This window comes from Dreissena polymorpha, chromosome 13 (genome assembly GCF_020536995.1).
Source record: "Dreissena polymorpha isolate Duluth1 chromosome 13, UMN_Dpol_1.0, whole genome shotgun sequence".
NCBI classification, from domain to species: Eukaryota; Metazoa; Mollusca; class Bivalvia; order Myida; family Dreissenidae; genus Dreissena; species Dreissena polymorpha.
This window is the reverse complement of record NC_068367.1, coordinates 72,473,784-72,617,962: the sequence shown is the minus strand read 5'-3', so window position 1 is coordinate 72,617,962 and position 144,179 is coordinate 72,473,784. Positions and strand designations below refer to the sequence as shown.

Sequence of the window (144,179 nt, the reverse complement as noted above, 5' to 3'; positions counted from 1 at the left end):
AATTTCCTGCAGTTAATTTCCACATTGGATGGCAGGTGGTAATAAAGTTTTCATAAAGATTCTCATTGCCTATTATATTGGTCCAAACTGATGAAACATGTTGCATATAACTTTTTTATATGTGAAAGGTACACATTAATTACAAAAGCGTGATGTCTAATAATATCTATCAAATCTTTGCAATCAACAAATTATCATTATCAAGCTATTATTTAAGACACATACTTTAATATAATTTATAGACCATAAAGAATACACGTTTTAGACCATCTTACTTGTAGTTAAAAATATTCTGCAAAAAAATCTTGTACTCGCGGGCGTGAGAAAAACTTAGTAGCAGTAGAAGTAGAAGTAAAATATTTATGAATGAAATGTGCAAGAGTATCCCATTTTTAGATGCTCACTGACAATAATCATAATCAACAGTACTTACATGTAGAAAATTGATAATTATTGTATTAAAACGACCGTCATTCCCCTCAATAATGGGCATTCATTTTGCAGTTTAAATCGACAAATAAACTTTAAAAACAAACTGTGAATAAGTCATATTTTCCTTCCAGGATGTCATACGATTTAGTCCTCTTTGACAACAGCCGTTATTCCAAGGCGTCAACTAAAAGAAGATGCGATTGTGGGACAGCAATTTCATCTGAAAGCAGCTGGGAACCACCTTTGTGAAATCTTACATCTTGCAGGTAGGTCCTCAGTCCCTGCTTAATTGCCATTTATTCAGGAGTGTAGTGAAAGAATTTACAAAAAGTGATGCATACTTCCATTAAGGCATTTATTCCGATGCTTCAATATGTTCTATAAATAATGGTAGTTATCGTTCTGTTTAGCGGAAATGTATTTTGCAAATTAAAAAAACTGACGAATGGAACACAGTTTTAACAATGTATTTGTTTTTTTTGTTTAGTTTTTCACAGAATTTGAATTAAGTCTTGGAGACAAATTACTGGTTTCCTTAAGAATTGGGAAAAAATCAACTAAGTATAAATTTAATAATAAAATATCAACTAAAAGGGTTGACTATTTTCAATAAACAAACTTAAGCCTTGCTGATAGATTCATAAAACCATAATTGTGAAGATAATTGATAATTTATCCATGTTTCATGTTTATTACTCTTAACATTATCACAATAATCACCAATTATCATTCAAAGCATGGCGTAAACAATAATCATGTTATTTTTGACACAAAGGATGAACTAGACCAATGGGAGCAAGTGTGGTCAACAACATCAAGAAGCAAGATGATTGACCAAACAATGGACAGGGGTGAAACAAGTTGATTTCTTGACCAGCAGGTACATTGTGTTATCATTTGTATTACAATGCAGCTATTGGTCAGAACAATGATATTTATGGGTATGTTTTATGCATCAACATTAACCAAAAATGGTGATGGAGCAATAGAAATACCCCTGCCATATGTGTTTCCCGCGTCTTTGTCGAAACTTTCGAATGACCACAACTTATTTACTGAAACGTCATAAGCTGAAAGATATGCGTATTTTGTAGTTTTTTTAAATTAGATTTATATGGATGTCAGAGTCAGTTTAGAGTTGTACCCTTAATACAACCTGAAGGATGTTTCCATTCGGCAGTGGATTTCAATTTATTGTATTTGCTTGTTATCATCTTGACATCCACATAATTGTTTTTTTACCGAACCATTCTAACAAATTAACGTCGCTTAGGGACCAGAACAATGGTTAATCGAAAAGCCGTGTACTTATAACTGCATATCAAATAGTGTGTAAAAATGATTTTTAAATTTCTGCATGAATATTGGTCAGTGCCAGTTTAATATTGTCATGCTACATGTACATTTGTGTGTCAAATATGTGAACCGCCCATTCTGGGAGACATAACTTGCCTATGATTGCTTTTCGTTATACATTATGTTCGGGGTTTTTTCTTCCAGAGTCTTCAACCGTTTGTTCTGTTGGACCCAGTAACTGTTACCGACTAAGCTTTTCCCAAAACCTCTGGAAAACGCAAGAAGTCATCTCCAAAACAACAAAACAGAAAACGAAAGGTATGTACATGTTTGTTTCTCTAAATATCTAGCCTTTTTACTCCATTGCCATTGGAGGGATATTGCTTTGCCATAATCAGTTTAACGGCCATCTGTCTTCTCAGTAACTATATTGCGGAGATGCACGCGTACAATTATTGGGTTTGAGCTGGTAACTCCAGTTATGTATATTGATTAAAATTCATGATTTTTTTGTTTTTTCTATGTCTGGAGCTGTTTCTAATTAACTATTGCATGCAATGGAACTTATAAGAAATGTTTAATTTATTAAACTGCGAAGATGCAAGTGTAAATTCTGTTCAATAGCCTTGGTAACTCCAGAGTTATGTCCTTTTTGTATTGACATTTTTGCTGCGTCTCCTTGAAGTTCATGACACATAAAATAAGTATGAATCATGTGTGGTGCACACTCAAATTATGTTTGGACAGCCTTGGTTGCTTTAGAGGTATGCCTCCTTAATTGAAATGCACTGAAATTTGTTCGTTCATAGCTGTTTCTATTGCATGGAATTTCATGAAACAATTAATAAATATGTATCATCGTACTATGTTGTGCACGCACAATCATGTAAGGATCAACTTAGTATTTCAAGGGTTATACCCCCTTAATCATTTGGAATTGAGTAATTTTCTGCCATGAAATTAAAAATAAGTATTGTATACAATTGAACATAAATGATTGATATCATTTTACCCACACAAACGAAGTTTAAAGGGGTATATTGGAGTGAGCTTGTCTGTCGGTCTGTCTGTCGGTCGGTCCGTATTCAGTGTCCGCTCTCTAATTCAAGTAGTTTTCATCCGATCTTCACCAAACTTGGTCAGATGTTGTATCTATATGATTTCTAGGTCAAGTTTGAATATGGGTCATATCGGGTTAAAAACTAGGTCACGGGGTCACTTAGTGCGTTATAAACATTGAGCATGGTATTCGCTTACTAATTCAAGTAGTTTTCATCACAGCTTCACCGAACTTGGTCAGAAGTTGTATCTAGATGATGTGTAGGTCAAGTTCGAACATGGGCCATGCTGGGTCACAAACTAGGTCACTTAGTGCGTTTTAAACATTGAGATTGGCATCCGTTTGTTTTAAGACAACATGCAAAATATTTTTTTGTGTCAATGCGGCATGTGGGGGTATTCGTCACGTCTGTGACAAAGCTCTAGTTTTGTGTTGGTTAACTGTTTGTAGGGATCAGTTTTATTGATCGAAATTTTTTCTGTCTGTGCTGTTGAATTGAATGTAATAAATTACAAATTAAATGTGTATTATCATATTCAAGGAATTTTATATCAATCATTTTCATTTTATATGTTTAAATGTTTCTTATAGAATGAAAAAATCCCGAACCCAAGAACCAAGAAAGTGACCCCTAAACCAAAAGGCGCATCGACTCCAAAGTCAACTCTAAAAAGGGCATCACATCCACAAGATGCCTCAACTCCAAAAGAAGCGACAATGTTATTGGTAAGTGCAAGCATATGGTAAAGTGTGTGTGTGTGTGTTGGGGGGGGGGGTTGGCATCAGATATAAGATATTAAAGATTAATATTCACCTTTATGTTAACCTCTAGGTGAACATGAGCACACGGTTATTGTTGTCAGTATGCCTAGTTTTATACTAATTGTTCGGAAAAAGAAATCAATCTCAAAATGTTGCATACCATTACTTATTGACCAATAATTTATCCTTGTTTTGTCTTATACTGTTTGTTCGAGGTAGAATGTCCCTAAGAATATGGACTCCACGATTTATTTGCACAATGTTGTAAAAGTTGGTCTCAACCAGACTGTAATATGTTATCCATAGCTATAAAGTAAAACATTGTCCTAAACCACAAGGGCTATAGAATAAATATTGTGCATGAAACATTGTCTGGTGAACTGTAACCAAGATTGTTCATGTTATGTCTTTGTTGTCAAAATTAGCCCTGCCCATTTGTTTTTTCTTTTATATATACATTTCAAGTACAAGGCCTGGATAATAAATATATTTGCAAGGATAATTAGGGCACATTTCCTTATGGTTTTGCTGTCCATATTCTCATGAAAAAAATACTAGTATTGTTAGATTTTAATTTTAGATTGGTTAAAATAAAGGTTATTGGCCAAGGACCGTCAGGGGCATCTTTTTAACTAAATAAAATGCAAGTTGTTAAACAGTGTAAATCAAAGCTTAAGATATACATGTTTGATTTCAGGGCTCCAATGGGAGGCAGATGAACGTCCTGAGTCAAACAGACGTCTACACTGGCCCAGGAGCTAAACCAAACAGAGCTCCTGTCCATGTGGCTGACTTGAGCCAGGACCAACAAGATCTTTTGGCAAGTCATATTTATAGCCAACAAGAACACAAAGCAACGATGACTGAGCCAGCAATGACTATTCTTACAGCAGAAGAGGTTGCGGGATATGTTTGTATCAATCATGTTGGTAAAAAACTGGATGTTTTTGAAAGGAAACATGACTCATTTGAGAGTGTTATACGCAGTGTTGAGACACAGCTACGTATATTTGTGTCCCGTGAGGTTGCTTTTCTTGAGGCTGTTCCTATTGTTGATGTAGCTGGTCCTGATGCGTTTGATGCCAATAATGGTTCTGTCAGTTCTGTGTCTTTGTGACGTACATGATATTGCTGTTGTGTCTGTGAGTGATGCTGTTGTTCATGATGTGTCTTTTGGGCATGACAGTATTTCTTTGTCTGGTGACAATGATGTAAGTAATGATATACTGACTGCAGCTGGGTGAGAAACTAGTTGTAGAGCAAATCAAGATGCATCTATTGCTTGCAGTCTTGTAGGTCATGAAAGCGTGTCTGAGGCAGGTGGGGTTGAAGGTCATAGTAGTTTTTCTGTAGAAGGTGGGGTTGCATGTCGTGATAGTTTGTCTCTTCTAGCAGGTGGGTTCGCAAGTCGTGATGGTTTGTCCATAGCAGGTGGGGTTGTAGATCGTTATAGTTTGTCTGTAGAAGGAAGGTTAGCTAGTCGTGATAGATTGTCTGTTGAAGGTGCGGTTGAAGGTCGAGATGGTATGTCCATAGAAGGTGGTGTTGTTGTTCGAGATGGTATGTCCATAGAAGGTGGTGTTGTAGGTACAGGTGTTTTTTTCTGTAGGGGGTGGTGTTGTAGGTCGCGATGGTATGTCAATAGCAGGTGTTGTTGTAGGTACAGGTGGTTTTTCTGTAGGATGTGGTGTTGTAGGTAGAAATGGTTTATCTGCAGAAGGTGCGGTTGTAGGTAGAAATGGTTTGTCTGCAGAAGGTGCAGTTGTATGTAGAAATGGCTTGTCTGCAGGAAGTGGAGTTGTAGGTAGAAATGGTTTGTCTGCAGAAGGTGCAGTTGTAGGTAGAAATGGTTTGTCTGCAGGAAGTGGAGTTGTAGGTAGAAATTGTTTGTCTGCAGAAGGTGGAGTTGAAGGAAGAGACGGTTTGTCTGCAGGAAGTGGAGTTGTAGGTAGAGATGGTTTATCTGCAGAAGGTGCAGTTGTAGGTAGAAATGTTTTGTCTGCAGAAGGTGCAGTTGTATGTAGAAATGGTTTGTCTGCAGGAAGTGGTGTTGTAGGTAGAAATGGTTTGTCTGCAGGAGGTGGAGTTGTAGGAAGAGATGGTGTGTCTGCAGGAAGTGGAGTTGTAGAAAGAAATGGTTTGTCTGCAGGAAGTGGAGTTGTAGGTAGAGATATTTTGTCTGCAGGAGGTGGAGTTGTAGGAAGAAATGGTTTGTCTGCAGGAAGTGGAGTTGTAGGAAGAGATGGTTTGTTTTCAGGGGGTGGAGTTGTAGGTAGAGATGGTTTGTCTGCAGGAGGTGGAGTTGTAGGAAGAAATGGTTTGTCTGCAGGAGGCGGAGTTGTAGGAAGAGATGGTTTGTCTGCAGGAAGTGGAGTTGTAGGTAGAGATATTTTGTCTGCAGGAGGTTTAGTTTTAGGTATAAATGGTTTGTCTGCAGGAAGTGGAGTTGTAGGTAGAAATGGTTTGTCTGCAGGAGGTGGAGTTGTAGGAAGAGATGGTTTGTCTGCAGGAGGTGGAGTTGTAGGAAGAGATGGTTTGTCTACAGGAAAGGGAGTTGTAGGTAGAGATGGTTTTTCTGCAGGAGTGGGAGTTGTAGGTTGAGATGGTTTGTCATAGGAAGGGGAGTTTTAGGTAGAGATGGTTTTTCTGCAGGAGGTTGAGTTGTAGGTAGCAATGGTTTGTCTGCAGGAGGTGGAGTTGTAGGTAGAAATGGTTTGTCTGCAGGAGGTGGAGTTGTAGGAAGAGATGGTTTTTCTGTAGGAGGTGGAGTTGTAGGAAGAGATGGTTTGTCTGCAGGAGGTGGAGTTGTAGGTAGAAATGGTTTGTCTGCAGGAGATTGAGTTGTAGGTAGAGATGGTTTGTCTGCAGGAGGTGGAGTTGTAGGTGAAAATTGTATGTCTTTAGGAGGTGGTGTGGTGGGTCAGGATTTAGCTGTAGGCCATGTCATGGAAGGTCAAGATGATTTTTTTGTTGGAGGTGGTGCAGTTTGTTTGGATGTTAATTCTGTTGGAAATGGTGAGATTAATGATGATATTCGATGGGGCGTCAGGTCAGGAAGCGGTTTAGCTAATCAAGATGTTGTTAGTAATAGTCGTCTCTTTGATAATGTAAGTGATAGGATTTCCCAGCATGTTGGATATGGTGAAAGGGATAGGAAATTAAACAGTGCATTTATTGTGTATGATGATGATACGGATGATGATTTTGGTGGTAATAGGGTTGTATCTGATTCTAATAGGGTCCCTTTGAGGTCAAGATTCGAGCAACTTTCAGTGGTAATAACGTCATATCATGACATAAAGTCTGTTTCAAACAATGCTCCAGTTATGCTTCCTCCTGAAATTTTGGATAGTTTGATTTCCCAACATGACGGGAATGTTTCAAGATTTGTGTGGGACTTAGCTTAACTTTTGTATTCAAATGAAGAAATGATTGATAGCTCATTTAATGGAAAAGGTACACGAAAAGCATTGTCGCCAAGGAGAAGATTGCTGATACTAAATGGAGCACAACAGGCGTTTCCTGGAGTTGGAAAATGCGTCAGGTATATGGCCGCAACTATCAACATTGGATTAAAAAATAAAAGAAGTTATCAGAAAAAGAAGTAAGGAAGAAACTATGGGAACTCATTATCAGTTTATATAATGAATAGAGCGATTCAATGAGAATCTAACTATTCTTAAACAATATGTGTTGTTGTTAAAAGTTATTTTAACCAGTGCAATAGCTGTGTTTATCAGTTCTGTGAACGTATTAAGCATTCCATCATTCCATGTAAGTCTAACACACCAAAATATTTTGTAAAATTCTGCAAACAAACTGTTTGAACCGGGACTTTCATTGTTAACTCTTTCAATGTGTTTCAACACTCGTATTCTGTGAGCAATCCGTCACATTTGTTTTTTTTTTCATTTTCGGTGAGTCTTTTTATATTTAAGTTAAAGAAATGTGAATTATTAAGAGTATTAGGTCATTATCTTTTTTTCTTGCTATAAAGGTTTATGTAAAAGTGTCTTTGTACGTTTATTATAGGCTTTATGTATGTTACTTCTATGTAATGTATTGATAAATGTTGGTTTTACTTTGGTATTGTCTTTTTTTTAAGATTTCCAAAGTATTCGTTCCATGGGTATAGCTCTTGCTCTTACTAACATGCCATTTATTTTCTCATCTATACTTTTTATAATATAATATATATGGTACACTTACATGGTACCATGTTAGTGTTCGTGTGTCGTAAATAGTTGAATTTGCGGGAAATAAAAAAAAAACTAGCATTTTGTATCTACAAACATTTATGTTACCAGACAACCTGTAGAATTGAAATTTTTGATAGTGCTATTAGGAACTTTGATTTATAAGGGGTTAACTTTATTTTATGAAATTGTTGATTGATGATTAGTTATGGGGCTTTAATTTGATTTTGATACTCTTCATTAAAAGATTGTTAAGTTTAAAATAACCAGGTCCTTTGTGTTGTATTATAGTAATTGATTATCTCAATCAAATAATGGTCTGTCTTGTATCCTGGTTTTATGTTTGTTTTACTAATTTATTATAGATCTAGACCAAAGTTAGATCTAGACCAAAGTTTAGTCAAATTACACTGAAACCTTTGTGGCATGTTAGTGCAATGCTAAATAACATATATATGCATATAAACCTTTTGCGATTTGTTCTCTTATGGCTATGTTGTGCATGCGATATTATGCTTCATTTGTTTGTTATTGATGGATACTACACCAGAGAAATAAATATGCAATATGCTCAGATAACTTGTCCTTTTTGATATATAGTAAAAAGAAACGATCACGTTAATCGACATGTTTTGGAAATCATACTTTTCTGTATCTTGTGAGGCAATATTATCTTCTACTAAAAAGTTATTCCATCGGCGGTTTTCGAAAAGGCATTTTAAAATTTGAACTAAATGCATCATTTGTTTAAATTTTCCACTGACAATGACGGATAGTTCACACTAAGATGTTAAAGCCACTCACCTTGAAATGACGAACACATTAATCAAAACATAAAGATGCAATTTGAAAGTTTGCAAAAATGTCAATAAATCTATAGCCTAGTTTAGCAAGTTTTTTTAATATCTTAAAACCATAAGTAGGATTTCTATAAATATGCATACATTTCAACAAAGGCGATTATTTTGAAGTTTAAGCGCAAAAAAAACGGATGTCTACCACCACATATTCTAATTTAGATTAATAAAATTAATTTATAGCCTAGTAAGCAAGAAATTTATTTTTAAACGGTAACGCATTTACAACCGAAAGTAAGATTTCTAGATGTATGCGTCCATTTCGACAAACGATTATTTTTAAGTTTTAAAGCGTTAAAGAGACGGATTTCTACTTTGTAAACACCAAATATATTCTAATTGGCATAGATGAAATATGTTTCTTATTTATACTTTAATTTTCTATTCCAAGTATTACATTTCATGAAACTTCATAGGTACATTGATCATAGCTGGCAGATGACCTCTATTGATTTTTAGGTCACTAGGCCAAGGGCATGTTCTGGGGGCATATGTCTCCAACAGAGGAACACTTTTAAAGAAGGGCTATAGCAACAGCTTACCATTTTCAATTAAATCCATTTGTTATCTGATTTGAATGAAAACAAAGGCATTAGAAATATTTGCTTTCAATTACACATGTTTTTATTCAAATTTGTAACAAATTTACTATAATCTTTTAGACACATAGCCATATGAACAGTATATGCCATGGGTTTCATGCATTATTATTTGTTGATAAATTATTTATTTATTTTTATTCATAAAATTGGAAAAAAATAATGAGTTACTTGTATTTTGCAAAAGCAAAAAAATACCTGAATATTTGTTAATTTTTAAATCTTTTATACGCTAATTTAAGTATGGCGTTCGTTCATTCCAACAAAATATAGATAAAATCACAGTAAATAGTTTAATCATTCTTTAAGTTTCATCATTCTCAAAACAGTCTTCCCTGACAGACAAACTCTGGTAGAAATAACAAGTTTCAATATTTACAAGGATATATTAAAGCTAACCTAAATGTCAGTAAACTATTCAGTACAACATTGGTCACAGATACACTGTATATGCATTTTGTTGGAGTCCTTGATTTTTTAATGATCCACCTCACTAAAATCCTGATGGTCCACCGTCATTTAGAACAACATGTGGTAAGACACTGTTAATATGGTATATGTATTTTGCACAGTCTTCCGCTGTTAGATTGTTCCAAAACTCTGTTATTCCATGGACAAGTTGAGCCTCTGTTCTGGGCTTCACTTGTCGCTTTAAATAATCCTTCAATGTTGCCCAAACAAAAGTTACATTCTCTATAGGATTCAGGTCCGGTCTCGATGCTGGTGCAGGCATGGTCTTCTATCTGTGATCATTCAACAACTGCATAGTTGATCGACTGGTGTGTTTGGCGTCATTATCCTTAAAAATAAACATTATATATATTTTATAAAGTCAACATACCATTTGCATACATGACTTAGTCTCTCAGTTATACACGGAAGAAATGTTCTACTGTATCCCTAGGACTAATTGCTTTGGATATCGGGTGAAATAAAATCATAAGATACACATTTGACTCATAAACATTAAATATTATTTATAACAAACTTATTGCCCCATGTATTAATATATTTTAGGTTAATGGGGCAAAAATGGAACTCCACAAACACTAGCAAACTTGACGAATTAATATTCTCCGCCAAATGAAAATATATCCTTTAGTTGCAATCAATTAAAGGGTACAACTCTGAACAAACCAAATCATCCTTACGAAACTTATGCAAGAACCACAGAAGAATGATGATACACATTTAATTGTAATCACATTAAATTCCATACAACAGCGCAGACAAACAACATTCTCAATTTCAATCAATTTAATGGTCATAAAACTAGAGCTGAATCAACAAAACTTTCAAGTGTACCAACACAAAATGATTCTAAAATATTATTAAATTTTATGTCATTTCATACAATAGTTATTCAGAAACAGCTCATGGCAGAAAATACTAGAGCTTTGTCACAGACAAGACATAAACTCCCACACGCTGCACTGAAACATACTATTTTGAATGCTCTTTCTTCACGAAACAAAAGAAGCTAAGCAATGTTTAAGAATTTTTATGCCATAATCATTTATGGCCATTTTGACCATTGAACTCATGAATTCTTTTGCATGACACACCATCTGAAACAAAAAATAATGTACTGAGTCATTTTCAAATCTCACAATGAATGACATAGTTATGGCCCAGACAAGATCATTTATGACCGTTTTTGACCTTTGAACTCAAAGTGTGACCCTGATGATATCGATGTTAATCTTTTGCATGACACACTGTCCAATATTGCGAAGAAATATACAGAGTATTTTAAAATAACATTGAATGACATATTTATTGCCCGGACAAGCTCATTTATGGCCATTTTTGACCTTTTAACTCAAAGTGTTACTGACTTGGAGATATCGATGCACTCCTTTCGCATAAAGTCATTTTACAAACTAAAAATAAATTACATAGTAATGGTCTGGACAAATTTTTGGTTTAAAACGCATAAAATTACCCTGTGCCCTAGTTTTTGACCTGGCATGACCCATATTTTGACTTGACTTAGGCATCACCTAGATACAACTTCTGACAAAGTTTGGTGAAGATCAGATGAAGTTTTCTGGACAGACTGACCAACCAACAAAGTGACTCCTATATAATCCCCATTACCAATGATGATGTATGTATTATTACTCAATTTCAATATGTTGTTAATATGATTTCAAACTTTTCTTTTTTTAAATTAAAAACAAGTCACAGTTGGCTTAAGGAAATGGTCAGATATTTTATTCCTCCAAAACAGTATAAAAATCATGTGACGATGTCATTAAAAACATCAATTATTATATCTCTACAATAATTTTACAGTACTTACATATAATCCATATAATATAACAATGCAATTCTGTTACATTAATTATTGACTATTGATGGGAAAACTATATACCTGATAAAGTCGAAATTCATTTGGATATTTTCTGTTGGCAAATGGCAAGATACTTGATTTCAAGATTTGCAGGTATGAAACGGAGTCCATTATGCCAGTGCAAACACAACAGCGTGTTGGTCCCTGATAACTGATGCCTCCCCACATGTGAACCTGAAATTCAGCATGGGACCAAGCGCATGTTGGTTTTTAAAACTATGATTTATTGTGCAAAAGGTAAAGAGAAAGAAGTGAACTTATATCAAGTCGCTGTGTAATGACAAAGTTACGAGCCTCACCATAAAATAATACAATATTGTTTCCTTCGACCTCAGTGTGAGATTGACCTTTGTTATAACCACTCACCTCTTTGGCATGACACATTGTTTTATGATTGTGAACATTTATGGTAAGTTATTTGACATTCAGCTTGCTAACGACAGATTAATAAGCTGGACAAGAAAATAATACCCTTTTTTCAACCGACAAGTGTTAAACCTTAAGAGATTAAAGACAGTATATCATCTTGCTCATGACACATTGCCTCATTTTGGTGAATATCATGTTTGTCAAGTCATTTCAAATTAACCAATGAATGACAAAGTTACAAGCTGGACAAGAAAAAAATGCCCAATTTTTGAAATCACAATCTATGACATTTGACATAGCCAAACAATTCTTTCGGACATGCCATCTCATGATTGCGAACGAACCCATTTCAAATTTATGACAGAGTAACACTCCAGATAAACATAATCTGGATGGAAGACAAATCATAGGACGGACGCACATATACCAAAATACAATTGTGACCATAAATTGAATTCTGTTGAGTTCACCGCATTGAGCAAAACAGTTTGCAAATAAAGAAATAGCTAATCAAGTGAATTATAGATGATTTTCATACATCAAAATACCGCATATCTCATAAAAACAAGGAATTTTGTTTTATTGAAGATATGATGTTGCAACAATAAGTACTTATCCATTTTCAGAAAAAATATGCGATCACAAATGATATGGAACATTTGAGGTGTTCAATAAAAGAATGGTGCAGTGTTAGTGTATGTTTCATGATACAACAAACCAAACATATTTTCAGAATGCCACATGTATACCTAATTAAGTTGTGTATTAATTATTGATAAGCAAAAATAGCCTGCAAAGGACATATGTACATGTAAGTACATGTACATATCAATCATTCAATCTGACAGACTTTAAATTTAAAAATGTGTCAGTCCGAACAAATTCCTGTCAGTCTGTTAAAGCAAATAAATGTTCGATACTATAAGAAGAAGGAATTGTTCTAGTTATTATTTTTAATTATATTGCATAATGTATTATGTGTCATAAAATTATGCATCTTTACATGAAGACTATGTTCAATTTTCTTTAACAACTAATACATTTGCAACTGAATTTCTTGTCAGTCAATCAGACTGACAAAAAAGTGATATGCTTTGGTCTTTTGTCAGTCCTGCACCAACAATTTCACATGTATTGTGGTACACAGGTTTCAAAGTTGAATTAATCACCCTCTCAAAGACCTAAAAGACCATTTAATAAAACAGCATGTAAAAAATATCACAAACCTTCAAGGCATGCTTTGGCTTTGGACACTTCCTTGGAAGACTGGCCGATGATGAACTTCTCTTATAGAACTGGAAAGAGCCGCTTGCTGACATTTTTTTTCTATTGATGTCTCATCTGTTATTAATATTCAGAGATACACATGTACATAATAAAACCTATAGTTATGATACATGTACCAATAGGTAAGCAAATTGACATTTATATGATGTGTATGCAAAGAATTCAAATTAAGCTTATAGTCCTTCAATCATCCAGTTGCTGGCATTTAAAAGAGTATAAATATGAACAAACCAACTCATCCCAAGGAAACGTGTTAGAGAACCACTACAATAATGCAAATGTGACATCCATAATGTTAAGTTACACAATAGGATTCTATACAGCAGATTCAGAAAGACACAATCCCACAATTTTAAGTCAATTAGGAGCTACTAGACTTAATCCCAATACAACTTAAGAGCACTTTTACAGAAAAATAATTAATACACACATATCTTAAATTTCATGAAATTTCTTACAATAGTTACAAAAAAAACAGCAGCCCCAGGAGAGATAATATTCCTTATAATTTAAATCAATTCAGGGGCCATTACTACTTTTAAGTTACCAAGTTCATCTTGATAAAACTTCAATGATAGTACAAACATTTAAAGGTCAGGGATGGAAAATCGTGTTGCCCGTGAGCCCACGGAAAGTCGATTTTGGCCTGAGCAACTCCATTTCAAAAGTTGGTGATAAACCAATCGCTGCAGTCTCATAAGCAGTCAGCACCAGTTTATTGCACGTCACACAAAGAATCAAACACTTGTTAACAGCGGATTTAAGACGCGTTAGCAATTAATGAGGGTGGTCAAATTTGGAAACTTTTAGTGAAAACATCGCAAAACAATTTAAGAGACTTGAGGCCTGTTATAGCAGTTTCTTTGTTTTGTCTGCTAAGGTGACTGCGCGCACTGGTTTATAATTGGTCTTTGATATACAGACATTTGTTTGAATCCGTGCATGTTTGTAAGCTATTACCGCGTCGACAACGATAAAAAAAAACCCTTCATTGGTAATGACTAACACAGATTGATAATAGTTGACACCGATGAAAAAAATGTATGATAAAAATGCACACAAAATAACAACATAGCAAACGATACAATCAATTGAGTGAACTCGTATGTTCCGTTTAAAAAAAAAAAATTGCCTAAGGGAACATACAATGCCTAAGGTATATAATGCCCAAGGTATATATTATAACATAATTTTCCATGATTTCGGATATACATTTTCAGATACTTTTTCCAGATTTAAACCAGACCAATTGATGTTGTTATCCCTATCATGACATTATGTCAAAGGGACCTTGTACCGGTATACTAATTACTATACACACTAGAAATTGTTTTAAATTGTTATCATTACAAACATACCAGTAAAAATAACATCTAGGAATTCTTCTCTTGTCCGCAACATTTCTAATGCAAAATGCCTCCTCACAGAACAATTTAAGGCGGTTATCAGTTGGCAATAAGACGCTTGTTTGTAGGTCCACCCAGGTTTTTTCCGTTTTATTTTAACTGTTGCAATGGACAAACTAACGCCGAAAACGTAGTAGATTTTGTCTTTCACCTCTGAGGCAGTTAGTTCGTTATTTTGTCTGTACAAAAAAATCACAAACTCATACGGGCAAAAGCCCGCGAAGCGGGCGTTGACCGTTTATACATATGGAAATTTAAACATAAAAATACATAAGAATACCTCATATGGATGCGTCTCAAAAAAAATTGCCACGCGACATATATTTTCGCGATGCTATTTATTACCTTGAACAAATCAAAAACACTTTGATATATGCTAAATCATATGTAAATACATACCTCAGGAAAAATTATATCAATGACATCATAATTGTGTAGCGAATCGCACTAAATATTCTCGCATTATTTGTTTTTCTTCGCAACCGTTCCAGAATTAAGTCATTACTCAATTATCTCTCCTGAATACTCATCTTCAGTGGGTATAAGCCGAAGACTGGTTCACTACATATAGTGACAGTCTTTACCAAACACAATTTACTTGAACATAACCCGTCTTAAATATATTGCCGAATCTCAGATTTCTGTCGAATTTATTTGCTTTGATCTTTTCGATATCTTATTGTTATTATTATCTTGACAAATCACAAACGCTTGTTAAAAAATTATTTGTTTTAAACATTATAGTTGGCCACTCTATTCTTCCAGTATTCTCGCGGTATTTCAACAACGACACCCTACTGTTTATTTGTCAGAATTCGTGACGCATTTTCCATTTGCTCTCAGAAAGAAGTTTTACGTGTGACAATGAGCAATATTCTGGTAAGTTGTCGTTGTTATCCATCAGAAACACATTTATTCACAAAATTTAAAGATATTCCGATCTATCTTTTTAGTCTTTTAGCTTTAATTTTTAACGTATTTACACCTCTTCTGCTCGCACTTTACCGATATCCCGAAAGGTTACATATCACTATAATAAGTTAAGGCCTAAATCCACAAAATCCGATACCGTTGGATTTTCGTACCACAATCTTACGTAAAAAATTTCCAGATCTTCGAAATCAACAAAAAAAACAAGACATTTATAAAGTGTCTGCATTATTGATCAAATTTTAAGATATTTGTTGGTTTTCCGTTTTTAGAAGCTCTTCTGCCACGGCAAGAGCTGGGCATCACACAAGCCTTTCTATGCAGCAAAACAGTTTTGGTTTACAGAAATCAACAAAGGAGGGATTCCTGAACTATTAAAATGTCCAAGCTATACACACAGTTATTATTTGTGGTGATCTTTATTGGTTCTGTTGGTTTATTTGGATGGAACATATGCTAACTTTTATAGAATTTTGAGAAGTCTATATCTGTCTATCTATGAACAAAAATCAGCTATGGTATAATAAGATCAGATGTGCAAACAATGTCAAAGGGTTGTTTAATTAACAATTTGAAGGCAATTATGCTAAAAAAATATGAATGTTCCCATGCAAATTTAGTAAGCATATCGACAAGTGTCCGCCAATAAATGTCAAACTAGTAATACAAAACTTACCACAAGTATGTAAAAGCACTAAGTACCTGTTGTATTCATTTTAGTAAGATACATGTAGTGCAATTCTAAACAGTAGCAAATAGCTTGTTTAGTTAATTCATAATGCAATTAATATGATTTCCTTTCTATTTTGTAATTAATAAATTGGTTTTTACTTGTTAATTCATGATAAATGTTTTATGGCTAGTACAAAACCAGCATTGTTAATTTTGTAAAAGGTAATAAAATAACACCACTTTGTAATTTCATATACGAAAATATTCTTGTACTGTAGGTTGATGACAGTGTTTTAGTATTACTTTTTTGTAACTATTATTTTATGTGCAAATAAATGATGTGAAGTGTTTTGTATCTCCACACAATACCACATACCTTTTTATATATGTAGTGTTATATGTTATTTGAATGTTTAAATAAAAAATATGGATGATATAACATGATGCATTCTAATATTTGCATTCAAATTGTAACTATAGAGCTAAGTGTATGCAGTTTAGACTGTGATTTAAGAATTGCTACAAAATGGCTAGTTTTTTAGTGGCGACAAAATTTAAACTATTCAACAATAGTTTGCGAAAGAAAATAAAACCTGCAAGATACCTGTATTTATTAAATATTTTAATTGCGAAACAAGTATGTTGTTATGTTGTTACACATAATTATACATTGATAATAAATAAGAAGACAATTAGCGGTGATAACCGTTCCCCAACAGTAGAAATCATTCTTCTGATGAAGTCAGTGGTATACAGACGAAAGCTCCAGGTATGGCTTTCAATACGTAGTGTGTGTTATTTGACAGTCGAAAACCTATTGAATTAAAAGAAATCCTGTCAAATTTGTCAATCAAAATTGATTTGACACATCACATGATTTTAATTATGTTAAATCAGTGTCATGTATGCTAAATGCAACTGCTTAAGCAAGCTGTCAAGTTGAATTGAGACATTTGATGAAACAAACTGTTTCCTGGGTAGGACCAGTACTTATTGTCTATATGACGTACCATGACGTCGAAAGTCTACAAGACCTACTAGGTAGAACAAGAAATATACTTCGACGTAAAATTTTCATCGACCCTTGAGTGTTAGCCAATCAGAAGACACCTTACATCTGTTGCTTTTAGAGATATTTGACATTGAACATTATTATTATTATTATTTATACCAAATTATGCGACTATCGACCGCTTACTCATAGATATTGTGCGTATTTATTAAACATTATTATTATTATAATTTATACCAAATTATGCGACTATCGACCGCTAACTCATATATACTGTGCGTATTTATTGACCTGGCGTGGCGGAATTAACCTCTGACTTATGCAAGATATGGTTATCACAAAAAACGACCAACGGGGAGGTTATAAATCATTATTTATCCCGTTAATGTTTGGTAACTGTTTGGTTACCGTTGGGAATTTCCTACACAGTAATGCGCTGGACGGTCATGATACTCCGTCCCGCATGATCAATAAATACTCACAATATGCTGAATAAGTTTAATTTTAAATAGGTAACAATTGAATCTTCTTCAAATGTGTACATTATCTATTTCAATGCATCAAATACTTGAAACTTCTATGTTGTTGTTTTTTTGCCATTCTGATATTTTTATTCATTTTGTTCTCAATTAAAAAAGAGATTTTAAACATTTATTATGAATAAATCTGAAGGAAAAATGGCTCAAGAGACAAGCGTTTTGATTGGCTGTTCAGAAAATGTGTACGTCAAAGTATAAACATGTATGTCGAAGTACAAATTGTACTTTGACGTACAAATATATACTTTGAAGTGTATTTTATATTTGTATGTCGACGTACAATTATTGTACTTCAACGTTAGGGTAGAGCTTATTTTTTAACTTTTGAAATATGATCTTCTCATCCTTTTATTTTATTCATATGTATTAAAAAACCAATTTGTACAAATATGAACACAATAGAACAATATTTAGAGGTAGCTCAATGGTTATGAAGTTTCTAGAAATCTAAACATGCAGTGTTGTACGACATTTTTGGTTCGCTAAGTGCCCATATAATAATTATTGTACTAAAATAAAAGCCCATTCTTCAAACGCCAATAAAATTGGAATTTTCATATTCACATCCAAACTATGATCTATCCATCATTAAAGTTTAATACCAAGTACCAAAAATCTAGATGTTTATATATTAATGGTTTTTCCAGACTTTTATGCTGACTTACAGTGTAAGAGTGGTTACTGCAGCATAGTTGCTTAAATCATTGATGTGACATGTTGTTATTTTAATTCATCTGCATGAAATGTATTAAAGTTGATTTCTGATATGTTGGTGCTTGACAATTGATGTGTCACCTGGTGTCTAACCTAACCTCAATTATGACAATTGGTAAGAAAATAATTAAATATTTTTTGTTTGAAATGCTTTATATCAGAAATATTAATATGAGATTAACAACATTATACACCTTGAATTAATCAGTAACTAAAGCTAATGTATTACATGTAAATGGTCAGATTTGCCATTTGAAGTGAGGCAAGGTCCTGTCTAGTGTGAACAAACAAATACAGAAGCCAAAGAGCTGCAAACATTGAGGCCAAGTTTCTGCTGTATTTGGAGCCATTCGAGATTGGGGCATAGTGGATAGGATCCGCGCTATGTGCTTTGACACCACCAAATACAGGTCGAATTGCTGGAGCATGTGTCCTTCTTGAGCAAAAGCTTGAAAAGGAGCTCCTATTGCTGGCTTGTAGGCATTACATTATGGAACTGATAATTTGTGCAGTGTTCAAAGTATGTATGGGAGCCACAGCTTCTGCTGAAGTTCCACTTTTCAAACGGTTCCAGGAATACTGGGGATTCATTGACACAGCAAAGTATGAACCGGGCATCGCAGATGATCATGTGGCTGGTCTTGCTGAAGACGTGCGAGAAAGCACCATTGAATTTGCCAACAAACAGAGTCTGCCAAGAGATGACTTTAAATAATTCTTGGAACTTGTGATTGTGTTTCTGGGTGCTTCTTCAAGTCTCAGTTCAAAATGACTCCAGCAGAAGAAAGAGGATTGTGTGATGTGTGTTTGTTTGCAGTGCGTTTCTACTTGCAGGCCTGGATCTCTGCCCCTCTGGCGTCATGCGCTCCATACAGTGACCTACTGCTACTGAAGTCCCTACTTGCATATTAATCAATCCATTCAGTCATTGGAAAGTCAACTGCACAAAAATTTTCCACACACTTGCGGTACTTATCACAGGAACTTGTTGGCTTTACCTTTTTTGATTGTCGTGTCAGTTCTTCTACAAAGAGACTGATGGTTAGTGCCATCCAGAATGAGGTCCATGAGTTTGATCATTCCAAGCGACTAACTATTGATCTGACTTCATTCAAGGACAAAAGCTTTGAAGACTTTGTCACAGCAAAACCGATACAATTGCTGAAACTTCCACACAAATTGTTTGCAGTTGATCCAGACTTGTGGTAGGACAGAGATGATTTCAGGCAGGCCTGTGATGCTGTAGAGTCCCTTAAAGTTGTCAATTACCAAGATGAGCGAGGGGTGGCTCTCATTCAGGAGTACAGTGGGTCTTTAACATGTGATGAAACTCAGCTGCAATTCCTTCTTCAAGTTGTTGAGGAACATCATAGGTTGTTTCCCGATAGCAGGAAGCAAACTCTGTCTGGGCAGCCATGAATGCAACAAAATCTAGATTTCCCTGGATGTTGTTAGACTGAGATTATAATTTGGTGTGAAAACTGAACAAGAATTCACTATTGTTATGTTGAAAGTAAAAACTTTGTTGTTTTAAATAAATTCAGAGAGAAACTCATAAACGTTGTGAAATGTGTTCCTTTTTACCATTTTGAGGCACTTAGGCTACCCGTAAACGCAATAATTTATTGTTGTAACTTTAAATAAAGTGTTTTTATATGATATCGAACAGATTCGGGGGGTGAGATGGGCAAAAACATATTAATATCTTAAATATTTTTATGCTTTTTAAGCTCCACCCTATTCAACGTACATTTCTCTTTTTACCTTGTAGTTCTTCTTGACTTTTAACCCAAATGGTACGCCATAGTATGTCTTGAGGGTTATCTAAAGAATGCTCCCACTTAAGGGATCAATACAGTAGTTGCAATAATTCAACTCTCAGCTTTCCCAGAGCCGCCATAGCAAAAATTATCAAAGGTTCTGGGAGTCCGTTTATATGGACTATTAATACAGAGACATCCCAGTGACTAAGCAATTTAGCAGACACCCCATCCACTATACCACAGCCACCGAACCAGCTTTAAATTCCTGTGGCTAGAAAACAAAAAAATAATAAGATGCTAGTTCTTTAAGCTAGGAACATGTAACTCGTTTTAAGATTGATTTTTTTGGATGCATTACTTAATTATTGCAACAATTATAATATTTTGAACAATAAAATACTATTTCAATATTAAACCATATGAAAATCGTCTTTGTTTACATATTTACTATTTTTTTCAACTCGTGAAGGTGAAGGCCAATGATCTGCATCATCCAGAAGAATATTCTCATTGGATTCGTGCTGCTCGCTTGACCGCGTTCTAAATGGGGCTCCCAGTGGGGAAGTTATTTTTTTTTGTAACGGATTGCAATGTCCTTTTTCTAAGACACAATTGAATTGTATTTAATGATGGAAGCGATTTATTTTTAAATATAAAATTCCAAATAAGAGCAGGGATGTAAATATTTTTAACCACGATTACTTTCAACAAAACAATGCAAACGTGTTAATTGAAATATAATTGTCTCGCGCGTCTTGCATATTGAGTTACAATACCCTGTCGGGTACCTCTCAGTGCTCCGAATTAAATAGAGCGTGGCCTTCCTTAGAAATGCTTCTGCCACTTGCACAGAATTTCTAAACTTTTTTGTTTTAAGAGCTGGCGATTTATAATGCAATGATACTCTGCAATGGTATTTTTTACCACAATTTAAGCAATATCTATGTCTGTGTCGGCAAAATAGTCAGCAGTTGTAAACGCTCGATCTACTTGAATAGAATCCTGACACGCGAAGTATTTTGCGAGAGCAAAAATGACGTATTAAATTGAGCACGAATCCAATGAGAAGACACGAAAGTATGAGAACGAGGCATTGTTCGGTGGGTGGGGCGCTGTTGTTCCGAACGCAGTCTCGCGATTATTTTTCTAATTCCTCTGTCCGCAATTGAATACGAATGTTCCAATCTCAATCTCTTCGCAATCACCACTGAACTGTATCTATCAGAAAACAACCTCTTTATTTTTGATAGTAAGAACCTCGGAGTTCTGTAAGGCATTTAAGAAGAAAACGTTTGGGGAGAGTTTTCTTCGTTGTTGTTGTTAAACTAACTTCCGCCAAATGATTGATTTTCTTTTAACTAAAGCGATTAAAACATCCAAGGATACTTTGCACTATGAGTAGAGTGATAACTTCCTTTTATTGAGGTTTTTAACATTTGAAATTATATATGAAAGATATTTATATTATACGCTCATTTAGGAACGAAGTTAAGACGGCCGCGTTTACTGTAGCTTTTGATAGTACTGCGCATGCGTACGGCTGAAAAGGCGGAGTCATTATCGCGAGCTACGCTAGCGATAATAACTCCGCCTTTTCAGCCCTACGCATGCGTAATACTATCAAAAGCTTACATTCTTAAGGTCACAATATACCAAAAGATTTCCTACACAAATTCAATGTAAAAGCAATAACTTTAACGAAAAATAAAGTCAAACTTTTGCGCATAGAGACCTTCATAACCATACCTTTTCTCGAAGAGCATTCCAAGCCGAATTGATTTAAGCAATAAAAAAGATAGGTCACGCGGTATGCAAGAAAGAACTCGTCACGAATCAAAAGTCACTGTTTTACGGCCATCTATTCACCGGCTTCTATCCAGTTCATGAGGGTTTCCCGCCATCTGTCAAAGTCTTATGTAGTCTCCAGTCTTCAGATAAAAGAGTGAATTTCTAGTAAACAACAATGTTTTACCTGCCACATGCTCACAGAAATATTCTAAAATTAAGTCATGGCAAGTGACCCTACAGAGAACCGTGTCTTCAAATAAATGATGTTCATGTTTTTAGAGAGTATAACATTGCACTCCAAAAAGATTTAGTATATTGTAACCTAAAAGAGAAATACATTCTGATTAAAATTTGTTTTTCTTGCATATTATTATCTTCCTATTCATATTGCACCAATATATTAAGTTTTGCTGGATTTTCTGTCCATTTGGCGATTTTATATCATATTTTCACATACGGGTTTTTTCGGTCCGAAGAAGGCGATTTTATGCCTGTTAAAGCCTAAATGTCCCTTTAAGATTTAAAGCTGTTGTGTTCAATATCTGCAACAAAATACCAAAACAAACCAAATGGACAGGCACGTGGGGCTTATGCGGGGTGGGGAAAGAATGACTTTGCTAGATATTTTCACTCTAAGCATTTTTGATAATGTCTTTTTTGTGTGTTTTTTTTAATCACCCCAAAAATGTCAATTTCAAAGCCGAAAAAAAACAATTTCATCCAAGAAAATAAACAAATTGGTAAAAATGAGAGATCAAAGATACTTTGAAGTGTAGAAATCAATAGGCTTCCAATAACTTGTTGTTTCGCACCAATAAAAGTGTGAAATCTTGAAAGCGCCTTGTTGCTCGGAGCCCATTTATTTACCAGCCACCAATGATATATTCTAGCATATACTGTCATGGATGCCTTTCAAGTGCAGCAGAAGGTCAATATGCACAGCCAGCTCTCATTTAGAGGCTCAAGAGAATACAAAATTTCATATTTTGGGCACAAAATAAGTACTTTTGACTAATTTTATGGTGGCAATCTGGTCAAAATGGGAGTTCCTAACCGAGCCAATGAAAAAAAATTCTCATTTTGGAGGGGAGGGGGATGTTCGACTGTAAGGCAATGTCAAAATGAACAAGATACATATATGTAGGCAAGCATTATAAGCTTAGAAATGAGGTTCCATGTAGTATCAGGGGCAGAAAGGCAGCTAAGAGCAATGCAGGCTTCTTCTTCTAGGGACACAGCTTCCCGCAGAATTCTCAACACAACAAATATTGATCCATGTCACCTCTGTATGCAAAGACAAGTGAATAAGTTCAATACTTCCCTTAAATCACTGAATGAGACAAGCATGTACCAAATAGAAAACAAAACTGGTTGCTGAAAGTGACACATTTTAGCAAAAAAATTCCTCTAAGGTAAATGATGAAGGGGACACTTGCTACAACAATCCTTTGTTTAACTCGGACGCGACATCCTTTCAAGCCGGAACCATGACTGTAAGCATATTGTGAGAAAACAATACCAAACACAAGCTTATTGTAGGGCTACAAGTAGCATATCAACTCAGCTGTACTGCATGCATGCTCAGGAACAAGGATAAACCCGTTCAGTGCCAACTTCCACTGACAACAAAGCACAAGCTTTACGTGTCAGGACGCGGAACTATCGATACAAACTGCATGGGGAATTGCACGACGGCAAGGGTTTGAGTAACCACAAACCTGATTATGACATTATTTCACACCTCAAGCATCATGAATATGCGTATTTGCTTGTGTACATGATAATAATTTAGTAGTATTACCTGTTTTGCCATCAACAACCCTTATCCAGTGGCCCTCGGCTTAGTCGCAGACATTCCTCTACCTAAAAAAGTCAAAATACCTAATAGAAATAAATATAAAATGAAAAACAGGTGTATTTCTATGAATAACATGAAGTGATAAAGCTTGTTATATTCATGATTGTACTAAATATGACAGCTGGCTCAGGCAAGCATCTGCTGCACTGTCAATACTGTAAAAATGTTTGCCATTCCATGTCGGTGAAATGGGGCTCTGTTTGAATGTTCATGCTTTACGCACAAGCTATTGATGCGTTACTGGATCACGAAGACCCTGGCGTTGAATTCTGACTTCATGTAGCACATTAACACTACACGGTCAACCATTATGCCTTTGAATTTAACTCGAAAATCAATTTTGCCCTTATTCGGCTATGTAAGGGTGGGGTCCACTTGAAAAACAACTATTTTAGGTCAAATAATCTGAATTCATGCATTTATTGCACTTATTTTCTTCTCTTTTGCTAAGAAATGACCAAAAATCAGCTTTCCTAGTCATATTTTGCACTTGCAGATGATATTTCATTTTTACCTAAAGTTAGTTAAGGTCACAATATACCAAAAGATTTCCTACACAAATTCAATGTAAAAGCAATAACTTTAACGAAAAAAAAAAGTCAAACTTTTGCGCATAGAGACCCTCATAACCATACCTTATCTCGAAGAGCATTCCAAGCCGAATTGATTTAAGCAATAAAAAAGATAGGTCACGCGGTATGCAAGAAAGAACTCGTCACGAATCAAAAGTCACTGTTTTACGGCCATCTATTTACCGGCTTCTATCATGATAGTTTCCCGCCATCTGTCAAAGTCTTATGTAGTCTCCAATCTTCAGATAAAAGAGTGAATTTCTAGAAAACAACAATGTTTTCCCTGCCACATGCTCACAGAAATATTCTAAAATTAAGTCATGGCAAGTGACCCTACAGAGAACCGTGTCTTCAAATAAATGATGTTCATGTTTTTAGAGAGTATAACATTGCACTCCAAAAAGATTTAGTATATTGTATCCTAAACCCCACCTTTTCACCCGTACGCATGCGCAGAGTGCTAGCATCCTTAATAATCCCAAAAAATCCCTAAAAAACCCTAGTAGGGATTGTTAGGGATTAATCCCTAAAAAAAACTGGATTGTTAGAGATGAATCCCCAAAGATATTCATCCCTATGCAACCCCTTATTTGCGGAACAAAATCCCTAACCCCACTGCTGTAACCAACCACAAATGTTTGCCGTACTCGGTCAGCACGTCTGGAAATTGTTCCTAAACGCCTGGATTGACTGCCCTTATTTACAAGTTTGCTATTTTGAATTCAATTTTGTATTGAAAAGCATTGTGCTTAAACGTGTCATTTACATTCCGCAATGAGATTTTAATGGCCCCTCGTCATGCGAAAATGGATCTTTTTCATATGTGCACATCATTTGTATAGCCCACTCAGCCTGCACATCTCTCAGTCTGGCCAGGAGACACATAATGAGACCATAACACATTGAGTGATTTTATATCAAACAGCACCGCCTCTGACCAGACGGCGCAAATGCACAAGTTGGGCTTAAGATACGCATAAGACCCATTTTCGCATGACGCGGGTATGAAAGTGTGATTTAAATGTTTTGAAAGAAAACTGCATGTAAATCAAATATTAAAATACGATATATTTCGATGGTGAAGAAATACACTCACAATAAGGCATGTGAGGACACATATGATGTGCACTCACGTAGTATAATTTTTATCTACTTACACTAATGTGTGGTACTCATGTAGTATAATTTTTATCTACTTACACTAATGTGGGGTTTGACAATGATAACACATATTTCATGCGGTAAATATGCGACTAACACGTTCACAAACACAATAGTTAAACTTTTGTTTTCAATTTATTTTTTTAGAAACGTAAATTGCAAACTTCATTTCAAAGTCTAGCGATTATATAGCATTTTTGTCGTTCTCTATAGTATACATGTAGTAATTGGTGAACTCATGTTCAACGTTTTATTAATTGAGAGCTGTGAATGTTAACAAACTTAACCTTCTACTATTGCGTTGATAGTACCCGTGAATACAAAAGATCGCCGCTATCTGTTGAGAACAAAAGAATGTTTCCTAGGCATATCAAGTTTATCCCCGCAGTAGAAGAATGCACTATGAACGCGGTTAAACAACATCCTACTATACTTGTTACTCAGCATCTATTAATAGCCTCAAAATATGAATGAATGCAGTGGTTATTGTTCTTAGCGTAGTTAAAAGCAGACCGACTCACATCGCGTACTACTAACCTTAGTTGTTCGCAAGAGAAAATGAACTTACATGCCAATTAAACCAATTTTAATATACTAGTACAAACTTAATTTCAATACATTGACCTACTTTAACTAACACGGTACGTCCAAAATTAAGATTATTTTTTAAAGACACATTATTAATTTAAAGTCTCACTGAAGAACGGGGTCTATATGGAATGATAGTTATACTGTCGCCTGTTGGGAGGAGTTATTTTATTTATTAATTCTACAATATTGGTCGAAATAACGATTTTTTACTTTATAACAATAATTCACCCTTTTCGATTTGCAAACCCCTGTGTTTTCCTTTTCATAAATTCGTTTGTTACAAAAAAACGTTTAACAACTGTTTCTCTCGATTGAGTGTGCTCCAATGGCAACATAAATGTCATATTATAATAGAAGCTAACGTTACAGAGATATTACCACAAAAGTACGACACAGTACTCACCTCCATTTTGAGTCTGTCTGAGTTTGGCGTAAAGAAGTCCGCGGAGGAATGACGAATTTGTATAAAGCCTCATTATAACCACTCGATATCGACTTCAAGTGATTTGTTAAAGTTTATCTCAATAATATTGGTCTTCACATTGAAAATCCACTGAATAGTGTTACAAATATTTTTGTCGGATATGTTTTCACTTTCACATCCGGTTTAAATTGATCACATAAATTACTTTGTTTGTCAAAACTTTATTTTGTAAAACAACTAAAAGAGATCCAGACGTGTTATTGGAAATATCGTTTGAACAAAAATGATATTATGGGTACATTGAAAGCAACGAACGACATAATTTATCCGGTATTTTGACTCTGTTAAAAAGATTAAAAGTGTTGATGCTGTGCCGCTGGAATATTAAAAGAAAATACACACTCGTATTTGTCCGTCCAAAAACACGTCTTAGCACTACAAATAAACCTCCAAAATCCTAATAGGCGTTTTCAAGGGTTGCACATGAAAATGATTTCATTAGTTCACGCATTGTTCTGAATGAAGCCCGCATAATCGTTGTCTGCTAAGTTCAATGATTGTTCATATGCCAATAACGTATAAGAATAACACGAATAAAGTAACCAAGTAACTTCTCTTGTTTGAACCTAAAAGGCGAGATCTCATAACTATTCAAAATATACATCAATACTGATTCTTTCCTTGGAATGAGACTGTAAAGTTAGAGGTATTACCCTAATTAAGGTTAAGACACTTCAGCTAACATTTGTTATAGTACTAATTGGTGTCGCGTAGTCCGAAACTATAAAAAGCGGCATGTTCAGTCAAGGAATCCAGAACTAGCCATCATTAGGTGCATTTGCATAACCATGAACTTCATACCATCATATTTGCTTTCTAGCAGCAATCAGAAGCATTGATGGACCACCGTATGCATTTGTTCTAAAAGTTACTGTCAGTTTTTGTCAAAAATCACAGTGGTAAGAGTCATCAACTCAAACCACCTGTGTCTTACGAAAACAATAATTGAATACATTCTTATTTATAAATATGTCATTATCTGCTTTATTTTTTTTACCTTTCGTAGAAAAAAAAACAGAAATTTTATTGATAAAAATAAGGACACAATTACAGCATTTGAAACACACGTAATATGTGTAATTAGTGGTATTGTATTATCTTAAAATTTATTTGTAAAGCAAAAACATTATTAACATTATAATACAAGAAAGTTAATTATATACATGTAAGTATAAAACAAGATTCAGCAAATAAACTATAGTTCTTATGAATCAGTGCATCATTTAAGTTTCATACATGTATGTCATGTAACTACAGGGTTTGAAACAGATATTATATTGCACTCAACGAGACGAAGCACCAATTAAATTAAATTCAGCTCAACATAAGGATCAATTTAGGGATCATCCGCTTCCCACCTCGCAAGAAAAGGAAGACAGTAAAGTGCTCCTTATATACAACCCTACAACATATATGAACCTATTTCATGATCGATTCTTTTTCTGTCTTAATACCTGCGAAACTTGCGTCTTGAAGATATGAATCTTGAATAATTTACGTCAGGACCAATGTAAACCAGTTGACAAAAAAAACCTGCCCAATAACGGGATCGAACTTGGGAAATATCGGTTCGAATTCCTAAACGCTCCTTTTACATGAACCTACGACATATATTCACACCAATAACCTTCTGCTATGCTTAGATAAGTAAAACATTGTTTTTGTGTTCCTGTTTACGATTCCTTAGCAATTTAGCGGCATGCATCTCATTAAAATCGTCTAGAATGTTGTGTTAAACCCTAACAATATATTCAATATTTTGTTGGCCAGCACAAATATCAATTTGTAATAACGGCAACTACTTCCATCACCTCTGACTATTTGGATCTTCTGTATGTCGCGCAGTCATCATGATACCAGCTTACCATTCTTGTAAAGATAATTTCTTTATGGGAAAACATTCAGGAGTAATTAATAAAAATGTACTGTACTCATGTACACAGAATCGATTGTTCCTGAGATCTTGTGCAATAATAAAGAACATAACGACCGGAGAGACGGACGAACGGATACATGTTGCAATTCATCAATTGGAGTATTCATATTTGATACGGAAAAACTAAATTGCAATAAAATAACAATACGAAAAGACAGACAAAATGTCAACATTCATTGTGTGTCTGGAAGCAATGAAATTCATCGAAACGAATGCCTGTGTAATAGTCTTCATTTTTAGTTGTTCGCTTGCGGACAACTAAGGTTAATGCTGTGCGTTGAAAATCGGTCTGCTCTTATCTACGCTAAGAACGATAACCGCCGCAGTCGGCGTAAAAGCTGACTTTGAAATAAAGTTTGCAATTCACGTTTCTAAATAATCAAGTTGAAAACAAAAGTTTAACTATTGTGTTCGTTAACTTGTAAGTCTTATATTCACAGCCTGAAATGTGTGTTATGAACATATCATTGTCAAACAACACATTAGTGTAAGTAGATAAAAATTATACTACGGGAGTACCACGTTTTAATGTAAGTAGATAAAAATTATACTACGGGAGTGCACATCATATGTGTCCTCACATGTCTTATTATTAGTGTATTTTTTCACCATTGAAATGTATAGTATGTTAATATTTGATTTACACGCAGTTTTCTTTCGACACATTTAAATCACAATTTTATAGCCGCGTCATGCGAAAATGGGTCTAATCCGTTTCGGCAAGCGTATCTTAAGCCCAACCTGTGCATTTGCGCAGTCTGCTAGCTATGCTGTTCGTTGTAAAATCACCCAATGTGTTATGGTCTCATTATGTATCTCCTGACCAGACTGAGAGATTCGCAGGCTGAGTGGGCTATATATATGATGGGCGCATATGGAATAAGACCCATTTTCGCCGCATGACGAGGATCATTAAAAATCTCATCGCAAATTGTAAATGGCACATTTTAGCGCATTGCTTTTCGATACAAAATTGTATTAAAAATAGCAAACTTCTAAATAAGGACAGCCTATCCAGGCGTTAGGAACGATTTCTAGACGTGCTGACCGAGTACGGCAAACATTTGTGATTGGATAATTAAACGATGTTCCTTTTATCGTGACACTATACTATTTGTTTGTTTTCTCATCTTGAAAGCAAAGCTGTGTTTATCGATAGTTAATTATATTCCACGGACGATTTAGTGAACGAGTACTGACACTGAAATTCTGGGCTACAATTTGTGTCATTTGAACATACAGAGAGTAGTCCGGAATTCCTTACACTGATAAGTGATCCAGCCTTTGCGCTTAGCCCAACCACAGTGATGTTGCCAAAGTTCAGAGGTTTTATCTCGAATCAGCCTATGAAATATTCGAATATATTCATGCGTGTCTGCTGGCATTATGTAACAGTCATTTAAGATGAAAAGCATGGTAAAACAGCTGTGCCGAAAAAGCGCATTAGTGCTCTATGCCAATGTTTAGGTCAGAAATGTTGACACCGTGTAAACTGCTAGGGTAACAAGCAATGCATAAACAACAATGTTCGGGTCAACAGGGCTGTCTTTATGACTAACTTATTCGTAGGTAAAAGGTATTGAACGCGGATTTATTTTTTTATTTGTATATTTTAATTTTTTATATGGTGTCAACAATCAACCGTTTTGTACAGGAAATTTCCATAATGAAATTATATTCTTAGTAAGATAGGTATTCGATATTCAAACAATATTCATTTAATGTGATGGTGATTGCTACTTCTCTTTATATTCAGTTCTCATTACCATTTTCATCATACTTGCTATGCTTTCTGAACGTCATAAAGGACCATGTTGTTGTTATTTTGTCTCAGTTATTTCTATAAAATAGATAGGATGATAAAAATTGCACACATACATCTCGACCCGTGCGTTAAGACACACTCTTTATAAATTTGAATGGCTTGTGTTGATTTCAAACTTGCAATTAATTTTGAAAAATGAGTTGCGTCTTAAATTATTCAATAGCGAACAAATTCAGTGCCTTCACCGCTTTGATTAAAAATTGCAAAACTAATTTTGTAAATCGAGTACAGATTTGTGTATTGTTGTTATTGTTTTTAACAGAACATGATATTCGGTTATGTATTTGCTTTTTGCAATGATTGATAACAGCTGACGCATAAACTCGCCCGCTTATGCATCAGAAAAAAAAAGACTTGTGAACGCATGTAATGGCAACATATGAGTTTTGCTTGTGTGTAAGACCTTTGAAAGAGACGCAATGCGTAGAATGCGAGATAGGTCGCATAAGTACATTGCATACAGCTTAAGCATACACTGGATAATGGAATTAGTCTTCGTCGTGTGAATAGTTATTCACTAGAACGTATAAGTTAAGTTAGGTAAGTAAGTCAACAAAACAATAAACAATAAGGAAATCAGATTTTTGTTGAGTTATTTCTTTTGCATAAGATTGTTGACAGATTGTGGAATCTTTCCAATAGTTGATTAAGGAGCCCAGAAGTTATTGTATCTTCGCATGCGAAAACATTTGTATATATTTTTGAAGAAAATCGATAGCCATTGTAAACGATTTTTTGTTTATGAGTCCATGAAAAGCATTCATCGATTCGTGTCGAAGATAATGCAACCAATAGTGTGAAATTCAATAATTGGACAACGCTACGGCTTTCTATTAGATATATATTTAAGTGGGCGATTAACTGGACACAATAAATGTATTAAATCATTTTAGACACTTAGGTTATTTTTTGTGTTCATTTCAAGTTTAATTTTGTTCTTGATTTTGTTTAATTAAATGATATAAAACAAGAGCATTACAAGTTCAATTGTATCATTTGGAAATAAGGCACGTATTATTACAACTTATACTGACTGTATGAATGTGAATTTTAAACAAAATAAAAAAATGAAACTCCAGCTGCAAGAGCAGTATTACATTCTTAAAATATACAATTTGTTGGTCCTTCATTTAAGGCAACTGACCAGTTGCCAAACTAGTACGAAACAGCACAATACGAAACAACATACAAACATAGAACAATAAAGCTGGGGTCACCGCCGTGGAAATGTAAATGCAAAGTCTATGAAATTGTATTGGCTATTGTTGTTGTTTGTTTTGCAAAATAATAGTTATATATATTATATATACATATCATAGTGTATATACAACGGAATAGACAGACATAGGCACTTAGATTAATCTGTATGTGTGCAGCCTAATTAGCGATGATTAAACATGTTAATTCACTGCAGATGTTGACACACTTAGTACTTTTTTATACAGGAATCGTGTGTTGCTGAATAAAACTCCAGGATGGACGTCCCATTTCCATCGTGGGAACAGCTGTGTTTCTCTTAATTATAGTCGCAATCTGTGTATGTTATCGTCATCACACTAACAAGGCAAAGAGACAATTTATCCCCAAAGCGTACCAGAATCAGGCAGCACACGCCGTACCATCACCAGGAAAAACTGGACCACATGGTTCGAGACTTCTTTCGAGAACAGGAGAACAAGGAGAGTGACGTGTTCCATATTAGGACAAATTCTTAAGAGGACAACATATCATAGTCAGACTTTGCAGGAGAAAATAAAGCGAACGAATCAACCTTAGGAGAAAGTGATTTTGGTTTTGAGAAATGTGCTAGTGTTAGGAGAACTGAGGCAACAAAATGATTCATGGGCCGAGATATGAAATAAAGCAGCGATAGAAGAAGTCTTTACACGAGTTCTGATCTGGCAATTGCTGACTGAACGGATGACCCTTCGCAGGATATATGCAAGGAATTACGTGACTTTTACGATACAGACACAGCTGTTAACAAAGTACTAACACGTTACACACAGGACACCGGTCGGAAGGGAGTGACACCGATTTGTATCCGCCAATGGAGGAAAGAGCGAGGAAACCATTCGAAAAGTTGACAAATTTTGCAGTCCAAAACAAATGTATCTACAAGTTAATGAGAGGTCAAAGTTACAATTTAAAACAATAACAACGTTTATGAAATGAAATACTAGTAAATAGTAATTTTGTTCGGATTATGTTATTGACACAGCTGTGTTATGCAGTGTCAGGTTACATATTAGTTCACACACAGAAGAAGCTTCGTCTATCAGCATTGAAGTTAATACATAAATGACGAAGAAGAACGAAGAAGAACAGAAAAAGAACTTAAGTTGCATCAACCAATCAGCATGCATTGGAACTTACTAAACATGGCATAGCATAATCGATGATTTTGCTGGCGATGCAAAACAATAACCGAACACAACTGTATTAACGCCAACATTGACAAAGATGAAATTTTTATTGATCAATACATTATGAGTAAAAAATGCAGACTTGATATAATAGTATCAGGCCAAAATAACATAAACCAAAACAGTGGGGTTGCTGAACAATCAATTAAACAAAACAATATAGGACCAATTAGCGTAGCTGTAGAACAGTTAACAGAACATACCAATAAAGCCATCCCTGGTTCTAACATTAGTATCGCTACTGACAAAACAATGTGTTCCTGTTTGAAAATACGCCAAGATCTCGAAAAAATATCCGCCGTTACTACATTGTTACAATACCAAAAAGTGCGTCTATCAAAATAAAAACGAACACTGTTGCTGACAATGACGAGCAAACAGGAAACACTATACTAACGAATATCAATTTTAAAATATTCACCATTCGCGATAATAATTACGAGATTACAGACAAGAAAGAGATGGAAACGAAACCTGTTAAACAAAGAAAAAGCAAAACACATCAGGCATCGAACAATTTAATAATGTCTATACACGTCCGTCAATACCCAGAAGTTATCCAGGACATCAAAGAGAGCATGCATTTCCAGAAAAAAAGTTTCGTCAACAGCCAAAAGCTTTTCAAAACAAAAGTGACCTTGCTAGAAAGCGAAAACGTGGAAAAATTATTGTAATAAAAGTATATCGCTTTCACAATCTGAGGTTTTATTGCATCGAACATTTTTTCGACCCATACGGAAGATGTTCAGCTAAATTCAAGCTTGTCGTCCGCAAAAAAGTTGAATAATAAAAACGATCAGTATCTTTCCAATCTTTAAACCATGACACATAAATAAAGGTACCTTTAATGAAGTGTTTTGTAGTTAAATAACGTATTTTGATTTTTTTTCTCAATTTTCAATACAATTTAAAAATATTATCTATTCACAATTATTTGCAACTAATGTGGAAGCATAATTAAAATATTGAACTTATTTTTTTAATGAAGAACAGATGCTATAAACATATGTGTAATTCTGATTTAAAAATGAAATATTGAAAGCAGCTCATGAATTAAACAAAATGAATTATTACATAGGCAGTAAATGAGAGCACACTTCTTAGGCTAAAGGTATTTCATTCACTTACAATAATGCTCAAATAACTGTAACATATACGTTTATTTTAACACGAGATAACACAAAAATGAGTCAAATATTAAGCACGCTCTGGTACAGTATCATCACAAAATATCACACCATATTTGACATTGACACGTATTTACTAAATCAATGATCAACCTAAACGATTCAAATCACATGTCTGATCTTGAGTTTAATTAACGTCAGCATGTCTGTGACTGCAACAGACTGTTAAAACATTTTCATAAAATTAACAAGGCATAGGATTGTCTTGAATTGAAACGTATAATCTTAATGAAGTTATTTGAAGTATATATCTGTGTGAAGTTTAGTCGACCAAAAAACCTCAAATGCTATACTTTGTATTGACAAATCGAATCTCGAAAGATCTTTGTATTTATGTTTATGTTTGGCTTATGCTTTTTCCTGTAGTCAGCTGTATGGAAAGTGTTAACTTGTTTCATAAAAGACAACTTAAATACCTTATAGTGACAATTCAAATAAATTACACATGCGCAATTCCTCAAAATACTTCTTCTTAAATTCCCATCTCCGAAAGGCAACATTTAATTATCTTGGGCATATTTAACAAATTAATGAATGTAGGGAGCGATTTAGGATCACGAAAGATAAAGAGTGCTGAAAAAAATGTGTCATGATGAAAAGCTTGACCGATCTGAGGACTTTGTTTAATAATTTCCTAAATCTAAGGAATTTTTTAGTTATAATGGCTTAGTTAAGAGGTTTAAGTGCATCTTTTCTCTTGGCATTGAATATTTGAAATATATAAAATTTCAACATATGATTGCGTTTTCGTATTCGTCCAATCTCGAGGGGCAGTAAGGTTAACAAAAAAACAGCAGAACCCAGCACACTTCTTTTTGGCTCTTGAATGAACATTGAACTCATTAATACATAAAAACAATTCTTCAAGAACATACTCGTCAAAAGAATCTCAAATTTTCTTGTCAATTGATGAGAATGTAACAGACCGGGTTCTACAATTTGCTCATTGTTTTGTATGAAAAAATATCTACAAAAAACGAACATGATTCAATGACGTTTAACTGCGTTTGTATGCTAAGACAACGTTAGTTTTTTTAATTTAAAAATAGGCAAGTGTCTGAATCAAATAGCAGTATTTCTTGCAGTAAAATATGTAGATGAAGTAAATGTACAGTATAAATATTACGAACATTGTCAGCATTGCTTTTTCTGCCTTTTCAGTGCGCGTGTTTATATACAAGATTGAACATTATGTGAACTTATCAGAAAATGGAAAGTATTCTTCAATCATATCACAAACATCAGACCACTTGTTGCATTGACAGTTCAAATACGGCAAACTTCAAAATTGAGCAAGTAAGGTGATAACAGGAATTTGGTATATCTTTTTTTCTTAAATGACATATACAATACTAATAAACATATATACATTCTAAATAATAACAATCCAGTTTCCTGCCAAAGTAGCATGCATTTAACCAAAACAATCGACATTATACATAATTATATAAGCACAAACATTAGAGAAATCTAAAAGCATACTACTTCGAACTAATACCAGCGCTTTATCTTGGAATTCTTAGAGGTTACTTTCATTTGATCATAGAACAAGGCTATACCAAGAATATATATTACAAGCAACATTCAACTAAAGCATAATTCATTCTACACATTCTCTTAAACGTTAAGGAAAAAATATACATTTTACTTAATATGCAACATGACATTTATATACAACATAGTGGTTTCATGTTGTTAATAATGACAACCATAAAAGAGCATCAACAAGATAATGGCATTATGATACACTTGATGTAAATGATAGGCATGTTAAACAATCAATGCAGCATGAAATGTATCATAAATTGCATGTAGGCCATAATGGCATTAGATCCAAAGATGTTTTACTACACTTTATTATTGCAGCATTCACAGCATTCAAACAATTGTAATAATATAAAAACTGATCTTTTATTCCTCAATGTTTAAATGATCATTCCGCCGTTAAAACATAGATGCAGCACTTTAAAAAGTGTTTCAATTTGTTTCAATAGCCTTTAAAACATAGATGCAGCACCTTAAACAGTCTTTCAATTTTCGTATTCTCTTCAAGTTGAAGCCTATTGGCACTTCTAAATCGCAGATTAAAATTATTTTAAAGATGAAATCTTGAATGCACAATATATCGTGCAGTGTTCATAATGTATAATGTTTAATCTGGATCAAATGGCATTTCTTCATCCCAGATTTAAAACAAATTAAAGATGAAATCGTAAACTCACCTCATATCGTTTGTTATTAAATCCTTACAGCACTGCTATATTAACACTTGTGTAGGGGTAACAACATTACCTGACGCATTCATAACATAACTTTTCTCACTATCATACTTAAAATGTAAACATAAACAGTTCATATTGTGATGCAGTTATTGAACGACTTAATGTTTTGTAATTATTGATGATCAGGTAGTACAGACATGTTTTGTTGAGTGCGAATACATAAAATCTTAAACATTTACATACTAAGTGTCTTTAAAACTTGGTAAATATAATAAACATATTGCTAAATTAATTAAGAATGAAAAAGGGACAAAATATGATACTCATCAATAAAATAACACAAGTATCTGTGGTATATTTGTTCATGAAACTCTTTCTTATATAAATCAGTTGCAAAAAAAGCAACCGACTGAACTGCCGAGAGCATTTACAGGTGAGCAAACAGTATCCAAGAACTGGCAGTATCCGTGATGTGTATATTGTAGTAGGTAAAGACTCAATGACATTGGAAAACAGGTACACACATTTCCTTATGCTGAATAAGTGTCTCAAAATGTACTTATTGTGCAAAAATCTAAATTAAAGCAAGTAAGTAACCCATCTTAATATTTGAAGTCGTATGTCGTATGTCAAATATTGACGAAAATCGGGTTAGTCAGGCTGTAAATAAAACATTACAATATAAGTATACATGAAAAATCTTATATGACTTTTGTATTTGTTTTACCTCCTCAGATTGCAATTAAAAACACATGTGCATTTAACTAGTTAGTAATAGTTATAGTACACGTTAACTGATATATGTCAGTTATTACATCCATTCCATCCATAGGATGAAATAAAATCTTCGCCGAGTCTCGTCTTATTAAGGGTGCTACGGGTGTTTTTAAGCTTCATATCCCATTGGAAACTTGTATTATGCTTAGCCTAAAAATTATTTCCCAGATGTCGCAGGGTGTCTCACATGCATGTTTAGTCAAGCGAGTGCTTGGTTTACAAATTAATCCTTGTCCAATTTACAAAGATGACCGTTAAAGTAAATATAGCATGCGTATACATTTAAACTATATATAATTATTATAGTATCTATAAAATAAGCCATTTCATCGGTGAGATAGTGGTCGTTGTGCGACACTATATATCATATTATCAAAACTCTGCATTTCATCATGTTAACGTAAAATGCAACATGTATTAAAGATTGTAGGTTTGTAGGAAATCATATACCAATACAACTATTCACTAAAGAATCACATACTATTGTCGGAAAGTCACTTGCAGAAAAAATGCTTAACTCGTCTTCACCGGGGTTGATTTGCGTTTCTACCGGTTAATATCAAGTTATTAAATGGCCTTCTAGTAAATAAATGTATAAAATCCTGCACACTAATAAATGCCTCACTGAAGCAAGGGCCAGATATATAAGTTACTCATCCAAAAATAATAATGTACATGGCTTGTTTATCACATAGAATTACAATGTCAGTAAACCAAGAATGATGATGAAACTATCTGATAAAGCACATGATTGTCTGTCTTACACCATGGGTTGTATATACACTCTAAATGATCTTTATTATTTGACTGTTAATACAATTATATTCTTCGTGGAGTGCTGTTGTCCAACAATGATGGACTTAGTGTTGATATCGTAGCACACTGGTTTAATCATACCATCCTTCTTTGAAGCGAGAGTTGCCAGCTTCTTCTTGTCTTCCTTGTCCACATGTATAATAGATGAACCACCACAGAGTAGAACCTGGCCTGCTGTAGTAACATGTACTCCATATGGACACTGTAGTTCTCGGTCAGTAAAAGAAGATATTATGGTTCCATCTGTGGCCAGTGTCAGAAGCTTGTGTTGCAAGTAGTTAGTGACATAGATTCTCTCGCCGGTTAAACTTACAGCACACTTCCACACTGAATAAATGAACATGAAATATCATTTATGATAAACGTATGATTAAAATAATTTATATCATGTGCCATACAAAATAACATTTGCAAAGAAACATAAAACGTTGCTTGTCAATCTTTAAATAAAACATTGCTTCTTTAATTATTGATGTTAGATAAATAATGTTAATGTGTTACTTAAGTTGTGTTTACCTGCCATTCCAAGTCTTGGGCCGCATTCAAATAATATCTTCAAACGTTCACCAGACAGATTGTATTGGTACAGAGCAGTACGGGAGGTTAAAAACAGGTTGCCTCCATGATAGGCAATACCAGCGCACTCGTGTTGTAACTTAAGTTGTTTTCCCATCTTCAGTTGAGCATTATTCACATAAATAAAGTTTAGCCCATTTGTTGCACCCTCATGCACAGCCGCTGTAACTTTATTTGTACTGATTAGGCACATGCCTCCGTCAGAAAGAGGCAAATCAAGGTGGCTGATCACTTTGTAGTGCTGATCCAGAAGCTTCACTCTTTTAAGGCCGTTGTCAGTAAGAATGATCTTATCGTTATCGATAATACAGATGTTTGTGATATATTGGGCGGTCTGTTTTGAACCAATTGGTAAGCAAACATCATATTCATTGGTTTGCAAAACAGTAAATACATGACTTGGATCAGCGTGTATCAGCAAAGACTGGGTTCCCTGTAGAATCTTTCCAAGACCCACCTGTTCGGATAAGTACTGCTCAATGTCTGTGTTGTGTTTGAATGAAAATGAATGACCAATCACGGCAGTTGTTTCCTTAAGAAATTCTTCGGACTCTTGCAACTTGCTCATACTTTTCTTGCTGGCTATAAATGTCAGTTCCGCCTTATTTTTACAATCAAGGCATTGTAAAGCGTCACTGAGTCGTTTCAGTTCATCATTCAGCGTGTTACATTTCTCTACATCCTTTTTCACCGAGGATTGTAGTGCGGTCCTCATATCATCCAATTCCTTCAAGGTTTTCTAGGGCATTTAGAGCAGCATTAATTCTCTCACGTGCATCTCTTATTCCTTGTATCGATCATTGTATGAATCTTCTATAGACTGAATACCAGCCTCTCGGTTACTTTCAAGCTTTTTTAAATATGTCACAATGGTTTGTATCTTGTCTGCAAGCTGCTTTAAGTCTGTCGAATAAGTTTTGACTGTATCAGAAATGATAGTCACATTGGTGCACTGTCTGAAAAAAGGTACATCATGACTAAGATACTATTTAATAATAAGTTATGACTGATATACATGTAAGTTGTAAAATGTCAAATATTTTTCATAATATATATTAAAACTTCTTGAAATTAAAAAAAAAACGTACAAACTGTTCCCACATGGTTCGAATGCATTAATTGTGTTAAAGAACTTGTTGAATAGTTAAAACTAAAAAACATTGTTTATTTTTGGTTTCTGCTTATCAAACAGAAAAGTCATACACGGAAGTGCTGTTGTCTTGGTTCCTCTTATTTATTAAGTCAACTTATGTTATTATCAAGAACTCTAATGCGTATATAATCGGCACTGAAAAACACGTGATGTGTGATTACAAGTTATAATATAAAAGATATTTTTAAATTTGCAATCATACACAGATCGCTTAGACGAGGAGGAGCATACTTTATTTTCTAAAACATGTACTGATTATCTGGCCAAAATATTGTATCAGCACATATCATAAAGTTTAATAAAAGCATAAAATATTCGCACGATGTCATGTTTTTATTCAAATAATAACTCCTCAGTAAATGTGCTATCACATGATTAGAGTGCTGTATCATATTGAGTCAACAACACTTTTGAGGGGATTTCCATTCTTGAATTTCGAGGTCGTTCAGCCATTCAGTTATGTCATACAAATTCCATTTTAATCTCTTGAAATGCTTTTAAATGGATTCTAGTATATGTAACTGGTTGTAATAAAACAATTGAGGATGCATGTGGAAATTAAAATTTTAATTAATATATCACTATTTCTATATGATCTGTTATTATCTGTTTGGCCCCTATCACAATCGCTTTCATCAAACATTAACTTGCTTAATGTTACTATTTTAAAAGGATGTAATGAAGCTAAGTTTAAGTTAAACACACATTGAAATGTAAGTGTTTATATATATTCTTATGTGTTGAAACTGGTGATTATAAATAATAAAAGACTAGTAGGCGTGAAGAGATGCTGCATACCTGTGATTTACAAAAGCACATTAAGTACAACACAGTTGATCATGGTCCTGACAGAACATCTTCAGCCTTTCGTCTTTGTGGACATCACTTTTCTGGAGAAAGTCCTCTATTTTCTTGGTGAGAGGCCACTTGTTCAAGTCTCCCCTACCGCATGTGGTATGGTAAGAGTATAACTGACTGTGATGATGATTACATTGTGAACAAAAACACTTCAGACAGGTTTCACAATACCACTCTGCAATTTCCTGAATATTTTTTACCTTCACATGCATCACAGCAACAGTCCTTAAAAAAATCCGAACTTTGATTAACAGAATGCGTAGCCATTTTGTTGAAAGGTGTTACAAGCTTATAAATCTGCGTACGTGTATTTCATACCTGGGTTTAAACTTAAAGCAGAAGATATTGAAATGGGTCTTACTGTTTATAAAATATTTCAATACACATAACAATAAAATGTCACTTTAAAACATATTCATAGTTGAATTAACTGTCCTCTTTCATACTTTTCATAACTATGAACCGCCTTGAAATCGAAAGTAAATGGTGAATTAAGGTAAACTAGCCGGAACATGTCAGATAATATTATAATCTGATATACCCATTGATTCATGATCTCACACAGCAATGTTTGAACGAGGCTACGCTTCATCAATTTATTAAACACCTTTAATAGGAAAAGTAAAATGTTGCTGAATGTTGCATTTGTTTTTTAGCTAGACCATTAAAGAATAGACACGCAAGCTATGAACTTCTAAAATACCTGGGTGTCCTGGAAACGTTTGTTTGAAAGGCTGTTGCGACGTTTCATAATAATGAGCCTTTTCAGACAATTGTTTACATAAGCAATATACTTTGGTGAAGATTTAATGGAAACTTATCACCATAAATTGACTTAGCATACTAATGAACTAATATGCCAACTAGTACAAACTTAATTCCAAAACATTTACCTACTTAAAATAACCCGGTACATCCAAAATTGTGAATAGTATTATAACGACACATTATTTATTTAAAGTCTCGCTGAAGAACGGAGTATATGTGGAAAGATATTTTTATTTTCACCTGTTGGGAGGAGTTATTATTTTATTTAATAATTGTTCAATATTGGTCGAAATAACGATTTTGTACTTTATAAAAATTATTCACCTTTTTCGATTTGCAAACCGCTGTGTTTTCCTTTTCATAAAGTCGTTTGTTACACAAACAAGTATAAAAACTGTTTCTCTCGATTTCAAGAGTGTGCGCCATTGTCAACATACCATACTATAAATAGAAGTTAACGTTGCTGCAGTACCACCACTATAGAATGACACCTTAATCACCTCCATTTGAAGTCATTGTTAGTTTGGCGTAAAGAAGTCCGCGGACGATTGACGAATTTCTATAAAGCCTCATAATAACCATGCTAAATCAATTTCAAATGATTGTTTGTAGTTCATCTAATTAATATTGGTCGTAACCTTGAAAATCCACTGAATAATGTTACACACATTTGTGTAGAATATGCTTCCACTTTCGCATTCTGTTTCACAACTAAAGGAGTTTCGGACGTCTTGTCGGAAATATTGTTTGAACAAACAGTGTATAATGGGAAAATTGAAAGCCACACCCGATAGAATATATCATGTATTTTGACTGTTAAAAAGATTAACAGTTTTGATGATGTGCCGCTGGATGAGATTATTGAAAGAAATTATATACTTGTATTTGTCCATCAGAAACAAGTCTTTGTACTACAAATAAACTTCCAAAATCCAACTAGACGTTTTTAAAGGTTACACTTGAAATGTTTTTAATAAGTGTATGCATTTCTCTAAATGAAGCCCGCATAATCGGTGACTTTGAACAGTTCAATCATTGTTCACATGCTTATAACGTATAAGAATAACATTAATTATCGAAGTAACCAAGTAACTTCTCTTGTGTGAATCTAAAAAGGCGAGATCCCATTACAAATCAAAATATACATCAATACTGATTCTTACCTTGGAAGGAGACTGTAAGGTTAGAGATATTACCCTAATTTAGGTAAAGACACTTCAGCTAATATTTGTTAACTTCAGCTAACATTTGTTAAAGTACTCACTGGTGTCGCGTAGTCCGAAACTATAAAAAGCGACATGTTCAGTCAAGGAATCCAGAACTAGCCATCATTAGGTGCATTTGCGTAACCATAAACTCCAAATCATCATATTTTCTTTCGAGCAGCAATAAGAAACATTTATGGACCACCGTATACATTTGTTTTACCTTGTCACAAAATTACTTTCAGTTTTTTAGCCAAAAATCACAGTTGTAAGAGCCATAAACTCAAACCCAACTACGAAAACAAAAACTGAATACACTCTTATTTATAAATACATCATCAGAAGCAAACTTATCATCAGCAGCACCACTACCATGTCTATTGTGTGCTTTATTTGTATTACCTTTCTTAGATAATAAAAAACAACAAGTAATTAACAGCAATTTTATAAATAAAAATAACGCTATTACAGCATTTGAAACACACAAAATATTTGTAATTAATTTAATTTAATTATATTTAAACATTTTTGTTAATCAGAACAAAAATTTAACATCCTAATAAGAGGAAGTTAACTAAATAAGTATAAAACAAGAGTCATCAAACAAACTGCAGTTCTTATGAATCTGTGCATCATTTAAGTTTCATATGTCATGTAACTACAGGGTTTCAAACAGATATAACATTACATTCAACGAAACGAAGCACCAATTCAATTGAATTAAGCACAAAATAAGGATCAATTAAGGGAACATCCTCTTCCAATGTAGGCACTTCTAACGCTGCTAGAAAAGTAAGACAGTAAAGTGCTGCTTATACACTACCCTACAACATCTATAAACCTCTTCCATTATCGATTATTTTTCTGTCTTAATACCTGCGGACCTTGCGTCTTGCTGATAGTAATATTGAATAATTTACGTCAGGCGCCAATGTTAGCCAGTTTCTTTAAAAAAGATATACGGCGTTGATTGTGGTCGGTGTTTATGAACGATCAAAAGTTATATCTATGATGTCAAAAATATCGAATGCCGTTTTGTCTGCGCAGTTCTTAGCTGCATCACACGCAAATCATTTACGGGGTTTTGCGCCAGATTTCGTGGCTTATTTCGCTTTATTTAATATTATTACTGAGATATTTATATTAACAGAATAGAAAAACGCAAGAAGCATTGAAATAAATGAAAGCATATAGGTCAGCCGACAACACTCGATTAATTTTTGATTCAATTATTAATAGTATCGTGAATCCTCGTGCTCATGCTTAATAAATTGGTCTAAATGGATCAATGGTCCTTATTTAATTAATCAAAATTGGTCCATATCATGCCATCATGCAATTGTTGAAAACACATTAAAACTCTATGATTGACATACCATAATAATATCGCCGAATATCTTTATTAAGAATTTTTCTGATCAAAATAAATTTCAAGTGCACATAGTTTACGCGATAGCGTTTATAAAACGATTTCTGTAACTGACCGAAATCTGACCTTGATACCTTGCGGTTTAGAATGCAATGCATTGAAGTGAGGTAACAATTACACTGCTTGAACGACGGCTTGTTTAAAGCTTTAAACATGTACGTGTTTAACGGTCAATTTCGAAAACAATATTTTTCGTCAAAGCGTATATCATATTATTGAACAACAATACGTATATGATCTCAAATTTATGAGTGCACAGAATGCAATATCGTAGTTTGCAATATCGTAGTGATTACCAAATATGAGAACACAGCCTTTAAGTACAAACGCTCTTGCGCTGACATTGTTCTAAATATAAAGGGGCACACACTATGTATTGATGTCGAGATTTGAATGTGAAACTGTTCTATCTCTCAAACCTTGTCATTACAGAAATAATTGGTTCGTGCTGAATACGCAGTTAACATCGGTGTATCCCTTTTCATACCCTGCACTTCCCAAAAATAGAAAGTCGATGGAATAACATATAAATGTTAATGTGAAATCTGTTTGTAGATTGCACGTTTTCTACTGCGAAAAGTTTCAGGCCTACCGGCGGTAAATTGTATATTCAAATTGATTGGTCGCTTACAGAGGTCAGGCTGAGGTGAAAAGCTGACGTATACAGCTACCCCGGAAAACGTACTGTACTCACGTACACAGGATCGATTGTTCCTGAGATCTAGTGCAATAATAAAGAACTTAACGACCGGAGAGACGGACGAACGGATACATGATGCAATTCATTATTGGGAATATTCATATCGGATACGGAAAAACTAAATTGCAGTGAAATAAGAATACGAAAAGACAAAATGTCAACATTAATTGCGTGTCTCGGAGCGATGAAATTCATTGAAAGCGCATGCCTGTTTTATACTCTTCATTTTAAAATATTGTAAAACTAATTTTGTAAACCGAATACAGATTTGTTTGTTGTTGTTATTGTTTTTAACAGAAAATGATAATTGGTGATGTATTTTCATTTTACAGTTTATATGTTATGAACATCGTCAGAATGGCACTTTCTGCCTTTTCGGTTCATGTGTTAATATAGAAGATTGAACTTTATGTGAACTAATCAGAAAATGGAAAGTATTTTTTCAATCATATCACGAATATCTTATCACTTTCTGCATTGACAGTTCAAATACGGCAAACTTCCAAATTGTACAAGTAAGGTGATAACACAATTTTGTTATACCATTTTTCTAAAATGATATACAATACTTATAAACATATTTACATTTTAAATAATAAAAATCCAATTTCCGTCGAAAATAGCATGCATTAAACAAAAACAATCGACATTATACGTAATTATATATGCACAAATATTAGAGAAATCTAAAAGCATATTATACTTCTAACTTGTGACAGCACTTCATCTGAAAATTTATAGAGGTTGCTTTCATTTGATCATAGAACTAGTCTATACCAAGAATATGACAAGCAACCTTCAACTTTAGTATAATACATACTACACATTTTCTTAAACATTAAGGAAAATATACACGTTACTTAAGATACAACATGATACGCGACATTTATATACAACATAGTTGTTTCTTGTTGTTAATAATGGCGACCATAAATTAGCATAAACAAGACAATGTCATTATGATACAATTGATATAAATGATAGGCATGTTTAACAATCAATGCAGCATGAAATGTATCATAACTTGCATGTAGACCATGGTATACATTGGTGTTTTACTACAATTTATTATTGTATAAAATTCACAGCATTTAAACAATTGTAATAATATAAGAACTGATTTTGTTAATTCTTCAATATTCTAATGATCATTCCAACGTTAATCTATAGATGCAGCTCCTCAAACGTGTTTCAATTTAGTTTGAGGAGCCTTTAAAGCATAGATGCAGCATCTAAAACGGTGTTTCAATTTTCGTATTCACTTTAAAGGGGCCTTTTCACAGATTTGTGCATGTTTTGAAGTTTGTCATTAAATGCTTTATATTGATAAATATAAACATTTAATATAAAAAGCTTCAGTAAAAATCAAGAATAAAATTGTAAAAAGAAAAAAAAGTAACCCACAGAGGGAATCGAACCACTGACCCCTGGAGTAAAAAGTCTACGTTTTAGACCACTTGACCATCCTTCCGTTCGGAATACTATGCGTATTTTATACTTTATATAAGCAATCCTCGTAGTTTCCCAAAATATAACGACAACAACAGAACTCTCCAAATTATAAATTCGTTTCGCGTTGCAACGCTTTATAATTTTCGGGTTTTTAAATCGCCAAAAGATGCATATAATGGCTATTTTAGAGCATGGTAAGTGTTCAGAATTACTGTTTCCTCACAAATATCATAACTAAAACGAAAATTTGCGAATCTGAAACAACCTTTTTCAATTTTGTCAATTTACCCAAACGTGAAAAGGCCCCTTTAAATTGTAGCGTATAAAATGTATAATGTTTAATCTAGATCAAAATGGCACTTCTACATCTCAGATTTAAACATTTTAAAGATAAAATATTGAATGCACTATATCTCGAGCAGTGTACATGTGATATAATGTTCTAGATCAAATGGCACTTCTTCATCCAAGATTTAAAACAAATTTAATATTAAATCTTAAACTCAATTCATATCGTTTGTTATGCAATCATCACATCACTGCTAGATTAACACTTTTGTAGGGGTAACACAATTACCTGACGAATTCATAACATAACTTTTCTCACTATCATACTTAAACATAAATAGTTAATATTGTGATGGGGTTATTGAACAATTTAATGTTTTATAATTATTGATGATCATGTAGTAGTGACATGTTTTGTTGATTGCGAATATATCAAATCTGACACATTTGCATACAAAATATCTTTTAAGGGGCTTTTTCACAAATTTTGGCATGTTTTGAAGTTTGTCATTAAATGCTTTATATTGATAAATGTAAACATTAAATTTTAAAAGCTCCAGTAAAAAAAATCAAAAATAAAGTTTAAATAAAGAAAAAAAAGTAGCCCGCAGCAGGGCATGAACCAGTGACCCCCGGAATCCTGAAGTAAAAACGCATTAGCCAACTGAGCTATCCTGCCAAGCATACATAAGATGCGTATTTTATACGTTATATAAGCAATCTTCGTAGTTTCACAAATTTAAACGACAACAACAGAACTCTCCAAATTATTCAATCGTTTCGCGTTGCAACGCTTTAAAATGTTTAGGTTTTTAAATCGTCAAAAGATGCATATAATGGCTATATTAGACCATGGCAAATGTTCAGTAATACTGTTTCCTCACAAATATCATTACTAAACCGAAAATTTGCGATTCTAAAACAACTTTTTTCAATTTTGTCAATTTACCAAACCGTGAAAAGATCCATTTAAAACTTGGTCAATATAAAAAAACATATTGCTTAATCAATTAAGAATGACAAAGAGGACAAAAGAAGATACGCATCATTAAAAAACACAAGTATCTGTGGTATATTTGTTCATTATACTTTTTCTAATATAAAGCAGTTGTAAAGAAAGTAACCGACTGAACTGCCGGAAGCATGTACTGGTGAGCAAGCAGTATCCAAGAACTAGCAGTATCCGTGATGTATATATTGTAGTTGGTACATACTCACCGGCATTGGAAAATAGGTACACACATTTCCTTAGGCTGAATAAGTGTCTCGAAAAGTACTTATTTTTTCAATATATTTGCTTTTTTGAAAAAAATCTAAATAAAATCAAGTAAGCAATCCATCTCAATCTTTGGATTCATATGTCGTTTATCAAATATGGACAAAAGCTGATTAGTCGTGCTGTTAATTAAACATTACTATATACTTATACATGGCAGATCTTATTTGACTACTGTATTCGTTTTATCTCCGCAAGTTGCATTGAAAAACAACAAATAAATGTTCAATCGAATAATAAGAAAAAAAATACACTTTTATCGATATATGTTAGTTATTACACGAGTCCAAAGGTTGAATCTTAACTCAGATAAGACTTATTTAGGTTACTTCGAGTGTTTTTAAAGTTACATACCACATCGGACAATTGTATATGTATGATGCTCAGCCTAGTGATAAGTGCCCAGATGTCGCAGGGTGTCTAACATGCACGTAATGTTAGTCAAGCGAGTGCATGGTTGACATATTAATCATGGTTGAATTTACAATTATGACTGTGATAGTGCATGCGCATATATTCAAAATAAACGTGATTATTATGTCATCTATAAATTAGGCAATTTGATTGGTGAGATAGTGGTTGTTGTGTGACGCTATATATCATATTCTCGAAACTTCGCACTTCATCATTTTAACGAAAAATGCATGTGTATCGTGTATTAAAGATTGTTGATTTGTAGAAAATCATATAAAAATACAACTATAGACTAGAGAATAACAGAATATTGTCTAAAATTCACTTGCAGAAACACGCTTACAAAGGCGAAAACGAGGTTGGTTTGCGTGTCTACCGGTTAATATCAAGCTATTCAATGGTCTTCTAATCAATAAATGTATAATACCCTCACACACTAATCATACCCTCACACACTAATCATACCCTCACACACTAATCATACCCTCACACACTAATCATACCCTCACACACTAATCATACCCTCACACACTAATCATACCCTCACACACTAATCATACCCTCACACACTAATCATACCCTCACACACTAATCATACCCTCACACACTAATCATACCCTCACACACTAATCATACCCTCACACACTAATCATACCCTCACACACTAATCATACCCTCACACACTAATCATACCCTCACACACTAATCAATGCACAATAAGCACAACTCCTCACTGTCGATTTAAGATCCCAACAAATTAATACTGCTTAAACAAAGAAACCTCACTGAAGATATATTAGATGCTAATCCAAAAAATAACCATGTGCATTACGTGTTTATCAAATAGAATTACAAAGTAATTTAACGACAAATGATGTTGAAACTAGCTGATAAAAACACATGATTGTCTGTTGTTTTACAACATAGGTTGTATACACACTGCAAATGATCCTTATTATTTGACTTTTAATACAAGTATATTTTTCGTGGAGTGCTGTTGTCCAACAATAACGGAGTTAGTTTTGCTATCGTAGCATACTGACACTGGTTCAAACATACCATACTTCTTTGATTTGAGCGTAGCCAGCTTCTTCTTGCCTTCCTTATCTACCTGTAAAATAGAAGCTGATGAGCAGCCACAGACTAGTACCTGGCCTGCTGTAGTAACATGTACCCCATACGGATTCCGCAGTTCAGGGTCGGTAAAAGAAGATATTATGGTTCCATCTGTGGCCAGTGTCAGAAGCTTGCTATGTATGTGGTTGGTGACATAGATCCTGTCGCCGGGTAGACTTACGGCACACTTGAATACTGCATGAAATAAACAGGTTATATTATTGTAGGGTAATGAAAAATGTTTTATTTAAAATGCAAATAATGTGAACATACATAGTTTTTTAATCAAATGATAGTTATTTAAATAATTTGTAAATTAATTACATTTAAAAAAGGAACATTTAAAGTTGTTTGTCTATTTCAAATAAAATATTTCTTAATATTTTTTTTTGATGTCAAATAAATAATATAATGTTTATATGCTACTTTATTTTATTTTACCTGTGGCACTACCAGTTGTATCTTCAAACAATGATTTTAAAAGTTCCCCAGACATATTGTACTGTTTCAGAGCAGTACGGGAGTTTACAAACAGGTTGCCGGAATGATAGGCAATACCAGAGCACTTATGTTGTAACTTGAGTTTATTGCCCTTCACCAGCTGCCCATTATTAACACAAATAAAGTGGAGCATATGTGTAGACCACTCAATCAAAGCCAATACCACTTCATTTGTACTGATTTGGCACATGCCTCCTTCAGAAAGATGCATATCTAGGTGGCTGATCACTTTGTAGTGCTGGTCCAGAAGCTTCACTCTTTTAAGGCCGTTGTCAGTAAGAATGATCTTATCGTTATCGATAATACAGATGCTTGTGATATATTGGGTTTTCTGTTGTGAATCACTCGGTAAGCTCACATCATATTGGTTGGCTTGCAAAACAGTAAATACATGATTTGGATCAGCGTGTAGTGGCAAAGACTGTGTTTCCTGTAGAATCTTTCCCAGACCCACCTGTTCGGACAAGTACTGCTCAATGTCTGTGTTGTGTTCGAATGAAAATGAATGACCAATCACGACAGTTGTTTGCTTAAGAAATTCTTCGGACTCCTGCATCTTGCTCATACTTTTCTTGCTGGCTATAAATAAAGGTCATACCCGAAATTGAAGTCATCTTCATTCCTCTTATGAGTTAAGTCAAGCTATGCTATTATCAAAAATACTAGTGCATATTGTCGGCACGGAAATACACGTGATGTGTGATTACAAGTAAAAATATATATTAAATATTTCAATTTGAAATCATACACAGATGGCTTAGATGAATAAAGACGAGGAGGAGCATACTTTATTTTCTAAAACATGTACTGATTATCTGGCAAGAAGATTGTTTCAGCACATATTATACAGTTCAATAAAAACAGTCCTAAAATATTCGCAAAAGGTTATGTTTTTTCAATTTTTTTTTTTTTAAATATGCCCTCACATGATAAAACTGCTGTATCATTTTTGAAACAAAAAACGCGTTGGAGGGGATATCTATTATTGAATTTCGAGTACATTAAAGTTCAGTTTTTGTATAGCAATCACATTTTAATCTCTTGGAATGATTTTAAACAGATTCTGTGATATGTAACTGGTTGTAATAAAACAATTGAGGATGTATGTGGAAATTAAAATTTGATTCACGAATCACTATTTCTATGTGGCCTGTTATTATCTGTTTGGCCCTTATCACAATCGCTTTTATCATAACTTAACTTGCTTATTGTTACTATTTTAAAATGTTTTAATGGAGCTAAGTTAAAGTTAAACACACACTGCAATGTGTTTATATTTTTTCTTATGTGTTGAAACTGGTGATTACAATTAAATAATAAAAGAGTAGTAAACATGAAAAGACCCTGCATACCTGTGATTTACAAAAGCACAGTTAGTACAGCACAGTTGACCATGGTCCTTACATAACATTTTCAGCCTTTTGTCTTTGCGGACATCACATTTCTGGAGAAAGTCATCGATTTTCTTAGTTAGAGGCCACTTGCGTATGTCTCCTCTACCGTATGTGGTATGGTAAGAATATAACTGATCGTGATAATTATTGCATTGTACACAAAAACACTTCAGACAGGTTTCACAATACCACTCTGCGATTTTGGGAATATGTTTACCTTCACATGCATCACAGCAATAGTCCTTCAAAATATCTGAACTTTGATTAACAGAACTTAAATGTGCAGCCATTTTGTTGATATATGTTACCAACTAGGCAACTTGAATATTACCTGTATTACTCAGCTGGGTTTAAACTCGTAACATAAAAAATTAAATGCGTTTATAAAATATGTCAACACACAAAACTTAACAATGTCACTTTTAAAACATATTCATAGTTGTATTAATTGTCCCTTTTCAAGCTTTTCATAACTATAACTAAAAACCGCATTGAAATCGAAAGTACAAGGTGAATTAAGATAAACTAGCCTGGACGTGTCAGATATTATTGTTATCTGATATACCCAATGCTTCATGATCTCACACCATGTGCAGTGTTTAACAGGTTACGCTACATTTGGGTATTAGGCATCCTTATTATAAAAGTAACAGTTAAAGAGCAGAGAAGCAGTATATTAAATTCTAACACTCGGTGTTCCGAACAAGTAAAAATTTGCAAACCCTGTTTGAGATGTGTTATAATTGTGTGCCTTTTGATACAAACTTATTACAATAACTCCACTCAGTTTTAAAATGAACCTATCGGACAATTTAACCAGTTTTATTTGTACACACTTTATTCAAAACGTGTATCGTCTTTCACTGACGCTGTAATTATTTGATTAATTGGCTCGTTAGAAAAATTAATTATTGGGCGCCGCACCTAAAGGGGTTGTCAACCAGATTGACGAAAAAAAGAAAAGTTCTAAAATACCGTATTTTTTACAATTATTATTTTATATTGATAAAAATATCACTTTTTACTGAGTATGTCTACCAGGTAACTACCAGTTAACTATAAATAACGAAAGTAGATTGATCATCATCGTCACGTGGTAAACTCAGGAATGCAAATTGCGCATGCGTAGTGAATCGTATATTTTATATATAAAATGATCAATCTATTTGATTTATTCATAGTGTGTATATCGTAATGTCACATATTTTCGCGATGTGCGATTTCACATTGCGAAAATAGGTGACATAACGATATACATAATATAAATAACACATAAAATGTATATATGTAATTCACTACGTATGCGCAATTTGCATTCCTGGTTGACTGTCCCTTAAAGTGCGATGTCTATATGGAATGATATATGTATTTTGCCCCTGTTGAAGGGAGTTGTTATTGTATTTATTTATTTCTTCTTAAAGGTCCCGTGCCGATTTTATTACGACAAATGCTATTTTATAAATATGTATATTCCAAAACGCGTGGAATCATCAAGAGCAACGGCAAAAAATATTATTATACTAGACTTTTAACTTGTTTATGAACCAGCCTAGAATGATTGAAATGAAATATTATAATGAATGTATCGCGTTGCAACATGCCCACGTGCACAAAGGTGAAACCATGAGAAACACAGACAGGAATTTTGTTTTACTATAAACATGTTAAATAGTGTCTACAAGATATACGCGTAAACGCGACGCTTAAAGATTTGGGTTGTAGTACAGTTCATCAAGGAAAACATCATTTGACCTTTAAAGTAAGTATGGGTGAGATTATTTAAAGACAAAACATACAATTGTGTTATCCCATTTCATGAGATGTCATAACGAAGAACGGAACAACCGAAAAGTCAGCCGGACGGATATTTGGTGCATACTATGATTGGGTATATTCATTTTGCATACGGAACAACTGGATTACGGAGAAATAAGAATATAACAGGGCAGCCATAATGGCGATGTTTGTTATGTTTCATGGGAGCGATACAATGATTGAAAGCGAATGCCTGTTCAATACTCGTCATTTTCATTATCATAAAACGTATTGTGTAAATCGTACACAGATTCTTTTTTTTTTGTTTCAAAGAAGATGATGATGATCTTCAAAATATTTGCATCTTGCAATGCTATTTCAAATCTAACGCATATGTTCGCATGAGTTTGCTTCAGAAAAAAAGACATATGAACGCATACTTACGGCAAAATATGAGATTTGCTTGTGCGTTTTAAACTAAGACGAATGGCAGAGACGTAGTGAGTGATAAGTCGCGTCCGTACAATACCAGCGCCCAAGCATGCATAGAACAATGGGATAAACCTTCACCGCGTGAAGTTATTTACAATCGTATAACTTAACTTAGGTAAGTTAAAGTCAACAAAACAATACGGATATTCACGTTTTTTTAAACAGACTGTTTAAAGATTGTAGCAATATTTCCAATAGTTGACACATGAGGCCAGTAATGATTTTATCTACTCATGGTGCGAGAAAATGTGTTCATGATTTTGGGAGACAATCAATACCTATTGTAAGCGACTTTTGTTTATAAGTCGTTCAAAAGCACTGATCGATTTGTGCTAAATATAATAAATCCGATCGTTTAAAACTAAATAATAGCAAACCGTTCCCTTTTTCTATAAGTTATGCGTTTAAATTGGCGATTAACTGGAAATAATTAACGCATTTAATGACTATGGACACTTAAGGGTATGTTTTTGTTTACTATGTTTATGATCTTTTAAATCAAAGTACATAATACAACAGACGTCCAGATAATGATAATCATTAAAATTGTAAACAAGTTCATTTTTAAACATTTTATTAAAACAGGTATTATTAAAAACTCTTAAAGACTTGATGTGTCATAGCGACATTTGATAATCTAAGAAATTAGATTTTTTCATACGTTGTTTTGGTAAAAATATACACATGTTTGTCGTCAGTAATAAACGTGATTGTATATGCTGGGTGTTATTTACATTTGCACACTCAGATTAATCAGGATGTTTTCAAATTGACACGAAGCTAACATACATTTTCTTTAGTAGAAGACAAAACGCAAATATTTAACATGAAAAACAAACAAAGAAAATATGTTTGGTTTAAAACAATATAAGTATCTCGGTATAGCATAAAAAATCATTTAACAAAATTGGCACATTTTTGTCCCCTTTCATATAGGAATCGAGTGACAATTTGCTGAAACAAAACTCCACGATGGACATCCCTGTTCTAATAGGGTCTCTCGTGGGTACATCTGTACTTGTGTGCTGTATAATAATCGTCATGACCTGTGTCTGTTATCGGATCCGCATTAAAAAGGAAGAGCCAACGTTTATCCGCAAAGAGCACCACAATCATAGGCAACATGCCGCGCCGTCACCCGGTAAATTTGGAGATATGATTCGCGACTACTTTCGAGAACAAGAAAACAAGGAAAGTGACGTGTTTCACATTGGAACTATCGAACAAAATGCTGAAAATGGTAATCTAACCAAGCTTGACATTGCAAGAGGACATCAAATGAACCAATCCCTCTTAGGAGAAAGTGATTGTGGTTCTGAGAAATGTGCTAGTGTTGGCACAACTGGAACAACAACAGGATATATGGGCCGAGCTATTAAATGTAGCAGCGCTCGAAGTTTGTACACGAGTTCTGATCTGGCAATTGCTGACTTAACAGATGATCCTCTGCATGATATATACAAGGAATTACGTGACTTAGACGATTCAAACACAGATAGTGACGAAGACACGAATGATATTATCGGAAGTACTAACACGATTTACACAGGACACCAGTCGGAAGAAAGTGACACAGAAAATTATCCGCCAGTTGAGGAAAGAGCAAAGACACCATTCCAAGAAGTTGATAAATTTTATAACCCAAAACAAATGTATCCACCAGTTAAGGAGAGGTCGAAGTCACAATTCAAATCAATAGATAAACTAAACAACTGTTATCAAGTGGATGACTTAAGTATACTAGATAGCAATATATGTTCGGATTCTGTTATTGACACATCTGAGCTATCAAGTGTTAGGTTTCACATAAGTACACACACGGAAGAAGCTTTGTCTATCAGCATAGAAGTTGATAACGAAATGAATGACACAACAGAAGGAGAACTTAAACTAAACGACAGCGAAAGGTGCACCAACCAAACCGTAAGCAGTGATACTTACTCAGCAGAGCACATCATCATCGATGAAGAAAAATTAACCGAACAAAGCATTTTAAACGCAAGAAATGTCAATGCTTCAAATGGTGAACACAGTATGAGTGAAATAAGAGAAAATGCTAAACTATTATCCGACCAAGATGATGTAAACCAAACTAGTGGCGTGCATGACAAATTAATTGAACAAAACAATGTAAGCCAAATCAGCGAATCAGGCGAGGAGTTAACAGAACAGACCAATGTAAACCGCTCTAGTTCTTACTCAATATTCTCGACTGACAATACAGATTGTACCAACGCAACAATGTGTTCAGATCTCGACGCTGTTACTGACAAAAAGTATACCGATCAGAAGAAATCAAACACAGTTGCTGACAATGAAAAACAAACTGAAAACACTATACTAACAAATGGTTATCTAAAAAGCTTCACCAAAAAAGAAAAGAATTATGATACTATAGACAAGAAAGATATACAAAAGAAACCTGTTAAACGACGAAAAGGCAAAATACCTCAGGCATCGAACACTCTAAAAATTTCCGATTATACCCGTCCTTCAATACTCATAAGTTCTCCAATACATTCAAAAGTTCAAAGAGGGCATGCATTTCTAGAGCGATTATATCTAGAAGAGAAATTTCGTCAAAAGCCGGAAGCTGTTCAAAGCAACACTGACCTTGCTAGAAAGAGAAAACTTGGAGACAGTATTGTTAAAAATAGGAAATCGCTTTCACAACCTGTGGTTCTACAGCATGGCACATCGCCATCGACCCAACCTGGAGATATTCAGCTTAAATCGAGCTTGTCCTCAGCAAATAAGGTGAATAAGAAACGATCAATATCTTTCAAATCTCCAGAACCAACACCCGATAGTTGGATGAGAGGTCTAATGGATACATCCGCGGAACACAACAAGACCCGTGTCATAAATACACCAAGCACTGCATCTAATATTGTAGAACCCGTTTCTCTGTCGCAGATATTGTTCTACGGAGAACTTCTTTAATTCCGTGTAACAGCAATACTACTCATACATTTAGAATAAGTGTGTGTTCATTTAACTTGACAACACTGGAACGAGTTTGATGAACGATGTAATTATACTTCTTGTATAAAAATAGTTTGCCGATAAGGAAAATCTTTTATTTTCACCATTTGCGAGAAATACTGGGGTGTGTTAAAGAGTGGTAGTGGGTAAGACTATGCAATACTAAATAATAATTTTGGGACCATGCTGAAAGGGGTGTGTTTATGATTGGCCTCGTGATTTGTATTTTAAATAAGTATTTGTCTTTGCGTGTGTATTTGTGATTATTTTAACATAGTTCTTTAGCCTCATACAGGATGCTTGTTGTATTTCAAAGATGCATTCTTGTCGTGACAATTCAACGATGTTCATAACGTGCCGGTTTCAATACGCAATTATTTCAATTATTCCAGAATTGATTGTGTTCTTTTTACACACAGCAAGCGTGAACCCGAAATACTTGCCGGATATAGGGAGAATTTATTTGGAAAGGTTCCGGATCAGATTGTTTCGTTTGAATCTAAATTCGCCAACAGTATATCAGTTTAAACACATGAAACTCTTAAAAGTTATGACTAATCAATGAAAATGGGATCTGAAAATATAAAATACTAATGTATTTATGTTTTTACATGACATGCAAGGAATGGCACGTGCATTAAAAAGTTTGGGCATTTTTGGAAGCGAATAAAATGAATGTATACAATTATGCATATTATCATTAAGGTATAAACAAATCCTTGACTGTTTATTTAGAAGGAAGCTTTTATCAAAGTTAGTGTAATTTATTCTGGCAGCTAAACATATTCCCATGTATAAGTAAAAGCAACAAGTATAAATGCTTTGATATAAAATAGATTTCTATGTTCAACTAACAAAGTGAAAATGTTGCGTAAAGCTTCTGTTACAAACATAACAATCTGACGATTTAAACATTTCTATAACAAGGGCTGTACATAGATTAGTATGCAAAATAATTATCTTGCATGCAATGGTAAACTGGTTTGTAGTACAAAATACATATACTATGCGTAAAAAATACATGATAAATAGTAAGCTTATCTCGATTTGTTGAGATTAGTTGTTAAGGGTGACAATAAAATTGACAAACGTATTCAAATTTTTAGGGTGAAATTTTGGATTTGTGCCAAATGACACGCACACAGATATTGCTAAAGCAATCATTACAAAAGGGCTTTATTTTGCTGCAAATGGGTATGACAAAACGAAAACCCTTATAAACAAGATACTCAAAATGAATTCGTTCATACTGATGCTAAATTTATTACATTAAAATCACAACAACAAAGTTGTTATACGTGTATTGGAATATGTTTTGTAGCATTTATAAAAACAGAAAAGCACATGAGAGTAGTAGTAGTTGTTACAAATATAACAACTGAAAATAATGACATGAAACAAACCATATAAATGTAACACATGAATTGATATAACGGCATGAAAAACACTTAAGTCTTTGATTTTAGATCAAATAATTATTGTAGACGTGTGATTACGTCCAAGAAGGCATTGACTTTAAAATACATAATGTAAACAAGTACACATGCATAAATATGCCTTAATTAAAGTGTGCCTTCTGTAGTTAAAACACGAATTTTGATTTAAGTTAGTTTTTTATTACATGCAATGAACTTAGAAATACTCAAAAATATATAATGTAAAGTAGAAGTTTTACTGAAATATTGCACTTATATTTGTGTAATGCTGACTTAAAATGAAAAAAGGAAAGCAGTTAATGAATGAAATTAATTGACTCCTTGCACAATATATAAAGAAGTGAAAATATACAATATACAAGCCTTGTATGATGGTACATTCTCTTTACGCAAAAGGTATTTGATTAACTTGCAAGATTCTTCAATGTAGTTATCAAGAACATAAGTCAAAAATTGATAAACTGTCTGGTTAACACAAAATATCACATTCTATTTCACCTTGAAACGTTTTTATATAATCGATTATCAAGCTCAACAAACCAAATTGCGTATGCCTGACCATGATCGGAATTAAAGTCAGCATATCTGTGACTGCAACAATCTGCTAAAACATGTTAATGTAATGAACCAGGCAGAGGATTGTTTTTAATTGAAAAAAAATCATATTGCAGTTTCATTTGAAATGTGATGCTATGAGGTTAATTGTATTCAAACTTAAATCTTTTGTAAAAAATCTGCATGACGTCAAGGTAGCAAAAAAATGATTTAAAGCCCCGATGCTATGCTTTGTATTGACCAATCCAATCTTGGTATAGAAGATGTGTTTATTGGTGTTTATGTGTTTAATATTATTTGTGCTGTATCTAACGTTATGGCAATTGTTCACTTGCCATCACAGAAGAGGATTAAGGACCTGATATTGATGACACTAACTATCTCCTTACTGATGGACCAGAAATCAAAGGTACAGATTAAAACTGTGTTTGTTTTCTATTCAACTCAAGTCAGTGTATGAATCCCAAAGCAGTAATGCCTTATGGAAAAGAAGTAGATCTAGATGTGAATGTACATTATCTATATTATGAACATTGTAAGCATGGCACTTTCTGTCTTGTCGACGGATTTGTTAATATAACAGATAGAACTTGAGAAGAACTAATCCGAAAATGGAGAATATTCTTGAATCAGATCATGAACATCTGAACATTTGCTCATTTATAAGAAAAATTCCATTTGCTGCATTAACAGTTCACACAGGTCAAACTTCAACGATATTAAAGTAAGCTGATACAAAATTTTGGTCACCATTGTTCTAAAATAAAATATACAAAAATACTAATTAACTAATTAACACATATACTATATATACAGTAACATGTCAAAATAACATTCTGCATTAAACCACAAACAGTCCACATTATACACAATTATATAAGCACATACATAAGAGAAAGCAAAAAGCAGAATCTGTGGAACTGTTGACAGCACTTTGTTTTTGAATTCATAGAATTTACCTTCATTTGATCATAGCACCAGGCTATACCAATAATATGAAAAGCAACATTAAACTATAGCATAATTCATACTACAAATTCTGTTTAAGATACAGGAAAAATATACTTTTTGCGTTAGATACATTATGCTACACAATATTTATATACAACATAGTTGTTTCATTTTGTTAAAAAGGGCACACCACACAACCGCCCTCCACCCCCAAATGAAATTATAACATAATGAAACAATGAATCTAAATGATAGTTATGAATTATAATCAATATCAATATAGTATGAAATTTATTAAGGGAATTATATGTCATGATGTTTTACTAAAATTTATTTATCAATAGTTGCATAAAAGTATTAAAATTTCAAAGAATTCACACACATCTAATAAAATAAGGACTTACATTTTTTCAAAATAAACCATGTTCACAAACACCTTTCTGATTTTTTTTTACATATTTAGTCACTTAATTGTAGTTTATACAAATGTATAGCGTTTAATATTGATCAAAATGACTTTTCTATACAAATGTATAGTGTTTAATATGGATCAAAATGATTTTTCTATACAAATGTATAGTGTTTAATATTGATCAAAATGATTTTTCTATACAAATGTATAGTGTTTAATATGGATCAAAATGACTTTTCTATACAAATGTATAGTGTTTAATATGGATCAAAATGACTTCTATACAAATGTATAGTGTTTAATATGGATCAAAATGACTTCTATACAAATGTATAGTGCTTAATATGGATCAAAATGACTCTTCTATACAAATGTATAGTGTCTAATATGGATTAAAATGACTTCTACATCCTCAGAGTTATTGAGTAAACAAAATGTGCTGTAGTTCGAATGATATTCAAAGCACAAAGTCATTTCAATCAAATTATTTAGCTTTGATTAATGTACTTGTTGGTGTCCATTTTTATTAGGCCCGGCTGAAAAAACGGCAATTAAGCTATTCAATATGCTATTTTTTTTAAACAATTTTTCCACTTAATAATCTTATTCCTGGTTATCTAAAAAGATACATTCCCAATCAAAATTACCAATAAATTGTCTAAATAAGCTTGTATCATAAATGAACTACAAAGTACCAAGGAAAAAGCTATCAAGGAAAAAGCTATGTTTAGCATTTGGCAACATTTTTTAAATAAGGTTATATTTTTTGGACTGTTTTGTAACAATAACTACAATATCTTATAAGAGGCATGCAGCCTTCTAGTATTGGCAAGACATTTTCAGGCTTATATACCTACTTTTGATACATCACATGAAATAATTATTCATGGCTGCGTATCTTTTAAATGTGTGTCATTCAATTAAATGTGTGTGTCCTTCAATTTAATGTGTGTGTCCTTCAATTAAATGTGTGTGTCCTTCAATTTAATATGAAACATAAGTTCAAGGTAGTTTTATGCAAACAAGCAATTGTCTTTATTAGCACAGTGAGTGCATCATGTCGTCTTTAAGTAAGTCATTTGATCAAACTAGCCTCATTCTACGAAAACTCAGCTTAATGCATTTAATTTTTTTGTTGTTCCAGATTATTCCCTGCAGTCCACGCAGGCAAAGCTGGGATAAAAACTTTTAAGCACATGCATTAAGACCAGTTATTCAAGAACAACACAGAATGTGTTCCTTTAACTTCTGACTGATAAAACATATCTGTCAGAAAATCATCTCTTTTACTCCTTTGTTCTAATGGGTTTCATAACTTCGCGTGTGGAGGCGTATTCATCTTCCTCAGCGAAGTGCGTGTTGAGCTTTTTGAATGTGGGCCGATCTTTAGCCTCCTTACTCCAGCACTTCAACATCTCAGCGTACACCATGTCCGGGCAGGCGGAAGGCTTTTCCAACCGCTTGCCTTCCTCTATGAATTTGATCACCTGCAGAAAAGGGGAAGATGAACTACAGTTTTGACCTCCACCATGATTTGATCAACTGCAGAAATCGGATAAAATCTAAAGTTTTGACCTCCACTATGATTTGATCCGCTGCAGAAATTGGAGAAAAACTACAGTTTTGACCTCCTCTGTGAATTTGATCACCTGCTGAAATGGGGATAAACTACAGTTTTAACCTCCATTATGAGTTAGAACACCTGCAGAAAAAGGGAGATCAACTACAATTGTGTCCACCTTTATGAATTTGATCATCTGCTGAATAGAAGGGATCAGCTACTTTTTTGTAAAAAATGAGCAAATTTCCCATCACCTTGTTAAATTTGATCACCTGCAAAAGAGGTGGAATAAACTAGTTTTGTAAACAAGTCGCCGAATTCCCCCACCCTGTTTAGTCAGCTCTGTTCAAGGGCAAATCGTTGCCTTCTTCTATAAATTTATAAACTCCAGAAAAGTGGTGATAAACTTTAGTTGTGTAATAATATATTACTAATTCCCCCACACTTATTTGCCAACATTGTTCAGGGGCAAATAACTGTGTGTGTGTTTGAAGTTGAGGGAGTATGGAGGAGGTACATAGAATGTTCAAAATATATTTGCATGTTTGCAATTTTCACATTCATATAGTTACACCATGTTTACTACAGCATTACATCTACAAACCTGTAAATATATATATATATATATATATATATATATATATACGGTATAATGATAAAACAATGACAGGAATTTTTCATCATCATCCTATTAAACAACAACAACATCCTCATTGTCATCGGCAACAATGCTTCTGAGATAAATTTAACACAACACTGATAATTATTCTGCACAAAGCAATAAAAAATAATAATCTCCTCTGCTTTTTATTAAAATCAGATAAATTGCTTTCAATGCATAGATAGCAGCAGAAACTAAATATCCTGAATTAACAATGAACATCGCCAATCAAACAAAGTTTTCAACATTTTACTTAAAAGTTAAATTCAAATTATAGAGATATTCCTGACAAAGTCTGCATTTTAAATTTCAATGTCAAGTTATTACGCTTGAAAAGTCTTCCTATTTTTTAATTACAGTTACCTTGAATACAACTGACCAAAATGCAAACCTAAGCAAGGTCTACAATACGCCAATCAAATTTCAAGAAATTGAGAGTGATTAGCTTTTCGTTTTTTAGTGACCTTGAACGTGACCTGACTGGCATCAAATGGAGTCCCAATGCTTGCAGAAAAGAATATCCCCAAACCACATGACTATCACACTTAATTGTCTTTGAAACTTTACAAAAAAGCAAGAAATGCTTTTTGACTTACATCAATTCCTTTCATGTTGTCGTACGGTGGTAGACCATAAGAGAACATCTCCCACAGGGTGACTCCGAAGCTCCACACATCACTGGCGTGGGAGAAATGGCCGTAATTCACACACTCTGGGGCATACCTAATAAAGCAGTCAAAATAAAACATTGAACAATGGAGTAATATTTCGAGTCTTGTTGTGGGAAAAAAGTGCATGTTTAATTTAAACAAAGTCTTTTCATAGCGCATGATCCAGTTTATAAGCAAATGGTTGTCCCAGATTAGCCTGGGACTCCACAGGCTAGTATATGATGACACTTTAGGCACATCCATCAAGTCCACTTTTCCCAGAGCACATATTTTTTAGTCTGAGAACACATGTTTTTTTAATACTATTTATATAAGCTTGATTACATACAATGCTGAGGGCCTTTTAAGATATTTTCAAGACCATTCCATTAGTAGAAAAATTACTTGGTGTCTTAAAAGAATACTTTAGAATACTCCCTGAGTGGAAATCGAGCCTTGAACTTTGTGAATGCATGGTGGACACCAAATCCACTATGCTACCACGATCCACTAAATATGTATACACTGATTAAGAGAAAAAAAATTCTGAATGAATTCCCACAGTGTGGAGCCATTTTGAAATAATTTGAATGCATACATGAAGACACAAATGCTCATTAACAGAGGCTTTATAGATATTATGTACATGTAAGTATAGGTGTCATTTCTATCACTGATTTTATTGACTTTACCTTCATTAACAGTTGAAAGTAATAGAGAAAAATTGTACATTATAATTATTGTTACTTGGTTGACCTTCAGACATTTAGAATAATAATAAGTTTTGTTCATTAGCAAAATTTACATCAATGGAAAGGTTTAATGTTAGCCATACTTAAAGAAAGTTAATAATTCCATTCAAAACACCAAACTCCTGCAATATTTAAGTCTAGACTAGCAAATGCACAGTCCGGTCTTGAGCTACCCTGGCTGCATATGGCATAAGACCCATTTTTAATGACATGACTCATTTGATACATACCACTTGATGGGCCATCTTCCCCCAGTGGTCGCCTTGTAGTAGTCGCTGTTCTGACCCACAGCACGCGACAAACCAAAGTCACTGATCTTTGCCTATACATGATGAAAACACATGCTTAAGTTTAAATATCACTTTTAAAAATATTTTTCCTATTAATCATTGTTGATATTTAGTACTATTTTTTGATGAATTAAACTGACATATATTTTAAAGGTTGACTATTCTATAGCTTAAGAAAGAAGAGTAAAAAGAAGAGCTGTTGCACATCAAATTGATCAGAGGACAGGTGCTTGAGTTAACCAATTAAATGTTTATATTTGAGCCTTACTCAAAGAAAACAGGGCTTATTGCATGTGTGTAAAGTTTCTTCCCAGAACAGTCTACAAAAGCTAATCTGTGAGGAAACATTTGGTCAAAATTTTTGTTTATAAGAGACTTCATTTAAACAATAAATTCAATTAACCCTTTCCCACTCAGAAGCAAAGAGAAAATGGCTCTGTGCAAACAGCATAAAACCAGAACAGCCTGCGAGTAACTCACAGTCTGTACAGGTTTTATGCTGTTTGCTGCTCATTAGTATCTAAGGGTTGGAAATGAAGCCTTTAAAACTTGAATCTAGTAAGAGAGGTCTTTAATTAAATTTAACTTTTTAAGGGACTACAAATGCATAAAAATACATATCTAAAGTGGAAAAAGGGTTAAAGCAGGAAATGTTGTGCTTGATCAGCCTGTGTAAACTACACAGGCTAATCTGGGACAAACCTTAATGCACATGCATTAAACCCAAATTTGCCAGAGCAGAGCTCAAACATCCCCCCCTCTTTGAAAGTTGGCTGACATAAAAAACCTGTTTCTCCCTAACCATAGTACATGCTCCTCTCCCTCTCTGAAAGTGGTTAAGCATGAAATCATGTCTCTCTCCCTAATCCTAATGGTACTCTGCAGCAGAATATTCCTGGCAGACAGATAACTGTGAACCATTTTCTGTGCAGTCGGTACAGGCTAATCAGGTACGAAACTTTCCGCCTAAACTGAATTCTTACTGAGAAAAGATAACCTTTAGAAGCAAAATACTATAAAAGGGGAAAGTGTTGTCACTGATTAGCATTTTCTATTAGCCAGGCTAAACACTTCCCACCATCCCCTAAGAAAGTGGGAGGGTAACAAAAAAACAAGAGCTGTCACCATAGGATGACATATGCCCCCTATAAACGCTTTGATAGAATTTATGAGCATTTTTTTAAATTTTTGCGTGTATGGAAAGGCCTTGTCCATATACACATGCATACCAAATATAAAGGTTATATCTCAAGGGACATAGAAGTTATGAGCATTTTGAGAAACCTAAACGCAAAGTGTGACGGAAGGACAGATGGACAGACAGACGGATGGTGCGATCACTATATGCTCTCCTTTGGGGGCATAAAAACCTCAGGATATTACCGGCAACCAGGTCCCTATGAGCCATCTTACCATACACTATCTTTGCAAACAGGGCTCAATGCATGTGTGTAAAGTGGCATCCCTGATGAGCCTGTATAGTCCACACATGCTAATCAGGGACAACTCTTTCTGCCTAGACCAGAGTGTTGCTATGAAAATACTTAACGCAAAAAACGTAACACACCTGCATGAAACCCCCAATTCCTCAGAGGAAGGCACAAATATGCACCCCTTCCTGCTCAGAAAGTCTCTTGCTTACCTTAGTGATACTCTGCAGCAGTATGTTCCTGGCTGCCAGGTCCCTGTGAACCATCTTCTGCTCCTCCAGATACATCATACCGTACGCTATCTGTGCCGCCCAGAGGTACAGGTCCTGGCACTTCACCTGCTTTGGGTGGTCCAGTAGGAAGTCCAGCATGGATCCCTTCTCTATGAACTCTTCAACCTACGAAAAGGAGTTTATTTGTTATTTGAGTCTCATTCTGAGAAAACTGGGCTAAATGCATGGGCATTAAATGTTGTCCCAGAATAGACTGTGCATTCCTCTGGGACGCCATTTTCTGCTTTTATGGATTTTTTTGTTTAAAGGAACTATCTTCTTAAGGAAAATCAGGTTTAGGCTGAACATGTCGTGTATAATTAGCCTGTGTGGAATGCAAATGCAAATCTGGGACGATACTTTACACCTCATGCAATAAGCCGAGTTTTTCCAGAACAAGGCTAATTACAGTATACAGTCGACGTTCTCAAACTGTTCCTGGGAAAGCTGGTTTATCAGTATTGACTGCACATACTTAAGACAGTAACTCAAAACTTCCTTTCCCTGTGAACTCTTTCACCAAGGAAAAGAGGTTTGTTTGTTGGATTGTTTGTCATTTTCAACTGTATTTCATTCATATTTAAAGCCAATAGAAAACTTTCTCAAGTTTTTACTGAAAAAGCTGGTATATCAGTATTGACTGCAAAAACTTAAGCCAGTAACTGAAAACTTTTTGAATAAGATGTAGGGCAGAATGGCAAACATTTTATAGTCAAACATTCTAGAGGGGGAAGATTATAAATATAAATATAAGGAGATATAAATGTGAAATAATAAGAGTAGACTTAAAATCCCTAAAAAACGTCTGCCACCAGAAGACAATATCCCTACCAGATATCAGCCACCAGAAGACAATATCCCTACCAGATATCAGCCACCAGAAGACAATATCCCTACCAGATATCAGCCACCAGAAGACAATATCCCTACCAGATATCAGCCAGCAGTCTTCAATATCCCTACCAGATATCAGCCACCAGAAGACAATATCCCTACCAGATATCAGCCACCAGAAGACAATATCCCTACCAGATATCAGCCACCAGAAGACAATATCCCTACCAGATATCAGCCACCAGAAGACAATATCCCTACCAGATATCAGCTCAGTAGTCTTCAATATCCCTACCAGATATCAGCTCAGTAGTCTTCAATATCCCTACCAGATATCAGCCACCAGTCTTCAATATCCCTACCAGATATCAGCTCAGTAGTCTTCAATATCCCTACCAGATATCAGCTCAGTAGTCTTCAATATCCCTACCAGATATCAGCTCAGTAGTCTTCAATATCCCTACCAGATATCAGCTCAGTAGTCTTCAATATCCCTACCAGATATCAGCTCAGTAGTCTTCAATATCCCTACCAGATATCAGCCACCAGTCTTCAATAACCCTACCAGATATCAGCTCAGTAGTCTTCAATAACCCTACCAGATATCAGCTCAGTAGTCTTCAATATCCCTACCAGATATCAGCCACCAGTCTTCAATAACCCTACCAGATATCAGCTCAGTAGTCTTCAATATCCCTACCAGATATCAGCTCAGTAGTCTTCAATATCCCTACCAGATATCAGCCACCAGTCTTCAATATCCCTACCAGATATCAGCTCAGTAGTCTTCAATATCCCTACCAGATATCAGCTCAGTAGTCTTCAATATCCCTACCAGATATCAGCCACCAGTCTTCAATAACCCTACCAGATATCAGCTCAGTAGTCTTCAATATCCCTACCAGATATCAGCTCAGTAGTCTTCAATATCCCTACCAGATATCAGCCACCAGTCTTCAATAAACCTACCAGATATCAGCTCAGTAGTCTTCAATATCCCTACCAGATATCAGCTCAGTAGTCTTCAATATCCCTACCAGATATCAGCCACCAGTCTTCAATAACCCTACCAGATATCAGCTCAGTAGTCTTCAATATCCCTACCAGATATCAGCCACCAGAAGACAATATCCCTACCAGATATCAGCTCAGTAGTCTTCAATATCCCTACCAGATATCAGCTCAGTAGTCTTCAATATCCCTACCAGATATCAGCCACCAGTCTTCAATATCCCTACCAGATATCAGCTCAGTAGTCTTCAATATCCCTACCAGATATCAGCTCAGTAGTCTTCAATATCCCTACCAGATATCAGCCACCAGTCTTCAATAACCCTACCAGATATCAGCCACCAGTCTTCAATATCCCTACCAGATATCAGCCACCAGTCTTCAATATCCCTACCAGATATCAGCTCAGTAGTCTTCAATATCCCTACCAGATATCAGCCACCAGTCTTCAATATCCCTACCAGATATCAGCTCAGTAGTCTTCAATATCCCTACCAGATATCAGCTCAGTAGTCTTCAATATCCCTACCAGATATCAGCTCAGTAGTCTTCAATATCCCTACCAGATATCAGCCACCAGTCTTCAATAACCCTACCAGATATCAGCTCAGTAGTCTTCAATATCCCTACCAGATATCAGCTCAGTAGTCTTCAATATCCATACCAGATATCAGCTCAGTAGTCTTCAATATCCCTACCAGATATCAGCCACCAGTCTTCAATATCCCTACCAGATATCAGCTCAGTAGTCTTCAATATCCCTACCAGATATCAGCTCAGTAGTCTTCAATATCCCTACCAGATATCAGCTCAGTAGTCTTCAATATCCCTACCAGATATCAGCCACCAGTCTTCAATAACCCTACCAGATATCAGCTCAGTAGTAGACAATATCCCTACCAGATATCAGCTCAGTAGTCTTCAATATCCCTACCAGATATCAGCTCAGTAGTCTTCAATATCCCTACCAGATATCAGCTCAGTAGTCTTCAATATCCCTACCAGATATCAGCTCAGTAGTCTTCAATATCCCTACCAGATATCAGCCACCAGTCTTCAATATCCCTACCAGATATCAGCTCAGTAGTCTTCAATATCCCTACCAGATATCAGCCACCAGTCTTCAATAACCCTACCAGATATCAGCTCAGTAGTCTTCAATAACCCTACCAGATATCAGCTCAGTAGTCTTCAATATCCCTACCAGATATCAGCTCAGTAGTCTTCAATATCCCTACCAGATATCAGCTCAGTAGTCTTCAATATCCCTACCAGATATCAGCTCAGTAGTCTTCAATATCCCTACCAGATATCAGCCACCAGTCTTCAATATCCCTACCAGATATCAGCCACCAGTCTTCAATATCCCTACCAGATATCAGCTCAGTAGTCTTCAATATCCCTACCAGATATCAGCTCAGTAGTCTTCAATATCCCTACCAGATATCAGCTCAGTAGTCTTCAATATCCCTACCAGATATCAGCCACCAGTCTTCAATAACCCTACCAGATATCAGCTCAGTAGTAGACAATATCCCTACCAGATATCAGCTCAGTAGTCTTCAATATCCCTACCAGATATCAGCCACCAGTCTTCAATATCCCTACCAGATATCAGCTCAGTAGTCTTCAATATCCCTACCAGATATCAGCTCAGTAGTCTTCAATATCCCTACCAGATATCAGCTCAGTAGTCTTCAATATCCCTACCAGATATCAGCCACCAGTCTTCAATATCCCTACCAGATATCAGCTCAGTAGTCTTCAATATCCCTACCAGATATCAGCTCAGTAGTCTTCAATATCCCTACCAGATATCAGCTCAGTAGTCTTCAATATCTCTACCAGATATCAGCTCAGTAGTCTTCAATATCCCTACCAGATATCAGCTCAGTAGTCTTCAATAACCCTACCAGATATCAGCTCAGTAGTCTTCAATATCCCTACCAGATATCAGCCACCAGTCTTCAATAACCCTACCAGATATCAGCTCAGTAGTCTTCAATATCCCTACCAGATATCAGCTCAGTAGTCTTCAATATCCCTACCAGATATCAGCTCAGTAGTCTTCAATATCCCTACCAGATATCAGCCACCAGTCTTCAATATCCCTACCAGATATCAGCTCAGTAGTCTTCAATATCCCTACCAGATATCAGCTCAGTAGTCTTCAATAACCCTACCAGATATCAGCTCAGTAGTCTTCAATATCCCTACCAGATATCAGCCACCAGAAGACAATATCCCTACCAGATATCAGCTCAGTAGTCTTCAATATCCCTACCAGATATCAGCCACCAGTCTTCAATATCCCTACCAGATATCAGCTCAGTAGTCTTCAATATCCCTACCAGATATCAGCTCAGTAGTCTTCAATATCCCTACCAGATATCAGCCACCAGTCTTCAATATCCCTACCAGATATCAGCCACCAGAAGACAATATCCCTACCAGATATCAGCCACCAGAAGACAATATCCCTACCAGATATCAGCCACCAGAAGACAATATCCCTACCAGATATCAGCCACCAGAAGACAATTACCCTACCAGATATCAGCCACCAGAAGACAATATCCCTACCAGATATCAGCCACCAGAAGACAATTACCCTACCAGATATCAGCCACCAGAAGACAATATCCCTACCAGATATCAGCTCAGTAGTCTTGGGACCGTTTCAATAAACATCGTAGTAAACATTTACAATATAATACATTTTTCAAAGATGCATAATTGCTAAAGTCCATATCCTATGATTATAACTTTTCAGTACTTCATTGATTGTATTGGCATCTCTAGCGCCGTATATATTTGATGAGCATGGCGAGCTAGTTCCTGTTCTTATAAAGATTACAAAATTCACGTGTAAGTTAAAATTGTCGTAGTACCGTTTAAGAAACGGCCCCCAGGTTAGTATTTGAATGCAATACTATGCCAATACTTAGCATGAAAAGGCACTGATGAAACTTGCTCTGGGAGAACAGGGCTTAATCAAGTGCATAGTGTTGCCCCAGATTAGCCTGTGCAGTATGCACAGGCTTATCTCTTGCTACATTCTCCGCCTAAACATGATTTTCACCCAGAAAAGACTTCCGATGCTGAAAAGTGGAAAGTTTTTCGTCCCTTATTGGCCTGTTCCACCTGCACAGGCTATTTCAGGCACTTTATGCACATGCCTAGAGCCTTTCCCCCATAAGAAGCCAAGTTAAAATGGCTTTTGCAACGAGCATAAAACCAGAACAGCCTGCGAGTAACTTGCGGTCTGTTCAGGTTTTATACTGTTTGCCGCTCATCAGTATCTTAGAATCTTAGAATTGAAGCCTTTAAAACTTGAATTTAGTAAGAAAGGTCATAAATCAAATTTAACTTTCTAATGGACCACACATGCCTGAAAATACATATCCAAGTTGTAAAGCCTTTAGCCAGGTTTTCTCAGGGAAAAGCTCACATGTTTCATTGTCTTGGAGGCATTACGAAAACAGATATTGAGAAATATTTAAAAAAACAAGCAAATTAATCGCAAGCCACTGCAAAAGGCTACTCTACCAGAAGCAGCTCGTGGTTTTCTGACTCCGAGATTCCCAGGAAGTTGACGATGCACTCATGCGATAGCTGCTGCATGGTTCTAGCCTCCTTGAGGAAATCCTCCTGGTTGTTGATTGCTGTCTTATGGAACAGCTTTACCGCAACGTCCATCTTCTTCTTGTTCTTGCCGTCCTTTGTTGAGTACACACCCTTTACAACTGAGCCAAACTCACCCTGACCGATTTCTTTGCCTGTTGATACGTAATGCACATAGAATATACTAGTATCACCCTGACCGATTTCTTTGCCTGTTGATATGTAATGCACATAGAATATACTCATAAAGTGTTGAATATAACAAAATGAGCCTTGCTCTGTGAAAGCGGGCCTAAAATCATGTGCATAAAGTGTTGTCCCTGATTGGCTTGGCTAATCAGGGAAGACAGTTCATGCCTAAACTGGATTTTCCCTAAGTTGAGAGACTTCTTTAAAACGAAAAACCCATTAAATTGCAACGTGTTGACTCTCATAAGCCTGTGCTGACTGCACAGGCTAGTCTGGGACGACACTTGACAAACATGCATGAAGCCCCTTTTCCCAGGGAGGAGCTCATATGTTGATTTTGTTAGCATTTACACTGAAAGGGTCAGCCCTGGTGAGCACCGTTAACTTTTCCATATTTTTTTCAACACTTAAAGTGATATTATGCCATTTTTCACTGTTGAATTGAGCTGAAAAGAATTAACAGGTCAAAGAGATAGTTAAATTTAGTAACTGACCAATTGTCTGCAACTCATCTTGCTACCAGTTGTTTATTAAAAATATATATTACATTCGATATTTTACATGACTGTCCCAGTCCTCTAAGCCGAGCGGAGCTGTCTTTTTATTAGGATCAGAGTGAGTGTTTGTGTGTCGTATGAACCAATCTGCACTAAAACTTAATTTAGATTCACATCGTACATCGAATCATTTCTGTCGTCAGTTGTCAAAACGAAAGTACGGTTGAAATCCAAATGCATTATTTTTCTCTTACCGGGATATTGTTTTAGTATGTTGATGCTGCATTAACAAATATAAGTGTATATGAAGTGAAAACACAAAAAATAAACAACGGTTGCGATAGACACCTATAAACATAGCATATACTGTTAGATGCGCATAATATCACTTTAACAAAATATTTGATTCATACCAACATATTTTATGTTTGTTAACATTTAACTACAGGAAAACATACACGCATTATAGCACATTCTATGTGGATTTCCAGGCTATTGGTCAACAGCATCCTTTCTTAAGAATCTACTAAAATCTCTGACAAAGTACCTAGTTTCAGGAGTTTTATGTCTATCCGTCGCAGTTCTATCGCCGGTTTCTCGGGTGGATAGTGGGATGTGCTCATCTGCTTGGCAACAGCTGGTGGAGGCTGAAAAAATATGCAAATGTGAGATTAGCAAATAAAATTCAAAATGAGTTTGAATAATAACATAGTTGCTTATTCTGCAATTGCAATTTAAACAATACAAATATTCTGATAAACATTGGAACAAAAACATATATTGCACAGGAGTTCTAAAAATAGGATTTCCTAAAAATGCGAGTTTAATTGATCTGTATAAAAAATCTTTTGGTATCATTAATAATTGGCAATGCTAATGGTCAAACAAATCCTTAAATATTTCAAGGTCAATTATTCAGAAGTGCTCTAGGCATTCTGGGTTGTCATCACAATTGGTTGAAATAAGAAGCCCACAAAGAATGCCACCAAGTTAGATGATGATACAATTAAATTATATGAGTTAGACAGTTGGTAATGTATTAATAATTGGCCAGTTTTCATAATTCAAATATTCCATAACTCTGAAAATGGATTTTCCATAACTCTTACATGGTTTGGCGGGGGTGGGGGTCCAGTTTTTGGTTTGGGTGACTGTGGTGGGGATAGGTTGGACACACGCTTCAGGCTTGAACTATAATCTACCCCATCTGCTGTGGATTGCTTGACCAACATGTCGTCCGGACGTGGTGGAAGACTTGGCAGTTTGATTGGAGCTGTGGACGTAATTTAGTTTTAACCCTTTCAGTGCGGGAACCAAATTTTAAAGGCCTTTGCAAACAGTTTGGATCCAGATGAGACGCCACAGAACGTGGATTCTCATCAGGATCCAAACTGTTTGCTATTCTGATAGTATTCTTTGAAAAAAATAGAAGAAAATGCTTATTTTAGAAATTCTGCAGACGACATTATAGCAGACGACAAATTTCCCAGCATGCGGAGGGTTAACATGGCTTTGAGGGTATTGCAAGCAGTTAGAAGTTCCCTTGCTGCGAAAATATTTTTCAAATGAGCGCCATTGTTTAAAAACTTCACTAAATGCATTAACGCTAAGTGTCCTCTCAGATTAACACAGGCTTATCAGGGACGACCCTTTCTGGCTAAAGTACTTTCATTACATGAAAAATGTAATACAAGCAGAAAGTGTTGTCGTTGATAAGCCTGTGCAAACTGCATCAACACAATAAACCTTGTACAGTTGTTATTAATGCATAATCTAATTTAACTCCAATTTGTCACAGTTTCAGTTCTTTCCATATCTGCTGATACAAATTGATCATCAGATGGATGAAAGAAAAATTAACCCTTTGCATGCTGGGAAATTTGTCGTCTGCTAAAATGTCTTCTGCTGAATTTCTAAAATTAGCATTTTCTTCTATTTTTTTCAAAGAATACTATCAGAATAGCAAACAGTTTGGATCCTGATGAGGCGCCACGTTCTGTGGCGTCTCATCTGGATCCAAACTGTTTGCAAAGGCCTTTAAAATTCGGTTCCCGCACTGAAAGGGCTAAACATCCCTAAGATATTTCAGTCTTTTATGCCAAAGCACTGTTATGGATATTGTAAGATTTCACAATTAATTTTTTATTTTGCCAGTAATTGGTCAATTAACAATGATTTGGAGTTGTGTAACATTCTAATTTGAACTTAAAAGTGCTAAAACAACAATAACTATGCTTTACTTAAGAAACAAACTTTATATTCTTGCATTCTGTATTGCGTAATTTAACAATGTCAATTTTATTACTGATGATTCATGTGAAACATAACATAACATAACATAACCTAAAACTACATAAAATTTTCAAGACAAAGACAGACAATTTTATTGGTAAATACAATCAGTACATAGCCATTTAAGCATAATACATATTTCAATTAAATAGCATGTCAAGGAAATGTGATTGATAGAAATAAGTTTACATACGGAGAATGTTCTTTTTTAATAAATCTTAACATATTCGATGTGAACTTAATATTTGGAATCAAGTTTTTACTGAAACAATAGATATTAAATTAAGTATTATACCGCTGATAAATGACATTTAACCGTTCCTATCAACAGGGGAAAACAACAAAGACAATACAAAATAGACTGCAGATAATTAACTGAGTCTCGTTCTAGAAAAACTCGGCTTGATGTACGATGCTGTCCGGTGATCTTGCGCAGTTAAGGGTCAATTGGTTTAAAAACATGTTCTTTTATAAATTGACAACATAATATCTAAATTTATTATGTAAATAATAAATTCATGTGCTTATTAACACAAAAATATCTGAGTAATTCAGTAAAGAACTGTCCGATTTGATTTCAAAACAAACATGACTCACCTCATTTTCAAACTATCACCGTGTCCGGTAATCTTGCGCACTTTCTGTAATGACCGCGTTTAGACAAAATTGTAGACATATGGTGTCCAATTATTGACAAAGAAAAACATGCAAGAAAAATATTTTTAAAATCAGTTTGTAAAACCATTGAAATTAAATGTGGATTTCTAGTGCAGTTTTTGTTCACTACAAATCAACAAATAATATAGTCACTAGTAATTGTGTACAATTAATAAAAAAGTACCGGTATGCGTAAAAAAAATGTGTATGCATAACGGGTTTGATTTTACCACGATCATGCTTCCATAGTTTACAGAAAATATCAATTGCGCATGCGGAGATCATACCAAATTGGTTTGACAGAATGGCGGGAAATAATGACTACAGGAATTAATTGACTATGTTGGTCTGATGCGATATATTTTCATGGCCAAAACTACCATAACTGATCGGATATTGTGCAATGGAATGCTAAATTACACGTTGGATTTATGAATTCTTAATTTAAAGTATGAATACGCTAAAGACTGCAGGGAATTTGTGATTCATTTCGAAATTTTCGTAAGTGGGCCAGTGTTTACGATGTATAGGGATGACGCAACCGGTGTTTAAATGTAATGATCAAATTTTATTTTGCATGAAATACGTACCTTTTAAATCCGTTAATTATTAAGAATGTGAAATTCCATCTTTCATCACTAAAGAAAACCATTTGTCGTCTGCGAGATTCGCAAATGCGAAGTGCGCAAGATTACCGGACGCGCAAGATTACCGGACGCGCAAGATTACCGGATGCGCAGGATTACCGTACGCGCAAGATTACCGGACGCGCAAGATTACCGACGCGCTAGATTACCGGACGCGCAAGATTTCCGGACTTAACTGTATGTGAGCCTGTGAAGTCTGCCCAGTCTATCAGGGACTACACTTTTCTTATTATTGGGATTTGTCATTTGAAGGAAGTCTTTCTTTTCAAAAATCCAGTTTAAGCAGAATTGTCCCTGATTAACCAGTGCGGACTTCACAGGCTAATTTGTATCAGCACTTTATGGGCATATATTAAGCCCAGTATTTCGAGAGCGAGATTCCATTATCCATGTCAAGTCATTCCTACCTGGAAGCTGAGAACTGTCGACCAAGTTGAAGTATTCATCATCGCAGGTTATCTGGATGAGCTCTTGAGCTGAAATAATAACTTCTGTGACACCAGCCATTCCACAGGATCTTGTGAAGGCACATGGGCATATATTCTCAGTTCGCTATCGGTTTGATTTTTACAGTAGTAACACATTCAAACTATTTGCATTCTTTAGAGACTCAATCCATACGTGTATAGTGTCATCCATATAAGCCTGTGCAGTCAAAACAAGCTCAGTGAGGACACTTTCCATCAAGACTGGATTTTCGTAAAGAAGAAACAAAAATTGAAGGAAAAATTCCATAAAAGCAGAATGAATCGCCCTTGATAAACCTGTGCGGACTGCACAGGTTAATCTGGGACGATGCTATATGCACATGATTTGAGCCAAGTCTCAGAACGTGGCTCCTTTTATAAAGCTGCTTGTGCTGTCAACATTCCTCATTGTTTATTAAACAGACCATAAATATGCAACTATGCACTACATGTTCCCACCATCATGTTTGTAATACAATGTTACTTGTAAAACATCTATATCAAAATGTCCAGAAATAATTTTAAATCTTAAATACCTTATTCAATATACAAATAATGTTAAGTTATACCTGGGTTGACAGAAAACCTAAGTGCACAAGGCAATCCGTTGGCGCTGTAACTGTAGTACTGTATGACATGTTCGATGTGTTTATAGTATGGCCCGTCATCAATGTAGTAGATAAGCTTTTCTCTGTAATGCTGAAATACATGTTCATATTGAGGTTGAGTTTGTGAAAACTGTCTCTGAAATATTAACCCATTTATGCCTAGCGTCTAGAAAAAAGGCCTTGGCAAACAGCGAAGACCCAGATGAGACGCCGCATAATGCGGCGTCTCATCTGGGTCTGCATTGTTTGCTTAAATGAATTTCTGTAAGAAACATTATAATTATAGAAATAAATATACTACACATGCCTAATTTTGGAAATAAATTGATCCAATTTAGAAGGATGGGACAGTCCACTAGGCATAAATGGGTTAAAGGCCTAGCTGATTGAATGCCTGGACTCTCCATGGGGTTATCAACTCAGAGTAATGATCAACCATGAAGAATTTTTATCTAAAAGCAAACGAGTCTGATTCTGTGAAAATGGGGCTTTTTGGATGTGCGTAAAGTGTTGTCCCACATTAGCCTGTGCAGTCAGCAGTGTTGTCCCACATCAGCCTGTGCAGTCAGCAGTGTTGTCCCACATCAGCCTGTGCAGTCAGCAGTGTTGTCCCACATTAGTCTGTGCAGTCAGCAGTGTTGTCCCACATTAGCCTGTGCAGTCAGCACAGGCCAATCAGGTCAACACTTTTCGCTTTTACTTAATTTTTTGTTTAAAGGAAGTCTCTTTAAAACAAAATAATCTAGACACAAAGATTTTTCTCCAATTAGCCTGTGCGCACTGCACAGGCTAATCTGGGACAACACTTAACGCACATGCAGCAAGCCCAGTTTTCCCAGAACACGGCTGTAGATATGAGCTATGTCATACCTTAGTTTTGATCTGATAAATGTACACCTGCTGGTTAGCTATGCTATGTCATACCTTAGTTTTGATCTGATAAATGTACACCTGCTGGTTAGCTATGCTATGTCATACCTTAGTTTTGATCTGATAAATGTACACCTGCTGGTTAGCTATGCTATGTCATACCTTAGTTTTGATCTGATAAATGTACACCTACTGGTTAGCTATGCTATGTCATACCTTAGTTTTGATCTGATAAATGTACACATGCTGGTTAGCTATGCTATGTCATACCTTAGTTTTGATCTGATAAATGTACACCTGCTGGTTAGCTATGCTATGTCATACCTTAGTTTTGATCTGATAAATGTACACCTGCTGGTTAGCTATGCTATGTCATACCTTAGTTTTGATCTGATAAATGTACACCTGCTGGTTAGCTATGCTATGTCATACCTTAGTTTTGATCTGATAAATGTACACCTGCTGGTTAGCTATGCTATGTCATACCTTAGTTTTGATCTGATAAATGTACACATGCTGGTTAGCTATGCTATATAATACCTTAGTTTTGATCTGATAAATGTACACCTGCTGGTTAGCTATGCTATGTCATACCTTAGTTTTGATCTGATAAATGTACACCTGCTGGTTAGCTATGCTATGTCATACCTTAGTTTTGATCTGATAAAAGTACACCTGCTGGTTAGCTATGCTATGTCATACCTTAGTTTTGATCTGATAAATGTACACCTGCTGGTTAGCTACGCTATGTCATACCTTAGTTTTGATCTGATTAATGTACACCTGCTGGTTAGCTATGCTATGTCATACCTTAGTTTTGATCTGATAAATGTACACATGCTGGTTAGCTATGCTATGTCATACCTTAGTTTTGATCTGATAAATGTACACATGCTGGCTAGCTATGCTATGACATATCTTTGTTTTGATCTGATAGTTGTACACCTGCTGATTAGCTATGCTATGACATATCTTTGTTTTGATCTGATAGTTGTACACCTGCTTGTTAGCTATGCTATGCCATACCTTCGTTTTGATCTGATAGTTGTACACCTGCTGGTTATGACAGATTGTGAGCACCTGCCAGTCTGGGTTCTTGTTGCTGGACCTGACTAAGAACAGCCCCTCCCTCAGCCCCTTCAGCTCAAGAATCTTCTGGGCTCCCTACAATAGTATTGGCATGGCCAGAGGCCTTAATATATGATTGGGACAGGTGTACATGTGCACGTGATTAAAAATGCTTAATATGTGAAATGTGTATGTGTGAACAGATCATATCAAGCAAAAGTGCTGCTTACAGTCAAATATTTTTTGCAGAATGACATTTGAATGTCACTCATGGGTCCTCAAATAAATTTATGGTTACACACCAGTTTTTTTCTTTGGCAGTAAACTTTATGAGGCTACATCCCAGCAGAATTTAAACTTCACATCATGCAGTCTTCCAAAAATCTAACTTCAACCAATTTTTTTGATTGCCCTACATAAATCTAGTTCACCGAAACACAAAAATTACTATATATTTTGTATTTGAATATCACCTAATGACACCTGTGTAATAAATCAAGTCATTATGACTACTTACTGCTCTGTCAATTTCTGGGTGAAACCAGTCCTTTTTGTGAGTTACGATTTTTGAAGGCACAAAATTATCTGAAAACAAACAATAAAAAAACAACACTTAATGCACAATTATGATTCAAATTTTAATGGTACAAAAACATTCATATCTCAATCGGAAAGGTTCAATCAATGTACTGTTCAACTACCAAAATTGTTTGCTTCTTTCATAGAAGAATATTGATGAATGGAGGAAAATAAAAGTCTATCTATCTATCAGAGGCAAAGTGAAAATGGCTATGTGCAAACAGCATAAAACCAGAACAGCCTGCAAGTAACTCGCAGTCTGTTTAGGTTTTGTGCTGTTTGCTTCTCATCAGTATGTTAGGGTTGGAAATGAAGCCTTTAAAACTTGAATCTAGTAAGAAAGGTCTTAAATAAAATTTAACTTTCTAAGGGACTACAAATGCGTGAAAATATGTATGTAAAAGGTAAACAATAAAATATACAGTAAGATTGACATTGAAAACAGCCCCAAGCTTTTTAGATTCACAAACATCAGAACTGGCAAAATCGGGAGGAGTGATAGCGTTTTTATCTTAACAAATGAAGTACCATCATGTTACTTTCAGCAAATTAATACCATCATGTTACTTTCAGCAAATTAATATAAAAAGAAAGTTTTATATATATTTATTTCACATGTATTTTGTATATCAGAAAATGTTCAAACATTTTATGACAAAAAACCGACACTTTATAAATATATATATATATATATATATATATATATATATATATATATATATATATATATATATATATATATATATACCTTTGCTTCTATACCTATTCTGAAATGACAGGGTTTTCTTTTGCTCTGTCAAAAAGTCTTCTGTCTGAGAAAGTTTAATCCTCCAGTTTTCAAACATATATAGAAAGTTTAGAAACCTGGTTTAAATGGAATGCAACTCAACTGAAGTGTAAAACAAAACAAATGAGTCTCTCTCTCTATGAAAATCGGGCTGTGACTTTGTAGATTAGCCAGTGCAGTCTTCACAGGCTCATCAGGGATGACTTTTCCAGCTTTATGGTATGTTTTGTTTAAGCAAACATCCAGTTTAAACAGATCCACAGTCGTCCCTGATTAGCCTGTGCAGACTGCACAGGCTTATCTGTGACAACACCTAACACACATTCAGATTTAGGCTGAAATGTTCACATTTTACAAAATACTCACCTATTTCTTTTAAGCATTCTTGCCTAGAGTAATTTTCCGCTAGATCAAGAGGTGTCGTGGTCCCATCGTAGGCTCGAGGCAAATATGGTGAGTGAAAGTCCAGTAGAATCTATCGAGAAAGGGTGAAAAGCTTTAAGTGGAATGTCAACGAGGTTATATTATGGTACAGCAACTAATGCAAATATCCACAATTCTTAAATTGCAAACTAACTTATCTCACTACAGCAATCCATTTATTTGCATGAAGGTACATGTACTTAGTAAAAATAATTTACACAAGATACTTGCAGTAGTTCTTCACATTATTGGCTAACAGACTAACAGTTCTTCACACCTTAAGTTAACAAACTAATAGTTCTTCAAATCTTAAGCTAACAAACTAATAGTTCTTTACATCTTAGGCTAACAGACTAATAGTTCTTTACATCTGAGGCTAACAGACTAACAGTTCATCACATCTTAGGCTAACAGACTAATAGTTCTTCACATCTTAGGCTAAAAAGCTAATATTTCTTCACATCTTAGGCTAAAACTCAACATTCTAGTATTTATTTACATCTAAGGATAACTGGTTAGTACTTCTCTAAATCTAAGGCTAGCAGGTTATTATTTCTTCACATTTTAGACTAACAGGTTAGTACATGTATTTCTTCACATCTTAGGCTAACAAACTGCAAAATCTCCACACCTCAGGCTAACAGCATTGCATTTCTTCACATCTCAGGCTTACAAACTAGATGTGTCTCCTATCAAACGCTTACAAACTAGTAGTAATTCAGATCTTGGGCTAACAAACTAGTTGTTCTTTTCACCTTAGACTAACTGACAAGCATGTGTTCACATCTAAGGTTAACAGACTTATAGTTCTTCACATCGTATGCTTACAGACTTGTAGTTCTTCACATCTTATGCTAATAGCCTAGTAGTTCTTATAATCTAAGGCAAACATACTGTTAGCTTAATCTGCGGATGTTTTAAGAATTAATTATCACAGAACATTTTTACCTTACAACGACATTATTGGTCATAACACAAAATATTAATACTGATTGCAACACCAGTTAGTTTAAGTGCATTATCAGTGCATGATATGCAATGCAATTCAGCTGTTAGGCTATTTGTCTTCAGAAAAGTATAATAGACCGGTAGATAGAAGATACACAAGCTTACATCTTAAACTTTATATACCGATAGTATGCAGGTGCATGTTGGTATTTTCATCAAACAATCAAAAGTATAAAAGTGTTATACATGAGTGTTTGTTTACAACTGTATTTATATACACTCTTACAGTGCATGTATATTAACTATTCTGTACATAAGAAGGATGCTAACACACTCGACCGACTTGCTTGTTCTTGTAAACAATAAGGAAACCCAACACAAAGACACTTGAAACTGATTTAGATCTCATGCTAAAGTAGCATACAATCTCTTTAAAAATTATATGAACGAATTATGTCCCCAAAATTTACTAGTCTATTTGCATGCAAACACACATTCAATGCTCATTTGTCATATCATTTAATTTAAATAAATTTTATTTTACACATGCATTTGAGACAATTTATTATGTTTTGTGGAAAATTGGTTTAATGCACTCTAAATAGCCCTTGAATGTTTCATTCACCTGAATGCACTCTAAATGGCTTTTTAATGTTTAGTCGCCTTAATACACTCTAATTGGCCGTTAAATGTTTTAGTCACCTTAATGCACTCTAAATGACACTTGAATGTTTCAGTCACCTCAATACATTTTAAATAGCCATTAAAGGGTTTCATACACTTTAATGCACTCCAAATAGCCATTAAATGGTTTAGTAACCTTTAATGCACTCTAAATTGCACTTAACATTTTCAGTCAGCTTAATGCAATCAAAATGGCACTGCAATGTTTCAGTCACCTTAATTTTCTTTAAATGGCTATTGAATGATTCAGTAACCTCATTGCACTCTTATTGACACTTAAATGTGTCATTCACCTTATTGCACTTTAAATAGCCATTAATTGTTTCAGTTACCTTAATGCACTCTAAATGGCCCTTGAATGCAGCCGTATGTAAGGGACTCCAGCCACTTTTTGGATTGCGTTCGTTGACGTTGGCCTTCCCTTCATTGATCAGAATGGAGATGATACCGGCTTTGTTTCCTGAACAGCATTTCTGAAACAGTAAAAAATACAAGCTAGTTGATATGGTACGAGTGTTCAATAAATCAATCACTTAAAAAATGTTCATTTATAAACAACACTTTAGTACTTAGAATAGTCTAAAACAATTATAGAAAGAAAAAAAATTGTTTGCTGCGTTAAAAACAGTGACCTCTTGAGGTAAAAGCAAAAGCTGTACCTCAACAACACAGAGGCTAAAAATTGTTTTGTCATTTACAAGAACCACTATCTCGCTTTGACTTAAACATACCTTTTGCAGTTTAATGCAAAATTTTAGAATGTTTCTCTCTCATTTGCATTGTATATCAATTATATTAAATTTATAATTAATTAAGCTAGGGTGGATAAAGTATACTGCTTTATAGATGTTTCATAATAAAATTTGGAACACAAACAAAAACAAAAGAGTGCTTATTACTTTGTCGAAATAAAAAGGAAATTTAAGAGCTAAGATGGTTTGAATACCTTATCATTTTTTCATATTATGAAACCACGCAAAATTGTTTAAAATGCATTGAAAATGAGATATTTTAAAAGCAATCTTATCAAATCAGTCCATACAAATATCTAACAATGGATAACTGTACATGTAAAGGTGTGCTTCCATCCTTGTCCAGGCAGTTCACGTTGGCCCCGTTTCTAACAAGAATATCAGCACAGTCCTCAAATCCATAGTAACACGCATCATGAAGGGCAGTGGATCCTGACAACAAAAATGAGGGAATTCATAGGATGACAAGGCATGAGGGAATTCATAGGATGACAAGGCATGAGGGAATTCATAGGATGACAAGGCATGAGGGAATTCATAGGATGACAAGGCATGAGAGAATTCATAGGATGACGAGGCATGAGGGAATTCATAGGATGACAAGGCATGAGGGAATTCATAGGATGACAAGGCATGAGGGCATTCATAGGATGACAAGGCATGAGGGCATTCATAGGATGACAAGGCATGAGGACATTCATAGGATGACAAGGCATGAGGGCATTCATAGGATGACAAGGCATGAGGGCATTCATAGGATGACAAGGCATGAGGGCATTCATAGGATGACAAGGCATGAGGGCATTCATAGGATGACAAGGTATGAAGGCATTGATAGGATGACAAGGCATGAGGGCATTCATAGGATGACAAGGCATGAGGGCATTCATAGGATGACAAGGCATGAGGGCATTCATAGGATAACAAGGCATGAGGGCATTCATAGGATGACAAGGCATGAGGGCATTCATAGGATGACAAGGCATGAGGGCATTCATAGGATGACAAGGCATTAAATGTGTACATGAGCGTCACTCTGGAAAAAAGGGGCTTAATGCATGAGCACAAAGTGTTGTGCGAGATAAGCCTGTGCAGTCTGCACAGGCTAGTTAGGGACAACACTTTGCACTTTTATGGTATTTTTTATATAAAGTACATCTCTTTTTAGTGAAAATCCAGTTTAGGCAGAAAGTGTCATCCCTGATTAACCTGTGCGGACTGCAAAGGCTAATCTGGGATAACACTTTATATATATGCATGTGTTACGGGTAAGCGCCTTTTTATCAAAGCAAGGCTCATATACAATTTCATTGTTTTTCTTCGAGTCTAATTCACTTTTAGATTTTAAGCAATAAGATATTTTAATCCAGTTTTACAATGTAAAGAGTCGAAAAAACAATAAGACACCAGGGATTTCAATAGTCTTTGAAAACCAGGAGACAAATGACCCTGTGCGTGACATTTTCAGGGATCAAATGAACTTTTCAGGGGTCGAAATACTAAAAACTAGGTATTTTGTTTGTGGATATTATTTGATTGCCCTACAAATATAGCTTTGTATAATTTTTAGTATATCTTGCTTGACTAAAAAACAACTTTTTCTAAAATAAAACATACATTTTACGTTGGTTTCATGGTAACCTTTGCATTACAGTTATGCAAGGAAGATGATTTGGAAGAGTCAAAAGTGACAAAATTGCAAAATGCTTGCATCAAAATGCAGGATTCTTCTTCAATTGAAATCCCTGAGACACAGAAAAAAACTGCTACAAAATCTGACCCACTCTCAAACTGTGTGCCTGTGAGGGTGTTTTTAATCTGGACTTTTTGAATCTGCAGAAAGGCCCTTCAATTCTTATGCCAACAATCTAATTCCTCAATCTTAAATCAACACATGTGAATAAACAAGTAACGATTAATAAAAAATAACAATAAAAACTAATAATGATTCAATAAAAAAAATGTTGTTTACTTCAATAGCATTCATAACAACCATGTGATTCTAACTGCCAGGCAAATTTCTTGTATTTAATGGAGAACCAACAATTGCATCTAAAAATATGTGTCTTACATGTACAAACTTCACTGAACATTGGCTATCTTGCAATAGTTTACCCTTTGCATGCTGGGAAATTTGTCGTCTGCTAAAATGTCATCTGCTGAATTTCTAAAATTAGCATTTTCTTCCATTGTTTTCAAAGAATACTATCAGAATAGCAAACAGTTTGGATCCTGATGAGACGCCAGGGTTTTTTTTGGCCCCATTTTATAGCCGAAATTCGGCTATGTTCCCAATCCCAAAAAGTATACTTTTTTCCCAAAATGCGGCAATTTTTTATATTTTTTTTAGAAAGAAGTGTCTTATGCATATTTTATCTCAATTTTAATTCAATTACATCTAACAAAGTATTTTATGTTTTGTTCTTTTAATTTTAATGATTATAAAGTGTTATATCAAATTTAGTATTTCCCTAATAAGTGGACTTTTCGTGTCGAAAAAAAAGGCTAATGAATTAATTTTCCCAATTTCATGAAAATGCCGATAAAATTCCCGATTCCAAAGCCATGGGCTATCTTCCCAAAAAAGGGGAAAAAAAACCTGGACGCCACGTTCTGTGGCGTCTCATCTGGATCCAAACTGTTTGCAAAGGTCTTCAAAATTCGGTTCCAGCACTGGAAGAGTTAACATGTCCGTAGTGCATGGAGGGTTTTGGTCTAAACAAAACAAATTATTATAATATTTGCAGTTGTACGAAACTCTTATTGTTATTGATATGTATGTTCTGTTACCATTTCATTTTAACTTTTAACAAGTGAGAATTCAACATTTTTTCTGTTTAGAAAACAAAGAAAGATTGTGCATAGCCATTTTAAATTAAATTGCCATCCCAGGTCAGCCTGTGCACTACACAGAGACTGTTTTACATAAGCACATGACAGCTACGGAAGAAAGACCCAAGGCAGGAAGAAACCTCTACGAAGCAGACATGCCATCCCCGATCAATTAGGATACACTCAAAAAGCAGATACTTTTTTGTTCTTATATTTTTGTTGAGAAGTTTGCGTGTACATTGGTATTGTTAAATGTAGCACTTCTATTTGATGAACTGCAAAACTCTTGCAAAACAAGCCTCATGTTCACAAAACATTTTTGCAATCGAAAATTGATCTTAGCTGACATTGATTTTCATTTTAGCCTATCAACTACTATGGAAATCCATTTTTAATGACAAGCAAAATCGATTTTCAATTGCAAAAACTGTTTTGTGAACACAGGGCCAGGTCTGATCAATTAAACCAAAAGAAATAAAACCTACAAAAGGGTGAATGGGATAATGTAACCATGGCAACGTGGTGACATTGCCAACATACTGCAATCCCTCAACAATTAAACAAGAACATACTCACCCCAGTCTGTTTTGGCATTTATTGGTGGACAGTTTTTGCTTTTCAGAATATCTTCTAAAACTTTTGGGATATCTGGAAATAAAGAACTCGTTTAAACTTTGAATGAAACTATTTTAAATTTTATTTTAAACATAGAGTCACGTTCTGAGAAAACTGGGCATAACTCGTGTGCGTAAAGTGTCGTCCTAGATTAGCCTGTGCAGCCCGCACAGGCTAATCAGAGACGGCACTTTTCGAGTAAATTGCATTTTTGCTAAGAAGATACTTCATTTAAACGAAAAATGTCATAAAAGCGGAAAGTATCGTCCCTGATTAGCCTGTGCGGACTGCACAGGCTAATCTGGGACAACACTTTACGCACATGCATTATGCCCAGTTTTCTCAGAACGCGACTCTATGACAATTCATAGAAAATACAGTATACAATCATTAACTCAAGCATCAATAACTCCAAATCTGAGCAAAATGCTTAATACTTTAAATAGAAATAACCACCATTTCCTCAGGCATCTATAAATAGACAGCTAAAGTGTATATGTCGGTCTTTTATATGGTGCAATATTGAAAGTTACCCTCCACTACTTAAGTCTTAAGTAAAATTACCTGAGGGCTACAAATAAGCAAGTTTGGCTTATGAAAATTTTCATTTAGCCTCAAACATTTCTTCATAAAATCCCATAATATACCAAGAATAACAAGATGCGTTTGTGAAACACAATGTCCCCCTATATGACGTTTGACCTTAAAGGATGACCTTGACCTTGACCCTTCACCACTCAAAATGTGCAGCTCCATGAGATACACATGCATTTCAAATATAAAATTGCTAGCTTCAATATTGCAGAAGTGACATTACATGAGAAATTTTGACCCATATATTTGACCTTGAAGGATGACCTCGACCTTGACCTTTCACCACTCAAAATGTGCAGCTCCATGAGATACACATGCATGCCAAATATCAATTTGCTATTTTCAAGAGTGCAAAAGTATTCATAAAATGAGCGATTTTGGCCACATATATTTGACCTCTGACTTTGAAGGATGACCTTGACCTTTCACCACTCAAAATGTGCAGCTCCATGAGATACACATGCATGCCAAATATCATGTTGCTATATTCAATATAGCAAAAGTTATTGCAAAATGTTAAAGTTGGCGCAAACAGACCAACCAACCAACCAACAGACCAACCAACAGACAGGGCAAAAACAATATTTCCCCCAATACTATAGTGGGGGACATAAAAAGAATTCTACATCAGATTCTGGCACATGGTGAGCCCTTTTTCGCAGCTTACTTTCCAGCACTGCTCTGTGAAGGAGATTGGTGGCGCCCTTCTGTCGTTGCTCGTCGGGGGGTGCTTTGCATTTACAGAACAGGGTCAGGTTGGTTGGGAGACCCTGGGCCTTCTCCTGATAGTTCTTGATCAGGCGATCCAGGCCTGCGTGAAAAAAGGCCCACAATCAGTGCTCAGTGCTGAGACATGAACCTTGTTCTGTATGCCCCAAAAGTGTTGTCCCTAATTAGCTCGTGCATTTGGCACAGGGACAACACTTTCTCTTTATTTGGATTTTTTGCTTAGAAGAGGCTCCCTTTAACGGAGAATTCATAAAAGCAGAAAGTGTCATCCCTGATTTTCCTTCGCAGTCTGCACAGGCTATTCTGGGATGAAACTTTGAATATACACATACAGCAAGCCTTGATTTAGGCTCATATAAAGAATATGTAAAACAACATTATTTGACAATATGTTTGGGAATAGTGTCCGCAAGGAAAATAAGTTCAGGTTGTTTTAAACAAATTGATCACTTAAACAATAGCAAAAGTGTATGTAAATAAAATAATTTGAAATAAATATTCTCTAAAAAAAACATGTTTACTGATTCATTTACTGTACACATAACATTTCTTTTTTGTTGAAATAAACTGAAAATAGTTTTAAAACTTCAGTGACTATGAAACGGAAACAATTTATCTCTATTTCAAGTAATCGTTTACTAAGTCCATCACCATAACACACTGTTTAGAAGTCTTGATATAAAAATACTTTAAGTAGGACTCAGATCTCATTTAGTTTTCAAGTTATTTACTAGAAAAAAACAACAGTTTGACACTTTCCTTCCCGAATAATAATTGTTTAAAAGCTATTTAAGCTTCATTACATCAAATGCCTTAGGCTTATAGAGACACAAACTCAAATATGTTGATTTAAGTTACAAACCATGTATAACCGGTCCTTCATCAATGGAAAAGTGGCAGGGTTTCACCATGGTGATTTGGAAGTGGAAGAATTCTCCTTTGCTGTACAGCGACAACACAAAGCTAGTGGTTGAAAACGAACTCTCTCGAACCAGGAACAATCCGTCATGATTTCCATACTTTAACAAGCCTGTAGGTTAATAGAATATGCTTAAACTAAAAAACTATACAACTAAATAAAATGGCTAAATAACTAGGCTGCTTCAGAGACTGTTTGACCCAGTTCTGTGCTTGTTCACATGTTCAGAGACAATACTGTTTGACCCAGTTCTGTGCTTGTTCACATGTTAAGAGACAATACTGTTTGACCCAGTTCTGTGCTTGTTCACATGTTCAGAGACAATACTGTTTGACCCAGTTCTGTGCTTGTTCACATGTTCAGAGACAATACTGTTTGACCCAGTTCTGTGCTTGTTCACATGTTCAGAGACAATACTGTTTGACTCAGTTCTGTGCTTGTTCACATGTTCAGAGACAATACTGTTTGACCCAGTTTTGTGCTTGTTCACATGTTCAGAGACAATACTGTTTGACCCAGTTCTGTGCTTGTTCACATGTTCAGAGACAATACTGTTTGACCCAGTTCTGTGCTTGTTCACATGTTTTGACCAATAATATAGAGGGTTGGCAATCTTTTTCTACAAATTGACCTATCCTCCAGTGATCGTGTACCGATCGGTTTAGAAAACCAGTAACACATTTTTTTTATTAATACAAACAATGCAACAATAAACAATTTACCTTTAAAGATTTTTTTAATTCCCGCTAAATACATGTCACATTTGTTTACTAACAATGTGCTTTACCACGCTAAGCCAAAAATTCCATACACAACTGCAATTACATTCACTACTCACATTGTGAACTTGTATCATGATGTCATACTGGAATAGAGGTATTTAAACGACACGGCCAGATTACATAATATGCACGTTCACCAAAGGGCTAATTCTTTTGAGCCAATCAGGAACTCTTCCTATCCTTTGTTTAATCTGTGTAACTACTAAAAGGATAAATCCCGGACAGAGAGGGGGCATCAAACATAGAAAAATAGCGAACGTTTACAAACAAAATGAAACCCGTCTTTGACATCTTATTCGTTACAACAAAGGCAATAATGTTCGTTTCATGGTATATTTTGACCAGCATATCTTTCAGTTTGAATTCTTAGTGGCAGACTTGAAGTTCTAAGAATTGTGACATAGTTCTTTTTACCAAGCAACCGCAGTGATTTTTTTTCAAACATGTTGATTTGCTTAATGATCATAATCAGACTTACGATAAATCGGAAATCAAGTTTGTCACTTTATGATCAACAGATTTTCAAATTTTATCACCACGTGGTCACTAAATCAAATACAAGAGCACCGCATGACAAGTGCCACGCTCGGCTGCGAAAGCTTGTCAGATTTTTTTATTTTGAGGTCACAGTGACCTTGACTTTTGACCTAGTGACCCAAAATGGGTGTGGTGTGTAGAACTCATCAAAGTGCATCTACATATAAAGTTTCAAAGTTGTAGGTAGAAGCACTTTGATTTAAGAGGCAATGTTAAGGTTTTTGTTAAAGTTTTATATTAGAGGTCACAGTGACCTTGACCTTTGACCTAGTGACCCAAAAATAGGTGTGGCATGTAGAACTCATCAAGGTGCAACTACATATGAAGCTTCAAAGTTGTAGGTGGAAGCACTTTGATTTTAGAGCCTATGTTAAAGTTTGATATTAGAGGTCACAGTGACCTTGACCTTTGACCTAGTGACCCAAAAAAGGGTGTGGCGTGTAGAACTCATCAAGGTGCATCTACATATGAAGTTTCAAAGTTGTAAGTGGAAGCACTTTGATTTTAGAGCCAATGTTAAGGTTTTAGCACAACGCCTACGGCGAACAAGCTGGCTATGACAATATGTCAGGTTTTCTCCGAAAACAGTCTCGCTAATAAGAGCATCAAAATGCTCGAAAATCAGCGTGTGGCATAAGACAAAAGTTGTATAAAAACAATATCACAATAGAGTGATAACCCTCGGACGGAATTCAAAGTGGTGGCATAAGACAAAGGTCGCTTAATTCAAGTGGTCGCATCCACAAGATTGACTGCATACCTAAAGGTTTCAATGAATGAATAAACAATTGTGTGAGTCATATTTAAAGAGCTATTGATTGCCTATTGGTATAAAAAATAAAGTCAACTGATTTGAAAGAGATCTATGATGAATTACTTTTGACAACACTGGACTATAGTATAGTGTGGCATTGTGAAAACATGTGTAAGTAAAATTGCATTTGCAAAATTTACCTTTCCGCAATATATCTTCAGCCACGTCTCTCGTGATTCGGCCATGGTACCACTGTTTATCCCCCTCCCTTTCCTTGATTTTCTCTTGGTCTTCTTTTAGCAAGTCTTCCAGGGAATTCGATTCCAGGCGAAAGGAAACATTCATCAGCTCTGCCGTTTCTTCGTTTGCGTAAATTGAGTCGCATTTCTCATCGTCTGAGTCCTGATCCATGTTGTTTCTCGCGATTAGGAAGTAAAATTAGAGTAAAATTTTATCACTTCCTGGTTCCTGTCGCCATCTTTGTTTGGTATATTTCAATCATGTTAAAATAGCAAAGAAGTAATCGGTTACATTGTACTAATTTCAGAATCCGGTTCCGTTTTGAACAGGAAGCAACTATAAGCCGTGATCATGAAATCTTTTAACACAATCAATGAAACAATCAACAAATTGGGTATATTATCTCTTATTCCAGTTATCTAAGTCATCAGTTAACAGTGGCCAATTACCAGTAGGCGTGTGGATAGACATTGTCTGCATAGAAAATGAGTTGTATTTATTTTCTCTATGATTTACTGCCCTCACTACTCAGCTCCGTGTATTGGTGGCTGACTTAACTGTTCTGTGGCGTCTCATCTGGATCCAAACTGTTTGCAAAGACCTTCAAAATTCGGTTCCCGCACTGAAAGGGTTAGATCTCCCCAATAGACACAGAGTACTGGTTCTAGACCAGGCAATGGACTAGAAAGGGTTTCAATTAAGCCTTAGGCTTTATATGCAATCAAGCTAAAATGAATAGGTTTATAATAAAGATATGTGTGAAGTCTCAATTGTGTTGAATTCAAACTTTAAAATGAATTTTAACTTGCATGCATTAAAAAATTAAACTTACTTTTCTATTTACAAAAGGGGGTTAATACAAGTTATCATGCTAAAAGGCCAGCAAAAGTTATAGGTCATTGATCAATGATTGTTGAACACATGTTGAGTTTCATTCCCATAGATGAGTTGTTGCATGCAAACATTGATGTAAATTTTGTAAAGTACAAAAAGGGCATAATCTTTTCTTGCTGGTCAGATTTTTTACCTAAGGAAGTGACCTTGATTTTTGATGATGCTCAAACAAGGTCTGAAGTTTTAATGAAATAGCTTCACTAGTAGAAAGTGTCAAGAAGATGTTGAACGTTTACCTTAACCAAATTTTAAGGTAAAAAACGGGGCATAGTTATGAAGAATTGCAGGTTAGAGTTACCGAACTTGGTCAGTGACCTCACATAATGACCCTGTACACTTGTGTTAAGTTTGAGTTGATAGCAGAACAAGTAAAAACAGTAATAATATGTAGGTCAATTACCTCAAACCGATTTGTTACAAAATACATCAAGGATTAACATTTGGTTTAATGCAGAGTTATGGATCTAAGCAGAGAAGTAGACCTAATAAACCTAATCTCTGACCTAATACAATAAAGCTGGACACATACTAGTATATGAAGTTTTAATTCAGCATCTTTAGTGGAAACAGTTACATGGGGACATTGCACATTTACCTTAACCACATAGGGGGCACAATTCTGCTAAATTGCAGGTCAGAGCTATGGAACTTGTTCAGTGACCTCCCACTATCGCCCCAAACATTTATGTGAAGTTTAAGTTGCAAGTAAAACTAGTGTAAACAGTTGGAAGATGTTGCATGTTACTATAACCAAATTTCCAAGTACAAAAGAAGCAGAATTCTGCCAAATTGCAGGTGAGATTAATGGAACATGTTTATTGACCTCACACAATGACCTTGAACTCATGTAAGTAGTTTCAATTAACCCTTTCCCACTGACAGAAGCAAGGTGAAATGGCTATAATATGCAAACCGCATAAAACCTGAACAGCCCGCAAGCACCTCGTAGTCTGTTCAGGTTTTATGCTGTTTGCTACTCATCAGTATCTTACGGTTGGAAATGAAGCCTTTAAAATTTGAATTTAGTAAGACAGGTCTTAAATTAAATATAACTTTCTAAGGGACTACAAATTTGTCAAAAACGTATCAAAGTGGTAAAGCGTTAAATTCTTATATAAGTGGTAAAGGGTTTATTACCTGTAGTTGAAACTTTAAAATGTTTAAAAGTTTACTTGACCAGAACATTACATTGACAAGGAAAACATTTGAGTGAGTGGTGTTGAGTGAGTAGTGTTGCTCAGACCATTTGTAATTAATGGAGCTAAAAATAGTTTAGTTTGAAACTACTAGCATAAGTACATGTATTTGAACACATGCAACTTGTATTTTATTAGTTATACAAAAATGTATTACTTTACAAACTTTTTTTATGACAGTGCCTCTTTTTATGTGGGAAAGGGCCTGGCCTTCCATTTTGGTCTAAACATCTTGAAAACACTTAAAAAGAGGGACAAATTTCACAAATTAAGCTTGAAATTTAGTGAAAATTGCATCAATACAATTTTGTTATCTAAGGGGAAGGGGGCTTTCTCTTCGGGGAAGGGGCCTATATAAGGCCCTTGCTGAAGAAGGTAAAAACAACAACATGTAAGTCATAGATTTGGATGTACTTTTTATGATTGATACTCCAAGTAAGCTTTGAGTTTGTAAACAAAATTCACAAATTCACCTTTAATACATTTTATTTTAATTTGCTTTCATAAAAAATTGGGTGAAGATTCATGTAAAACAAAAGATGATCCAATGCTGTCCTTAAATTGGATCAAAAAATGCACAAAATGGTATGTTCTAAATACAAAATACCATTTTTTTGTTCATTTTAATTAAGAGAACATAAACAAATGTGAATGGTTAAGATCAAAATCAAAGAAGAAAACTTTAACATTCTGATTTAAAAATAAAGAAAGTTTAACAGATTGGATTGCAATTCTTTCAGTATAATATTTTAAGGGACCTTCTCACAGAAAAATTATGTTATGTGCATCATGGAAAAACAGATGCATTTTTCATTATTTTTAAATTCAACACTATTGAAATATAATTTATATTATTAACAAAAGCAATACCGGTATATACACAATAATTAAAAAACATCACTGACTGGTTTTCTTTAGAAGTGTGTTAAACGTTGAGAACATTAATATGTCTTTTTCAAAGCAGATGACAATTCAACAGACTACTATACCGGTAATTGAATAGCAAAACAAGAAGTTTTAATACTGCGAAAAAATGAAATATACAAAAGACAATACAAAACATCTTTTGAAGAGAAATATATATAACATATGAATAGTAAACAATTATGAAATAAAGGGTAACTGATTTGTATTCTACTTTTTTATAGACCTGCAGAAAATTTATTTACACAAAGCAATAAAATACTGTATAATTAACTGTTACATGATTTTATGTAAATAAATGTCTATATGCAACAGTCATTAAATCACATTGCATTAAATGCCTTTTGACAAATAAACAACTCAATTGTTTTTTACAAAGAATTGACTACATAAAACCAACCAAAGACAAGGGTATACAGATAACAAATGATGATTTATAGAATGGAAATAATCAAAAGTTATCAAAACAACCATTTATTCACTGCAGTAGGGGTAATTTAAACATTATGTGTACATGACTTGTTATAAAGGTATATACATTTTAAAAACCAGTTTTTGTAATACCCCATGTTTTTCTAAAATTTTACAGGAGTTTTGATTTTTTAACATGTCAAAAATAATTAGCCAATAAAAATTTAGATTTTCCTGTGCAAACATAACAAAAATAAACATATCTCTAATACAAAAAGTAATGAAGGTATATCTCACCTCCAACAATAATAACCTAATCCGATTGTCTTAGAGTGGTCACATGCATCTGGTGTATTTTCCATACACCCTAAGTAATCAAGTAGTCGTTGAGATATACTTACAGTGTAAATAATACATGTAATATCTGTAACAAGGTATAACATGTGGTAAACATTAGAATGTTTGTGATTTATATTATCCAATCAATACTAAAAAAAGACATGTGACATAATGTCCCCTATATTTTTTATTACCTTAAAAAAGGCAATAAAGCCGAGGGGTATTAAACGTTCATACTAAACCTTGTGAGTTTTTGTTGATGACATTTTTATTCATTATAGTCAACATATAATACAAATATAAACATTAAAAAAATCTACTTTTAAAAGCTAATATTTTTTTATTTTTTTTCATATGGAATATTAATCTTTAACAGCAAAAGGCTATACCATTAATTAGTTAACACAACTTGACACTCTTAATTGTATGTCTCTTCTTAAGCATAGTAAAATTCAATGCAATCCAACTTTAAAAAGGATCAAACCGGATACCTAAAAATAATAGCAACTAAAATATCACAAATACGGATATTAAAAACTTGATTGCATTGTGCAAAAATATGTTTTTCAACAAGATTATGCTAAATTAAGAAACTATACATATTTAAGTACTAAAGACTAAAAGAACATAAAAATAGAAATATCATTTTCACAGGAATCTTTGCATAACAAAATTTGACTCAATAAGATGATGACTCAAATTACACAGTGATGTAGCACTCACAAAATTGTCTATCCATTTGTACCACATGCAGCGAGGTACAAAAGCAAATCAATCATATCTAGTGACTCTTTGTTCATAATCCAACAAACACTTTTAAGGTACACAATCAAAAATGGCATGATTTGACATCTCTATTTAAACATTTCAAGTACAAAAAAACATTAATATCATACTATAGAACTCAATAGACTTTTAACATTTCACTTCTTTAATGAACAAAAGATGATCCTATCTTTAAACAAAAACATACATGAGGGCTGAAACAGGTACTAACCCATGAAGTGATGGATCTCTTATTACCGGTACCCATACTTATTACCAGTACCCATATTTATTAACGGAAATTTGACTGGTAAAATTCTGGTAATATGCAGCTTTCAACATGCCCACAAATCAATCATGGAGCTTCATTCTGTTACTGGTCCATTGTTTAAAGACGATATGAGTTAAACAAAAACTGATTTTTCTACCAAATAATATGCACGCCCTGAACAAGTACGACATCAAAATGTTTCAGAATGTGGCTCACAGGTCTTGTTCTTCGCAGTGAGAATATACCAGCATACCACCCTATATCAAAGGTGGAATGACATTCAATTACAGTTAAGGAACAATTTCAATTGTCCATCATGCTTTTGAACACTCCAGGCCCCGTGTTCAGCTTATACTTCCATTGATACAGCTCCAGCCTACTAACTGTCACATGTCTCCTGAGTGATTCAATTACAGTTATTGAACAGTTTCAACTATCCATCAGGCTTCAGGAAAAACTGGGGTGAAACAAAACTGATTTAACCACCCATAAATTCACACAAGTTCTTACACAATGCAGCCTTAGGGCTTGAAAGACTTTAAACCTTGAAACACACACACAAATTCACACATTAGGAAAAATCTCGCCTTGAAGAATTACATCGAACAGCTCCCTAGTGGGTTGGCCGAAAGTGTCGATTTCATCGTTCGTGGTCATGCAGTACCTGCGTACCACCTGCATTAGTTTGGACACGTCCCATCCTCTCTGTATAATGATGTCTGCCACCTCTTGAAACTACAATTAAGGAAATTAACCCTTTGCATGCTGGGAAATTTGTTGTCTGCTAAAATGTTGTCTGCTGAATTTCTAAAATTAGCATTTTCTTTGATTTTTTTCAAAGAATACTATCAGAATAGCAAACAGTTTGGATCCTGATGAGACGCCACGTTCTGTGGCGTCTCATCTGGATCAAAACTGTTTGCAAAGGCCTTCAAAATTCGGTTCCAGCACTGAAATGGTTAAAGTGTGTTTTTTCAAAGTGTCCAAAACTGCTCAATTATGTTATTGAACCGAGTAGATAATGGAACAAAAGAACTTAATTAAAACTACAATCCACATGATTTATGTGTTTGTTTTTTTTAGTTTCCAAACCTGCTTCAAGTATTTTATTGACCCAAGGAATAAAACAATTTTATCCATTGCAATGCTGTTAGTGTAACATGGTAAACAAATTGAGCCTCGTTCTGGCGAAAACTGAGCTTAATGCATATGCGTAAAGTGCTATGGGACAACTTATTGCTCATAGACTTGCTTTTTTGTTAGATTAAACTTTGCTTAAACAAAAAAATCCATAGAAGCGGAAATGTCATCCCTTATAAGCCTGTACAGACTGCACAGGTTTATCTGTGACATAGAGGATATTTGTTGGATTCGGTGGATTATCGATTTTAATTCACGAGTGATCATAGAAAATAATATTTTCACGAGTGGCGCAGCCACGAGTAAAAATATATATTTTCTATGATCATGAGTGAATTAAAATCGATATTTCACCGAATCCAACAAATTTTCTTTTTTTTTATGCTTTTTTTTCACAGTTTATATACATTGTTAAAGAGTTTAACTAAAGAATTTCGCTGGGATAATGACGTCATTTCGTCAAAAAATGACGTCATTTCACAGTAAACGGTGAAAATTATTGATAATTTTCACTGATAATTTTCATTGTTTAAAACAGTGAAATTATCAGTTTTAATTCAATGATATTTCTCTATAAACCACCAGAAAGCATAAAATAAAAGAACATCATACTCTGGGTTAAGGTTTGGCATCACATGACAGTCACATGTACCAGTGTATAATGTTGCGGTTATTACTGCGCAAGTTCAGGGTGCAGAATCAACAGGGTTTCCCAGGCTTTACAAACGGGCTGGACAGAATGTAAACACTTCATAAAGATCTTTATTTTTGCTAATTTCTCAAGTAATTAAACTACATTTGCAAAAATTTTCAGTGCATAAAAGACAGTTTTTCTTGAAGTTTGTGCCAATATCTTAAGGTATAAGTATAAATCATTAAATACGTCTGAAATCGTTGACAAAATGTCACGTTGTGTGAAGCTTATTTATGTACAATGAATGCAGCAGATTCCGAATTTTTTAACAAGAACACGGGCTTATTAAATTCAATGTAAAGTAATTTCCTTGTATTTCACAGTGTCCAAAGCAGCATAAAAATCTGTCTATTATGCTCTACTAGATATTCTTATGAAAAATAATTTTAAAAAGTTATTTGAAACAAAGCACCACTTTCTGTCCTGTACACATCCATTAAAGTTAAAAGGGGGAACCCAACAAAGTCACATGATCCTGCACCCTGAAGAAATGGAAAGTGGCACAATTTTTTTTAAACTATCACATGTAGTACTTCAGGACTACATGCATCCAAAACTTTGACCAAAACATTGGGAATAAAGGCAAAAAGGAAGTCTTGTCGTATCAAAAGTCCAGTCTTAGCGGAAAGTGTCATACCTGATTAGCATACTGCACAGGCTAATCTGGGACGAGACCTCATGCACATGCATTAACCCTTTAAGTGCGGGAACCGAATTTTGAAGGCCTTTGAAAACAGTTTGGATCTAGATGAGACGCCACAGAACGTGGCGTCTCATCAGGATCCAAACTGTTTGCTATTCTGATAGTATTCTTTGAAAAAAATCGAAGAAAATGCTTATTTTAGAAATTCTGCAGACGACATTTTAGCAGACGACGAATTTCCCAGCATGCAAAGGGTTAATCCACATTTTCCGAGAGCGGCTACAATAATTTATTTTTACTTCATAACACTGTATTTACCCTGTCCATTTTTTGGTTTTGGAAGGTGTAGTAAAGCATGCATGGACATCCAGCATAGCTGGCCGCCATCCACTGTATCAGGGACTTCAGGTGGGGATCCCCACCAAACGCACCACACCCCCAGTTCCCCGTAGTGATGGGACGTCCGTGTTTCCGCTACAATAATAATCAAGAAGAATATATAACTGAAAATTAGTATTTATAAGTGCATGCTACCAAAAGCTATTAATTTTACAGGAATCTGGATTTTGTAGCCATGGGACGTCCATGTTTCCGCTTAAATAATAATGAAGAAGAATATTTTACTAACGATTAATCTTCTACAACAGAAGGTGCAGACTGCTGGAATAATGTTTTAACCCTTTTCATGCTGGGAAATTTGTTGTCTGCTAAAATGTCTTCTGCTGAATTTCTAAAATTAGCATTTTCTTCTATTTTTTTCAAAGAATATTATCAGAATAGCAAACAGTTTGGATCCTGATGAGACGCCACGTTCTGTGGCGTCTCATCTGGATCCAAACTGTTTGCAAAGGCCTTCAAAATTCGGTTCCAGCACTGAAAGAGTTAATCAGCTTAAGCGAGAAATCAACAGCAGCCTTTATGTTGGAATTTCATGACTGACACTGTTGAGTAGAAAATAAGAACAAGATGATCAGTATTTTCGTTAATCTGTACATTTGTAAGTGTTTTATTCTGTACATTTGTAAGTGTTTTATTCTGTTCATTTGTAAGTGTTTTATTCTGTTCATTTGTAAGTGTTTTATTCTGTACATTTGTAAGTGTTTTATTCTGTTCATTTGTAAGTGTTTTATTCTGTACATTTGTAAGTGTTTTATTCTGTACATTTGTAAGTGTTTTATTCTGTACATTTGTAAGTGTTTTATTCTGTTCATTTGTAAGTGTTTTATTCTGTACATTTGTAAGTGTTTTATTCTGTACATTTGTAAGTGTTTTATTCTGTACATTTGTAAGTGTTTTATTCTGTTCATTTGTAAGTGTTTTATTCTGTACATTTGTAAGTGTTTTATTCTGTACATTTGTAAGTGTTTTATTCTGTTCATTTGTAAGTGTTTTATTCTGTACATTTGTAAGTGTTTTATTCTGTTCATTTGTAAGTGTTTTATTCTGTACATTTGTAAGTGTTTTATTATGTACATTTGTAAGTGTTTTATTCTGTACATTTGTAAGTGTTTTATTCTGTACATTTGTAAGTGTTTCATTCTGTACATTTGTAAGTGTTTTATTCTGTTCATTTGTAAGTGTGTTATAAGTACTGATGACTGGAGTAAATTACATGTTTACCGGGTATGTAAACTTTACCATTGTAGGAACCAATAAAAAAAAAATTTATAATCACTCAAGTTCACAGATTTCTTGGAAAATAGGTGGAAACAATTGGGTTAGTAACACCAATAGAATAATCTATAAAAGGTTTCAGGGCTAAAAGCTATCAACAAAGTAAATACTGTAAACATTTTAATATATGTAAATTAACCCAAATTGGCAGTTTTCTACAAGAAATCAATCATTATGACAAACACAACAAACTGAATAAATATTGAACACATTTATAACATGTACATGTACTCAAAACAAAATAAGAACATTTCTACAAGAAATCAATAATTATAACAATAGCCACAGTTGAGCACAAAACAATTGTATTTGATCAAGAGTTGTTAAGATGATGCAACAGTTTCACTCTTAACCCTTTATTATCAACATAAAGTCAATCTTGTATTTAGAGACCACTAAAGGGAGTAACCAAAAGTGGTCTCTTAATAAAATGGTCTCTAAATTAAAAAGGCCATTTGGGATAAATGCGGACCTATTATTTTCAATCCAGATGCAGGATTATCTCCTTTTGACACAATGATGTCAGCTTGTGTAATCAAATGAATCTAAATATAAATAAATGAATAAAAGAAAGTTTTACTTAAAATTAGTTTTATTTGTCCTCTAATTCTAAATACAATGTAAATGGTTTGCACTGCAGAGAATGGGTTTTTCCGACTCCAAACTCATTCGCGATAAATTTACATGCACTTTTACTCTTCGACACTTCCTATACCCGAATTTTCTCATTTAACGTTAACACTTTCCGTTTTGACATTTTAATTTCTGCATTTAAGCTTATATATATATATATATATATCTTACTCGAGTATGGTACATTGTACATAGGGAAATAAATAAAACACCTCGATTGAAAACTAAATAAACAGACCTGATTGGAAAATTTACCAACACAAACTTATTAGCATAATAACAATTACAATTTTTTAATGAACGGATTTCGACACATATTACAGATTAATAGTTTATTAGTTTATTTTTTACATCTCTCGAGAACACTGTGAAAATGTTTGACGCATAGGCGCATAGTTTCTGCAATAAAATCGGCGATCAAATTTGTCATTTAACGTCCAAGATAATAAACTCTTTAATCCATAGACTGTTGGCAATACATCACTGTATTATTCAACACCACAAATTGATACGCAGTCAGCATTATCACCGGTCAGAACCAGTCATCGAGACAGAGGAAAATGGCTGGTGTGAAATCAAAACAAAGATGTAATCGATCATCTTATCGGCTTAGATAAACAATTTACACTGATTTGTACCTGAATGGTCAACAGATTTACCACTTTTACCGCAAAGCAGTCACTTAATTCAAGACTTGGACATCAAAATACACTAAAATCAGCGGTCGCTGGTCGCGTAAGACAAAAGTCGCTTAATACAATATGAAAATGTAGTAAAAACGCTCGGGCGGGATTCAAAGTGGTGGCATAAGACAAAGGTCACTTAATTCAAGTGGTCGCAAGCACAAGATTGACTGTACATTGTTTTCAGTACAATGATAACATTCCCTCAGGTGACTCAAATATAACATACCCTTAGGTTACTCAATGATAACATACCCTAAGGTTACTCAATGATAACATAACCTAAGGTTACTCACTGATAACATAACCGAAGGTTACTCAATGATAACATTCCCTAAGTTTACTCAATGATAACATACCCTAAGGTTACTCAATGATAACATATCCTCAGGTTACTCAATGATAACATACCCTAAGGTTTCTCAATGATAACGTACCCTTCGGTTACTAAATGATAACATATCCTAAGGTTACTCAATGATAACATACCTTAAGGTTATTCATTGAAAACATTCCCTCAGGTTACTCAATGATAACATACCCTAAGGTTACTCAATGATAACATTCCCTAAGATTACTCAATGATAGCATTCCTTTAGGTTACTCAATGATAACATACCCTAGGGTTACTCAATTATAACATACCCTCAGGTTACTCAATGATAACATACCCTATGATAACTCAATGATAACATACCCTAAGGTTACTCATGTGCTCACGTCTGGTAATGGCCACAGAGTTGATGAGAACTTTAGATGCGAGCACGTCCGCAAATTCCTCAAGTTGACGATATGGCAAGTCATAGGCGTCCTCGTAATCCCCGGAACTAGGCGTAGACTCAGAACAACTGCCTTCCCTGCAGTGAAAAACATCAAAAAACATTCTGACATTGATTTTTTCAATGTATGTTGAGGCCAATGCTCATTTTTTGTCACTAACTTGTGAAGGTGGTGTTTCACTCAGGATAACTGCCATCCCTAAGGTACAAACTATAGCCCCATCAAGGGTGCATGGTGTTTAAAAAAACATTCTAACATTGATTGTTCAATTTCATTGTATACTGATTTTTCTTTTTTGTAATAAACATGTTGACATTTGCAAGAAAATTGTCAATAATGACAATTTCAAAGTCAACAAACTGACAACAATTTTGGGCGTCTTCAATTCAAGCCATATAAACATCTACTCTTTCAGTAACAGTTAACATCAAAGTGACTTTTAATAATTTTTCTTAGACTGTAATGTAAAAAACAGTTTCACTTTTTTTTAAGAATTAAAAAACTGATTTAGCTTATTATAATGGGAATTTTTTTGTAAAGAAGTGAATTGTTTTCTAAACAGCTGCATTCCATGTAAATATTAAGCCAATTTCAGTATCTATGCCGATTAAATTTTTTTAAGCAAAATAGGGGTATAATAGAAAGAATTTGGGAGGGTGAAAGAAAGAAATCTTAAAATTATCTGAGCCTTTCATAAATAAAACTACAGTGACAGTGACTTTTTCCCCAAAAATTACAGCCTTTTACAGGCTGTTTCCCAATGGCAAAGAGCAACATTTTTTCCCAAAAATCGGACCAAAATTGAAACAAGAGGGCCAAGATGGCCCTAGTTCGCTCACCTGAGAGGAGTCGGTTCATTTAATCTTTACCAAACGTCAAACTTGACCTAGATATTGTCCAGACAAACATCCTGGTCAAGTTTCATCATTATTGAACCAAAACTCTGGTGTATGGAGTGTTTTCGTTTTTGTAAGATTTTACCTGGTGACCTATATTTTGAGTTGACCCCCCTTACCAAACATCAAACTTTGCTTACAAAAATAAATATTTTGACCAAGATTCATAAAATCTGAAACAAAATTGTGACCTCTAGAGTGTTCAAAAGGATTTTGTATAATATAATGAAAATTTGGACAATCTAATCGCAATAATAATATGGCATTAATTATGTGATTTTGCTCATTATCAAACTTGACAGATCTTTCAGCAACTTTCATAAAGAATGCTTGAGAAGTGTGAATACTAGAGTGTTTACAAACCAAATGTGGACGAACGGACTACGGACAAAGACCAATTCTAAAACCTCACCTGAGCAATCAGGTGAGCTAAAAAGTGTGTTTCACCGATCTGAGCCATTTTCCAACTTGTCCGAGAAATCAATAAAACCAATGTATTGACTAAGTTTCACGATGATTAGGCAAAAAATGAGACTTCTATTGTGTTCGATCACAAGGTTTCTCTGTAGTCACATAAGGAAAACTGCCCCCCCCCCCTGGCAGCCATGTTTTTTTACCGATCGGGACCATTTGCGAACTCATCTGAGATATATATAAAACCAATCATTTCACCAATTGAGCCAAAAAAGTGACTTCTCGAGTGTTCACATGTTTTCACTATATACATATAGAGAAAAATGCCCGGACCACTGGCGGCCATGTTTTTTCACCGATCTGGACCATTTTCGAACTCGTCCCAGAAATCAATAAAACCAATGTTTTGACCAACTTTCATGATGATTGGGCAAAATTGTGACTTCTAGAGTGTTGACAAAGTTTCTCTATAGCCAAATAAGGAAAACTGCCCCGCCCACTGGCGGCCATGTTTTTTAACTGACCGGAACCACTTTTCAACTCAGCCAACATATCATTAAGACAAACATTTTGACAAAGTTAGATGTAGATTGGACATGAAATGTGACTTCTACAGTGTTTACAAGTTTTTTCCTTTTTTGGACCTAGTGACCTTGTTTTTGACCCGGCACAACCCAGTTTCGAACTCAACCGAGATTTCATTGGGACGTAGCTTCTGACTAAGTTTCAAGAAGATCGGACAATAAATGTGGCTTCTAGAGTGTTTACGAACAAATGTGGACGGACAGGCGGACAGACAACGGACAAAGACAGGTCACAAAAGCTCACCTGAGCAATCAGGTGAGCACAAAAAAAGATACAAACCTTTTCAAATAAACTAAACATTTGGTTTAGTGAGTTTATTATACAGCGGTATAATTCCTAGCACTGTATAATATAAATAAACAAGATGTGTTTGTGAAACACTATGTCCCCGTATATGACGTTTGACCTTGAAGGATGACCTTGACCCTTCACCACTCAAAATGTGCAGCTCCATGAGATACACATGCATGTCAAATATAAAATTGCTAGCTTCAATATTGCAGAAGTGACATTACATTAGCAATTTTGACCCACATATTTGACCTTGAAGGATGACCTTGACCTTGACCTTTCACCACTCAAAATGTGCAGCTCTATGAGATACACATGCATGCCAAATATCAAGTTGCTATCTTCAATATTGCAAAAGTACTCATAAAATGAGCGATTTCGGCCACATACATTTGACCTCTGACCTTGAAGGATGACCTTGACCTTGACCTTTCACCACTCAAAATGTGCAGCTCCATTAGATACACATGCATGCCAAATATCAAGTTGCTATCTTGAATATTGAAATATTGCAAAAGTGAACATTAAATGAGCGATTTTGACCCATATATTTGACCTTTGACCTTGAAGGATGACCTTGACCTTGACCTTTCACCACTCAAAATGTGCAGCTCCATGAGATACATATGCATGCCAAATATCAAGTTGCTATCTTCAATATTGCAAAAGTTATTGCAAATGTTAAAGTTGGCGCAAACCAACAGACCAACCAACCAACAGACCAACAGACAGGGCAAAAACAATATGTCCCCCACTACTATAGTGGGGGACATAAAAATGCAGTAAAGCATGCACTTATAAAGGTTTCATTTTCCCAATGACATTGTGTATTGCGCTATTTTTCCCAATCCAAAACGCACAAGCTGTATAATATAAAGCAAAAAAATATATCACTAGTTGATCAAGCTAAGTCTGAACAGAAGGGCACAACCCCCTGCTGTCACAAGGTCCCACTCTTCCCCACTGGAAATCCCACCAGATCCTACTTAATCTATGATCACATTTATATACAGCAACTTTTATTTTAAGTTTCAATAAATTGACTAAATTTTCAAAGTGAAGCTCGTTTGATTAGTAATTAAAACAATGTTTAAATGAAAAGACATGTAGTATCATACTAGTATGAAATATAATACATTCATATAACACAAAGTATACTGAACCTATGCCAAAGGAATATGATCACCTGTGCTAAGGTGAGCACCCTGCCCTTTTCAAATTCTACCTGAAGAACCCAATATTTTTCTTTTTTTTACAATGTACCGATTTATTTTTGATGTTTGAATGACCTGTGACTTTGTTTTCATTTCATGTATACCGTAATTAATCTAAGTTTTCGGACACTAAGTTACGAACACTCCCTTTTTTGGCTAAAATAATTATTTTTCGTGACTCTTAATTTTCGAATATGCGCGTTTTCGTCTATCATTAATGACTCTAAAGTTTCAGACAGAATATTTTAAAGCACTATTTTACCAGATTTCGGCACTGTATTCGCTTATCTGGTGACACTTTGATCATGGGGTTTACAAACGGATTAAAATCATTAAACCTGTGAGATGCATGTCTGAGGGCGATAGACCATAGCATTTGGGTAATTGGGTAAATAACCGTGTATACCGATAGAAAACAATCACTTCACCCAACAGCATTTAAATGTTATTGTCATATTAAGGAAGCAGCATGTTTACTTTTGTGTTCTGTATCATTGCAGGCAAAAGTAAGCAAAGCCCTGAAATTGTTTTTATTTTAAAGTACAAAGACTATTGTGGATTGAATTATTGCTTTTATTTCTATATAATTATTATTTTCTGACATTTATTTTTTTCTCAAAACTTTTGGACACAATTTTTTTTTTTTTCTGTATCTAAATTTTCGGACACGAAAAAAATAATTATTTTTAATTGTCCGAAAACTTAAGATTAATTACGGTACTCATGACCTTATTGCTTATTGTATTTTCAAGTAAACTATTTAAGTTTTTACCAAAACAAACAAGATTTTTTTATTTAACCCACCTGTCCATTTGTCTCTGGCCATTCTCTTTTTTTGTTCTATCTTTGCCATCAGTTTCTTCGCACCAAGACACGATCTTGTTGCCCTGGTCCACATCTCCAACAAACTTCACACTTCTCAGAGCCTCCATGGCTGCATCCAGAACGTTTTTTGCAAGAATCTCTCCGTACACATTGACTTTAATTAACCAGCATTGAGAGTCACTGGAATTACCATTGGCTGCTAACGATACAGCTTCACACAGAATTGTCATGGCCAAAGAACCTGCCAGATCAGAAACGGAATGAAAAATAGAACTGCTAATGTCATTGTGCATTGAACAAGACGATGTGACGATTGTTTTACCATTTCTCGAGACATTGTTGGCAACCTTATGCATTTTGCTTGCACTCATTTCATTATTGTTACTTTTTCCTCCAATGTTGCTATTAAGGCTTTTCAAATTTCCTCCCTGGTTACTTCTCGCACTTCCTTGGCCTTTCTGGTTACTTTCCTGGTGATTCCAATTGATGCCAACGTGCCGTGAGGAGACCACAGGTATATTTTTCATGTTTGACCAAGACGTCTTTGTTTTAGCACCACAGGAGGACTTTCCACTGGAACCAAGCAATTCTTCCTCGAATGAGGCCAGTAATGGGTCTCTAAATGAGCTAAAGGTGCTGCAAACCGACTGGCTGGAGCTACTGACGCTAACGGCGTCAGCACCAAGAAGTTTCAACGGCGGCACTGATACATCAACTTTCATTAGCTCCTCAGCAAATCTGTAAATTCAGTGAGAAACATTCTTAACCCTTTACCACTTGTGATACAAATTATTAAACCTTTAAAACTAGTGATTAACATTCTTAACCCTTTAACACTAGTGATAAACATTCTTTAACCTTTACTTCTTAATCCTTTACAACTTTTAATACACATTCTTAAGCTTTCACCACTAGCGCTAAACATTTGTAACCACTAGTGATAAACAGTATAAACCATTTACTATTAGTGATAAACATTCTTCTAAATCCTTAACCACTTGTGATAAACCCTCTAGCCCATTACCGCTAGTGATAAACATTCTTAACGCTTTACCACTTCTTAATTTTTTAACACCCAGATACGCATTTGTACCAGGTTGTAATCCCTTGACAATCAAATCAAATTAAAGACTTTTCTTTCAAGATTACAAGATTAACGGCTCCATTTCAAAACTTCAGATACTGATGAGAAGCAAACAGCATAAAACCTGAAAAGCCTGCTTGTCTACAACTCACTTTGAAAGTGCTTTGATTTCTTATGAAGGCCAGCACTTACAAAGAAATACAATCATTTACTATGATAGTCCACAGTATACTAAGAAAATTCAACCTTTAACCCTTTCAGTGCGGGAACTGAATTTTAAAGGCCTTTGCAAACAGTTTGGATCCAGATGAGACGCCACAGAACATGGCGTCTCATCAGGATCCAAACTGTTTGCTATTCTGATAGTATTCTTTGAAAAAAATCGAAGAAAATGCTAATTTTAAAAATTAAGCAGACAACATTTTAGCAGACAACAAATTTCCCAGCATGCAAAGGGTTAATAACAAATAATAGCACACACTTGAAATGTCCAGCACCTATACACCTACAATGATCAAAAATTTCTGGAAAAAAATGATGATGTACTAGCATAGGCTTTTACTAACACTAGTTGCTAGTAAAGTGGACAGCTTACTAGTTTTTCCCAGCCATTACTAGAAATGGTACACAAATAGTACTGTAGATAGATTAAGCATTTACTAGGAATTGAAGAAATTATTAGACAAATTCATGCGGCTTGTAACGAAAACAGATTATATTGGAAACATAAGTGGGTTACAGGCCAATACACAAAAACAGCACTGGTTCATGTAAAAAATATTCACTCTTTTGAGTCGTGTTCTGTTAGTGTAACAATTCTATACATGTACATTTTTCGCAAATTTATATTTCATGGATTCACAATGGAAACCTACACCATACAACTTTGTATGCACAAAATTTGTGCAAACAGTGGTAAAATATAGATATTGGCCCATATAGCCAATGTAATTTATATTTCTGAACTAGGTATTTTACCTTTCAACAAGAGCAACGCATAACGGGTGCAGTTTTTAATAAATGAAAGCTTGTCAGAATTTTTATTTTTTAATAAGGTCACAGTGACCTTGACCTTTGACCTAGTGACCCAAAAATGGGTATTGCATGTAAAACTCATCAAGGTGCATCTACATATGAAGTTTCAAAGTTGTAGGTGGATGCATTTTGATTTTAGAGCCAATGTTCAAAACCTTAACAAAATGTTAAGGTTTTAGCACGAAGCGGACGGCGGACGACACAACGAGCTGGCTATGACAATAACTCTGGTTTTCTCGAAAAGAGCACCGCATAACGGGTGCCAAGCTCGGCTGCGAAAGCTTGTCAGAATTTTTTTTTTTTTATTTTTTTAGAGGTCACAGTGACCTTGACCTTTGACCTAGCACTTTGATTTTAGAGCCTATGTTAAAGTTTTATATAAGAGGTCACAGTGACCTTGACCTTTGACCTAGTAACCCAAAAATGAAATGGGAGTGTTGAACTCATCAAGGTGCATCTACATATGAAGTTTCAAAGTTGTAGGTGGAAGCACTTTGACTTTAAAGACTATGTTAAAGTTTTATATTAGAGGTCACAGTGACCTTGACCTTTGACCTAGTGACCCAAAAATGGACGTGGCGCCCAAAAATGGGTGTGGCGTGTAGAACTCATCAAGGTCCATCTACATATGAAGTTTCAAAGTTGTAGGTGGAAGCACTTTGATTTTAGAGCCAATGTTAAGGTTTTAGCACGACGCCTAAGGCGGATGGCTGACGACGAGCTGGCTATGATAATACCTCGGGTTTTCTCCGAAAACAGCCGAGCTAAAAATGGCATCAGATAATTTATGAAATAGGCAACAGATAATAGCTGACATTACTGGACTAAATAATTTAAAAGTTGAAGTATATTTTAATGACCTGGAAAGCACAGGGTCCCTGAAGCCACATGAGGGACGGTTGTTGAACTGTTGAGAGACGTCCCAGTCCATCTGTGAGATGTCTTCATCTGTCTTGCTCTTCTGTCCTTGGGGACCGTTTCTTAAATTATATGTTCATTGTTATTTATCTGTACATTAAAGATTTCGCGATATTTTGATGTGTAAGAATTGAACCATGCGCAGGGATTTCCATGGAAGCCTAATCCGGCTCTGTGATGTTAGCATTTTGAAATGTTCTCACTTTTGATGATTTATACACCTTGTATCATTTTGTTCCTACAGTTGCTAAGAAGCAAAATCCAAAATACAAGTGTACAATTTATATAATCAAATTGTGTTTTTTGGCATTGCATTTCATGTAAGTTTATGAATGCAGAAATATAACAGCTCTGGACTTCAGTATTTTGCCTCCTGTAAGTTACTTTTGACCCCTGAACATTTCAAACATGTGATAATTTGCCTCCTTATTTTAAATTTCTTAAAATCCTTGATATGGAAGTAATATAATCAAAAACATACTTCAGGACAACATTTTTCATTGGATAATAAAGAAAGAGAATCATATTAATGCAACAATGATTTTAATTCTTTAATGGTACAATGAACTACATTCAATCACTTAGGCTGGGTTCATAATTACAAGATAATGTCTGGAAGAGAATGTAATGTGCTCAATAGTGACACTGAAATAGAAAGAAGACACATTTCAAAAGGACCCCTCCCACATTCTACTGTTTGCCAAAATACTTCATTCACTTATTAATAAAGCAGTGATTTTTTCGCTTCATATTTTACAGCCTGTGCCTTTTTGATTGGGAAAAAAAGCGTTATGAACCATAGCATTCAGAAAAGTTAAACATTAATAATATGATTATAAATAACAGTATACCACCTGTTTATAAGAGCTTGTTTCATAGCTTTCTAAAATCTGTATAATAAATTCAATAATTCAATTATTTTGTTTATTGGAAAAGTTTGGTTTTGGGCAAAAAAAATCACTGCAAAGTATTCATCACTCTAGCTGTTACACATTTCTATTTGTATGAGACTTAGCATTCTGTATGCCCTCTTCTATTGAAGGCGTGACAAGATTACTTAAGCCTCGATCTGGGAAAACTGGGCTTAACCCTTTCAGCGCTGGAACCGAATTTTGAAGGCCTTTGCAAACAGTTTGGATCCAGATGAGACGCCACAGCACGTGGCGTCTCATCAGGATCCAAACTGTTTGCTATTCTAATAGTATTCTTTGACAAAAATCGAAGAAAATGCTAATTTTAGAAATTCAGCAGACAACATTTTAACAGACGACAAAATTTCCCAGCATGCAAAGGGTTAATGCATGTGTGCAAAGTGTCGTCCCAGGAAGGTACATTGTATGTGCAGTCAGCACAGGCTAATCATGGATGACGGTTTTCGCCTAAAATGGATTTTTGTTAAGACAATACTTGGAACAGAAGTTTCCGTAAAGGCATAGTGTTGTCCCTGATAAGCCTGCGTAGACTTCACAGGCTAATCTGGGATGACACTTTACGCTTATGGTTAAAAAATCATCTTCCCAGAACGTGGCTCATTTGTTCAAATGCAAGACCAATAACCATCTACCTGTGATTGATGAAATGTTCAAGACCAATAACCATCTACCTGTGATTGATGAAATGTTCAAGACCAATAACCATCTACCTGTGATTGATGAAATGTTCAAGACCAATAACCATCTACCTGTGATTGATGAAATGTTCAAGACCAATAACCATCTACCTGTGATTGATGAAATGTTCAAGACCAATAACCATCTACCTGTGATTGATGAAATGTTCAAGACCAATAACCATCTACCTGTGATTGATGGAATGTTCAAGACCAATAACCATCTACCTGTGATTGATGGAATGTTCAAGACCAATAACCATCTACCTGTGATTGATGGAATGTTCAAGACCAATAACCATCTACCTGTGATTGATGGAATGTTCAAGCCGCCGCAGTGCCGCATCATTTGAGATCTGCATGGGCTCGCTACTCCTCCGTGGGTACGATACAAGCTCCTGATGCTCTTGTACCTGTAGGTAATTACAGGAAAAACTCTCTGAACGACCACCTCCCAATTATACGAACTCGCTAAGACCACCACCAAGTGAAAAGTTCTGCTAAGCAAACAACAACTGACTGTTTCTTTAGGTAAACCAAAACGATAGAATCATAATGAAAATAACGTGTATGTTTCACTTCTTGTTGGAAAAGCTTGACTTTCTATCCTTGTACAATACATGTATATAGATTGATTACTGTTATATTGTATGCGAAAAGATTAAAATTCATTGAATATTTACATTTTTGTATTACCTGTCCATCAAATACATCAAAACTCAGCATTAAGACTACCTCACTATTAAGACCACTTTTCAAAAGTCCCACAGGTGGCCTTAATAGCGAGGTTTATTATTATAATTAATATTTAATATTACTATTATCATTATTAATACTATTATCATCATATCCCAAATGAAATCAATATATTTATTGCGTTTTGTGTATATACTGTAATTGACATTATTTTCATGTATGCATGTCTGTCACCATCATAAAATGTCAATTCTATTCTAATGGAAAGATCCTCGATAATGTTGTAGAACTTTAGGTCTAATCCTTTTTCAATTATGCATGTATGTATGTTTTTCGTTCTTAATAAAGTACCGGAAAAGAACACTTTTCCAATTGGGAAAAACTACTAATTTCCCAATTACTGTCGAAAAATTCAAAATATTTATATATATTTTTTGTTTTTAATAAAATGCAACATTTAACATTTATTTAGTTTCCCTATGCAGCACAATTGCTTAAACCTAATTAAATATAATTTTGACAACTTGCATACACTTTTTTATTAATTTCAAAATATTTGAGAGCAAATCATCAAATACAGCAATATCCCAATAAGAAAACAATAAATTTTTCCAATGTCACGGTTTATTCGCGCAAATTTTTCCCAATTATTTACCGGCTCTTATCACAATTGGGCAAAAAAAGGGCTGTTTGCAATAATGCCATTATTTACTTTTGGAAATAAAACATCTTGATAGCATGTACCTGTAGGAACGCATTGGTCAATAGATCGCGAGACAGGCTGTTCGCAAACTGATCATAGTTCTTCTTATTTCCCGTCAGAAACGGGTAACTGGGTTTGGATTTCACTTTGCTTTGCGACTTTTGTATTTTTACTTTCGCGCAAATATGCTGCGAGGTTTTGCAAGTATTGGCGGGTAGCTGCGATTTAGGTACACCCCCTACAGCACCGAGTTTGGAAGAGCTATCTGAGGCTGAGCTTGAAGTTTCAAGGCTCGAACTCGACTGTTTACTTCTTGACGTTTCAGATGATGCACTTTTCCTTTGAGATGATTTGCTCGTGTTTTTGTTCTCAATATTTTTTCCTCTTTTTACTGTCAATAAGTTACTATTCACATATGTATTTGTTGGTGGTTGACTGATGTCAGGTGGTCGCAATCCTTGTGAACTGTCTTCAAGTCTTTGGGTCACAATCTTTGATCGTGTCCCATCACTGCCTGTCAAATATTCATGAGAAAATGAATGGCATGAGGAGGAGGAACTGTTCTGAACATACGAGTCATCAATATCAACGCTTAATCCGAATTTTGATTCATCATGACTAGCAGATTTTTTATCAAATCTTGGATGATCAACTGGGTATGATGGCTGTGAATTGAGAGCATTTGAACTTGGCGTTGAGCCAGATCTTCCTAGATTGCACTTTGGTAAATTTTTTGCACTAGTGAAACAAAGTCCGCCCATTAAAATTCTGTCTGCAATTTTGTTATAGATTTCTCGTTGGTTTTCTGTTAAGTTATCACTAACCTGGCTGGAATGTTTGAACGGAATTGTGCTATCAATATCAGCCTTCTCAATAATATCACAGTCAGATGTTTGTAACACAGATACTGATTGGCTGTCCAAACCTACTTCTATATGACACCCAGATTCTGATTGGTCAATTTTCAAATCACTGTATTTTATACATGAATCCCTATTGGACATATGCATGTCATCAGATTTTGAATCTGCTTTTGCTGTCACAGGTTGGTTCTTGCCAAAAAGTCCTGAAACCATTTTCTCAGCAACTATTTCAGCAGGATCAGCATATATATTGTTTTGTAACCTCAGCTCTGATTGGCTACTGGTGTCACTACAGCTCGATTCTGATTGGTCCCGCACATCCATGGAATGATCGGATTGGCTACTTTCAGAAACACACTGAAACATGTGAGAGTTTTGAACACTCAACGTACACCTATAGTCAATAAGAGCTTCTTGAAAAGCAATTGAAACTATTCTATCAGCCACAGCCAACAAAATTTGTTCATCAACTTCAGAGTTTTTAGCACCATTATATTCACAGACAACAGAAAAACTATCATTTAAAGCATCATACTGACATTCAACTGGATTGCTGCTATCAACATCATCACTAGTAACCAAAGGTTCCGCACGACTGACCCCAATTAAACTTGAACTCATAGCACAACCTTTTTGAATCTCCTTCCTGACCTCATTGCAAAGGCTAGTGCTGTACTCAAAGTCTTCCTCACTTGGAAACGGCCAGACTTCGCTAAACAAATTATGCACGTAATTCCGAACACATCCCTCATTCATTTGGAAATCTGGCTCTTCCTCGCTCGGGTTTACTAGAGTATCAGGTGCGCTTACTGAAGAAAGACGGAAAGCGGCAGGTCTCTTGTAACCTTTGCCATCTTGTAGAAAATCCACTGGGTAACCGTGAGGTGAAGGACTCCTAACCACAGCCTCCATTGTCCCTGCACGTACCAGGCATGCGGCCAAACTGGCCGCGAATTCCAACACGGTAGAAGAACCGCCCTCTTCCTTGATTGTATGATATTTAAACCGCTGGTCCTGATTCTGCAAACTATTCTCGTTATACTCCTCAAAATCTGAGCAGCTGAGCTCCGAGCTGTAGCCTCGTTGGCTACACCCGCTGCTGCGTCGAGACGCCAGGTCGTAACTACTCCGCCTTGAGCTGAGATCACTCAAGTTTGAGCTCCGTCGCCGGTACTGGTTATACCACTCTCGGAATCCCACGTCCAGGTGGTCCATGCTGGAGTGACGCTGGCTGTGTGCGCAATCGTGGGACAGAGACTCCATGCTGTTGAGTGAGACTGAATCATGGCCTGTTCAGAAAAGAATAGTTTATAGTTTTATTTTGACTTAACCCTTTACCTCTCAGATACGCATTTTGTCTCATTTGTAGTGCCTTAGAAAATTTAATAAAATATAAGACCTGTCTATACTAGATTCAAGTTTTAAAGGCATCATTTCCAACCCTAAGTTATTGATAAGCATCAAACAGCATACAACCTGAACACAATCTGCCAGTTACATGCAGACTGTTCTGGTTTTATGCTGGTTGGATTTAGCATATTTAGTTTAAACCTATTTAGTTTAGCTCGATTGCATTTTAAGTCTATGGCTTATTTAAAAGCTCTTGTTTCCTGGAACTAGAATCAGTACTTGGTGTCTTTTAGAGAACGCTCTCACCAGTGACCTCCTGATCGCTAGACCGACACCATAGCCACTACACCACGGCGACCTTTTTTAGCATATCAAGTCTGCTTGTGAATGGGAAAGGGTTAAGCATATAAAGCTCATCATCACTTCTATACATACTTAATAACAACAGGCATTTGAAGTAAATACAAAACACTCATAATTTTAAAGACTGGTAATTTTAAATATACAGGAAATAAACATGTTTTGTGCAAATATCACATGGATAAGGTTAATACATAATGACCACACAACATTAAGCGTATAATTTAATAATTCCAACAATTATAACATTGTTCTAAATGAATTTTCCTTGTGAATAAATATAATTATTTTATACTACATATATGACATTTACTCTTATTTTTAAGCATTTTTAACTAAATGTGGCTAGCTTTCTTTCTTTACACAGTTTTGTTTTAACTATTAACCCTTTACCACTAAGATACATATTTTAATGCATTTGTAGTCCCTTAGAAAGTTGCATTTAGTTAAAGACTTTTCTTAATAAATTCAAGTTTTAAAGGCTTGATTTCCAACCCTTAGATACTGATGACCAGCTAAAAGCATACAACCTGAACAGGCTTCGAGTAACTCACAGGCTGTTCTGGTTTTATGCTGTTTGCACATAACCTTTTTCACTTTGCTTCTGAGTGGGAAAGGGTAAACTATTAAGTAATTCACTAAACCTGTAGCTGTGCTCGAGTCTCTGTCATGAACATGCCTGGAGGCCCTGGCAAGGCTTTGAGGGAAGACTGACGCTAGTAAATTCTCAGCAAACTGTTCGTAGACATCTAGATGTGGTTCTGCTGCAAAACAAAATAAACATCCTTTCCAGACCTTCACACAGTTCATAAGCAGCATTCTGGAAAAAAAACTGGGTTTCACACAATTGCCTAAAGTATTTAACCCTTTGCATGCTGGGAAATTTGTCGTCTTCAAAAATGTTGTCTGCTGAATTTCTAAAATTAGCATTTTCTTCGATTTTTTTTCAAAGAATACTATCAGAATAGCAAACAGTTTGGATCCAGATGAGACGCCACATTCTGTGGCCTCTCATCTGGATCCAAACTGTTTGCAAAGGCCTTCAAAATTCGGTTCCCGCAATGAAAGAGTTAGACATTAGCCTCTGCAGTCCGCACGGACAACACTTTCCGCCTAAACAAGATGTTTGCTAAGAAGAAATTTCCTTTAAACAAGAGGCCCCAAAGGGACCTGGGTCTCTCACCTCAGAGACTAAGATGGAAATAAACAAAGATTAAAACTCTTCAGCAAATATTTCTAATTATTGGTATGAGAAGACTGACTTTAAAAATAAGGTGTTCCAAAGTATTCACAATAGTCCTATATAGAAAATTACTCCACCAACCCTGGCAGCCATGTTTTTAATACCCAGATTTTTTTTTTAATATATATATTTATAAGGAAAATGCTTTTTACATACATATAGAGAAAACTGCCCCATCCCCTGGCAGCCATGTCTTTCCACTGATCACGACCATTTTCGAACTCGTAAAATATATCTATAAAATCGATGTATAGACAAAATTTCATGATGATGAGGCAAAAAATGTGACTTCTAGAGTGTTCACAAGCTATTTTTACTAAATAAACATAAGGAAAAAGACCCCCCCCCCTCTGGCAGCCATGTTTTTTTTACCAATCTGAACCATTTTTGCACTCAACCGACATATCCAGAAAACAAATGTTCTGACCAAATTTCATTAAGATTTGACCAAAAATGTAACTTCTAGATTTTTCACATGTTTTCACTATATACATATAGAGAAAACTGCCCGCCCCCTGGCGGCCATGTTTTCACCGATCTGGACCATTTTCAAACTTGTTCGAGATATCAATGAAACCAATGTTTTGACTAAGTTCCATGATGATTGGGCAAAAATTGTCACTTCTAGAGTGTTCACAAGGTTTCTCTATAGCCATATAAGGAATACTGCCCCGCCTCCTGGCGGCCATGTTTTTCAATGGACCGAAACCAACATATCATTAAGACAAACATTTTGACAAAGTTAAATGAAGATTGGACATCATATGTGACTTCTACAGTGTTCATAAGGTTTTGTTTTTTTTGACCTAGTGACCTAGTTTTTGACCCAGTTTCGAACTCAGTCGAGGTAGCATTGGGAATAATGTTCTGACCAAGTTTCATGAAGATCGAACAATAAATGTGGCCTCTAGAGTGTTCACAAGGCAAATGTTGATGATGGACGCACAACGCACAAAAGGCCATCACAAAAGCTCACCATGAGCACAACTGAGCATGTTGTGCTCAGGTGAGCTAAAAATTCCATAAAAGGCAGAAAGTTTCTTCCCTGATTAGCTTGTGCAGTCCACACAGAATATATTGGTACAACACTTTACGCCAACACTGGATTTTCATTTAGAAGAGACATCCTTAAAACCAAAAATTCCGTTCAAGCAGAAAATGTTGTTCCAGAAAAGCCTGTGTGGACTGCAAAAGATAATCAGGGACAAAACTTCCGCCTTTTATGTTTTTTTAAGGATGTTTCTAAGCAAAATGCACATGCGAATTTGGAACAACACTTTACATACATGTTTGAACTACAGACCAAGGTGTTGATGATGTATTGCTGTAGAACAAAATCACTACACATTCATTAGAGACTCTCACACAGTTCATAATAAAGAAATGGTGTGGAGAATTTCTAAATATACTGGATATCTAAGGTAAAAAATAACCAAATTAAAGAAGTATTATTTTTCGAAATCTAAACAAATATAAAAGTCCATCCTTCCCCCTACATACACAAAACTCAGGCAGTGCAAATCAATGACACTGGACTTGATTTGAAATGAAAAGAAAATATCTGGTATGAAATAGCATTTTCTACACTATAGCTCTTTTAAATTTTGACAGCAGTACGATGAACCTGCAACACTCTCTCTTTGACAAAAGAACAAAGAAAGTTGAATAAATTTGAGATATATTTATCATAAGACAGTTCTTTCTATAAAAAAAAATATTATTATTTATTTTATTTTTTCTGGAGGGGATTTTTTCTACAATATTGGGGAAAAATATATACTCTTTCTTGAGGGGAATGGGGCCGAATATCGGCCCGAAATTGCCATAAAAAAACACTGCCAACTAACAGAAACAAGAAACCGTCGGAGACGGGTGATGCTCCCCAAAGGTTTTTTTTGTCACAATATTGCACTATATATTCAGATAAAAGGAAACGTCTTGAGGGCACAGTAGTTGGGGGGATAAGAATTTTTTATAGAAAATTTCAAAGGGCCATAACTCTGTGAAAAATCATCCGACCAGAACCCGCTGATAATATGCACATCTCCTCTTGGTAGTGAAGCTTCCCATAAAGTTTAATTGAATTCCGGTCATAAGTTGCTGAGAAATAGCCCGGACAAAAATTTTGCACGTACTGATAGACGGACGCACACACGGACAGACGAAGCGGCGACTATATGATCCCCCCAAAATTTATAAAAAAAATCACAAGATAACAAATATTACAACAAAAGTTCAAAGTAATAGAAATGTTATGAATTGTGGGTAGTAATTTGCTACAATCACAAGTGGAACTGGAAAAACATTGAAGATAATTTTTAATAAATTTTGCAAAAACAATGGCAAAAATGAATATGTTCGCATATTAATAACTACTAAAACTTATCCAGGGACAGTATTCACCAACCCATTCTTAGACTAAAGAATATATATCAAAGGTAGATCTAAGCAATGACATTCTGTTTTGTTCATGAACAAGCTTACAATCGAGCTTATGTTGGCAATTGAAATTTTCTATACAATGAAATATGTTATTAGAGGTGGCTCATGCCAAGTTTGACTCACAATTTCAGCAATTATGAAAAATTAAAAAAAACAAAACAATTTATTTAAAGAGTAATCTTCGGAGTCTTAAGTCTAAGAATTGTTTCATAAATACAGGCCCAGCTTCATGTGAAAACAACCAAACTAAGTCAATTGTTTTCAGATATATGTATTGTTCCAGTAAACAAATATTGTCAGTACGCACCGTGAACAGACCCATCAGGAGTGAAATAGTGCTCTTCTGGCAATGGGCTGGTTTCTTCAGGTATGGTGAATGGAGTACAGAAACCTGCAGTCAGTTTAAATCTCTTTATTTGAGATTGATTGCACAAAAAACATACCACACATTGAAATGTCTCAAGTCGGTTTTCTGGGTAGAACCAGTACTTGGTGTCTTTGGGGGGGAATGTACCCGAAAGGAACGCTAACACAGTGAGGAACAAACCCCTGACCTGCCATTTAGAAACAAAAGAGAGCTACATCTAGAAAAGATTTAAATGTTTATTACACTAAAACAAAAGTAAAACCCTGCTGCTACTGTTGGAATAAATTGCAGTTCAAAGGTTCTTTAAACCCTTTCCCACTCAGAAGCAAAGTGAAAATGGCTATATGCAACCATCATAAAACTAGAACAGCCTGCAAATAACTCTGATCAGGTTGTATGCTGTTTGCTACATGAAGTCTTTACAACTTGGATCTAGTAAGAAAGATCTTTAATTCAATTTGATTTTCTAAGGGACTACAAACGCGTCAAAAAATGGTTCCAGCTCAATTAGGTTTCAGTAAAATCACATCGTTTTGACTGATATTTAAAATACGATGTTGTGTGTTTTTTTGCGAACAAATACATTGAAAATTAAGAACAAAAGTGTTTTCAATATTGTCATTAATAAAGCTTAAATTTAAGAGCTGAATAGAGCAATAATTAAGATGTTAATATAATTATATAAAAAAAAATAAAAAATGTGGATGCCGTCAATTGATATTTTAGCAAGTCATGTGTAAATTTTGTTTATTTTTTCAGAAAGGGTATAAAAATTCAGACCCCAGATTCGACCACTGTTGAACCAACAAACCACTGTCGTACCAACAAAAGCCTTGTTGAGGTCTCGTAGCACCCATCTGTCCATGTACTGCCTACCGACCACACCCTCTCCACTCCCCCAGCGGTCATCTGCCCGGTAGGACACCGCGTCTATCGCACACAGGGTCCGCAACAGGTTACCATGCTCATCAGTCTGTGAAATGTCAAATAAATGTACCAATGTATTTGAGATAATTCTCATTTGTTATGCCCCCGAAGGAGGGCATATAGTGATCGGACAGTCCGTCCGTCTGTCTGTCTGTCTTTCCGTCACACTTTGCATTTAGGTTTTGCATTTAGGTTTCGAAAAATTCTCATATCTTCTATGTCCCTTCACATAGCAACTTGATATTTGGCATGCATGTGCATCTCATGGAGCTGCACATTTTGAGGGGTGAAAGGTTAGGTTAAGGTCATCCTCCAAGGTAAAAAAACATGTATCAAAGCAGCGCAGTAGGAGGCATTGTGTTTCTGACCAACGCATCTCTTGTTATTTTATATTAGGAATGTGAGCCTTGTTCTAAGAAAACAGATCTTAACCCTTTGCATGCTGGGAAATTTGTCGTCTGCTAAAATGTCGTCTGCAGAATTTCTAAAATTAGCATTTTCTTCTATTTTTTTCAAAGAATACTATCAGAATAGCAAACAGTTTGGATCCTGATGAGACGCCACGTTCTGTGGCGTCTCATCTGGATCCAAACTGTTTGCAAAGGCCCTTAAAATTCGGTTCCCGCACTGAAAGGGTTAATGCATGAGTGAATAGTGTTGTCCCAGTGATTTTTTTACCCCATTGGGAAAAGTACCAGTACCTGCAGAATTGGGAAAGTTATGCTGGAAAAACCCTGAATTTGAGAAAATTTGTGTCGTGGAGTCCTCATATTGGGAAATTGGTGGATTTTATTTTTTTTCTCCCAAATACTTTAAAATTGATAACTAAATGTTGTTAAGTTGTCAATATTATATTAACTAAGGTTCAAGCCATAGATAGGGAAACTAAATAAATGTTGCATTTTATTAATTTTTCGACAGTAATTGGGAAATTTTTATTTTTTTGCTAATTGGGAAAGTTCCAATTTCGGTAACTTTATAAAAAAGGAAAAAAATCGCTAGTCACAGATTAGCCAGTGCAGTCTGCACAGGCTAATCAGGCACAACACTTTCCACCTTCACTGGACTTGAGCTGAGAAAAGATTTCCTTTACACGAAAAATACCATTCAAGAGGAAAGTTTCGTCCCTGAATGGCACATGTATCACATTTCTTAATACATGTATTCAAATCATAATCATATTCTGGCTTTGAGTGCTGACAGTGTTTGAACTTTCACATTAATTTATTCCTTAATAAAGATCACCCTGGTACTCTCCATACTAAGCGGATGTTTAAAAAAAGGATTGATACATATTTATTTACCTTCGCATCATCCTTGTACATGCTCACAAACACCAGCCCCGCTGCGTAACCGCATGTCACAGAAAACTGACCAAAGCCGCTGATAATGATAGCCTCGTTCTCGGCCATTTCTTCCATAAATAGAATCGAGACAAGAAGTTCTGGGCACACAGTGAAACGTATTTCTTCTTGTACCCGACCTTTGTTTAGAACACCACCTCCCACATGGCGGTTAGCGAAATCCACCTGCAACAAACAAAGTTAAATTTGTTTAATGAACACATTTTTGTATTCAAATAGTCATCCATTATTAACCCATGTTAATCCTTCCTTGAGACATTTGCAATGTAACCTTTTGATGATTAAAACAATGGAATTGAAGCACTTCAACCAAGCAAGCCCAAGTCCTTATATTATTACTTGAGACAAAACAAATATTACACAGCCTTCATACACGAAACTGAGAATCTGCAGACTTGTGCTCGTTTCTTATCACTGAAACTGAGTACTGTTGACAACATGAGCCCCGTTCTGGGAAAACAGGGCTTAACCCTTTGCATGCTGGGAAATTTGTCATCTGCTAAAATGTTGTCTGCTGAATTTCTAAAATTAGCATTTTCTTCGATTTTTTTCAAAGAATACTATCAGAATAGCAAACAGTTTGGATCCTGATGAGACGCCACGTTCTGTGGAGTCTCATATGGATCCAAACTGTTTGCAAAGGCCTTCAAAATTCGGTTCCAGCACTGCAAGGGTTAATGCATGTGCGTATAGTGTTGTCCCAGATTAGCCGAGGCTGTGCAGTCTGCAAAGGCTCATAAGGGATGACACTTTCCGCTGTCATGGTATACTAGGTTGAAATAAAGTTTCTTCTTAGAAAATATCCAATTCAGGTGGAAAGTGTCATCCCTGATCACTGACTTCACAGGCTATTTTGGGACGACACTTAACACACATACATTAAACCCTGTTTTCCCAACTCCCACCTCAATGGTATGACAGCCTGCGTCCTCTATGAGCCCCTCCTCGTGGACCACCACTGGACACAGGGGGCTGGAGCAGTTGAGCCAAGTATCCAGGGTAGGCAACTCTTCAGGCTTGATCACCTGGCAAACAGGTCAAATTGTACAGTGCTTACTCTGGGATTGGCCAAATCAGCCCATGGCTACAAATTGACCAAATGGGATAATAATGGTATAGTAGGTAAAATTGTTGGATCCCTACCCTACAGTAGGTAAAATTGTAGGGTTTTCATAGCATAGAAGTTACTTGTAGGATTTTATAGGCAGTGTAAGTCAATTTGTAGGATATTCATGGAATAATAGGAAACAGATATGTAGGTAACAAATTAGGATCTTCACTGTATTGTTGGTCAAATTGTAGGATCTTTACAGCATTATAGGTCAAATCATTGGATATTCATAACATAGTAATTAAAATTGTAAGATCTTATAGACATAATAGGTCAAATATATGATATAATAGGCATAATAGGTCGAATTTTGTAGCATCTTATAGGCATTATAGGTCAAATTGTAGAATTTTAATGGCATAAGACAAGGTACTTCTTTACTTGAGACTGCTAGAAAACAGGATAATTTTAGAACCCTTAAGTATGGTACTTTTTACTTTCACTAAATAATGTGTGATGTTCAATTTTTCAAGTTACAGGCCCTGGATAAATTATTAGCACAGACAAATAAATATGCTCATTGCCAACCAGAACCAATTTAATTATTTACAAACTATCTTAAATTAATGATACATATTCAGGGCTTTTTTGGATTTTTCAGCTATTTTGCAGTCATATTCCCAATGTCAAAAATATCGTTTTACACCAAATAAAGTCCCATTATTGGCTACTTTGGTTTGACTTTCAAATGTTAACAAACAGAGCTGTTGAGTAAAGAAATCACAAGTTTGAATTTATAATATCTGTTGACTTTGAATTTATAATATCCATAAAAATGATACTTTTATGCTACTTTTTAAATTCATTTTAAAGTTTTATAAATAATTGTTCAAAGGTTACAAATCAAGAATTAAGTACACAGAAGCTAAAATTCCCCATGTCATGGGTATCCGTCTTATACATAAACAACGCTAAAAAGCCCTGGTATTCTAAATTCAGATGTGGGAATCTGACAAAACCCCATTTCTTGCAAAGTAATACATCAGTGCTCTAGCTAGGTCTCTGAATCCCACCATGCATTTATTTTTATTTTTATATCAGATCACATAATTATGCAGGAAATTGTACTTGAAGATTTAATAAATTAATTACATGTTCAACATAAACTTATTTTATGACTTACACAAGAGTTCCGCGGTCGGAGATGACCGCATTGAAGCCGGATTTTTGATTTAAATGACAGGAAAGTACCTTTCGTGTTTTTGTCAATGCAATACTTAAATTACTGAAATATTGTTCAAAGGTCAAAATGAAATGTAAGTACTTTTCAAGGCATGAGCAAACCTTGTGTTATGTTTTGAATGCATGCATATACATGAACAACAATAACATTTAAGGTCACAAATATGAACTTGAATTGACAATTAGGAAAGTTTTATCTCAATTTTTTTATTAGCAAATTAGTAACATATTGTTTGAAGTTTCCATCAATTTCATTATCAAATGTAAGAAAATAAACTTAGATGAAATAATACTATTTATTGTTTTGCTTTCACATACCTACACAGAAATCCAGACATTTTTACATTCAAGGTCACAGTGACCTTGACCTTAGAATGAATGACCTTGAAATGACCAGTGGTCATCTAAGTGTGCTTGCAAACCTTCATGTCAAGTTTGAAGACTCTATGTCCAAGCATACCAAAGTTATAACAATTTTAACATTTTAACATTTAAGGTCACAGTGACCTTGACCTTCAAATGAATGACATTGAAATGACCAGTGGTCATCTTCTAGTACTGGCCAATCTTTATTTCAAGTTTGAAGACTCTAGGTACAAGCATACCAAAGTTATAACATGAAATAAGAACTTTAACATTTTTACATTCAAGGTCACAGTGACCTTGACCTTCAAATGAATGACCTTGAAATGTCCAGTGGTTACTTACTAGTTCTGGCCAACCTTCATGTCAAGTTTCAAGACTCTAGGTCCAAGCATACCAAAGTTATAACAACTTTAACATTTTTACATTCAAGGTCACAGTGACCTTGACCTTCAAATGAATGACCTTGAAATGTCCAGTGGTTACTTACTAGTTCTGGCCAACCTTCATGTCAAGTTTCAAGACTCTAGGTCCAAGCATACCAAAGTTATAACAACTTTAACATTTTTATATTGAAGGTCACAGTGACCTTCACCTTCAAATGAATGACCTTGAAATGACCAGTGGTCATCTGTTAATCCTGGCCAACCTTCATGTCAAGTTTGAAGACTCAAGGTCCAAGCATACCAAAGTTATACCATGAAATAAGAACTTTAACATTTTTACATTCAAGGTCACAGTGACCTTGACCTTCAAATGAATGACCTTGAAATGACCAGTGGTTACTAACTAGTTATGGCCAACCTTCATGTCAAGTTTCAAGACTCTAGGTCCAAGCATACCAAAGTTATAACAACTTTAACATTTTTTATATTGAAGGTCACAGTGACCTTGACCTTCAAATGAATGACCTTGAAATGACCAGTGGTCATCTGTTAATCCTGGCCAACCTTCATGTCAAGTTTGAAGACTCTAGGTCCAAGCATACCAAAGTTATACCATGAAATAAGAACTTTAACATTTTCGAGCACGCCGCCCGCCCGCCCGCCCCCCCCCCCCCCGCCCCCCCGCCCGCCCGACAACATCAATCTATAAGCCGAGATTTTTTCGAAAAAAATCCGGCTAAAAATAATGTTTACAATAAATTAATGTATGTTACATGCATGTGAAATATATAAAAACTATAAAAATACTATATGGAAATTATGCCAGAAGGATAATATGACAAATTAGCATCCTTCCCTTTTCAAATCCTGGCTAAAGAACTGCACACTTTCTATACAGTAACATCTAAGTGCCCAAAACTCACCTGTCTGGCAAAGACAACACAACCAGGGAGTCTGTCCCTCTCTGCCTTAATCCTCTCAAAGAAAGTCAAAATACACTGCAGCTTGGCACACTGTGACGGCCTTAAACAGAACAACACAGACATGAGCCTTGCTTTGGGAGAACCAGGCTAAATGCATGTGCGTAAAGTTTCATACCAGATTAGCCTGTGCAGTCCACACAGGTTAATCAGGGACAACATTTTTACAGATACACTACAAAGAGACTTTGTTTAAACCAACAAAAAATAAAGCGGAAGGTGTTGTCCCTGATTAGCTTGTGCAGACTGAACAGGCTAATCTGGGACGACAGTTATGCACATGTATTAACCCTTTGCATGCTGGGAAATTTGTAGTCTGCTAAAAAAACTTCTGCTGAATTTCTAAAATTAGCATTTTCTTCGATTTTTTTCAAAGAATACTTTCAGAATAGCAAACAGTTTGGATCCTGATGAGACGCCAATTTCCGTCTCATCTGGATCCAAACTGTTTGCAAAGGCCTTCAAAATCCGGTTCCAGCGCTCAAAGGGTTAAACTAGTTTTCTCTGAACAAGGCTCCAATGTCAATCATTGCACACATTTTGACTAATCAGTAAACAGCAGGAAGTAATTAAATGTTAACAGTCAGTTAAACCAAATGCAGTTAATTCTCTGAGTGGTTAAGTAGTGGATATTTGTTGATTTCTGTACATCATTTTAAATAACAAATAGTAAGAGAAATAAAACCTTTCATGAGAGGCACATCCACAAGAGAAAATATTTGTTTTATATGATCATGAGACGATTAAAATGTATCACTGAAGCATTGCATTTCATTCTTGCATACTGTTTGTTAACATTTTAATGGGATTTACTGGATAATTTCAAAATGATAATGTGATTACATAAAAATATTAATTACATTTCCCACTTAACACTGAAAATTATCAATGATTTTGCAGGGTCTTCTTGAAAATAATTATTTTAATAAAGTAAGCAAATTTTAAATTATTTAGTTAAAAATGATTTTTATAAACTTTATAAAAAAAAGAACATATTTTTCTTTAGAAATGAGTCTGATTAAGATATTTTCAACAAAACTTACATGGGCAGGAAGTGAAAGAACTTGTTGAAGTTGATTGTACCCAGTTTTGCTTGAAATCCACGCTCTTCATTCGGGAATAGGCAAAGAAACGCACAGGCAACTATTGACCAACATAATGGTCTCGAAATTTCTCTTCTTCCAGCTGGAAAGCAAATTTATCTCATTCTACAAAAACTGGGCTTCAATAATGTACCAAAAGTTTCGTTCCAGATGTGCAGTGTACACAGGCAAAACAGGGACAACACTTTCCTCTGTTATGGTGTTTTTGTGGGAGGGAAGTCTCTTCATAGAGAAAATCCAGTTTAGGTGGAAAGTGTCCTTCCCGATAAGCCTGTGCAAACAGCACAGACTAATCTGAGACATCACTAAACACACATGTCTAACGCCCAATTTTCTTTAAACATTCTTAACCCTTTGCATGCTGGGAAATTTGTCGTCTGCTAAAATGGTGTCTGCTAAATTTCTAAAATTAGCATTTTCTTCCATTTTTTTCAAAGAATACTATCAGAATAGCAAACAGTTTGGATCCTGATGAGACGCCACGTGCTGTGGCGTCTCATCTGGATCCAAACTGTTTGCACAGGCCTTCAAAATTCAGTTCCCGCACTGAAAGAGTTATATGGATTACCGAATATTTATGGCCTTAGAAATACCTGTTATTATTATCATAACTTAATTTCAACACAAGCATTTTCTGTTTGAAATAATTTCTTAACTACTGGTTAGCTTTTAAGCTTGATAAAGAAATTACCGGTATGCTTTTCTCATTCATAGTTATTGTTGAAACACAATGCAAAAATATTAAATGCATTAAAATACACATTTGTGTAGACGTGTTGCTATTCTTCCATTTAAAAACATTTGTAATAAAAATGTAACAGTTTGTCAGCATTTCACTGTAATCAGGGGTGTGATTGAGGCGAAGTCAGAGGGGAGGAAAATTCTGTCGACTGATTTTGACTAGGCGAATCGCGCGAATAACGCAATGACAAACCTTAAAACAGACATTAAAATAAAACATACATTAAAATAAACAATTTCTTGAACTTCATAACACTATTTCTTTATGAAAACCTGTTTAACTTCACATTTCACTTACTGAGGATGCAAAGTAAACAATATTTACTGTGATCAAAAACAGCAGTTGTTCAATGTATTCACAGTAAATGGACTTATTTAATTAAATATCAAACGGGGAAAACATTAATAAATATAAACAAACACACTTGAGTGTTCTTGTTGAGTTAATGATGTATTAAACTGAGTAAAATTAATATATTTTAATGTGTTTACCTTTTAAAATCTTGCATTTCACATCTACATTTCAATGCTATTTCAGTTAACTGAACAGTGTGACAAACATAATAAAGCAGAATATGCATATGAATCTGATTACACAAAGATCCACTAACATATAAATCAAATCATGTTTGTCTATTTCCATTTTCAAACGATACTCTTCTAAATTGTTTTACTTCGCAAGTAGAGTGAACTCCAATTTGCAAACACTGCCACTGGTTTCCGAGACACAAATTCACTGCACACATTTGTAAAAAAAATATGTGTTGCTTGTATCTAAAACGCAGTCTTCATCGATGACAGACACATTTCATTTATCCTATCTAACTATATGATGACAGTCGCTAATTCGATTGATATTTGTCATTTGGATAAACTTAATTTTTGCTTTGCAACTGCGCCATTTGCAGACAAACCAGAAAAGAAATATCGAACACACTTAAAAAGAACGATTTTAATTGGTAGATTGGAAAACAACAGCCAATGACATCGCTCGTTTCAAATTGCTTAGGCAGAATCTACCAATGTACTATGCGGAGTGATTTCGAGAGCTGCGGATATTTCGGGCCGCACATAAAAGACGTCCGCGGAATCTGATGTACCCCCCTCTCCCCACCCCTCCATTTTTTTTACGAATTTACGCAAATCTCAGAAATTACCTCCGAGACAACCCGATCCGCGGAAATCCGCAGATCCGCGGAAAAATCACACCCCTGGTAATACACACTCAAAATATGGCAAAGAAGCCTTCAATAACATATAATTAAAAAATATATACTAATAGGGGCCTTTTCATGATTTGGTAAATTGACAAAATAAAAAAAAGTTGTTTCAGATTCACACATTTTCGTTTTAGTTATGATATTTTTGAGGAAACCGTAATACTGAACATTTACCATGCTCTAAAATAGCCATTCTATGCATCTTTGGACAATTTAAAAACAAGAAAATTATAAAGCGTTGCAACGCGAAACGATTGAATAATTTGGAGAGTTCTGTTGTTGTCGTTAAATTTTTTGAATATACTGTAATTGCTTATATAAAGTATAAAATACATTCCTCATTGTATGAGCATGGATGACTGAGTGGTCTAAATGGTAGACTTTTTCTCCAGGACTCCAGGGGTGAGTGGTTCGAGCCCTGTTGAGGGTTACTGTTTTTTTCTTTTTTTAATTTTATTCTTGATTTTTACAGGAGTTTTTTAGATCCAATGTTTAAATTTATCAATATAAAGCATTTAATGACAAACTTCAAAACATGCCAAAATCTGTGAAAAGGCCCTTGTAACCCTTTCCCCCATAAGAAGCGAAGTGAAAATGGCTTTTGCAACCAGCATAAAACCAGAACAGCCTGTGAGTACATGTAACTCGCAGTCTGTTCAGGTTTTATGCTGTTTGCTGCTCATCAGAATTTAAGTGTTTGAAATGAAGCCTTTAAAACTTAAATCAAGTAATAAAGGTCTTTAATTTAATTTAAATTTCAATGGGACTATAAATGTGTAAAAATATGTGTCTAAGTGGTACAGGGTTAATATGTTGAGTTACTAAATAACATATACCAGTCTGTTGTGAACTAATGCTGATGCCTTCAGTGGGGAGCAATATTTCTATTTCCAACGCCAGATCTATGATGGCCGGAAAAGTCTCAACGAGGAACGTCGGCAATTCAGCGACATGAGCAGCCTGGTCAAAGTACTTGCACAGACCAGCAAACAGGGTCTTGTACCAGGGCTTAGGAGGTCTGTCACTGCAATCTTTACTAAAATCTACCATGGACTGATGTCTAACGGCCAGCGACTGCATGTCCAGATGGTGCTGTAATTGATAATATTAAACAATTATAAATGGCGTGTAACAATTTCAAAAGTGTGATTTAACCAGAAAAATTGTGAATGGGGATTGGGCCCTCATGGATAGGGAACAATTGCATTGTTTTGAAAATAACCTTTATGTTCCATTACTTTACAAAAAAATGTTGGGTTTTGACATTTACTGGACAGCTTCACTTGGGAATTTAAGGCAGTCATTTAGGAAAAATATTGATAACAAGACTATTGTCAAGCAATATGGTCCCCTACCGGTGAAACTCCCCAATTGTCAGAATTTTTTATTTTTATTTGTTGCCATAGAATTTTTGATGTAGGAACAAAATGAAATGACGTGCATAATCTCCATATTGCCATCTATCCATGTTTCAAGTTTCATGAAAAAATATTAAGAACTTTTAAAGTTATCGCAGGATCCAGAAAAGTGTGACAGACTGACTGACTGAAGGATACACAGAGCGCAAACCATAAGTCCCCTCAGGTTTCACTGGTAGGGGACAAAAATTACATTGGGAATAGAGCAAAATAACGGCCATACATTTAACAAAAGGCACTGGCAAGGAAAAATTTCAACTCAGAATATACCAAACAAAAGTTTGCAAGTTATGTAATTTAAATATTATCATAGACTAATAATGTTGCCAAAAATAATAAAATGTTTGTGATATGGCAGCTTACAGTATTTTATTTTTATTAATATGTATTATCTTTCTTCTTCAAGAAAAGACAGGGTTCCCGCTGTCGATCGCCATTGGCGCCAATTGCGACAAAATAAAAAATCTGGCGACAAAATTTCGTAAATGGCGATTTTAAAAAAATCGGCATTTTTCTGCGTTCATATTTTCTTAAAATGACAAAAGACGGTGTGTTTAACAGCCGCTTTACGGCAGTCGTAATACTATAGATTTCCATGGTGTAAGCGATACAGCTGTAATCAATGGAGCGTGGTGCTGACTGCCGACTACCGCAAAGTGGAATGTTATGGTGATAATTGCGATTATCTGGGGTGTTGTTGCAAGTTATCTTAATTGGTCGGCAGTTTTATTGCTTCAGAGATAAGGCAATATTGAAATATACCGACTTTGCGCTTAAATGTGAAGTGTTTGTCACAGTGTTCGAAGCAGATTCAAGACCGTTAAATTGACAACAATGACAATCAAAAAGGTAAGTATCGATTGTTTTTAGAAAAATCGGTGTAATTATAGAAAATAGTAAAACATTTTACATCTATTGGTTCTATTTAAACGGTGACATATTGCTGTTTCACTCGTCAAAATGGCAAGTTCAGAGTGTAAAACGACTTTTAGAAAGTGAACATTAGATGCTGCTTATTTTGAGACTCATTCAAAATGCAAACGTTCCCACCGCTATTGTTCACCAGCTAACAAACAAAAACCAAACAAAGACAGTTATTTATCAGAATTTCATTTCCTTCAATATGATTTCCAACACACAATCTATGCTGTGTGAACTCTTTATATCCTCAACACTTATCAATTCATTCACTACCGGATGTACCTTAAAAAAATATGCTAAACATAGTTTAGCACATGGAAATCAATTTGACATTTGATATACACAAATGCTTATTTTATTTGACTGTTGTGTTAAGGGCTCTATGTAGTAGATCATATGCTAGCACACATTTATATTATTTATATACTTCACATTCATTGATTATTATTAGTATTATATTAATATTATATTTCCCTTTTTGTATTTTCAGAATACCACAAAGCTTCTGAAGCACCAAAACTGTGGCAACATATTCAGGCTGCTAAGAAGGTGTCAATCAACAAGAGTTACAACTGATTGAATGTGCCTTTATTTAATTAACAATGTTAAATGTGTTGTTATTATTAATACTACTGTTATTAAATCAATTCCTTTAACATACTGTAAATGCTCAGTTTTTGTTTGTATTATAATAACATGATCTTCATTGCCCAAATGTAGCCCCAGTGTGGCGACAACTTTTTTAATTTGGCGAAAGTAAGTGGCGACAACTTTTGAAAGCCCAGAGGGAACCCTGAAAGATCATGAATTGTTTTAAGTCTGTACAGCATAAACACTTATCAATTGTACTTGTCAATTCTACAAAGACTCAAAAGTGAGATTAAATGTAGTCCTTTGCCCACTTGAAGGTGGTGAAATATTCTAACATGTCATTACTTCAAAGTTGTTTGATAGCATTGTTGTTGTAACCATACATTAAAGTGTCCATTGTTAGCATGTACTTTATTTCTTCAGGTTCCAAAAATGGAGGCTTAAGTGTGAAACTGGTGAGATTCAAGGCTACGAAGTCACAGCCAGGCCAGCGCATTCAAGAATCGCAGGAAGGATTCCCAGCTCAGCCGAATAAATAGTGCATGGATTAGTCATGAAAATTTGATATTTTTAATAAGAGGCCAAAGAATAACATGTAGCATGAACCTGTGAATCCTAAGTATGCTACATTGAATGTATGATTGTTAGATTTTTATTGGCATTGCTGAACAATGTTTATGCTCATCAGTAATAAAAAAGAACCTCTTGATTTCTTGCCAAATTTGCTATTTTTTAAAACACCTGTAAACTCCTTATAATGAAAAGTGTATTTCATGTTTCTCTGAACAGCTATTTATGTACACACTTGTAAACAGCGATTTCTGTACACACCTGTAAACAACGATTTCTGTACACACCTGTAAACAGCAATTTATGTACAAACCTGTAAACATCAATTTTTGTACAGGCCTGTAAACAGCAATTTATGTACACACCTGTAAACAGTTATTTGTGTTCACACCTGTAAACAGCTATTTTATGTACACACCTGTAAACAGCAATTTCTTTACAGACCAGTTAACAGCAATTTATGTACATGCATGTAAACAGCTATGTATGTACACACCTGTAAACATAAATTTATGTACAAACCTGTAAACAGCTAGTTCTGTACACACATGTAAACAGTAATTTATGTACACACCTGTAAACAGTCATTTCTCAGTGAAATCAGCTTGTCCTTGATTATCCACCAGTATGGGTGGTCACAGGGGAAGACAATCCTGGTCATTTCTAATCTTTCCAGGATATGCTCCTGTGGTCGAGTCAATTTACTTCCTTTCCTCTTACTATTTCACCTCATTTTCAATCTACAATTAAACAATGACATTCAAATAAATTCATGAAAATAGATCTGCAACAATTTTACTGAAAATAGTAGGAAGACATATAAGGCTCTTTTATTTTGTTACATTTTAGTATTTGATTGCAGTTTTTGTTTTGAACAAGGTCTTGCTCTTTTTAAATAAAAATCAAGAATTAGCATTTTTAAGCACTTACAACTTGACAAAAATAATAGAACATGTACATCAGTGGTGTGATTGAGGTGAAGTCCGAGGGGAGGAGAATTCTGCCGACTGATTTTTACTACGCAAATCGCTTGCAAAAATGTCCGCAGAATCAGTCGTACCCCATTCCCAATTTTTTGACGAATTTATGTGAATCTCAGGAATGAACCCCTGGACAACCCGATTTGCGGTTCCACATAAAAATCACATGCAAATCCCAGTATATTCTCGCAGGTCTGCTATTCCCAAAGTATTTTGTTTATGCCCCCTGGCTTTTGTTAACAAACAAACCTGTGATGCCTACTTGTTAAATCTGAAATAAAACATCGTCTCGCTGCCAGTTGATTCTTAGTTATTTACAAAAAGGATAGAAAAATACTTTGAAGCCCAATTCTTATAAAATCCATCTTAGAAAAATGTCATATGCAACTTATTTACTGGTGTGTGTGTGTGTGTAGTCTGCTTGCCAGTTCTTGGGTCCAACATTATAAATATTGTTAAAATTCTCTGGGGATTGCACACCACTAATTTATTTTGATTATTGTTTTGATCAGACTCAAACAATTCTTAAAGCTTTATTGATTTTTTAGGCAAAAAAGCTCTATAGTGCTTGGAAATAAATGTGAACTGATTACTGATATTTATTTATTTTTGTGATTTAAACTCCAATAATTTTAAATGATAAAAACTTAACGTATTGTTGCTTTTGATGGTATTTCCGATCTATCTTATTCATGTTTGATTTGTTGTTTTTTGTTCCTATGTATTTACTGCGGAAAATATTGGATGTATACTATACCCCTTTTGAGTTGTGGGTAATTTTTGTAATTTTTGTAAAGATGTTACATCACAAATATTGTATAAATTTATTTACCTGATGGTATTAATTTTTTATCAGAAAAACAATGGTGACTATGTTAAACTTTTAACTGGAACGAACTGCATTATGATCAGCGAACATTTTATCAAGTGATTTCACACATTCTCTATAGCCAAGACTTAAAAATGACCCACAACTCAACAAAACCAAGCCTTTATAATTGTATTAGAAATGTTGAGGGGCCGTCCATTAAGTATATCAGCTCCAGGAGAAGGTGGGTGTGTAAGGACAGGGCTTTTTTTGCTGATTTTGTGAAGCGGCCCTAGCCCCCTCATTTTGTGAAAAATGAGTCGCAAACTTTTCAAAATTGTGAAAACATGAGTCGCGAACTACTGAAAATTGTGAAAAACCAATCGCAAACTTGTACAAATTGTGAAATTCAGAAATCAATGCATAAGTATAACAAAAGCATGTTTAACTCTTAAATATTATGAAAATGTCCTTAAATAATGTAATAAAATCATATATTCCTTGTATGAATATTATATTCAGGGGTTTTACTGGCCCCAAAAAAGTTGTGCAACTTTATCGCGGTGTGAAAACCGCTGGTTATTCCGACTTTATTAATAAGAGCAATCATTTAAAGAACCTTACTACATTAATGAATGATGGCATTGACTGTATTTTTTTATTACTTTTATAAGTATGTTACTTAATACATAAATAACAACAAGTACCTTCATAAGTCTTAATAAGCTTTATTTTTATATAAATAACTTTTTTCACTTGATAAACCAGATAACCAACATAATATAATATTTGTTAACAATAATGTAACAGTATCCTGCCAGTATTTTTTTATGGCAATTTCTGGGCCAATATTCGGCCCCATTCCCCTCAAAAAAGAGTATATATTTTTCCCCAATTTTGTAAAAAAAATCTCCTCCAGAAGTTCAAATAAATAAACAATAATTATTTTTTTTTAGAAAGAACTGTTTCATAATCATGACAAATATATCTCAAATTTATTTCATATATAACTAACAAAGTATATAACTATAATTTATATGATTTTTAATTATTATAAAGTGTTATATTATATTAGATTAATTTTTCCAAATCAGTGGACTTTTCACATGAATTGCATTTTTCTCCCAAAATGGCCAGGAAAAGGCCTGATGTATCTATATTTGTCAATATTTGTTGATAAAAACATTCCAATTTGGTTCATTTTATTGAAAAAAAATGCTCAAATTTGCCATTTAATCGATTTAAAAAAAACTAAATTCGACTCAAAATGGCTAAGAAAACTGAGACTGTGCATGAAGGCTGAACTGTCTGAAACTAATGTTGAAAAAATCAATGATATATATATTTCAGAAAAAGGACAGGGACATTCTACTGTGAATATTATATTCATACAAACATGTGTATTCAAATAATAAATATCATTACTTATAAAAGAGTGAATTTTTAATTTTCCCCTTTTCCTAAAAAATGACGCATTTTTTCCCCTTTGGACGGGCCCCGCCACCATTCCCCTATAAGTGACTGCATAAATGTACATGTATCTGAATTATTTATTGAAACCTAGAATCACACAAATGTACATCATATGAAAGGAAAAATGAATAAAAAATCAGAAATCAAGCATCTTAATTCAAATTGTTAAACAGTTACATTTGGTCATTTGGACATGTTATAAATCAACTTCTGTTTATTATCAAATTTCACAAATTCTAAAACAACACCTTTTGTTAAAAGGTTTTCTGTTATCTTTGGTGGTTGATTTCCAGGTCCAATTAAATGAACATTTTTTACATCTATTTCTTGACTAAAAGGCACAGGATAATTGCAACCATTTATTCTTGTTGTCTGAAATAACACAAAACATATTTTTACAAACTATCAACAACAAATCAACACATAAATATCACTATATTTAGATGTCCGAATTTTAACATATCTGAAATATAGTACAACGCGTGAAAGAACTACTTTTGATTTCAGAAATAGTTGGTATCTTAACTAAAATATATCGTTCCCAGAACATTATAATACTGAAACTGTTAAACATGTTCATGTGAATGGATCACAGTTATACTTCATTTGAACCAATATTTACAATAATTGCAAATGGATAAGATATAGAATAACAAGTCTTGCTCTCGGTTACCAATGCTTTCATTTGCATAAAAAAATCAGATTACTTTCCTCATAACTTAATCCATGTCCGTTTTAATTGTGCATTGTAAAAACACTTACACAGGTACCCTTCTGTAGAAGCTTCAGCTTTTTTATGGTTATCCTAAATTTCAATAAATATGGATTATTTGGTGTGTTTTTTTATCTTTTTTGTATAGTACCGCGAGTTGCGCGATGCTATTTTGTTTGGATAAACTAATATGCACCGGTTTTTAAAATTTTAATTGATTCACGTTTGTAATCGATTGAAACAATGACATCATTTAAACGATTAGTAAACAAAAATTGCAAAATCGAAATGAAAAACGGTTAAACGAAACTTAATTTTAAATTGTGAAATGTCCATTTTTTGACAGTTTTGAGCACAAAATGTCCGTTTTTTGTAAAAAATCACAGGGACTACCCTAGGCCTTAAAAATAGGGAGAAGTTACTTCTCCTTTTTTACGAAACAGGGAGAAGTTTGGAAAATCAGGGAGATGTTGTGCGAACAATATCAAAAACAAAACATGTTCATTTCACAAAATTTTTTATTTCTATCTTTATACTATGTTTATTTATTTTTTTAAACAATAAATTCTCATTGAAATCTACTTCATCATGACACATTTAAGTCATTTAACACATTTATGATATGTACCGGTAGCATCTTTTCATCACATTTATTGTCATTATATTACCATCATCCCTATGATAGCTTTTGAAACAAAACACAATCGTAATGCATAGAACATATATTACTGTTTATCCGAATACTATAACTACTATACATGTCCGAAATATGTACACTTAAGAATGCCTAAGTTACCTGTTTAACTTTAATAATCCAAATTGTCCTTGTTGTTATCTGGTTTAACAAACCTTATCAAATGTTTGTTAAATCCAGTTAATGCTTTCTCCATTATTTAATTGCAATTACTTGTAATTTGAATCGCCAGCTTTGAATTGAACGCGTGTTGAATGTTACAATACCAGGGGTTTTTTTTAGAAAAAGGGGAAGACGCTGGACGCTGGGTAAAAGGGGAAAATCGAGCGCGAAAAAGACATATTTGGGGAAAAAATAAAAACTGTTCATTTCAATGTCTATAACTCGCCTACAGACTTCAGGTTTGTTTTTTTTAGAAAAAGAGACATGTCTCTGACCTTTTTGTTCATAAACACATGAACAAGTATGATATTAAAGTCAAAGACCTAAATAAAGTTGCAGGGGTAGATCTAATAATGGGAAATGTTTTCAACTGGGGCCGGGGAACGATTTCAATATTGTGATTTCAATTTCATGATGAATGGGTTGACGATCTAGATCTGCTACAGTATTGGAAGGGAAAGGTGCGGCAGCTGCCGATTGTCTACTTTCACTTTCACAATAATCCGACAGTATTAATCGATGTTGATTACATGTACCTCCGAATCCTGCTGGGTTTCAACGGTTTTTGATGATTCATTCTTAAAAAATGCGTCAACGCAATTAATATTTTCCGAGTCTGAACGTTTTATTTTGTTTGTGTATGAACGCCAATTGTGAGACTTTTTTTCTGTTTTAACGTTTATACCCATCTTGGCTTTCACATAACCCGGATGAAAACTCGACTGGTTTCCGGTAATTATTTGACGAATCACATTTCTCGCGCAAGACCGGAATCCAGTAAAATAGTCACATGATTAATACGATTAGTTGCTCGGTTTCCATGACGTAATTTAAGAGCTATATATAGAATCACTGGGATTCCCAGATTTGAGTGTTCGTCGGGAGAGAGAGAGAGCGAGATCGTTGTACATGGTACAAATAGGATAAGTGTCGACTTCCCAAAAGAAAGAAAAAAACATTTCTTTGAGGGTAAAATATTATATTTTGGTAAAAAATAATATTTTTGGAGGGGAAATGGTAGTTTTAGGGGAAAAATTCTGGTAGGGGAAGACGCCGATTATCGGCGTCACTTTCTTAGTAAAAAAAAACCCTGAATACGTCTGCCATTTGCAATGTCCAGGGATGGAAATAAGTGGTTGCCCGTGAGCCCGGGGCAATTTTAGCCTGGGCAACTTAATTTCAAATGTTGGTAGTCCAGCCGGGCAACTAGCTTTTTCAAGCTTGAAACATTCAAGAACAATTAAACATTTAATAAAATTGGAGACTGTTGATTAATAATTTTAATAATATTTATTCATAAAGGCCAAGGAAATTATTCAACTCAGACTCATATTAAGACATTATACACAGAAAGTGTGTAATGTAAGCAATTTTGTTCAGTTATCTTTTATTTAAAGAAAGTATTTGATACAAATGACACTACATGTACATTGTACTGGGCTCGTTAGTCTTTAGCTGGGCAACCAAAATAGAAAAGATGGTTGCCCGTGTGGTCAACCAATTGTAAAACGTTAGTTTCCATCCCTGATGTCGATGGTCATGACGTAGCAATTTAAATAATTCTACTCGGATAATTTATATATAATCGAGGAAATGTGTTTTCTCAATGTCTATGTGTAGTATTATGACTTGTTAGTATAAAAAATGAACTGTGATTCCAGTTTATATAAGACGGGTGTTTAATACTTGTAAATATCAGTGGATTAACAAACTGACAAAACTTGCTGGACTTAAATAGTGGATCTACGTAATTAATAGACCTTTGATCAATTTTGTTTTTCTTTAATTAATTTTGCCGACTTTCTTTAACCGTGCAGTCCGCGAAAAAACCTGCGATTATCGGATGGTCAATCAATTATCACGTTATCATTAGACAACTCACGGCACACGCGAAGAGGCACGAGTGTGTTGTTACAGCAACCAATATTAAGAGACTGCTTTGTCACGGTGAATTAACGATCCGTGGGGGGGTATATTGTGTAACTGTTAGATAAACAACAAACAATAAACTTGCATAATTGCCTGCGGGCGGCAGCACGCATTTGGCAATAATAATCGGGGGGCTTGATTTTCGCTTTTCCGGACTTGTTTACTAAAAAATCTCGGGCGACTTGATCTTCGCTTTTCTGGGCCCGTAGGGCGATATCACGGGCGTTAGAGCATAATTATCGCTCTAGTTGCCCGTAGGGCAGTCCCTGCACGGCCGTATTAGAGTGAATTGTCCCTGTCCGTGAATTGTCCATGTCAAAATGTCCATCCACGGCCAGTCTCAAAGAAGGAAAAAAAGCCCTGAAGGAAGTGTGACAATTTGTGACAAGGGGGTGGGGTCAAGCCATATGTGATGCAGCGATTTTGTTTGCTCAATTGTTAATTCTTAATTCAATTATGCATTGGTAAATTGTGTCTATAGAATGATGACCTGATCACAATTTAATGAATAATGAATGAATAATTGCATTAGTCATTACATTATCCGATTTAGCAATCCGAAATATAGTCCACTTTTGATCACGATTATTATCAAAGATTGAGTTTGCACCATTAACAGAAGTAAGTTTATACTTAGTTCGATGCAAAAAGTAAAAGATGAGATAGCGAACTTACCAATAACTTTATTAATTTGCATTGAATTTGAATAATTCGCGTTACATTTTCGTATCCGATTGTTATTGTGCGCGCGCACCTGTCACAAAATGAAGGGTGTAAAATACGGCAACAACGAAATCGCCCGATTTCAGCGCTAAATTGTTCGGTCGCAGTAACTATTGTTGCCTCGCGTAGCAGGTTAGAATCATTTAGGCCGCGGTGTTCTCCTCCCGACTAGACGTTTTAAAATTTTCCTGTTATGATCTGCTTTGTTTTTATTCTGATTTACAAAAAGTGGTGATTCGATATTAATTTATAATGTATTGCCTTATTTTAAGTCACAATAAATCGTAAATGGACCCAAGATGCAGGGTTCATCAAAATTGTTTATAATGATGAAATTGGATATGATGCAGCACGTAAGATCTTCAGCCTGATGATATTCGACACATTAAACGCGTTTTTGGTGCATTTAAGAATTTCAAGGTTTCAATTTTGAGATTAGTTCGGAACCTTCATTTCTTTGCAACTGCACTTTAAAGATTGAACCAGTAATATAGCTGCATTTGTATTTTTTATAAAAAAAGTTTAGAAAAATCAGCCAATCTTTTAGTCATTGAAATACCTAAGATTTTTTCGAGGCCGTTCAAGAAGAAAATCAGTTTTCATTGCAAAGGTATATTTATTGGGAAAACATTTAATGGATAGTACTTTATTGTTTGATATAAATGATTGGAAGTCATATGTAGGTTTAAAACATACCTGTCGTAATTATAATGTGCTTCAGGTAAGGTAAAATACGTTATCAGCAGATTCTCATAAATGTCCTGACACATTCTGTGCTGGTTTTTGGATCAAGGCTACAAGCCCGAATCTAATTACAGAAACGGGCAAAATTACACGATCGAAACCGATTGGAAATATAGGAAACAACCAAAAACGTATAATTTATGGGAGTTCACAAGTGCCGGGCTAATGTTGTCGAGCTCTTATAGCCGTCAATATGTACTTTATGCATAAATGTATTACACATATTTATGTAAAGGTCTAGTGCTATTTTTTATTCATCCTGAAGTTATGACAAATTGGCTAATATTAACACCATACACTCATTTTTGTTTGATAACGACGGATAAAAATAAGATACGTGTGTTAATTAAAGACCAAAATGAAACTATAACAACAGGTGTGAATGTAAACTTGTAAATGCTTTGCAATATATGGGGGTCGTACGCTTGCATTATATGTGAACCGTACGTTTAGCAATAGCGGTACATCTGTTAACGAACGCTTTGTAATATATCGGGACAGTACGCTCTGCAATATAGTAGGTCTGTAGTTTTGCAATATATTAGGATCATATGATATGCGATATTTGAGGACCGTACGCTTACAAGGTGCCTGAACCACGTGACTTTTTCGGCTATGTGTGGGACAATCGGATGTAAACAAAACGTCGCTTCAGGTAACGTTTTTGATAATTTCTTCATTATTTCAAAACCATTTTCAAAAAAACAAAGACGAGTGCCCGGTCATTGTCAAAAGACACAACTTTGGTAAGTTTGCGCTAAATTAATTAAGTAATTTTTCCAAAAAGTGCAGCCGCGTGCTTAGCAATATATTTGAAGTCTACGCTGTGCAGTCTATCGGGACAGTGCGCCTTATATAATTTGACTGTACATTTTGCATACATTTGGACTAAGCGTTTTGTATTATTGGTTTGATATTATGTTTACAAATTATCAGATATGTTATGATTTATTACATAGAGGATATTTGTTGGATTCGGTGGATTATCGATTTTTATTCATGAGTGATCATAGAAAATAATATTTTTGTTATTGTATGCTTTTTTTTTCACAGTTAATATATATTGTTCAAGAGTTTAACTAAATAATTTCGCTGGGAAAATGACTATTTCGGGTCACCGTGACCTTGACCTTTGACCTAGTGACCTCAAAATTGATAGGAGTCATCTGCGAGTCATGATCATTCTACCCATGAAGTTTCACGATCCTAGGCATATGTGTTCTTGAGTTATCATCCGGAAACCATTTTACTATTTCGGGTCACCGTGACCTTGACCTTTGACCTAGTGACCTCAAAATCAATAGGGGTCATTTGCGAGTCATGATCAATCTACCCATGAAGTTTCATGATCCTAGGCATATGCGTTCTTGAGTTATCATCCGGAAACCATTTTACTATTTCGGATCACCGTGACCTTGACCTTTGACCTAGTGACCTCAAAATCAATAGGGGTCATCTGCAAGTCATGATCAATCTACCTATGAAGTTTCATGATCCTAGGCATATGCGTTCTTGAGTTATCATCCGGAAACCATTTTAATATTTCGGGTCACCATGACCTTGACCTTTGACCTAGTGACCTCAAAATCAATAGGGGTCATCTATGAGTCATGATCTATCTACCTATGAAGTTTCATGATCCTAGGCCTAAGCGTTCTTGAGTTATCATCCGGAAACCACATGGTGGACCGACCGACCGACAGACCGACATGTGCAAAGCAATATACCCCCTCTTCTTCGAAGGGGGGCATAAATATGGCAAAGAAGCCTTCAATAACATATAATAAAAAATATATATACTAATAAGGGCCTTTTCATGATTTGGTAAATTGACAAATAAAAAAAAAGCTGTTTCAAATTCACACATTTTCGTTTTAGTTATGATATTTTTGAGGAAACCGTAACACCGTAATATGAACATTTACCATGCTTTAAAATAGCCATTCTATGCATCTTTGGACAATTTAAAAACAAGAAAATTATAAAGCGTTGCAACGCGAAACGATTGAATAATTTGGAGAGTTCTGTTGTTGTCGTTAAAATTTTTGAATATAATTCAATAATTACGTAATTTCGTCAAAACATTACGTCATTTCACAGTAAACAGTGAAAATTATCGATAATTTTCACTGTTAATTTTCACTGTTTGAAACAGTGAAATTATCAGTTTTAATCCACTGATATTTCTCTATAAACCACCGGAAAGCATAAAAAAATGTATTATGCACCGATCTGTATCAATAAACTATCTCTTATGTTAATTAAAAAGCAAAAGTTAACAATCCAAGTATAATTAATGTGTACGCGTCACCTAAAAAATGAGCAAATGTTTTAGTGCAGTGAGTTGCAACAACGTTTAAAACTTTCGGGCAGGGATTTGACTGGGACCAGAATAGTTGGATCAAATACCCGAAGTTGTAACTAACCGCGTTATGGCAGCCGGGCTTTTTTACTTTTTTTTATTTAGGCAATTTATTTTTCTCTGAACCAAAACTTATACACTATTTTCAAAATATTAAATAAAATGATACTACTTTTCATATATAATACTTGAACAAAAAAGTAAAATTCTACTAAATCTGGTAAGATTTTCTTGTGATTGCAGAGATTTTTTGTGGGAGCATAGAACGACAACTCAGCGTGGAGATTGGGACGTTTATTGAGAACTGTTGTGTTAATGCGTCAAGGCAACCCGTTTATCAATTGGCTAGCTAACGCATATTTAACAAGAAATATCTTTTTAAAAGATATACGGCGTTGATTGTGGTCGATGTTTATGAACGATCAAAAGTTATCTCTATGAGATAAAAAGTAGCGGATGCCTTTTTTCTGCGCAGTTCTTAGCTACATCATAAGCAAATCAATTACGGGGTGTTGCGCCAGATTTCGTGGCTTATTTTGCTTTATGTGATATTATTACTCAGATATCTATATTTACAGAATAGAAAAACACAAGAAACATGAAAATAAACGATTGCATATAGGTCAGCCGGCAATACTCGAATCTTATTTAATTGCATAATTATAGTATAGTGAATTATTGTGCTCATGCTTAATAAACTGGTCTAAATGGATAAATATTTCTAATTATTTTTATCAAAATTGGTCCTTATCATGCAAATGTTGAAACCATATTAAAAATCGATGATTGACATACCACAATAATATCGCCGAATATCTTTATTTAGTATCTTTCTGATCAAAACAGACTTCAAGTGCACAAAGTTTACGAGACGGCGTTTATATAAAGATTTCTGCAGCTGACCGCAAACTGACCTTGATACCTTGCGGATTGGAATGCAATGCATTACAGTCAGTACGTTATTGTCAGTAAGACCGGTGTTACACAATGATCGCAACCCCTTCTGCGAACTCCGGTGATGAACTGTATATAAACTCTGACTTTCACAAATGGCCGCGAGTTGACCCGAAACCTCGGTGGTTGAAATGCAATTCAAGTAAGTACTAAATATGACAACATAGCTACTAGTATAAACGCTTTTGCGCTGGTAATTCTCTGAAAATAAAAGGTGAACGCACAAACTGTATTTATGTCGAAAATTGATTGTAAAACTGTTCTATCTATTGAGCCTTTTCATTAGAGATAAAATTGTTTCATGCAGTAAAACAGTGTTACAAAGACGCGGATATGTTTCCAATGTTATGGTGTTATACTCAAATCAGCCAATGGAATAAATGAAGTGTATTCATTCGTACCTAGCCGCGGGAAATTTTATTTGAGTATTATTGGACACTTACAAAGGTCAAGTCAGGGTGAAAAGCTGGCTTAATACAGCTTACGCCGAAAAAAACTAGCATGACCATTGTATAATTATACTGAAAATAATCGGTTTGTGATCATTGCGATAACGAGTGTTGTTTTAAAAATTATTACGATGACGACGTTGATGACGATGGTGAAAATGAAGATGAATTGAGTGCGATTGTTAAGGTTATGATAATTAATTTGGTGATGATGATGACGATGATGATGTTACGATGATGTTATGATGATAATCACGCTAATTTGTTTATCTTAAAAAGGTTTAATGACTTTAAGTTGTTAGTGTGTATAGTATCAAACATAAAAAAATTATATCTAAATAACGATTAAAGATAGTATTGCTGTTCAGCGCTTTAACTGGAGTTACAACTGTGCCTACACGTTCTGTTCAGTTCATGAAGCCGGCTTTGCGACGAAATACTGAACAATGTTGGTACATTCGTTAAGATTAAAATTACCATGTAGTGATGAAAATATGTCGACCATGGAAAATAACCCACTTGCCCCTAATTTCGCTCGCATGGCATGAAATAAATACACGCAAGACGAAAATAGAAACCAGTAGATACTTTCAAATTATTTTCATCAACGTTCATTGGCTCCGTTCCGTTGTCCTTCCATTGACGTGCACATTTTTGACACGATAATTCTGTCTAAATTGACCTTGTTCCTCAATATTTATCTTTCATTAATTCTTCAAAAGCACCAAGTTTCCGCAATACTATACTTATTATCTGGACCTCGTTCTGGGCAAACTGGGCTTAATGCATGTGCGCAAAGTGTCGTCCCAGATTAGACTGTGCAGTCCGCGCAGGCTAATTAGGGATGACAGCTTCTGTATAGGCTGGATTTTTTTAAAGCGAGTTCCTAATGAGGAAAATTCCATAACAGCAGAAAGTGTCGTCCCTGATTAGTCTGGGCACAGGCTAATCTAACATGACACTTTACACACATCCATTAAGCCCAGTTTTCGAAGAACAAGGCTAATATAATGTAATGTACGATATTCTGATTTTTATAAGAAATCTACCTGAAGTGAAAATTAACAAAACTTAACTATAACAGACTGCTGAATAGTGATTTCGACGATTGATGCATGTCATAGCTAATCCCGAATAAATATGGAATTAGCTCGTCTGTTGTAAAGAAAAAGTTAAGCTAAAAAATGTACATACACACCTGTTTGA

General features: G+C 34.9%; 4 protein-coding genes and 2 long non-coding RNA genes across 12 annotated transcripts; 1 reads left to right on the top strand and 5 right to left on the bottom strand.

The window, feature by feature from the left end:
• Positions 1-35,383: 35,383 nt before the first annotated feature.
• On the bottom strand, positions 35,384-40,941 carry LOC127854457 (uncharacterized). Its single transcript, XM_052389502.1, has 3 exons — positions 40,421-40,941; positions 38,410-39,425; positions 35,384-38,220 (listed from the first exon to the last, which is right to left on the bottom strand). The coding sequence occupies exons 2-3, from the start codon at positions 39,182-39,184 to the stop codon at positions 37,877-37,879; spliced, it is 1,119 nt and encodes a 372-aa protein (XP_052245462.1). The 5' UTR covers positions 39,185-39,425; positions 40,421-40,941; the 3' UTR covers positions 35,384-37,876.
• A 2,451-nt stretch (positions 40,942-43,392) lies between these two features.
• LOC127854459 (uncharacterized) lies at positions 43,393-51,521 on the bottom strand. 2 transcript variants are annotated; one of them, XM_052389503.1, is made up of 3 exons: positions 50,982-51,521; positions 49,570-50,208; positions 43,393-49,323 (listed from the first exon to the last, which is right to left on the bottom strand). In XM_052389503.1, exons 2-3 carry the CDS (start codon positions 50,192-50,194, stop codon positions 48,968-48,970), a joined length of 981 nt encoding a protein of 326 aa, XP_052245463.1. In that variant the 5' UTR covers positions 50,195-50,208; positions 50,982-51,521; the 3' UTR covers positions 43,393-48,967. The 2 variants fall into 2 exon arrangements, with proteins under 2 accessions (XP_052245463.1, XP_052245464.1); XM_052389504.1 differs by having other exon boundaries at positions 51,355-51,521.
• A 5,477-nt stretch (positions 51,522-56,998) lies between these two features.
• LOC127854456 (tyrosine-protein kinase HTK16-like) lies at positions 56,999-90,410 on the bottom strand. Of its 2 annotated transcripts, XR_008037077.1 has the most exons (19): positions 90,125-90,410; positions 87,795-87,962; positions 86,871-87,014; positions 85,571-85,642; positions 82,479-82,594; positions 81,743-81,883; positions 79,722-79,830; positions 78,507-78,574; positions 77,948-78,085; positions 76,013-76,142; positions 75,384-75,452; positions 72,490-72,653; positions 71,928-72,027; positions 70,620-70,849; positions 65,166-65,351; positions 63,464-63,555; positions 62,428-62,554; positions 59,928-61,096; positions 56,999-59,888 (listed from the first exon to the last, which is right to left on the bottom strand). XR_008037077.1 is itself a non-coding variant. In XM_052389501.1 (18 exons), the coding sequence occupies exons 1-18, from the start codon at positions 90,333-90,335 to the stop codon at positions 60,896-60,898; spliced, it is 2,466 nt and encodes an 821-aa protein (XP_052245461.1). In that variant the 5' UTR covers positions 90,336-90,410; the 3' UTR covers positions 56,999-60,895. The 2 variants fall into 2 exon arrangements, 1 of the variants encoding a protein (XP_052245461.1); XM_052389501.1 differs by having other exon boundaries at positions 56,999-61,096.
• Positions 90,411-92,722: 2,312 nt separating this feature from the next.
• Positions 92,723-138,512, bottom strand: LOC127854454 (uncharacterized). Of its 4 annotated transcripts, none has more exons than XM_052389496.1 (17): positions 138,417-138,512; positions 131,558-131,723; positions 128,320-128,575; positions 125,463-125,604; positions 124,363-124,462; positions 121,303-121,422; positions 120,338-120,562; positions 118,929-119,079; positions 118,047-118,130; positions 114,699-114,818; positions 111,529-113,633; positions 110,389-110,501; positions 108,416-108,535; positions 105,416-106,174; positions 101,129-101,288; positions 97,760-97,915; positions 92,723-95,699 (listed from the first exon to the last, which is right to left on the bottom strand). In XM_052389496.1, exons 2-17 carry the CDS (start codon positions 131,642-131,644, stop codon positions 95,529-95,531), a joined length of 4,869 nt encoding a protein of 1,622 aa, XP_052245456.1. In that variant the 5' UTR covers positions 131,645-131,723; positions 138,417-138,512; the 3' UTR covers positions 92,723-95,528. The 4 variants fall into 4 exon arrangements, with proteins under 4 accessions (XP_052245456.1, XP_052245457.1, XP_052245455.1 ...); XM_052389497.1 differs by lacking the exon at positions 138,417-138,512 and adding an exon at positions 134,493-134,622 and having other exon boundaries at positions 114,699-114,815; XM_052389495.1 differs by lacking the exon at positions 138,417-138,512 and adding an exon at positions 134,493-134,621.
• On the bottom strand, positions 122,973-124,079 carry LOC127854461 (uncharacterized). Its single transcript, XR_008037080.1, has 2 exons — positions 124,004-124,079; positions 122,973-123,702 (listed from the first exon to the last, which is right to left on the bottom strand). It is a non-coding gene; the product is annotated as an uncharacterized LOC127854461 (long non-coding RNA).
• Positions 129,513-135,077, top strand: LOC127854460 (uncharacterized). Of its 2 annotated transcripts, XR_008037079.1 has the most exons (3): positions 129,517-129,750; positions 130,313-130,371; positions 130,837-135,077. It is a non-coding gene; the product is annotated as an uncharacterized LOC127854460 (long non-coding RNA). The 2 variants fall into 2 exon arrangements; XR_008037078.1 differs by lacking the exon at positions 130,837-135,077 and having other exon boundaries at positions 129,513-129,750; positions 130,313-130,489.
• Positions 138,513-144,179: the final 5,667 nt, after the last annotated feature.

Bases quoted from the DNA above. Each gene is read 5' to 3' on its own strand.
- LOC127854456 (XM_052389501.1), bottom strand. From the start codon at position 90,335: ATGGATCAGGACTCAGACGATGAGAAATGCGACTCAATTTACGCAAAC. The intron at 78,086-78,506 runs GTAAGTAGTCAT...ATACTATTGTAG, and splicing joins ACCCAGAAATTGACAGAGCA to GGAGCCCAGAAGATTCTTGA. The intron at 76,143-77,947 runs GTATGGCATAGC...CATGTATTTCAG, and splicing joins ACTATCAGATCAAAACGAAG to CATTACAGAGAAAAGCTTAT.
- LOC127854454 (XM_052389496.1), bottom strand. From the start codon at position 131,644: ATGACCAGGATTGTCTTCCCCTGTGACCACCCATACTGGTGGATAATC. The intron at 119,080-120,337 runs GTAAATAAATAT...GACATTTCACAG, and splicing joins TGTACAAGGATGATGCGAAG to ACTGATGAGCATGGTAACCT. The intron at 113,634-114,698 runs GTTTAGTGAATT...TTTTCTGAACAG, and splicing joins AGACTCGAGCACAGCTACAG to GCCATGATTCAGTCTCACTC.
- LOC127854459 (XM_052389503.1), bottom strand. From the start codon at position 50,194: ATGAGCAAGATGCAGGAGTCCGAAGAATTTCTTAAGCAAACAACTGTC. The intron at 49,324-49,569 runs GTAAAATAAAAT...TATTTCATGCAG, and splicing joins TACAACTGGTAGTGCCACAG to TATTCAAGTGTGCCGTAAGT.
- LOC127854457 (XM_052389502.1), bottom strand. From the start codon at position 39,184: ATGAGGACCGCACTACAATCCTCGGTGAAAAAGGATGTAGAGAAATGT. The intron at 38,221-38,409 runs GTAAACACAACT...TCATTTATTCAG, and splicing joins CCCAAGACTTGGAATGGCAG to TGTGGAAGTGTGCTGTAAGT.